Source organism: Scophthalmus maximus, chromosome 14 (genome assembly GCF_022379125.1).
Source record: "Scophthalmus maximus strain ysfricsl-2021 chromosome 14, ASM2237912v1, whole genome shotgun sequence".
Classification (NCBI taxonomy): Eukaryota; Metazoa; Chordata; class Actinopteri; order Pleuronectiformes; family Scophthalmidae; genus Scophthalmus; species Scophthalmus maximus.
Window position 1 is genome coordinate 3559364 of NC_061528.1, and position 141830 is coordinate 3701193.

Below are 141830 nucleotides of genomic sequence, written 5' to 3' on the forward strand. Positions count from 1 at the left end.
TAGTTATATTACAAAGGAGGATTTGAATAAAACAGATTGTTAATCAGATTTTTATTTTAATTCAGTGATAGTGATGAATAAATTAAAACCATCATTTTGGGAGTAATTATTATATTTATAACTTCGTTTGACCAAATGGGCGTACATTTTTTAGAACTCATGACAGTTATGTTATTTCTTTATGAGAGATTATACGTATAACAATGAGTTAAATAAGAACAACTGGGGGAGAAGAGCAAGTTGTTGCTTTAAAAAAAAAAATACCTCAGAATGGCTGCTGATTCATTTTCTGTGAATCAAGTGGGCGTGTACAGTATGTGTACAGTAAGGGCCCAGAAACAAGTGTTTGGCCCGGGGGCCTCCTTCGCGAAGATGAATACAAACTTTCTTTAGAATGAATTATGAATTTCTAGTGATCATGTACAGACAAACAGGTTTGAGAGTGCAGATGCTCGACCCTTCCACTAAAGACCGCCTCCTCCTCCTTGGCGGCCCCCGGCTGGCCCCGCCCCCTCCGACTGGCCCCGCCCCTCGCCGTCTACTGGAGGTGGTGATATATAAAATAAAAAGCTCGTCTGGGGACTCAGGTGCTTCGAGACGAGCCCAGCGAGGAGAACACTTCTCTTCAGATCACACAAGAGGATTCATTATTTGATTTCTTTTCCCTCCATGGAAAAACTATTGATCTTCTCATAAGCTCCACAGAGAAACAGGTGAGTTGGTGTCAGAACTCCTGTGTGGTTGGTTTACATTTGTAAAACTCAAACTGATTTCTTTTAGACGGATTGACAACAACAGCAGATTGCTACTATTTATAATACTAACATTTATTTTCATTTAGTAACAGTCTAATTCTATAATTTATCAATTTTAATCTTTTTTATTTAAAAAAAAATAAGGGGAAAAAACACATTTCAAGTCTTAAAAAAAATATAATAATTATATATATATATTATATACCCAAACAAAACAAAAAACGTATACATTTCTGGAAAGTATAATCTTGTTTATTGATTTAGATTTAAACGACCGAACTGCCTTTTAATCCTCTTCAACAAATATTCACATAGCTTTTTTTCATTTCATTTTTTTTAAGGAAAAGAATGAAGAGGAAATGAAAGATTTAAAAAGTGTTTTTAAAAAAGTGCATTTCAATTTCTGGCATTGCCTGCAATTTCTTATTTTTTTCATTTCCACTCCTGTTTATTGTTTTATTTATTTATTATTACTCCTGTTTATGTAAGAAATCAGCACATAGTCGACAAGCAGTGGAGTGGAGACGAGTATGCGGGAGTGGCGTCTGAGTGAAGATCATAATTGAAAAGTATTAATCCTGATAATAATGGACTACGAGTAGTAAAATAATAATCACATCAGCAGTAAGCGGTGGTAGAAAGGTAGTTGGGAGCTTGGTGGTGTTTCCGTGCAGTCGTTGGGTGGTTGGGGGGCAACGTCCGCAACCTCATGACCTGGGGTCAAAAAGTTCTCTATAGAGTGAAAACCAATCTCTGTTCCAACGTTGTCTTCATCGTTATGCTGCCGCTCAAAATGAACGTTCTTAACGGTGGCAGAAATCATAAAATAACTCCAGTGGGAGTTTTACACATAGATTGCTGCCTCAGCCCTGTTGGCCATCTGTCATCCACTCTGTGTCCCCGGGTTCCGCTCATTGGTCATGTGATTTATTTGTTGTCAAATTGAGTTTTTTTGTACAAAAAACTTTTTTTCAAGAAACAACTAGAATGGCACAGAGTAGAGTGCACTCCTCCGCCAAGACCGAACCCTCCTACACTTGATTGGCTGGGTCTCATCAAAGAAAGAGTTTTTTTGTCAATTCCTGGATCTACGCCTCAACCGAAATGTAGTGGGTTCTTCCCAGGCTTCCATCCTTCCACCGAGTTTTAATCCGTCGGGTAGTTTTTTGTGCAATCCTGCTAACTAAAAGAAAACTAAACATCTCCAAGGGCGCTCGGAGAGCACGTGCCTGCGCCAAGTCTCACGCCTTCTCTCGCCGGAAAGTGGAAAGAAAAGATCTGCTCCAAAATGTACTAGGCTCTTCCTTTCGGGTTACTTCCTAACCCTCCGCAGAATTCTCTCAACACACTGAATTAACTGTTGACCTTCTGCTGACTTCCTGCCCCCTCGACAGGTCGTCTGAGCCACGATGAGCTGGGGGGCACTCTACGCCCAGCTGGGCGGCGTCAACAAGCACTCCACCAGCCTCGGGAAGATCTGGCTCTCCGTCCTCTTCATCTTCCGCATCACCATCCTGGTGCTGGCCGCCGAGAGCGTCTGGGGCGACGAGCAGTCCGACTTCACGTGCAACACGCAGCAGCCGGGCTGCAAGAACGTCTGCTACGACCACTTCTTCCCCGTGTCGCACATCCGCCTGTGGTGCCTGCAGCTGATCTTCGTGTCCACGCCGGCGCTGCTGGTGGCCATGCACGTGGCCTACAGGAACCGCGGCGACAAGAAGACCATGCTGGCCTCCAACGGCGTCGACAAGGTCAACGACCTGGAGAAGCTGAAGAAGCGGCGCCTGCCGATCACCGGCCCGCTGTGGTGGACCTACACCTCCAGCCTGTTCTTCCGGCTCATCTTCGAGGGCGGCTTCATGTACGCGCTGTACTTCGTCTACGACGGCTTCCAGATGCCGCGGCTGGTGAAGTGCGAGCAGTGGCCCTGTCCCAACAAGGTGGACTGCTTCATCTCCCGGCCGACGGAGAAGACCGTCTTCACCATCTTCATGGTGTCCTCGTCGGCCATCTGCATGATCCTCAACGTGGCCGAGCTGGGCTACCTCATCGGCAAGGCGCTCATGCGTTGCTCGGCCCGGTCCAATAGGAATCGCCAGTACGGCCAGGCGGACAGCGTGACGCGGGACAACGCCCTCCTGGAGAACAAGAAGAACGAGGCGCTGCTGTCCACCACCACGGACTAGTCCGCCAAAAGGCGATGCGCTGAAAAGGGGGGGGGGGCCGGAGGATCGGCATCAAAGAGGAGACGAGCGCGAACTGTATTCATCCGACTACCCATAATGCATCACAGCTCGTTCTGAGCATCTGCCAGAATTGTCTCATGGGCCGATGATTTTGAGACAGAGGGGAATTTGAAGTGACCACGAGAGAAATCAGTTTAGTTCGACGGCGGCCCATTCGTTGTCGAGAGGAGGCTCTGACTCCTGCGTTCGTTTGTATTTGATTCGGATTCGCTCTTTCTTTTTACGGCCTCAACAAATTCGATGCTGGAGGAAGTCAGACGTTCCCCCCCCCCCCCCCCCCCCCCCCCCCCCCCGATGCAAAGTTACGGATTTGTTTGCTCGATTGTTTGTCATACACGTCAATGTCCTCGTATCAAATTTGCTGACGGAAGACGTTTTGCTCCAGCGTGCTGTTCACTGCACGAGTGACCCGGTGCACGTTGGGAACCAGAGAACAAATGGGTCTACACTGACACCTGGTGGTGACGCTGGGAAGCCTCCTCAGTGTTACAGATGGAGGCAATGACAAGTGAAGCAAAAACAGAAAAGAAATAATAAAAGGTGCCTTTGCGATTACATCTGAGTTCGGTTTTAAAATGTTGAATACATGTTTCACAGTTATTGATTTTTCTTTTTCAAAGCAGATGTTTATGATGCTGCTGTGTTGTATCAATTGACTGAAGCACAGAAACAAGTTTGACATTTGATAGTTGAATAACTTTCTTTAAGTAATGCTCTCTTTTTTTTTGCGTGTGCGTGTGTTCATAACTACTGAGAGGGTTTTTGTTGCACAGGATGATTATGCCGAAGAAGAATTTATGTATTCGAAATCTTACCTAAAAAAGAAGAAGAAGAAGAAGAAGAAGAAGAAACCTACTACAGTGGTTTTTACAGATGTGGCGCTGTTCGTCGATCAATCACAGTCTTCTTTCTACTTGAACTGAACTCTGAGGACGTGTGGCATGAATATACGTTTAGATATCAATCTTCATTCTTCAGCCAAATCGCACAAAGATGTGAAATATTTGCTCTAGATGATCTTCATATCGGAGTCTTACAAACAAACACTGGAATGATAATTCAGAACGGTGTTGAAACATGTGGTTGTCGAGTTTTGTGGAGAAACCAAAAACCTGTCGCCTTCTTTGCATTCTGCGACTTCTTCTTGACCTTTTTGACCTTTTTGTTACCTGCAGAGTTTGCGTGAAGAAAAAGAAGCAGGATCATCAAGTTTACTTCATTACAATTGTGACAATTGAGTCTCTCTGCTCCTGTAACACTGATACGTGAAGTCGTCCCGCTCCGTGTGTCATGTGAACTTGTGTTGTTGTGGAGCTGTGCGTACTGACCCCAGCTGGCCGTGTATCATCTTTCAGGACGTGCCTTATTTTAGCCACGACTCCGATCGCCACCGCTCCTCGATGCGAGGAACCGCTGTCCATCTCAACCTGAACGTGTCCTCACCAGATTCCCCTTTGCGAGACGACTGAGGGGACGAGGGCCCCGTCGAGATGACGGCGTCACACACATTTTTTTCTCTTTAGGTTTAATCTGCTTTTTAACATCTCTCTGAGGAGGACATTACGCGTTTGTGATTGAGTTTTGTACCTCTAAAAGAGTTATTTTGCATTACACTTGCACTTTGATCCTTGAAGTAATTTTGCTCTTTGAGACTTTTGTTGTTGTTGTTGTTGTTGTTGTCATAAATCAGTCAAAAAAATGTGTGTGTGTGTTTGTGTGGTTCATTGTTTTGTGTTCAGTTTGTGTTTGAGTGAGTTTCACATTACATCATTTTAATGCCCCCCATCATGTTTGTTTTTATCTTTTCTTTTATTCATTTTTCTTTATATAAGTGGTGTCCTGTGAGTTTAATCTTCTCAGAGACCCGCTGGTGCTCAACTTTTACATTTTTTCCCCCACAATATGTTCAATTATCAGCTTTAATTCATCTCACTTCATGTGGAAAGTTCATCTAAAGCATCTCCTTTGAGTTTATCGTGACCTCACGACTAATTTAACACTGCTTTTATTTTGAAAACACGTGACCTACAGTATAAATATATTTCTAGATGTATATTGGCGGTTTGGCTGAAGTATGATGCTCCTGCTGCAAACTCCCGGGAGTGTATTTTTTCATTATTATTTTTGACTTTAGGGAAGTTTTAGCGTGTGATCACGTTTTTTCTTTGTAAAAAAAAAAAAAGAATGTGTTTGGAGAAAGTTTTTTTACGTTGATTTTTTTTTTGCCAACAATTTTTTTTTCTGCGACAACTTTTACGCGCATGTTGGACAGTTCATCCAAAGGGGGGGGGGGGTCAGGGGCGTGGCGTGACTCCGCACAGGCTGATGACTCTGTGGATTCACTCATGCATGGTCACACAATGTGACAGTCCAGACATGGCTGGAAACGGGAGGCAGCTCCGCGCGACCGAGCCCCATCTCCGACTCCAGGCCGCCTCCAAACACTGACAACGACCCGACAGGGGAAGTTTGTTCGTCTTTTCTTTTTCCCTCCTTCCTTCCTTCCTTCCTTTCTCGTCCCTTTGCGCAAAGTTGGACGGGGCCCCCACGGGACGGGACGGACCACACACACACACACACACACACACACGCACACGCGCGCGACTGAAGAAGAGGAGGAGGAGGAGGAAGAAGAGGGTGCAGGAGGTGTCAGGGAGGAGACAGGTTGCTGGAGGAGGAGGAGGAGGAGGAGGAGGAGGAGGGGACATTGGCATCAAGAGAGGGGGTCGCTGCCGCCGCGGGAGGTCTCCATGGCACCGGTGATGGTGATGATGCTGGTGAAGATGATGATGGTGGCGGTATGACATCTCCGCTGTGAAGGTATGACGGTGAAGAGTGTTCTCTCTCTCTCTCTCTCTCTCTCTCTCTCTCTGTGTGTGTGTGTGTGTGTGTGAGCGCATCAGGAGTCAGGTCCATTAAAAGCGCGCAAAGGGGGAAGGAAAAGAAAAAAGAGCTCCGGACAAAGCTCGTCGGTCCGCGGGACTCTGGCAAAGTCCGCATTGTCAGAGAAGAGGCTCTTTGTGGCTCCGGTGTCACCGTGCGACATAAATGCCACGAATACCTGTGGACCCGGGAGAAACTCTCACTTTGACTCTGACAATTAAAGTCGTCACAGAGGTCAAGTGCTTCCTGACCTTCTGGGTGGAAACATATATTCTATTCTATTCTATCTATTCTGGGAAATTACACTCCTCGATTCTAGATTCTTATCAGTGTATCTGGGAAAATAACAAATATATATATATATATACATATAATATTTGTGTTCTCTTTATTAGATTCTGTGGTTTTTTGATCTGTTGACCCTTGAAAGTCTTAAAAAGAAAAAAGACTCACTGTTTGACTCATGTCTTTCTCTTGCAGGTGTTATACATATTTGTGAACCCTAGTCGATGGATTTATTACCTTTAATACAAGAATATTTTAGTAAGTTCCTCCTCCGCTCCGTGTGTGTGTGTGTGTGTGTGTGTGTGCGTGTTTGAATTTGTTTTGTGAATAGTTTTTGTTCAGGGAACAGAATATCGCCTAACGTCAGACGCACTGCATCTGCTTTTCACAGTCGACCCCATTAGAAGACAGACGAGCCGAGACATCTGATATTAAATAACCGACGTATAAAGCCGGAATAGCTCTCAAATTAATGAAATAACTGCCAGTGTTGTGTATAATCTAATAATCAAGCTATGCATCTAAAATAATTTGTCAAACATTCTCTGGTTTCAGCTTTTTTGGATGTAATAATATTTTCATGTTCCCTGTTTTATCCATTACTTTGAAATATATATTCATGAAATTGACATCATTGGTTGAACAAAACAAGGTATTTGAAGATGTTACTTTGCTATAATAAAGACTGAATATTTAAACTAATCAAAGATTAGACTAAACTAATCTCTTCAAATTGACTTTGACATTTAAAATGTCTCTTAAATCTCATCTGAATTCGTCATATTCTAAATGTATTATCATATTATTTTGTAAGTACAGTAACACAGAAATGTGTATGTGTGTGTGTGTCTGGGGGGGGCTTTAGTGTTACAGTGGACGGAGAGAGGGAAGAAAGGAGGATGATGTGTATGTCGGAATGTGCGCGTGCCCTACGCACGTGTGTGTGTGTGAGTGTGTGTGTGTGTGTGTGTGTGTGTGTGTGTGCCCCATCTCTGCTAAATGCTGTTTTCGAACATTATAATGTTGATCTCAGCACATGCCTGCTGGGCAGTGGAGCGAGCAGGTGAGAGAGAGAGGAGAGAGAGAGAGAGAGAGAGAGAGAGAAAGAGAGATAGGCCTGACATAGAGAGAGAGAGGGAGAGAGAGAGAGAGGGACAGTGAACCAGGGTTCAGTGGAACAGGTCTACACAGCGTACGAGCGTCCGTGATTGAGGGTGAACGCTGTCGCATCGATTCAGTTTTTCCGTGAAGGCCGCGTTCTGCCGAGCGTTTTATGAAAAACTGAAAAGAGAAATATGTCGGTCTGCAGCCGGCGCCTCCGCCCTCGTCCTGCTGTCGTCCCGTGTGTCCGTGTGTGTCGAGTGTGTAACCTTTGGGTGAGGCCCTTCGCCTGATGCTCTTTGCAAGTGACCAAAATGTTCAGGCCGACATTCGACAGAGTTCACACGAGTCGCTCTACTCTTCTCCTCTCTCTGTCTGTCCCTTCTCCTCTCTCCTTTTTGTTTCGTTTTGACACCCCCCCCCCCCCCCCTTCCCCCTCCACTCCAGCCTGTACTTTCTCCATAGGCTAGAAAATCGTGAAGCATGGGCGACTGGAGCTTTCTGGGGCGGCTGTTGGAGAACGCTCAGGAGCACTCGACGGTCATCGGCAAGGTCTGGCTCACCGTCCTCTTCATCTTCAGGATCCTGGTGCTGGGGGCCGCGGCCGAGGAGGTCTGGGGCGACGAGCAGTCCGACTTCACCTGCAACACCCAGCAGCCCGGCTGCGAGAATGTCTGCTACGACGAGGCCTTCCCGATATCGCACATCCGCTTCTGGGTGCTGCAGATCATCTTCGTGTCCACGCCGACGCTCATCTACCTGGGCCACGTGCTGCACATAGTCCGCATGGAGGAGAAGCGGAAAGAGAAGGAGGAGGAGCTGCGCAAGGCAAACAGGTTCCAGGAGGAGAAAGAACTCCTTTTTAGAAATGGCGGCGATGCCGGAGGCGGCGGCGGCGGCGGCGGCAAGAAGGAGAAGCCGCCAATCAGGGACGAACATGGCAAAATCCGCATCAGAGGCGCGCTGCTGCGCACTTACGTGTTCAACATTATTTTCAAGACCCTGTTTGAAGTGGGATTCATTTTGGGCCAGTATTTCCTCTACGGCTTCCAGCTGAGGCCCCTGTACAAGTGCGCTCGTTGGCCCTGCCCCAACACCGTGGACTGCTTCATCTCGAGGCCCACGGAAAAGACTATTTTTATTATATTTATGCTTGTGGTGGCTTGCGTGTCTCTTTTGCTGAATTTGTTAGAGATCTATCACCTCGGGTGGAAGAAAGTTAAACAGGGCATGACCAACGAGTTCGCCCCCGTGCACAACAAGTCGCCGCTGCGCTGTGTCGACATAGCGGAGCCTGATTGTTTGGCCTCGGGCTCCAGAACTGCCCCATCCAGCCTCAGCTACCCCCCCAACTACACGGATGTCACGGCGGGGAGCGGGGCGTTCCTGCCACCCATGGGGGCGGCGGCCGCGCCCTCGGCCGCAGACTTCAAGATGGACGACCTCCAGCTGGAGGACGCCCTCCGCCAGCCCTCGCCCTCCTCCCACTACTACATCAGCAGCAACAACAACCACAGGCTGGCCACGCAGCAGAACTGGGCCAACCTGGCCACCGAGCAGCAGACTCGGGAGATGAAGGCCGCCTCCCCTTCCCCATCCCACTCCTCCTCCGCCAGCACCGACCACGAGCAGCAGCAGGCCGTCGACGCGGCGCTGCTCCTTCCCACCAGCAACGCCACCAGTAACACCAACATCACCAGCACAACAGCCACTGCGGCCTCCAGCGGCAGCGGCAGCAGCCCGGGCGCCGCCTCGAACGCGGGCAGCCGGGGCGGGGGGAAGAGCGAGCAGGACGAAGGCCACGTCACCACCACCACGGCGGAGATGCACGAGCCCCCGGTAACGGTCGGCACAGACCCTCGGCGGCTCAGTCGGGCCAGCAAGAGCAGCAGCATCCGGGCCAGGCCGAGCGACCTGGCTGTCTGAATAATCCTCACCTCCTTCACGTCCCTAAACCCTCCCTGACCGACAACAAAAAGCCCAAACACCACACGCACGCATCAGAAAAGAACAAGAAGACATGGCAAAACGAACAAACCCCCCAAAAAAGAAGGCGAGGCGACATGAGACAGGAAAGCAAAAAAAAAGAAAGAAGAAGAAATGTTTAAGTCAATGTGAAATGACAGTCGGTGAGTTGCAGAGTTTTGGTTTTTTTGAACGGTCTTTCACTTATGCACACGACATGTGACCACGCGGCGCTTTTAAAGTCAGGAGGCTCCGCCCACGGCGGCGGGTGGAGCTAGGGCCAATTGTAATGTTGTAGCTCTATCGTCAAAATCGATCCACCGTGGCGTCTGGTTTGGGGAGGATGACGATTTCATGGTCTTTAACTCTTTTTTAATTCTTTTCCCCGTTAATTATTCCAAACGAACGACGATCATTTGTCCGCACGACGGCTGAACTGTTTTCGGATGATCACTTCGTCGATGTGGGACCAGACAGTTTGCTCATATATCTTTATCTTTTTTTAAAAAAATCTGGTTTCACAGTCAAAATCAGCGGCGCGAAAAACATACACATGCGCGTTGGATCGCACGTCAGCGGCTTCTTCCAGGGTTTTGACCTGTGACCTGGAGAGTCTTTGTGTTAAACACGCTTCAATCCGAGAAGTCGTTTCTCTCATCAACATACGTCGCGTCGTGTTGCGTTTCCTCGTAGTCTTTAGCACGGCGGCACGTGGAGCGCCTGCAACTCACCGATACACGGAGGACTGGAACGTCCTCGGAATAGAAAAGGCTGCTGATAGGAGTCCTCCCTGCCCAGAATGCACCTGGGTCAATAAACGTAGAGATCGAATACGTTGGCCACCACACTGCGCGTTTACAGGCGCTCACGCCCGCCGCCTCTGGCGGCGTCGCCTTCGGGTCAACGTGTCCGGAAAGGAAAACGCTCTCCGCCAGCTGAGCAAACCACAAAATATACACCACCGCCTTTCAAAGAAATCTTGAAAATATCACGTCAGCCACCTTCTGAAATACAATAACAACAAACAGATATTCTCCTTGTTCATTAACACAAACCGCCTCCCGAAGCCCTTTGGTTCGACTTGAAACTGCTAATTTTTTTTTTAATAGTTAGATTGTTGGCAGTTATCCCCCCCCCCCCCCCCCCTTTAATGATCACACCAATCCCATCATGACACATTTCACGTGCTTCTCCATCACTTTCATTCTGAAAAGTGCTATTCTTTTCTCTCTTTTTAAAAAAACAAATAAACATGAATTGAATTTTACTCATGGAATTGCATAACTGTAGTCGTCAATCTGTGATTGCGAAACGCAAATCAACAAGCGCAAAAAAAAAAGAAGGACAGAACGACTGGCGTTGTGAAAAGTACAGTCGACCTTGAGCGACTTCTATTTTGTCGTGTTCAACCTGATTAGTTAGAAGAAAAACCCCAAAACCTTTAACTGAATTCATCAGAAAGTCCCAGTCGCTCTTGTCTCTGTCGCTGTGCCGTTCATTCATGTCCCAGGCACTCACTTTCAAAAAGGCCTCGCGCCGCAGTATCCTCCTGTGAATTCACCCCTGAGGCGGAGTAACACCACATTATCTCCCCGCGACACATTCTGCACTCACAAGGCTTAACAACGCGAGTACATTACAGACACAGTACTTGTTTCAGAAGTTCACGGGCATGATAAAAGGAGCAGTAAGCGATTCTCAAGCAAAAGACGTTTTTGCAATAGAAAATCAACGAATATTTCCTCACTGTTCGCTACCTGTGGGTTCTGTGTTCAACCCACCCCCCCCAAAAAAAGTTTGGCTCAGCCCAGGCTCTGTAAACTGAAAACGCCCCGAAAATGGTGCGGACCGCACCACACAACACTGTGTGCAGTTTTTTGAACACCACTCCCCGACACCTGAGGAGACGTGATAGCGACACACGTGATAGCGACACACGTGATAGCGACAGACAGACGTGATAGCGACAGACAGACGTGATAGCGACAGACAGACGTGCGAGCGACAGACAGACTTGCTAGCGACAGACTTGCTAGCGAAGAGATGCTAGCGACAGACTATTAGCGACAGACAGACGTGCTAGTGACAGACAGACGTGCGAGCGACAGACAGACTTGCTAGCGACAGACTTGCTAGCGAAGAGATGCTAGCGACAGACTATTAGCGACAGACAGACGTGCTAGTGACAGACAGACGTGCGAGCGACAGACTTGCTAGCGATAGACATGCTAGCGACAAGCAGACGTGCGAGCGACAGACTATTAGCGGCAGACAGATGTGCTAGCAATAGACAGACTTGCTAGCGACAGACTTGCTAGCGACAGACGTGCTAGCGACAGGCAGACGTGCTAGCGACAGGCAGACGTGCTAGCGACAGATGTGCTAGCGTCAGATGTGCTAGCAACAGGCAGACACAGACGTGCTAGCGACAGACTTGCTAGCGACAGGCAGATGTGCTAGCGACAGACGCTACGACCCAGGGGGTTTTCGCCTCGCAGTTAGCGCGTCCGTCTCTCATACCCGAGGCTGCGGGTTCGAGCAACAAACAATCTTTCTCCAAAATCGCTTACTGCCCCACTAATGCACTGGATTAAGAGCAATGTAAAGGTTCCGGCTGTTTCTTGTTTTTTTTCTTCTTTTTAATTTTCAGGGGGGTTTAAAAAAGGATGGTACTTAATGGTGTATCTGTACGCATATGATGTCTCATACTGTTTCTCACTCCAGTGGCAGAAACAGAGAAAGGAGAATATACAGCTACTGTACACAACACACAGGTGAAAGCAGCCCTTTCCTAATCCATGTTTGTTGTTCAAAATGACAAAAAAAAAATACAAAAGCAAAAAAATAATAATTCTTTGTTATGTGCATTTGTGTTTGATTCCTAAAGTTTACATTTCGGTAGTTGATAAAAGATTTGCACATTAAGGAAAGAAAAGAAAAAAATTGCTGTTCTATAATGCTAATATTGGTAGTAATAGAGGGAGAGAGAGAGAGAGAGTGAGAGAGCGAACCCTATGTGATCCTCAAAGGAAAAAAAAAATGTCTTAAAAAAACCCAAACGCATCGGCCCCTCACAGAAAAGACAGTGTTTCAAAAAACACGAGAAACTGTTAATAATCTCGAGCTCAGATGAGTTTGAAGATTTAAAAATCAATTATAATAACAGTGGCGAGAGAGAGAGAGAGAGAAAAAAAAAAGGTTGGGTTGTTTTCTGTGTCCGCTCGGTATGTGTTCTCGCAGACCGTCTGGTTTGACGTCACATCGGACGACTCCCACTTGTTGAGACAGTGTTAGCAGGGTAACTGGCCCTTTCCTAACCCCCGCATTACGAAGGCCCTGACAGGACGTTTGTGTTCAAAAAGCCCCTGTCGGCGTCAGCGTCATCCCACCTTCCTGCCACCTCGACTCCTCCGAACTCTCTCCTCTGAAAGTTTCATGCAGAGCATGATGTCTCTGACCTCGTCTGGGAGCAGGAACCATCATCTCACGAATGCTCAGAGCAGCAGCCCCGTTCTGCAATGCTGTCTTAAACAAGAGAAAGTGCCTTGTGTATGAATGATTCTTTTGTAAGAACAAGTTGATGTAAATGTTAATTTACCTCAAATGTTTACAAAACTGTTACTAAATAAATTTTTTGTACCATATCTGTTGTGTCCCTGGTCCTTGAAATTCACCGACTGGAGCGCACGTCGGTGCAGATCTGAAGGAGTTGAGTCTTGACCTTGACCTGTCCTGAACAATGACCGTGACCTCTTTAAAACCAAGTTAACAAAAAGCAACATAATACACGTAGAGTACAGTGGCAAATGTGAGATTAGTGAACTAACAAGACAAAACCATAATTGCTAAGCTCACAAACGAAAACTAGAATGTCACATATCTCCGCCAAAGGCCCGACGATCCTGCATGATTCTTTAGTTCTTTATAGTAGAAATATAAGAGAAGAAAGGGAAGTGGTCTGAATTGTTTGGGGCCTAATCCACACTTAAATTCAATTGCCACATCCCTCCAACAAGTTTGGTAGAAGTCCGTTTAGTAGTTTTAGCATAATCCCGCTAATAAATAAAGAAACAAAGCGAGAAGAGGTGAAAACATACTTCTTGGTTTGTCCTTGGACAGAGTTTTTAACCTAGGGATAGCATAAGAGAAGAGTCGGTCAGCAGAACTTCCCTCATCCACAGTTTGGGTTTGGGTTCATTTCTCTGGGCTTTTTCCTAATTCTGTTAAATTACCCTTGGGTGCAAAACATAGGAAGACTTTACTGTAACTTTACTCTGACCTAAAGACGTGAGCCCGACTGTCTGCGAGTTTCATTGCAGCCAATTTTGAAGAAGCTGAACTTGAGGATCAGCAACAGATTCGAGGAATGAACGGACCCATTATCTTCCAACTCCCCATTCGTCCACTACACTACAACCTTGGATTGGTTTTCAGTGCAGGCAGTCTAACATCTTTTTTTCTACCAAAAATCTGAATCCCAAAGCGTGTTAGATGTGGCTTTCATACATGGTCATGGGGTCAATCCATTATCTCCAATTCGTTTGAGAGAACAGTCTTGTTGTTCCTGCAGTGAATTTTGGGACTTCTCCATCATTCTTTCTGATAAAGCCTCCGTCAGATGTTTCTTAATTTGACATTTAAACTTCCCGGATCTTTATCTGTTTTCCGTCTTATAATTCCTAGGAGAGAAGAACCTGGTTATTCACTGGGCAGAACAAATCTTAAAATAAACAGACACTCACAACATCACAAGAGAGAAAACTTGCAGGGTTTTAATCATCAACCTCAAATTTAGGGCCACGTACCAAGGATTAGCAAAGTAAGCAAATGGCTTGGATGAGGGTTGAAAACATTATCTTTGGTTTGCAAGACCAACGCCTTATCACTTTGCCACAGCGCCTCCAGCGTTGAATCAAAAAATTAAATGATTTAGAAACAAGAAATATTAAATTAGGATTTCAGTAGATAGACGACTATTTTTAAAAGGTTCAGGGTCTGAGTCATTCCCTGTTGTGTATGTGAATACAAAGAATATCAAAATGTCCCCAACTTGCAGGTATAATCATTCTCATAATTAGCTAAATATGTCTAATGTAATAGACATAAATTTGTTTAGTTTTCAAATATCATGGACAGATTCTTCTCTATTATTGTTATTATTGGGTTCTTTTAGATCAAATTTCTGGACGATGCTTTGGTATTAGTTGGTGTAGAGGTTTTCCTGTAATTCCCGCAAATGTAATTATCTCTCATAACCTCGTTAATCTAAAGTCGAAGACATCCAGGAGTAATACAGTACGCCGCCCACACCAGCAGCATCGGCCTCTTGAGTTGTCTGCGGATTTACTCTCTTTGTAGACTCTTTGACCTCCGACCTCCTGGGCGCTCTCACTCCCCTCACTCCACCGCATTCCTACAGCCGACGTCAGAATGTGAGAGCGAGCCAGGGACACACGGCCAAACCCACTTCATAACCACGTCCAGGAATAATTAAAATGAGACGGGCGCGTCAGTCTCGCACCCGGGAGTCAAACATCCATCACACGTCGGACGCACAATCACAAGAACTGAGCGGACGATTCACAACACTGTGCAGTACATGATGGATGGGGGTGAAATTAACAGCTGCTTGTTTTCTGTTCATTTTGATTTTCTAGCACCGTCAGTGGTTTTCAACAAGGCGGCAGCGAAACCAGACGCTCGTATATGAGCAAAGATAAATGAGGAGATTGACTAAATGTTTGGGGAATATTTCAGAGTTTTTGGGGCCATTTTGTAATCGAATACAATTGTTTTAAATTTGTTTTTGAAAGTAAGATGAGAAGATTAATATCAGGTTCTGTGCATCAAGTGCTGCAAAAACCTGAGAGAAGTTTTGTTGACCTTAACATAAAATATATATTTCAACTTATTAACCCAGACATTAACCCAGACAAGAAATATGAAATCTGTTTTGAAAATGTCTCATTCTAGGGGGCGTCGCATGTTTCTTAAAGTTTGCTTTAGTCAGATAGAACAAAAAAGTGAATGATTTCGTCTCCAGGCTGGTGCTGCAACCCAAACAATAAAGTTTCGAAATAACATTTGAATTGTTTTAACAAAAAGTTTGGTGCCCCAAGAGGTTCCATGTGGTATTATTGTTTAGCCGCGGCCGTAAAGACGCTGCAGTAGTGAGACGCCGGTGAGGACGCATGTACATTTCCTCAGAGTTCATGAGGAAGTTGTCGAAACCACTTTGGAGATTAACGCAGGAGACGAAAGAAGTTTGTTCACTGAAGCTCCTACTTCGTTTCCTGGCTCCTAGCGTCAACTAGCGGCTGCGTTAGCATCATGGCTAAAGCCTGGCTAGTGTATGAAGCATAAAACAACTGTAAAATTGCCAATTTGAACAAAATATCCTCGAGTTAAACGTCTGGTTGTATTTATAAGTGGGCTGGTTGTGTAACTTACTGATCTAGAAGAAAAGAAAACAACCTGCATGTCGCTCAAGACCTGGAGCTTCTCTCATCAGCGGCGGCCATCTTGGTTGTTCGCAAAAGTCGCTTTTCTCCGCGTCATGGTATATAAACCCCGCCCATTATCAGATTGTGATTGGACGGGCAGGAATTCTGCCGGTTGAAAATCCTCTTTCCAACGGAGGAGATCAAGACCTTATTCCGGCAGAGCAAATGAAATGAGCTCCCAGAACTCGTCTGGGTCCCAGGCTAGTTGACATGTAGCTAGCTGTGGAAGTAAGTTTGATGCTAACCAGTGCAAATGAGGCTAATGTTAGAGTTGAAATATTGGCAACATGTGAGACTTCAAATATTCCGTACTTGTGTTGGCAGGATTACTTTGCGCGGGACGTTTGGCACCGATCGTCTGCCGACAGAGTCCGGTACATGAGTGTCGAGCTCTCGGGTCCAGTGGCTGAGGAGTGATGGGAGATAGTGGAACTGTTGGCACGACCGACTGGAGGCCTGAGCCCGTCACTCAGACGCGTTCTCCACCGCACGGATAAAACAAGAGCTCCGTGCTTTTCATTGAAGCAGCATTTCTGCAATGCACATTTTTTCCTGTAAATCAAAAATAGTTTGCATAGAGAGTTTAGAAAATGAGACATTCGTGTTGAATCAGTTGTGTTGGGGTCATTGATTTACATAAAATTATCCACAGTAAAACTTTAAGTAGCCTACAGCTACAAAGGAACGACATCAATTTATCAATTATACTTTAAATAAATAGTAAATAACAGTTACAGATTACTTTCTTGGAAACTACAGGAAAAAGCTATTGGACCTGTAAAATGAAACATTACTGAAACATTGACATCTTAAAAAAGTACATGTGTAAAAGAATACTTAAAGTTTACCTTAATATTTATATATATACACATACTTTTACTTTATTACATTTACTTTAGTACTTGCGATGAAATTAAACATTACTTAACATCTTAACAAAGTACAACTGCAAAATAATACGTTGTTTATCTTTACATACATACACACGTATCCATTGCTCATATTTTCAGATGACTCACATGATTATATTACAAAAACCTATAGAGTTAAAAAGAAAAGAAAACAAACACTGTCAAATTAATATATCTTTTTAAATAAAAATTTTCTTTTTCATCCTACTCCTGGTGCTGGTCGTCTGAACTTGGTGTTCATATACATTTTATTTGTCTGCATCTCTGTAAATTCATCAAAAATGGCTTATTAACAAATATAAAGACAATGAATTTAACAATATAATGTTGATTTAATAAGAAGGTAAACAGTAAGTCCCAAGGTCGTGACAGTGACAGTGACAGATCGCGTGGCCCCTGCTCTTGGCCCCCGTGGTGGAAAAGTGACTAGAGAAAGAGAGGGTCTGCCCCCCCCCAGGTTATATTTAGCTTTTAATCACCTAACAAATTCACACTCAGCCCACAGCACAAATACCTCAGGCCCTCTTTATGTATTTCAGGCGTGTGATGAATTTGTTTCTGGGAGGCCTGACCACCGGCTCGTGGAAAGGGGGAGGCTTTTCTTTCTCCGTCTCTCTCTCTTTTGACGGAGGTTTTTTCTACTATAGTTCCAGACTGTTAAACTTATGACTGCTTTTTTTTTTTTTTTTTTAAAGATCAAATCATGCAATTTCAAAGGAACTAATGTAAAAATTAAGAAAAACTGATGAGAGAAGAGGGTGCGTTATTAAACACTTTCTGACAAAAGATGGCTTTGACTCGGGTCGTGATGCGTCGTCGCTTTCATCCAGGTCCAGTGCCGTGGCAATTTGTTTTAGTCCAATTTTCTGGAAATGATTTCCCCTGCATGATGCATGATGTCCGCGCTGCTAAAAGTCAAAGAGATTCAACACAGTGTTCGGAAGAGACCTCCCGTTAAGTAACAGCAGTGTACAAACGCAAGAGATGCATTCAAGTCAAAGTAGATAAACATTAGCGTCAATATATACCAAAAGCACAAAAGACCTATTCTTGAATAAGAAATATTATATAAATGGGTCATAATAACTGTGTATAAACACTTTGATGTTTCAGCTGATGATAAGGTTCATTTTACTTTATATAATGTGACAGAGATTTTAATTATCACAATGATCATCAAACTACAACATCATTACTTTAAAAAAAAAATATTAGTAATAATCAGGATCTGCAACAAGCTAGTAACTAGTTAATTATAAAGTTATTTATTGTAAATGTAGTGGAGTAAAAAGTACAATATTTCTTACTTTAATATATAGGAAGTGGCAAAAAATGTAAATACTCAAGTCTAATTATTCATGAGTAAAATTGTATTTGAGTAAATCTATTTATTCTCCACCACCAGTTTTATTTTTTGAATTTACATACATTGAATATACCGAAAAAAATAAAATCAGATTAAATCTTAAACTTCAGGTCATTTAAAAAAAAACTCATATATATTGAAAACAATATTCAACACAATAATTTAAATCTTTTACAAAAACATTGGAATTCTGGAATAATAAAGAGGTGAAACGCCGACGCCAATCACATCATGCAGCTGTGCAGGTTTTTATAATTTTATATGATTACTTTGCTCACAATAACTTTTTTAATGGGTTCACATTACATTTGTCGTAACAGTGTATTGTTACTTTTCTAAATTAGAAAAACAAAACCATAAATGAGCCTCAGCTAGAAATCCCTACATGCAGCACGTGTATCAAGTTCCTGCAAACTGTCACAAGGTTCTTCTGCATTGTCCCGCTCGAATTAACGAAAGAAATTGAATTATTAAAATATGTCCCAACATCTGTCATTTACAGAAAAGTGCATCAAGCGTCAGCATTTTGGAACAAGACATAAAAAGACGGGCGCCTCAGAAATTGCAGCATCCAATTGAAATTTTTTTATAAATCGTTAAATATCATAGATTTGCTTTCATCACTTACGTAGTGTCACAGGACAGAGAAACCCACTGAAAGGTTTTTTGTTTGATGGGGAAAAAGAGTTCAAAAGAAAATGTTCCAGTTAATGAGCCTTGTCATTTTTTTAATGTTGTCTACTTATTAAAACATCTTCACAGGCGCAATGTGGTGGATGATACTACACATGATGTAACGATACGGCATTTGCATCATGTGGGGCGGCTTGTTTTGACTGTCCGTCCCTAGAAAGAGGGAGGGGCTGAACTTTGGGTGGGGGGGGGGCAGCATTATGAGAGTTATGTGGGGAGAGGTCAGCTCTGCGGGGACACCTACAGGTCGGCTGAGGGTATGGACAGGACACGGTGCCCCACAATGCACCTGGCTGGGCATCAGGGTGTATTATTCATCATGAGGGTGCACCCTGACAATTAACTACTGGAAATAAATAAAGGTAGAAAGATGTGTCACACTGTCTCTCCGGAGGTCAACAAAAGCACACATTAAAATGTTCAAAGATGTGAAACGCACACACACACACACACACACACACAAACACACTGACCCATCACAGAGCTGGGAAAAGATTGAAGTGTGTTTTATATTTAACCTTCAATTTTACGTATGTACCTTTAATGTTACGCACGTTTATGTCTTCAATTAATTTGCTGTGCTCACTTTCACATGCTGACCTTTGACCTTTTTTGAGTGGGTGGCTGTCATTTCTAATTGACCCCATAATTCTAGCATATCCTATATATATATATATATATATATATATATATATGTGCCCAGTTTTGAATGATTTTAAATACTTAACTAAAAGGTTAGAAATGTGACAAAACAGTAAAAAAAAATAATATATATATATATATATATATATATATATTTATTGTAATGAAATTATTATTATTGTTATTATTATTTTATTATTAAATAACCCTTAGCTCTTATTGGTTGGAGGGGATGTACCTGGGTAAGACTTTGTGTTATTTCTTTAGAGGAGTTTTCCTTTGTGTCATTTATAAACCATTAGGTCCTATAGAGGGTTGAACTGAGGTCGTCGGTGCAATCACACTAAACAATATTTACATTTTTTAGGTGTTTTATTTTTGGGATATTACTGACAATTGACAGTTTGAACCTCGAAAATGTGGCAATTCTAAACATCCTCATGTTTTGTTTTGATTTTGTTGATGCTTTTGGTTTCTGCGGCGGTCGAAGAGAGATTTGCTTCGACGTCCTCTGGGCTTTAATAGTGTAGTTTGTTCTTTTACATAAAAAGCAATAGCTTGCAAATCATTTGAAGCCACAAGTTCCCTTCAGTCGGTTGTTCATCCTGCTTCATCTTTGCAAAGATGTGACACTTTGTTTGGTTTCCAGTCGGAGGAGCTTACGAACATTTATCCGTAAAGATTATGGGGGGACTTTCCACTCCTGTTCGACAAAATAAATGATTGAGTTATTTTGGAGTCTGGAGAGGCCAAAGGTCACGCCTGCAGTTTGCTTCATCAACGACAACAACAAACCTATGAGAGGTTTCAACTATTGCTTATGATCTGAGGAGGAGGAAAGTGTCATCCTGGCTTCAGAGAGGAACAGCGTGCATGTGTGTGTGTGTGTGCTTGCGTGTGCGTGTGCGTGTGTCAGTCAGTGGGCGTTCGTTTTGGAGAAAGATGAGGTTGGTGACTGTGTGGCGGAGGGATCGCTGCACTTCACTGTGGCTCCACCAAATAGGGTCAGGCCATCCTAAATTTAACCCTAATCCAAGCACACCCCACTCCCCTGCACCGCCAAGGTTACACTGTTCTCTGTGTGTGTACAGTTGTTATCCATCAAATGTATTTCTGACGCTGCCATCCTAAGTTTGGAAGAAGCTACAACTTGTCGCAATTTGCAGCAGCATGTGCGAGATTAGAGGAAAGGCATTCAAGAAAAATGAAAAGGAAGAGAACTGTGTGTGTTTACACGTGTGTGTGTGTGTGTGTGTGTGTATGTGTGTGTGTGTGTGGGTGTTTGTGCACTTGAACCCACACCCGCGCTGTCGTGTTGAGGCACACACAACCTGAGAAATGCAGTTGTCATCCATTCCTGCCCTCTTGTCCTCTGTGCAGCTGCACACTGCATTCACACACATACAAAAACACACACACACACACACACACACACACACACACACACACACACACACACACACTGCGGCTCTCCCCTCCCTCCCCTCCCCTTCCCCGTCGACGCTGTTGTTTTATCAATCAAACGGCGACATTAGTTCATATCATGTGATTCGCAGAGGATTCGTTGCACATTAGAGGCCCTAATCGCCACCTATAGTCTGCCCCGCGGGCCGTGCCCACACGACCCTGCTGAGCGCAGCGCTTCCTTTATGCGCCCTGAAAGCGCTGGGGATTGAGCCCGAACAAAAAAAAGCCCCACGAGGGTGAAAAAATGTTTGTACACCAGCCGCGCCGCGCTCCCTCGCAGGGCCCGGGCCCGTGGCGGGCGCGCGGGGCCGTGCTTTTCTTTTTTTGCTTTTTTTGCTTTTAGATCAATGGGACAAGTTACTGGAGTCTGGCCAACTCTCTGTCAGAGAGCACAGAAAGAAAACAGCTTGCCTCTTCAAAAAATTGGGTTTTTGTCACCGTGTTTTGTACGTCGACTCGGCCCCCCCACCCCTCCCTCTCCTGAAATAAAGTCAAAAATGTGAGGTGAAATAGGGGGAATGTTTTTTCCTCCTTTCTCCTTCAAGCCTCCAAAAGATCTTTCACTGCATTGATTCTTGTATTGTGGAGGGTGAGAGGGCGGGGCCGGGGTCGGGCGGTGGGGTGGCTGGGTGGGGGGTTAGGGAGGAGGAGGAAGTGGAAGTGGGCTGAGCTCAGGCTTATGGGAGGCCGCCTCACGTCAGACGTGGCTCCGGACACGGAAGAGCACGACAAAGCAGAGGCTCGTCACCGCGGCTCACGACGGGGGCGTCGCAGTCTGACAACATGTCTGGTGGCGATGATGGTGATGGTGATGGTGATGATGGTGATGATGATGATGGTGGTGTTGATGATGATGGTGATGATGATGATGGTGATGATGATGATGGTGGTGCTGATGATGGTGGTGATGATGGTGGTGATGATGATGGTGGTGCTGATGATGGTGATGATGATGATGATGGTGATGATGGTGGTGATGGTGATGGTGGTGATGATGATGATGGTGGTGCTGATGATGGTGATGATGATGGTGGTGATGATGATGGTGGTGGTGATGATGGTGGTGATGATGATGGTGATGGTGATGGTGATGATGGTGATGATGGTGGTGATGATGATGATGGTGATGATGATGGTGGTGCTGATAAAACAGGGAGCTCAGGATACTCCAGCAGCCGCCCCCCCCCCGCCCAGAGTGAGGGGGGTCCACAGCGAACACGTAGCACCACCCATCGGGAGAGAAGGGACAGTGCTCTTTGTTTGGTCCTCTAGGGACGATCCAGTACAGTACAAGTACATGTAGGAGAACCGATATGAGTACTACTGCTTGAAATTAAAAAATATACCTTTGGATTTTGTGGAGGTCAGGGTTTTTTTCCACCTCTTCCGCTCAATGCCGCCGACCCGCTCTACTGTCGTACTTGCCGTAAAGTGGAATCTGGTGCTGCGGCATCGGAGTAGTTTTATGATTGCAGTTTTAAGTACGAGTACATGAGCACAGTATTGGACCAGATACCCAATACTGGTATCAGTCTCGGTGCATCCCTACGGCCATCCATACGTATTGTCTTCTGCCAAATGTTCAACACAAGATAATTCTGGGGAATATTCTGTATTTTTCTTTTTCTGCACAAATCCCATGACTTTTATTAGAAAGTTTTGCCTTTGCAAAAACAGAGAGAGATATCGTAGATATTATTTCATCTTATCAACCACTTACTGTACATGTGTTTCTCCTACCTCAAGTCCCTGCACGGTGAGAGCAGCTCCATCGTGGCTTCTGTAACCGACTTCCTGTCCCGTGACCCCCGGGTCCTCCGGCCCCTGACCCCGCGGTGTCGACAGGGCCACGCCTCCTCCGGCCCCCGCGGCCTGTCATATTCCAGATAAGGCCTCGCTGCCTTGGGTGTCGTGTCCGCCTGACACCTTTTTAAAAATGGGACATGACAGAGATAAGGAAGGTCAGAAAACACTGAAGAGGCCCCGTCGTTAACGCGCTGTATAATTTTCTCACCAAACTCAAAATCAAAGGTTTGTCTCATTTGACCAAACAGATAATCTTGATGTATTACATGAGGGTCTTGTCTCACCTACAGTTGTCACTAAATAAAAACCTTTGTTCAGCGGATTTTGAATTGTGATTCTCCGCCAAAAGTTTGACTTATCATTTTGACAATTTAACAAAAGTATTGAAAGGAAACAGACCCATAAAAAAACCAACAGCCACCGATGAATTTGCATATTATTGTGCAATATACACATCTAGACATTTAGTCACAATATCTTAAGTTACTATCTTGAAAGAGTTCATTTATGCACAAATAAAGTTGTAATTAATAAAAACATCTTTATTCACGTTGCGTTTTGTGAATTTTACCAATTTTAAGTCTGCAAATCACAAAAAATTCAGTTTTGAAAATGTTATGATCTACAGACAAATCAGATACCGAGTGAAACTATCAGCTGTTTTGTTTTTCTCACCTTTTTCGTACATATTAAAATTATTTTATAAATAAAATTGGTTCAGAGTATTGTCCCTACTGTTTTTTGCACTTTATGGGCAAAGAAAGATTCTACTCACCTTCCTAGCTTCTTCTCAAAATGACATGAATCAGAAGTTATTATAATGTGGTGAAATACAAATACAAAATCAAAACAGCGACAAAAAAGAATGAAAGGAGTCCGGCTAGAAAATGAAATCATTTTATTTAACATGACCGTATCAGCAGATCAGCCCACACGTAGCATCAGACTCAAAAGTCACAATCACTCACTTTCAGTATTTACAGATAGGCACATTCACATTTGGCGTCGAAGCCACAGCATGTTAACGCATCGGTCCAAACCCGTGGGGGCAGGTTCGGTCGCTGCCTCCGAGTCCAGCAGGGGGAGGGGAAAGGAAAAATAAAAAAAAAATTTAAAAAATGGGACAGTTAAAAATCAGGGGTTCCTCAACTTCCACAGTAAAAGTTTAAAGACTTGGATTCTCCACTGCCCTTGTTCCTGTGATGAGACGCTGCGGCCGACACCTTAGCACAACCTGCTCTTTAGACAAAATAGAACTTTGAAAAGACACGTTTTGATTTACTTTTCTTCTTTATCTGAGGAAATGCGAGACATCGACCGCGGTCAGATCTCAACATCTGGAGGGTCGTGGTGGAAGCACACATTCGGAGGGTGTACAGATGTCGCTGTGTTTGAATAAAAGTGAATACAAGTTGATTTTAACTTTATGACACTTCCTGAAATTCATTGAACACAATTTTTTTTTTAATTAAACAAACAAAAAAAAATGGCCAAAAAGTAAAAAAGGGGGCATGTATATGAAACACAAAATCAAAGAAATTAATTACGGATTTTTGGACAGTTCAGTTCATGGAAGAAAAAAACTAAGATCAAACATAAAAGCCAATTCTTTAATACAATAAATCCGTTGCCTCGTTGTCCTCGCCACTTATTAACAAAGTGATCACTTCTTAAAACTAAAATCAATCTGTAGTTTTAAAAAGGAGGCGGAGGTGAAAAATCGCACGAAATTACAAAACACGGGGGACAGAGGCGGGAAAAGGAAACGTTCAAACACAGCTGGGAATAACCAGCGTTCCTTCATGTCGCCGCACAGAGAACCTTTACTGTGCGAGAGGGGTTTTCGAATTGAATGACCGTTGAAGGAAATGACACCCATAAATCCCCAAAGGACACAAAGTAATAAAAAGAAATAAATATTCAGTCAAAAAAAAAATCATAAAAAGGTTGTTTTTTTCCATCTAACTCGAATGACTCTGTCCCTCTGTGTGGACTTGTTTCTGAGATATTTACACTTCAAAGCGACCCGAGCTGGGCTTAGTGCGCACAACGATGCTACATGGCACGAATGAAAGGTTCCCCCTACTGTCCTGGAAAGAAACGCAGCACGTCGGTGGGTCGGCCTTTGACCCTGCACCACGTCGAGTCGGGATCAGTCCCGACCCCCGAGCCCACGGGGATCAGTCCCGACCCCCGGCCTCAAATCCTCTTGTGCGACGTTTTTTTCTTCGCCTGAGAGCAGCACTGACGAGAGGAAGAGCGGCGAGCGGGACAATGGAATGAAAGCAGCCCCGGCTAAATGGAGGTGCGTGTCACAGGAGGTCGCCCTGACTGAGGAAGAGGCGCCTAGAGACGCTGTTGGAAAAGTCTGAAATTCCATCTTTCATGCAGCTGGAAGAATGACATGGGAGAAGAAAATGGAGATTTCTTATTTTACCTGGTCTGCGTGCTTCGGCGATATCTCTCTCTGCCCCCGTCTCCCAAATCTAATTGCAACTTATTCTTTCCCACAACTTCACCTCCCGATATTCTTGAGTGAACTCGGGACACAAGAAATCTCTTTGGTTCTTTGACGTCCAGTGAGATTAAGGAGGAGGGGATTGGGATTCTCCATCGCTTTGTGTTCTTGTTTTAGAACTGTCTGGGGATCAATAATACAAGTAGCAGATTACAGGGAGGGATGTTGGGTTTAATAAGTAGCTGTGCAAGTGTTTGTTGCTCCACTAGAGCAAATGTTCGCCGGCTCGACTGGAACCTAACGCCACTTCAACCTGAGTATGAGCCAAACAACCTGGACGGTTGTCAATGTTTGTGACGCTTAAGGTTTTCACATCTGCTGTCGTCACTGGATGGCGGAGAGTTCATCGTTACACCACCGGAGTAAAGTTGTCCCGCGTGACAGAGAATATTTAGTGTTTCAAATTTCATTTTAAAATATACATCTTGAGATATAAAGTGACATTTACACAAGTTTCCAGCGTTCGGGGGAAACATGAATTTGTTGGGAACACTAGTTGATGGGGGGGAAGAGAGAAGATCAAAATGGTTTTGATTCCATTTAGAACTGGTGACTGTATCAAAGATGGAATTTCAATCCTACCAGACCTTCCAACTTCCTTCTGCTCCTCTGGGCGATGCTTCTGGTTTTCACCCCGACTCCTTCCTGTGCCTTTACTGATTCACTTAGAAAAACATAAAATAAATCTGAAGTCACTCTCCACTCTCCTCTTTGAGCGATGGCGTCCTGACAAGAAGCCGACGACCGACAAAAGAGTTGATGGCTTCCTGTCCCTCTGTCGCCTCCTGGTGGCTGCTGATAAACTTTGTTTAAGCATTTGATAAAGATTCTATGTTGTTAAAAGCTTAAACTTCCGCCAGCTGCTTGTCCGACAATTAGAAAACAATCGTGATGATGAAAACACTTTTCACCTGATTTAACTTCCCTCCGACGCTTCTACCAATTCCCGCTGATCCCGACTAGTTCTTTTTTTTTGTCCTCGAGCTTCTTTAACTTCCCACTTCCTTTTTGTGACTCAGTCTGCAGAAGTGCAAAGTTTTGGGCCGCTCGTCATCCTCTACCTGTTTCAGCGTCTCTGTTGCAGACGTCCCTCACCGGGAGGAAACGGCAGTTCGTCGAGGAGGAGGAGCGCACGCTACTCGCTAAGCTCCTCCTCCCCCGCCGGCTGATCTGGCTCGACTAACATTAGTCCAAATTGACTTGCTACTCTCCCCCGGCCACCTCACCCCCGTCCTCTTCCTCCCCGTCCTCTTCCTCCTCCCCCAGACGTTGTTTGTCTGTGTAAATGTCCCTGACCAGGAGGACTCTGGTGAGGAGGCTCTCCAGAATCCGTCGCTCCAGTGGCGTGGAGGTGAAGCACAGCGGGTCGTCGGGGCCGCAGGCCGGATCCGGCTGAACGTAGAAGACGTCCAGACGCTCCCGCAACAACGTCGGGCTGCAGCGGGGAGGAGACGGGACAGTAGGGGAAGAGAAACAAAAAAATAGAGGGAGGGGGAACAGTAAAGGGAGAGGAAGGAAAATAAGGAGAGAAAAATAAAGGAGGGTGAGTGGAGTTAAAAGAAGAGGATGGTAAAAATGAAAGGATTGAGAGGATGAGGGGAAAAGGAGGAAGGAGGCAGAGAATGAAAAGGGAGAGAGAGAGAGAGAGATGTGAATTTATTGTTCTGGATTTGACTGTAAATGGAAGTTTTGATAACACATTGTTTTTTGATCAGTCCTCATCTTTAAATAATCAACACTGTGGTTCAGGATGTGAACAGCAATGAGTTATAATCACAGGACTTAGGAGAGATGTAGAAAACGTTTTATTAGGCAGACAAACATTCTCTAAATCAAACTTTCCGCAGAAAATAACTGCATGTATAATAGTGATATTATAGTGAATATAACAGTGATAACAATGAATATAATAACAAATGAATAAATTGACAGAAAAAATAATCATTGAAGAAAAAATTTAAAACATGCACTGAGTGCAGCTTCTCAAATCTTAAGATCTTATTCGTTTTCCATCTTTGTAAAATGAATATAATAATTTTTTTCTGAGTTCTGGACGGTTGGTCGCTGAAAAATAAACTATTTGTGGAAAACACATTGGGCGAGTGGCATCATCCACCCTTTTGTGTCAGCATTGTCCATGTCAATTGACAGAGAAATAATCTGCAACTATTGCAAAGGTAAAAAAAAATGTCGGCTGAGAATCTTGGGGTTTTGAACTGTTATGCGGACAAAAGGGATATTTAAAGTTTAGTAAAATTATGATGGCGTTTTTTTAAGCTAATTCTAACATTTAATAAAAAGAAATTTGCAGATAAATTGATAATGAAAATAATTATAAGTGGCAGCCCTTTTTTTTTTACCAATATTTGTCATGAAACCGGTTAAATGTTAAACATTAAGACTGATAATAAATTAATTATTAGCTGCAGCTTGTTCAGAAATAAAGAGCAGGGGATTCTGTCTAGAGTAGATTAAAAATAAATTAAATGAAAAGTACAAGTACGTGAGAGGGATTTTAATTTTTCTAACCCCATCATTTACATTACATAAATTATTAAAAGTATTCCGGCGAAGGGGTTAGGCTCCAGAAAGTGTGTTCTACGGAAATAAACTGAAGCAGTGAAGACATTGAACTCACCACTTGGATCTGTAAAGGTCGTACAGGTGGCACTCGTTCTTCTTGACCGGGCAGCGAACACCGGAGCCTCCCGAGTCGGCGTCCGGCTCGTAGTCCTGATCGCCCTCTTCCAGCGTCCGCTTCCTCTTCCTACACTCTGTTTGCACTGAAGAACCAACAACGAATTATTAATATTTTCAGGATTGTGTGTCGGAGACAAGAGAGCAGGACTCAAACTTGACACACTTGAAATCAACTGTTGACGCCTGTCTGATCATCTCGCTCACCGTGGTGATCCTGAGAGATGGAAGGCACGCGGATGCAGACGTTGGTCTCCTTGGTGACAGGATGGACGGTGTCGGGGCCGTAGACGTTGGCGAAGGAGAGGCGCAGGTGCTGCTCCACCGTGCGCAGGCCGAAGTACTTGGTGTTCAGGTAGACGAGCGAGCGCAGCAGGGCGGCGGGACTCTGCTCCCCGAGCTGCCGGCTGCTCCACAGGCTCTGCTCCTCCACTCGACCCCACAGAGAGCCTGGAGACAACAACACGTTCACATCGGCTATTTAACAACAATATGTTTGAGCATCCTTCACAAGTTTGGTTGCGTTTCCGTGTAAAGTTCTTTTATTTACCAACTATCTTACTTGAAAACTTTCCTCATAATTATCTAAAAATAATCTGGTATTTAGATGAAAATTTACTCAGAATAAACCACAAGGGAAATGAGGAAAGTGTTAGTTTCTGTTTTTATTTAATAAACACTTCTTATATTAAGAGTAAAAAAATTTAATTAAAAAATTAGGTGGTAAATGAAAAATTGTTCAATATGAATTAGAATTTATTTAGAAAGTAACTTGCATGCTTAACCTGTAGTTTTTAGCTGCATTAGATATTCCTTAAGTTTTATTTCAAACTGATGTGATTATATACAAATTAAATGTGCAGGAAATTCATGAACATATTCTACATAATTTTCCGCAGACTGGACCTTTAAAATAAAGCAACTAACTGTGGCACATTGAGTATCTACACATCAACAATGAAGATTTTTTTTGCTTATTTCTTTACTTTTGCCTCATTTCTGTTTTCTAACCTTTTTCACTTGGTACATCATTTTACCACTTTTTCTAAAAAAACGTAAACAGGAAGGACATTTTGTGGGAATTTTGAGAGCCATAACAATAACTCTCTACACGGATGAAAGAGAAAACACCCTGTTAGTATTGACGCAGTGTCCTCATACGACATTTTCAGTGCAATCACAGCGAGTCAGGATGTGAACAGCAGAAGAGTTATAATCACTGGACACTGCTCAGGTGACATAGCGGCCCTCGGCCACCAGCTGGCGCTGACGAGCATCCTCGCCACGATGGAAGACTTTCCCTCCAAGATGTCCGTCTGTAGGTCCAGTCAAACTCAAGACCTACGTGTTTACTTGGACTTTTAATTTAATCTTATTTATTTATACAGCTTTTAACTTTGATTTCTTTTTCCTTTAATACCCAATATTTTTACTACTTTACAGGCATTTTGTAACTTTTTCTTTATTTCACATGTATCCTTCTAGCAACTCTTAGCATTTTAACCATCTTTTCCTCATCTCATTTAGTATTTTATCCTTTTTTTTTACCTGCATTCAATGATTTCCTCATTTTGAATCTAAGATGATTTACAATAGAGTTTCCTCGCTTTCTGTTTACATTGTTGTTCTGTAAAAACCCTCATGTTGCATTGTTTGTATGAAAAGTGCTGTTTAAATAAAGTCTGACTTATTGAATCATCTCTGAGTCATGAAAAAAACCTGGAGATTCAATTTCAACTCTGAATTTCAATTTGATAAAGTTTTTTTTGTCATTACAGTATCATCAATTGTCTTTGAGGAGATTTAAAATGTGATAAAACAGTAATTCGTTGCAGGGTGGATGTTCATATGAAGAGTGCGGTCGACTCCACTCACCATCGGGAAGCACACTGGGCTGCCAGTCCTTCAGGACTTTGTTCAGCTCTTCTCCAAACTGCTGGTAGCACAAGTCACTGAACAGATCATCCGTTCGGCCTTTGGCGTGAAGGTGCTGTAAAAAATATATATATATATATATATATGAACAAACAAACATTTAAAAACTACAATAAATTTTAAAAAAGTTCAAATTAATCACGCGGAAAACATCAGAACTTTGAGTGTCCTCATATTTTAAATGATCATCACTGTTTTCAGGATGTGAACAGCAAAGAATTATAATCACAGGACACTAATAAGTTATATTTTACATATTGCATTATTAAAAAATGTTTTCTTTAAAATAGTAGCAAAGCCTGTTACAGCAGGCCTGGAGAAGACAAAGGCCTGCTCTAGGAAAGTGTTTTAAACCACAGTTCTTGATGAAACTAAACATAAACCAATCAAATCTATATATTCCCTTGTTTTCACACAACCAGGTGAGTCAGTCTTACACTTTTCTTTTAGAAAGATCCCAATCCAGAGGAGTTTAGAGAATCCAGAGCTCCTCTCTGCAGCCATGCTGTCGCCGCTCACATGGGAAAGAAAGGGGGAGGGGAGAGGGGGGAGTGTGCACCACTAATGTCTGTCCTACAGGGAATCACTCCCTCTTAACTTAGTTCCTACCTCCACATGGTTGCAGATGGAATTTCAAGTAAAACAATTATTTGAATGTTAATATTTGTTTTTAATATATTACAATTTAAAGTCTCACTGTTATTTTGTGTTTATTATATTAGTTAATATATATATTTGTGTGATAGTTTGGTCAGTGAAACTATACTTTACAAAATTAGTACAGTGGTATTGGCGGGATCACCAGAGATGCCTCGCTTTTTAAAAAAACAACCCTTTTTTCTTTTTCATAATTATATCAAAAGGTATTTTTATGCCACGTTTGCATTTACTTGTTACCAACGGTGAACAGGGTGAGCTTGAACAGATACTGTTTCAAAATACTTTAACATTTTATACTAACAGGAAATTAGATGTGACTCAAAGTATGAAAAACAGCTTCAAAAGATATGAATATTTTGAAATATTTTCAAGATTTCTTTTGATCCGTTTTTTTTATTTTTTACTTTTGAAAATTGAACTGTGGGAGAACAGCGCCCATTAGCACATTAAGAACCTTTTTTCATCATAAGTATGAAGTATGAATTCAGGACAAAGGCACAGACAGCAACTTCATGCCATTGTCATTTTCCTAATGCTTCAAACAAAGCAAAGAAAATGGCCGTCCTCTCCTCTGAGAAAGTTCCTGCCTCAAGTGTGGTGTCCGTCAGTCTCGGCTACCCCTTCCATCAGCCACATGATTGTGTACAAGTCAAACGTCTCAGTCTTAGGCCCTCCGGAGTAAAACGTAGTAGAGTGGATGTAGCGCGAGTCTCTGGCTCGGTACCAACCTGCTGGATCCCCAGACAGAGGTAGAGGATGCTGTCTGGAGAGTACCGCTCCCCGCTGGGCCGGCAGACCTCCCTGACGAACCGTGACAGCGCCGCGTTCAGCTCCTCTGAACTCAGCGACAGCAGGTTACTTTTGGACCGAGCTGCAAGAGACGGGAACGGGTTAGCAAACGCATCGTCCTACTGGCTTTATTATAATCTCATACAGTTACTACTTAAGAGTCGGGCAGTTGACGTTGCATACCTGCTTTGGATCCGTCCTTTACTTTGGTGTCATCTGATTGGTCACACGGGGACAGCGCCCAGCGCTTCCAGGCGTTGATGCCGTAGCGAGCTTTGAGAGGCAGCGACCGCGACCGTCCCTCTGAGGTTCTGCCGGCTGGATGGGAAGAAGGCGACGAGGCTGAGTCGGAACTCTCCTCTACGGCCCGCCGCTTGTTCCCCTGCGACACAAACACAACGGGTTACTACAGAGGGGACAGCACAAACCTGTACAGTGTATGTCGTCACAAGTGTTTATGTGTGCACTGTACATACTTGTCTCCTGGGCTGCGGTCGAGGTGCCGACTCCTCCGACTCTTCTGACTCCTCCTGCTCCTCTGCCAGAACCGGAGGTAGAGAGAATTCCATGTCCTCGTCAAGGCCATCGAGAACCGGAACAGGGTCTGAGGCTGAGACAGGAAACATCTGTTGTGTTATATTCTTATTTTTTCGTGAGGTGAAAATGAAAAAGCCCGGACAGAATATATATATATATATATATATATATATATATATATATATATATTCTGTCCGCTGTATAAGCTGAGCCTTTGAAAGCTTGGTTGATGACCTCACACTCCTCCTCTGGACAGTACGCCACATCTAAAGGCCTCTGATTGGACAGGAGGTCCAGAAATAACTATCGGGAGGAATTTTAATCTCAATTAACTGTACTGATCCATTAAAACCCCGTGCAGTCAGATGATGACACATAATAGCCGCTTCATAACGCAGAATGAATGAGAAGGAAGGACATACATCTACCAAACAACTGTGACAGGATGTCTCATTTCCCCTTAGGATTGACAAAGTCATCCCAACATTTTTGTGGAGCTTGACAACTAATGAAATAGTCCCTTCGTACATGGGAGCGTTTGAATGACAAAATAATCTAAGGAATTATGATTCTATTCAGTCATTTTTGTCATGATGTGAATGATGTCTGTCATGCTTCGTAAACAATGAAAATAAGAGTAAAAATGATAAGTAAAAGAGTAAAAGTTATACTCTTATTTAAATTAATAACGTAAAATATGTTATAGCATGACATTGATAGTCCCTGACAGATTGTCTAGAACTTAATTTGTGTGTTTACCTTGGGGGAAGTCAGCCTCCAGATCCAGGTCTGGCTCATACTTGTCCTCTTCCTCATTCTGCACCTCTTCTTTCTCCTCCTCCTCCTCCTGTTCTCTCAGCTCCTCTTCTTTCTCCTCCTCATTCTTCTCCTCTTCGTTCAGCTCCTCCTCTTTTTGCTCCTCTTTCTTCTCCTCTTCTTTCAGCTCTTCCTTCTTCCCCTCCTCTTTCAGCTCCTCATTCTTCTCCTCCTCATTCTTCCCCTCCTCTTTCAGCTCCTCTTCTTTCTCCTCCTCTTCTTCCATCTCCTCCTCTTTCTGCTCCTCCTCTTTCTGCTCCTCTTCTTTCTCAGAGCTGCTTCCGGAGGACTCCTCGCCTCCTCGTTCACTCTTCACCTTCACCTGCTTCACATCTGAAACACACGAAAGCCACGACCTCCTTCACTGTCTTCAAATGTATTCGACCGGACATTTTGTAAACACGACATTGTTATTAGCTGTTGTGTTTCCTGAATGTTTTAACATCAGAAACAGAATTTTCTTCGCCCCAGTTTTTGCATCTGGGTGGCAGCAAAATATTTAGCGACAGATTATTAGCCTCAGCCAGTAAAACCAAGGCTTTCTGGACGTTAACGTTAAGTAAGAACGGAAAAGTCAGAAACCCTCTCATGAGCGAACCTGGCTTCTGGTCCCCTGCGATCATCTCAGCCATGGAGATCAAGTCGGCCTCCAGGGGGTTGGGGGGCAACTTGTTTCGCAGTTCGTTGATGGCTTGGACGATCTGCTCCGCCCCCTGGAGGGTGGTGGGCAGGAACACAGGCACAGGAACCTGGAACCGGACACAGCGTTTCGTTCAGTAATCAGAAGACTGGGATTTGTAAAAAATTGGAATTGGTAAGATTTGTTTCACACCGTTTAAAAAAAACAACATAACATTAATTAACTCTTGTGTTTGACACTTTGCTCACACACAAGCATTAATATTTATCATACAGGCTATGACTGAGCAACATATAACAAGTTTTTTGCCTTTGAGTGTGGATATTCCAAACGTGACGTAAGGTCTTACCGGTACAGGCAGAGTGACTGGAGTGGGGGTGACCTGGGAATACATATTCATGGGCATGGGGATGAAGACAGGCACAGGTATGGGCACAGGAACATACTCCCTCTTGACACCATCGTCTACATCTGTGGATATGCAGAATCATAAAGTGTGAATTTTTAATTTGTCAACCTCTGCATAACTGTTAAGGTGAAAACTTCCAATATTCTTCTGCATTTGTCAGATGAAACAAATTTGATTGATTTCTTTACACTATAAAAATTATGCATGTGTCAAGACTTAACTAGCATGAGTCTTTAAACAACCGCATCATATGAATTCCCTTTAACCATGTTCTACGTCTCTCTCCACTAGAGTCAAAATACAAAATCATCTTCTATGTGAGACGTGGTGTTTACCTGTCTGTAAAAGTTTGCTCTGCATGTGAGGCTTGCAGTACGTGGCCTTGGTCAGCGTGAGCGGTTTGCAGAGCACCGCCTTGTTCTTGACGTCTCGCATCAAACCTCCGCCGGCGTACGCCAGCGTGCCCTGGTTCACCAGCTGAAACACGGACGAGGAAAAAAAAACAACACACACTGCTAAAGTAAAATCAAAACAAAAAGGATTCGTTACTAAATGTACAATCAAAAGGACTTAATCTGCTCGACGAAAACAGAAAATAAAAATATTTGTGCAGCAAACAATTTTTGGCATCTACACCTTTTCCACATTCTGACTCACCCCATGTTTGGCTCCTTCAAGTCCTGTAAAAGAGGAAAAATAAAATACCATCACTTCTTTGCCTCATGAATAAAATCTGAGTGACACAAAGGCCAAAGGTTCAGACGTGGTGTTGACGTGTACCCATGCTGCTGTTCTCGGGGCCTTTCTGCGTGACCATGATGGGCTCGTTCTGCTGACAGTAGAACTTCAACAGACAATCCTGGTCACAGAAGTGCTTCATCTCCATCCTCCACATCACCGACTCCGTCAGGCTTCCCTGCACCTTACAGCAGTCGCACCGCGCCGCCTAGTGGCCACAACGAGACATGGTCACACAACATAGTCACATTTTTCTTTGACTTTCTCCTCTGGCACAATTAGGCCACGGCGAGTGCGAGCAGACCTTGTAGTACCAGTCGTTGAACTTCTTGGCACACGTCTCGCTGCAGAAGTCCCGAGTCATGCCGCCGAGCTGCCGCGTCACGGCTCTCTTACACAGCTGGCTGCAGTGGTTACAGCTGACACACTTCAGACCCAACCGCTTGATGAAGTCCTGCTTATACAATAGCTTACAGCCTGGAAGAGACGACAGATGGAACAAAAGAGAAAGAAAAGAAACAAACAAAGAGAAGGAAAGACAAAGTGATGAAGGGCAGATGATGAATTCATTTAAAAAAGTGGTGTCACAACAAATATGGCAAACAAAACAGTCACCGTGGGAAAGGCAGTTTCTTCAGGTGTCGCACGGATTAGATTAGATTAGTACCTTCACTGCAGAAAGGCCTCTTGACCCCGGAGAACTTGACGTGTTCGTGTAGCGTCTTCTCCTCCTGGCAGTACTCACAGAACGTCACGATGCAGTGGAGCTTCTTGTAGTCCTCACAACAGTTCTTACTGCAGAACTGGTAGACTTTATCCTGAAGACAAGATGACACATGATAAATAAATATGTATATATATTTGTAAAGTAATGTATTGTAAAGTACAAGGTGCTACTGCAGATAAGTGATATACAGTTGATTTTATTTGACAATTTTATCACGGTCAGCTACTGCCTGACTAATAGTCCTGTCTCATATCAAGGTCTAATCATTTCCATAATAGGTAAGTCTCCTTTTTTTCCCCCCAATTATCTGATTGAAAAAAAAGCCCCATAAAAATGTATAATTGTCCGAGTTGACATATAAAAATTACATTACATTTTGCATGAAAAGCAGATATTCACATTTTTGCTTTAAATAAATGTTCTGTTAAGAGACTAATCCTTTCAGCTCAGCCCGCATCACAATTTTATTGTTTTTAGTACTTAATGCTACCATAAAGTACTATTTTTGGGGGAAAAAAGAAAGACAAAGAAAGACAATAAAGAGAGTGCGAGGTCTCACCTCCCACTCCAGAGTTTCAGGCTTCAAACTAAATGCTCCTCGACAGTAGTTGCATTTCAGCTGGACAGTGTTGTTTGTGGTGGAGAGAGGCGTCTGTCCGTTGGTGGTCGTTTGAAGAGGAGCATTCTAAAAAAATAAATAGCAATCGCATAATTTCACTATAGAGTCCACTAAAAATGTTTTTAAAATGTCCTTTATTGACCAGATACTTTCTACTGTAAAAATGTTCTTTGAATGACGACCCCACCTGGAACTTGGTGACACACTGTGAGCTGCAGAAGTTGAGGATGTTTCCCTCTGGCAGCGTCGCCTGGTACTGCGGTAACGAATTCCTCTTACAGGAGTGACACGACGGCTCTGTATCTGCACACACACAGACGTGAAACGTTAACACTCACACAATATGATTTAGGTTTTTTTCTACTAATAGTAGGCAAATATTTTTCTTAATTGTGAATTTAACGGTTCATAAGTCTCGTTGGTTTGCTGGGAGGAAAACTTATGACCAGAAGTGAACAAACTGGTTGACTGCAGCTTTTCTCTGCTGCCTTGTCAAGCCAGAAATCAATCATTGGAACATACTGTAATTAATTCTGAACATAAACAGAAGGCCACCAAGCACTTATCAGGATGAATGCTCAATATGTTTCCGCTACTCGTAGCCTAACCTTGGCTCATGCTGAACATTTTACAGGACACATGGAACTCTACTTGGAGGCTCGAACATTATGGTCAGGAAACATAATCATGCCATAAAATTCAATGTGAAAGGTCAATTCCCAGATCAAGGGAAGATCGTAGGTCAGATTAAGTTCTCTCTCAAAGTTTGTTCACCGTCTTTCCTGCGTACTCACTGTGGAAAGAGGTGGATGCGATCTTGCCCTTGTTCATGCAGTTGACGGAGCAGTACGAGCACATGGTGCTTGTGCCGTCCGCTCCAAAGCTGTGCAGCACCTCGCCTGTCTTGATCAGCGTTTTGCAAGTGGCGCAGCTTGCGAGTTTACTGTGGGCCTGTGGGTCAGAGTGCAGGGGGACAAAAACAAACATCAAATCAAAACCACAAGCAGGCAAAATAAACCGCAATATTATCTCAGGTCACAAAAACTGCGATCGGCCTAGTTGGTCGAGCAGACCGAGGTACCTGCTTGAAGTCCCTGATGCAGTTGTGGCAGCAGAACCGTTTCTGTTGGCCGTCGACCAGCAGGAAGTGGTTGGCGGACGCTCGGCTGGGCAGGTAGTCGCCACACTGCTCGCAGCAGTTCATGATCAACCCGTTGGCCCGGCGGTAGACGTTGAAGCAGGCGTCGCTGCAGATCTTGTGCGTCACCGTCTTGAAGCTGACCTCGTGCCGGATCTGTAGGCAGAGAGAGAAAAAATAATAATCCAGAAGTGGCACCAAGGGCGTCATTAACTAAACTTCATCACACTTTGTTTCAACTAAGTGGAGATAGTAGGAACAAACTTTTTTGTGGAAAACTAACTGTGAGGCTTCTTTGCTGCTCTAAAGCTTTAAAGTTGTCATAGATGGGACAAATTTATTAACACATACAATATGAGCATACACACAACACCAATTCATCACACAGGCAGACAGGCAGAATATTAAAGCAAAATAATCTTGTAGGAGTCGTCAGGGAAAAGAATTATAAATAAATAAATAAATAAATAAATACATATATACATACATACATATATATACATAGGTGTTGCTATATATAGGTGTTGCTTTTATATGCTAATGAAAATCAGGGCGATGACATGAATAATGCACATGATCTACATGATGTCACAGCTGCAGATAGTTGTGGTTGCTAGGTGACAGTAGCTCTGGTTAGCTATGAAATAATGAGTAAGAAAATAATTCTAAAAAACCTGTCTTGCTTGTTAGTTCATTTATATTCGATGCTTTGAACACTTGACAGGGCTGCGAGCGTCTCTCACGTCGCGTACAAAATTAATTCAACACTACCGCCGACCACAATCCTTGATCGACTGTTGTAGCGAGTGGTGGCCATGGCGACTGAAGCTGAAGGCCGACTAAGAAGCCCATCATGAAATGGAGGGATACAGAAAACAAAAATAGCCAAGAAAAGGACAGAAGGGAGTGAAAGAGAGAGACACAGTGAAGCAAGATAGACAAGGAACAAGTACAGATAAATATTGAATGAAAAGTGACCTGGTGGAGGAGGAAGACAATAAAACAGAGAACGAAAGAAAGGGAAAGAGAAACGGACGGTTTGTTTAAAACAAACTCCCGGGCCGGCAATGTAAATAAAGAAGAGGAGGTGAAGGCCAACAGGACTAAAGCTCCCTCTGCTGCACACTGAGGGAATCAGGCTATTAGACATCTTTAAATTATTAATTTTGAATATTTCTGTCCAGACGATTGTTTCAGCTCTGGTCAAAAGTAAACTTCCTCCCATACGAACACACTTGAAAACACCTATCACCTGATCATTCAGGTGCAGATCCGTCTAGTTTGGTTGCTTAGTTGTAGAATCTACTTTAAACGAAGAGCAGGGGATTTTCTTTACATTTCACAACACATAGTGTTGCTGACAGTAAGAGTGAGCGACGCTTCGCATTCATCGCTGGCAGACGAGTTGTGACTGATAAAAAAACAACAACCAGGAAGCGAATGGGTGTGACTGCGTTATCATTTCCAAAATCTTTGTTTCTGCCCGTCAAGACTAAAACATAACCCTGGAGTTTTCAAAACTAAAGGCTCCATTTTAAGGGGGATCGAAAAGTAGTGTGGATGTCAGACGTTAAAGAAACACATGTGCAGATGTAGCCCAATATACTTCCCCTCTTACTCAGTGTATTTTTTTGCCCATTGCTACTCAATTATTCATTTAATTGTCAGGTAAAGCGAAGCGTGTGCGTTGCGAGCACAGTGTTTGTGGAGTGCGTCAGACTGACTGACCTCTGTGAGCTTCCCGCACACAGTGCATTTGGTCTTGAGGCCCGACTTGGGCGGGTTCTGCTTGTTCTCGTACGCGCCGAGGCAGCCCGTGCTGCAGAACTCCTGGAAAGCCTCGCTGGAGTCCACCTGGGCCACGATGGTGCCCTTCATGTTCGTGATGTCCCTGGAAAAAAACGACACAAACGCAGAGTCCAGATAGATCAGCATCGAGAGAAGATGTACATCGGTCAACCACAGGATTTGTTTTATGGTTCCCCTCACAGCTCATATAAACAATCCCAAATCTCAAACCCATTAAATGTGCCTCCAGACTCACTTTTTGCACATGGTGCAGCCCTTCTTGGGGGCGGGTTTGTGTGAGAAGGCGGAGAGGCAGGTGGTGGAGCAGAACAGGTGTGTGGAGCCTTTGCGCTGGTAGGCCGTCTGGCCTTTCTTCAGAGGCTTTTTACAGTTGGCGCAGGTCACCTGGCACGAAACAAACACGAACGCAGGAGGGTTTTTTACAACGGCAATGACTAATCTACTGTGTGACCTTAACGCTATTGGCTGCCTGTAGAAGTTACAGTACATCCTCCTGAACCAGGCCTGCAGGGACATGCACATCTTGGTCATGTGAAACTTGTATCCAAAGAGATAAGAAATATTCTATTGCGCAAACTGCCCCTTTCAAAAATAGTATAACTGAGGGTAATGAATTCACAGATTACGTGTTAAGTCCCACGTGTCTCTCGTGACGAGAGTGTGTCACCTTGACTGTCCTGGGCTGTGGCTGGGAGCTGGAGGATGAGTTAGATGAGGAAGACTGGCCCGGAGGTTTGGGCAGCGAGGTGGCAGGTGACGGGGAGTCCACCCCCGTCTGTTTTTGGTTGCGGGGGACAGACGCTGACTGGGAGATCCACGAATCTGGAGGGAGGCAGGAAGAGAAACTAAATTAATGTCTGTCTCCATTCCCACATATGTCAAATGTAGGGGGGAAAAAGAGACTCTGATGCATCTCCAGAAGCCAGTTTGTGTAAAGAGCCAACAGCGCCATCTGGAGCACGTCCAGAAACAAGTCTCAATGACCCACTTTTTAACAATTCTCAGACATTTAAGTCTTTGAGGGCTCAGTACTCGCCCGTAAAGTGAAATAGGTTTTTGAGGCAATTACCCACAATTCAGTGTGTTCGAATGTAAAAAAACCAAAAACAAACAACAAAAAACGATTGTGACTGGCAGGAACAGGTTTACAGTGTCTCTTGTCTCATTGAGGCAATGATTTCACAAGATGCTGATCCTGTTGTCCTCGAGCACTGAACCCCTTGACACTCGAACGTTTCTGCTTCACACACACACACACACACACACACACACAGGCCACGTTGGAAGTCAGGGTTCGATTAATTGGAGAAACTTGTTACTCTAATTAACTTTGCATGCAACTGGTCAGTAGTCTGATTTCTCGCTGACCCCTCTCTGTAGATATTCTTTAAATGGTGTAGTTTTATTTACAGCCAAAGGTACAGCAAAGGTGAGAGAAAATCCTCTTTTTTTAAAATGATACTTAAATGTGCAACTGAACTTTACCAACATCCTGTAGCTGTAGATAAAATATCTGCTCAGGTTAAACCTGTACAAGTGTCTGATTTAATTAAAGTTAAAATTTGATGGTGATACACTTCCTGAGCTCAGCGGACCTCTTCCTGGAGCCGCCTCTTGATGAACGTCCGCACAGGTTGAACTGTTTGTGTCGGGTGGTGTTGAGCGCAGCCTTTGTTGTCCAGAGCTGCGGACGGGCAGCTGCTCTGGACAACTTGTTGACAGCCGGCAAACAAACGCTGTGTGGTGCATTACTGCCACCAAGTGAACTGGAGGGTGAATTGGGAAATGGCACATGCGCTGAATTGCCAGAACAATGGGACGTGGACAGGGAGAGGTCGCCCAAGCCTTTGAGTGTACACACCTGGCCCGGGCGTGTGATTTCAGGTACAAGTGAGATGATGAGAATAAATCATCAAGTAAAAGCCGGCTGAAGTAACTGATGTGACAGAAGAGCAGAAGTGATTTTATCCTCTGATGTGACGAGCGCAAGGTCATAAGTCCAGTGTGTATTAGGCCACACTCTACTCTGATGTATAGATGTGGAGATGCGTTGTGCTGCGGACAAAAGATGAGCCAGGTTATTACTTTTCTATTTTTTCAGGATGCTAACACGTTTGAATGAACAAAGGGGTCTGCCTTTTTTCACACCATCTGCAAAGTCTGAACACCTGAACCCTTGAGCCAAAATAATGAAGGCTGCTTCCTTGTTTAAACAATGTTTCAGTCACATTCATTTAATGATTGTCTCAGGATTTTAAGGCCAAAGATTAACGGATATATATCATTACATTACAGGTACAGGATTTAGAGGGAATTGTGGGTAGCTGGTCCGTTTCTGGTGCCCAGCATTGTGGGTGCAGGTTTTTCAAAACCCGGACCTGTGCAGGACTCGGGCCCTCAAGATGGTATAATTAAGAACTGAGCTAAACAACAATCTCACGTGACATAGTTTTGAAACAGAGCACCTACGGGTTTCATAGGAACACAATCAGGAGAGGAAGAGTGAGAGCTGAAGGTAGTATCAGTTTCAGATGAAGCAACATGCAGGTTATTTAAAAACAGAACCCAAAAATATATAAACGTATGAAAGTCAGGAACATGTGGCCAGCTACCACTCGAATGATACGGTGCATCTGATTTTTGTTCAAAGTTCTGCGAGCCTCGATAATAAATGCATCACCTGCTCTGTTGTGTGTCCCCGTGTCTCCATTCTGCACCAGCTGGCCCAGGGGGCCCGAGCCCCGCCCAGGGTTGAAGGAGGCCGTCGGGCGACCAGATGGGGTGTCGGGATTCAGGCTGAACGTGCTGCTGATCTGCAGGCCGTTCTCCTCCGCCTGGCCCTCACCTGCCTGGACGCACAAGAGGTGTTGAGGTCAGGTTGTGTTTTAGGCCTTAGTGGCAAAACATTATAGGGCACAAGGTGACAAGGGAATCAAAGACGAGTGTCGAACTAAAGGAGCCGTCAGTGAATCTTGGATAAATAAATACTGGCATAAAATAACAGCAGCATTACTAAGATATTGTTGTTCAATTTGCCAAGAATAAATCTGCGATGCCAAAGACAAGACATCAGAAGTACACTCTGTTTGAAATTAGAAACTTTGTCCGCTGTTGATCCTCACCTCCGCGACGGCCGCCTCTCCTCTTCCCTGCAGCGATGTCACCGAGGTGATCATCAGGGTCATGTCCTGGACGTCCGCCGGATGCGGCGGCGTGTTGGCCGCGGAGACAACGGAGCCTTCCTCCTGGCCACCGGAGCCCAGCGTGGTGACGCTGGCGATGCGGATCTCCGAGTCCGGCTCAGTGCTGCTGAGCGCGCCCGGCGAGTGCGACACGGAGGAGGCTCCGGGGGGCGACCGCGAGGCGCAGGAAGCGTCTTTCTGTTCAGAGTCCTCCTCGTCGTCGATGACGATCGGCTCTGCCGCCGTGGCTGGAGGCTTTGGAGGCGTCTCCACCGTGGACGCGCTGGAAGACGCAGGAGGACTGGGGGTCTTGGAAGGCGTCGCCGCAGCGGACATGTCTACAGCCGCCTCGGTGTCAGTCGGCTCGAGGCCGTCTGCGCTGGGCATGTCGTGGGAGAGGGTTGTGGTAGAAGGCTGGGGAGCCTCCTCCTCCTCCTCCTCCTCCTCCACCAGCACCACATCATCGTCATTGTCCTCTGTGTCGCCCTCCTTTGTGGTTTCATCTTCTGTTACCATGGAAACCTCCTCCCCAGCCTCCTCCGAGGGAGGCGTGGTTTGCTGCTGGGGTGAAGAGGGAGTGGCATCCATGGGCTCCACCTGCTCCCCTGCCTCTTCTGCCACGGCAGGGTTTGGTTCTGACTCCCCATCCATCGCTAAGGCAACCACCTGGCGACAGAAAAAAACAATAGGCGACAATTAGTTGGAGCCGCCACCGGTGATTGGTTTTTATGATGTCTAACAGCTAGACAGGTGGCTCAGGTATCCCCAGAGACCCCCCCCCCCACACACACCACCACCCCCACACACAGCCTCCACCAGCCTGATTGAAAGTAACTGCCGTTGTTATAGCGACCAGCTTCTCTATGTCCATCATCACTGGCTGATTTTCTTGACCATGTTTTAAAGGTCAGTTCACCGAAAATCTTACCTCTAGATGAAGAAGTTGTGCAAATGGTTTGGATTCCATTTGCCTGGTGGTTTCAGATATTTCTCAAGATGAACGACCTTTTTAAAACATCCGTCTATTTTCTAAGCAAAGCACATCTCAGATATGAGCCTTTGATTACAGAACACCCCAAAAAAGGACAGTGCCACATAAGAAAAAAAACAAAAAAACAACAGAAGTAAGAGAAAGGGGCGACACAAGGATCCATCAGATGTGAGCCGCTCCAGAAAGAGCCAGACCAGAAGAACGTTTTAGGCCTCTAAGTTTTCCTGTGTATTTGATTAAGAGGCTTCAAACATTGTACTTTTTGTCTGTCATTCGATTGATCAACTAATCACTTCCATTCGGATCTTCATTAGAGATTCATCTGCCACGTATAATCTTTAAAACATGCCCCGTTATAAATCACCACAGAGCTACCGAGATTTAATTCCATTTGCCATTTTTGATTGACAGATGACTTAATACGATTAATTAACATTTTTCTTCTTCTTCTTTTCTATTGATCGACTAATCACTGCCGCTCCAGTACTGGTGGACGGCTTTGAGCTCCAGAGTCGAGCCCTTTTCTCTGGTTGCAATTACCCCAGGAAAACACCATGAAAGTGGGGGAGCTAAGGCTCAGCAGATGCAACAGCATAGGCGATGTCTCCATGGCTGTCGCCCAAGAACTGGTACGTGCCTGCCCAGCAACGGGAGCAACATTGCTCCTCCTCCTCCTCCTCCTCCTCCTGACATCTCTTCCTCTCATCCTCCTCTTCCTCCCTCTCTCTCCATCACTGTTCTGTGCACCTGCTCACCCAACAAGCCGCCACTCTACTTCTCCTCTTACCTGCTTCTCTCTCTCGTTGTCCATGGCAACCAGTGAAGCTACACCTTAGTTGCCGTGGAGACGGTAAGGCCCACTACTACTACCACAGGGACTTCAATGTGCGTTACATCTGGGTGCCCGATGACTTAGCAACACAGTATTTAAATGATGTATTAAAGACCCAATGTGATGAAGAATTAATAAACGCCTGGTTCAGTCGTTTGTGCTCATGCTCACTGTCATGGTTACTGCTTCTGGGTTCCCCAAATTTTTATTTCAGACTGTTTAAAGACCTTTTTAATACCATTTTATTAGTAAACTCGTTAGTGTTACCAAATGTGGGCTTCTGCGTTGTATTTCTATAAATCAAAAACATACAAACAGAAGAAATATAGTAAAAATACTATGGGCTGATTTCGTGCCATTCGGGATCAAATATTATTTTGAGCACTTTTGGGGATGTCTGCACTTTCTACGTCTGTCAAAAATGTTACACAGCAGTGACGGTAAGCCACACATCACATTACTGCTGACAGCTGCAGGTCGCACGCACGCACACACACACACACACACACACACACACACACACACACACACACACACACACACACACACACACACACACACACACACACACACACACACACACACACACACACACACACACACACACACACACACACACACACACACACACACACACACACTCCTGTGCAGATACGGATCTCTGAGCTCAGAACAGGAAGAGTCTGAGAGCACCTGAACGCAGCCTTCAGAGCTAAAGTCTGCACCACAGAGGAATCCAGGGGTTCTGCCTCGACTAACATAATGGCGGCCATTTTGGCCCCAGCACTGTGGGGTGCAGGCGATAAAAGCCACATCCTGTGGCGGCACCTGGAGAGGGAACAGGTCGGCCTTTGACTGAACGGGCGCAGGGTTCGTTTGTTTTTCCTCTAAGTTTTTACAACTTTCACTTTCCCCCCACATGTTGTGACAATGTGACGTCACCCATTGGTTTGTGAACTGCTGTTTTGAAGCCTTGAGCGTTTTGACGAGCGCCATCTTGCTTTATTGCAACCAGACGTAGAACCCACCTACCTTACACAACCCTGCACAGACCGGTTGGACAGTACCAGCTGTCAATCAAGTTGTATCAATGCTCCAATGTATAGGGTGCATTCTTGTCTGTTTTACAACAATGTACAACATCTTGAACATCCTGCCGTATTGAAAGAGGCTTGAAACTAGCGATTGAACCATAAACTTCTCAGGGAAAATGTTTACTGACGTTATGAATCATGTGAGAAGTCGAGTCATTCGCTCGTACACTTCTATAGACACTGGTAATTGCAGAGAATACAGGCTTCAGTAAAGAGATTGGTAACAGCTGTTAAAATGTTAACGTTGGCCAAGTATGTAATAGCAAGAAAGTACATATAGCCTCTTTCAGCCCAATGCCTGACTCCCAGTCAGTCCCAGTCAGGTGAGCCTCACCTCCCCACAGGGCTCAGTGAAACATCACATGGTTACAAACTGGGACACCACGTCTCTTTTTTTTATGACCAGAGATCATTTCTCACAACAAGTATCTTGAGATGTAAAGTCTCACAGCCGCCTACATTCAAGTACGAGTGAAATCTGCAGTACTCACCCGTCCGTATTCTCCAGAATGTAGAAGTATTTCATTGCTTTTTTTTACGTTAATCCCTTTGACGACAATAATTAAGTCGTGTTAATCCATCTGCGACAAGCAAACAATACAACTTCATTCAGGAAACGTAAATGGCGAACAAAACGGTTGGTCGACCAAAGCAAGCTAGCCATACCATAGGCTAACATCAACTTAATTCACAATCTCAACTTTCCCCAAAGTTTATTTTCGTTTGGCTGGTCCTCAGCCAACCAGAGTACGGAGAGAAATCAAGGCCAAAAGTAAACATCAGTCGTCGACACATTAAGAGACATGCTCGCGGGTGGCGCTGCGACTTGCGGTTTTGGCCAAGTGGTTAGTGCGCCTGTGTCCCATACCCGAGTTCGCGGCAGTCAAATCACAACAACAACAACACCAACAACAACAACAAAGAGAGAAACAAGCTTTTTACAAAATCGCTTACTGCACCTTTAATGTATCTAAAAATGACCCCCAAAAAATGAGGCCACAATTTTTGGATCTCAATTGTCATCGTAACACAAACAGACTTACAAGAATGTTGCCTGAATAAAAACATTGGTTAAATAAAAAAAAAATTATATTTAATTATGATCAACACCACGTCTGCCGACAACAACAACAACAATGCAAAACATTGAACACCGATAGGAAAAAGGCTCAGAGGCAAATATGGACGTTCCATGTGATGCACCAGAAATCATACACACAACATTTAACTTCTTACCGGGTCAATATCACCATGGTAACTCATACTGGACGGCTAACCTGCTCCGGAGCAGGCTACGTTTTGGGATACATGATCAAAGGAAGTCACATGTCCGACTAATGACTAGTCATCATTCTACAGGATCCCGTCAGGGACAAAAAGAGTTTGCAGACAGTTTGTGACAGGTAATAAAAGCGCAGCAGATATTTATAGATGAGTGGAATGTCACTGTTCCAGACTGTCCACTCTGGTTTTTAAAACAGAAGGAGAGTTTATCACACTAAATAAATACATACTCATTAATATTAAAACTTCATCTGAATTTCAATAAAGTTTATTTGATTCCAGACAGAATCTCTGACAGTTTTGTACTTTCATATTCTGTCACTGCAGCTCGGAACAACACGAGGAGACTGTGACGATAAATAGTCACAAAAAATAAATAATAAAACGATATTTTACGTGTGCCGCTTAAACGCTTTTCTTATCATATTAAAAAGACTTTATTTATGGTTCTGACTCTTCCACATGAACGCGCTCGTAATCCGTAATCTGAGACAGTTGATATCCAGCTTTCGTAGTACAGGTTTATCCAGGGAGGTCGATGTTAGGTTAAGTCAAACCAGATAACGAAAACATATGTTGACCTTCGCTTCTTATGTATAGTAAAGGCCCCTGGACAATACAATCAGTATAACATACTGTATAATTATTGTATATACAGTCCATTCACTGATACCGCCAAAAGCTATATTACTACTGAGAAAAAACAAAACCCAAAGAAATTCAGTTTATCATCATGGAAAATAAGGAAAAGCATAAAATTCAGACATTTGGATGATTTTTGGCCCTTTTTTCTGTTGAAGTAAAAACAAATTCTGTCATATCTGGATGTTTTTCTTAGACGTTAAATGGAAAGGACATGTCAGTTTTTGTTTTAAAGATAAACCGTTTACAACTCCACTGCCCCAAGCTAGTGCAAAGTCAGTCAGGAGGTCGTAACCCAACGCTGCGCACAGAACAGTTACATGCCTTCTGACTGTAAACATGTTGTAAAACACCGACTGCTGGAAGAGGAAGGGCTGCTCACACAGGGGTCACGTGACAGGAAGCAATAACCAAAACAGCGTGACATTCAAGATCAATAAGGTGTTCTGAATGATTGGATTTCGAACCACTCTCCAAATGCAGGTCCAAGGGGACAGTGTGTGTGTAATCAAACTCAAAAAACTTTTATTCTAGAAGATATAACACAATCACATGTGTCAGGGTTACAACACGTCTGCCTGTGACTGTGTAGTCAACCAAGGACCTTTCTCCATGTGCAACACCTTCCCCAAAAGAGCTGAGGTGCTAATAAACAATTTTAAATAATGCATCCTAGTTTTTTTGGCCCGATATACTGTGTAAAGCAACTGTGTGCGTTTCTGCTTTGGGGGAAGGAGGAAGAACAACAGCAGCAGCAGCAGCAGCAGCCTGGTCTAGACTCGGTTCAGACTGCAATGCAGAGCGATGAGCCAAAGCTGCGTTCACGTGGGGACGAGAGGAGGAAGGCGGAGGATCCAGCATTAATGAGCTCTGACATGCAACCTGGCTCCCAACCTCCACACCAGGTAGACGGGAGAGGTGGGGCTGACGTGGGGGGGGGGGGGGGGGGGGGGGGGGGGGGGGGGGGGGGGGGGGGTGCTGTTGCCTCCATGCAACAAAACACTCAACACACACAAGTGCCAGGCCCGGCCACGCCACCATCACCTTTTCACATAGGTGCTCCTCCTCTCCTCTCCAACAGCACCACCATCAGCTGGGCAGGAAGTCGACATCATACCACGTGCAGCTGTTTTGCGCCAGATGCGCAAACCCCACAACAGACTTAATGTCATATTCATAAATCAAACGGCCGTAGAATATTACATAATGAGGGTTATGTCACTGAAAAGAGACAAGTGGTGATGCGTAATGCGTAATGCGCAGCCAACACCAGGGAAGCGCAACACCCCCCCCCCCCCCCCATGATGATGATGATGATGATGGGCTAACACATACAGCCGGTTACCTGGCAGCTAGACGTTATAACTAAAGACCGACTATTGAGCATCAGCACACGCGGACGGCCTGTACCAGAGGGGGGAGGCTGGTGCCCCCCCCCCCGCCCCCCCATGGCCGTGCCCTTGATTATTAACACCGACTATAGGAGCTCAGCTTCCACGACGAGGACCGACCACCACCACCACCACAGCGCCAGATCCGGTCCAGGCAGCCGGTTCACCGCGGCCTCACCCCCCCCCCCCCCCCCCCCCCCGATCCAGAGCTTCTCCCTCGGCAGCGACATTCACCAAAAACTTGCGGGTCCCAGAAAAAAATAAAAAAAACTTTAATAAAGGGACAGCGAACAGAAACCAGCCTCTGTACCTGAGCTGCGCAAGTCTTCCATAAAGAACCCGGGTAAATTAAGGGGGGGGGGGGGGGGGGGGTTGAGGTTGGCTTCCCCCAAGTTATGATCCAGAAGAAACGTGGTTCAAGGGCTGTTCCGTTCCGCTCCCGTCCCCGTTCCGTCCCCGCCACCCTGCCCCTTCCTGGCGCAAACAGCGATTGGACCAGCGGCGGGTCGGGGGAGGAGAGCAGACACAGACTGCGCCATTGTTGGAACAGCAGCGGCAACAAAATTAAATAACAAAATGATCACAACTTATTCGCATCAAATGGATTGAAAATAGACCGGAAACACACCGACACACTCACTCACAATCCCTGACGACTGGCAACGTGGGGCTCTCCCCCCCCCCAGGTTATTTCTTCTGCCCGGTGCCCCCCCCCCACAGCAGCACCTGAATCCGAATAAAAACAAAAGCCCCGGTTCTTAGATACCTGTGACGCCGGGGTTTTAATTGGAGAGTTATCCCTCCGTCCACCTTGGCGGCGCAATCAGTGGCGGGTACACCCTGCCGCCGCTAGGGGCGCCGCGCCCCCCCACCGGCGCAACGTATCACATGAACGGAGGAGCCACATTCGTGTCATGCGGTGGTAAACAACGGGGCTCGAACGGGAGCAGCGGGGGGGGGGGTTACGTGAGGTCTCCCGGGAGTCAGCGTGACCCCCAAAAGCCCCTGGTATTACCCCAACATTCAACCATACACCCCCCCACCCACCCTCACCTCCCCTCCTCCCCCAGCGGAAAGCAGCACAGCGTCCGCCATTAGGGATCCGACTGAACAACACTGGAGACCGGAGGCGGCGGCGGCGGCAGCAACATGCCCCGGTACCGACTGCTTGTTGGTGCCTGAACGTGTCTCCCCTCGCCCCGGCGTGACCCCCGGGGTGGGGGTGGTGGTGGGAGTCGCTGGGCATCCGCCTCGCGCGAGTTGCGCCCCCTCCCCCCAAACTTTGACGGAATTGGGCGTAAAAGTGAAACACGTTGAACAGAAACGAACGGCGGCGAAACGTCTCTTACCGGAGGAGCTCGGGACGGTGCAGCGCCACTTTTGTGCCTTGACATTAATCCCGGGGAGCGCGTGCGCACAACGGAGAACTTTCCACTTTCCGTCCGAAGATCGTCCGCGAGGAGGATGAGTCACTCCGCACCCGGTGCAAGAAACGCCGGGTGCGGATATAATGAAATGCTCTGATAATAATTTATCAGATTTTGAATGCGCTAGACGTTTTACAGGTACATATGAAACGGAAGGGTTCACCGGGTTTTCTTGCAAGAAAAAACATCCGTTTTGCATTTTAGGAATAAAGAGAAATATCAAGATTGTTGTTGAAATGTTGAGGATGAACGCGCTGAAATCTGCAACACCAGAACTACAGTATATTTTTTCAAGAAAAACTAATTGAAGAGGGACTTTTTTTTCTTCAATTTTAATTTCTAGAATAAAGAGAAATATCAAGATTGCTGTTGAAATGTTAAGGATGAACACGCGAGAAGTCTGCAACATCAGAAGTAAAGTTTTTTTTTTAAGAAAAACAAATTAGAATAGTTTTCCCCCCCCATTTGTTTCAGTTCTGAAATACAGTAGGAATTATTAAGATTCAATTTGAAATGTTCAGAATAAACACGCAAGAAGTCTGCAACACTAGAACTACAGTATATAACAGAAGTATGATTTTTTTTAAACAAGAACAGGGATTTATTTATTTATTTTGCATTTAAAAAATAAAGTTGAAATGTTAAGATTGTCGTTGAAATGTTGAGAACAAACACGCAGAATGTGCAGCACCGAGAGAAAATGCGTGAGTCGCCAGAAAAATGCAAAAATATTATCTAAGATGAGACACATTGAATGGCTAAAAATGGGACTCAAAATTATGATACAAGGACACAAAAGGTAACAGAGCCACACGGTGGCCGACTTATATGAAACAATATGAAACAATAAAGAAACACAAAAATGACTAAAACGAGATGGAAAATGACAACAACAAAAACAGATGCAAAACACCAACAGGAAGACACAAAGTGACCACAAAGTTACGCGTGATTATTGCAAGCGAAAATCCGAGGCAGAGTGAGACCTCTCTCATTTACTATGCTCTCTGAAGGCATCCATTCGTACTTCTTAATTTTCTTCTTTTTTTTTTTCCTCCCTCCTCTTTTTTTTTTTTTTTTTTGGCCGCGCAAGCGCACGAGGATCAATCAGCGGTTGCATGGCTGGCAATTAAAAAACGCCCCATTAAGACCGACACACATGACGTCATCCCCCGAGTCAACCGGCTCCGGTCCAGATCGGCGGCGGCTCGGGGGAGTCAAGGCGCAAAACACACGCACACACAGCTCGGGTCCAATCAGGAGCCAGGATCCGGGTTGAGAGAGTTCATGTTTCTCCCTTCAACGTTCGGGTTTTTCCTCGCGTAATTTCATCCAGATATCCGACTGGCGCACGAGTAATAATCGTGATCACACCATCAGAAGTGTGTTAGAAAAGCCGCTGCACACACACACCTCGACATGTTGTATAAGTTCAAAATATATGTTTTTTTATGTGCGATATGATCAATTCAACCGAGTACAACAGGCCAGATGTGAGTCATGAGAAGACATGTGTGTACGTGTATGTTTGTGCGTGTGTGTGTGTGTGCGTGCGCGCGCGCGCGCGCGGTGATTACGTCGTTAATATGGCGGATCAGGTGCGTTCAAGTGTCACCGTGAAACGACGAGAGCGGCAGAGCGGATTTACGTCATAGGTCGCCACATTGCCATATTTCCATCTCTGCATATATAATCGGATGATACGTCGGATTTATTTATGTATTGTTATCTATCTTATCTCTAAGTTGACTGTCGGGGGTTGCCAGATCTTGTGCCGGCCCGGACAGTTGCTAGAAACAAAATGTCGGAGATTTCCCCACGTTCACAAATCATCATCATCATCATCATCATTAAAAAAAAGAAAAAGTGACCCCTGGATCCAGAGGTTAGCGATCCTTCCTCAGCCCAGCGGTTAGAAGGCTACAGTGAGTGTGGAGTGAGGAGTGAGACCTCTGCTGATTTGATTTGATTGCCATCTTGGTGCTCTGATGGATGATTTAATCCGCCTGCCTCTGCACACATCTGGCCTTCACACAGCTCAGTGTGTTATTTCGTTCCGGCCTAGCCACCGTCCAACAAGTCGCCATTTTAAAATGGGATTATGATTGATGTTTTTTTTTTTAATAATGCTTTATAGATCCATAATAAGACATTCAAAACTTGTAGGTTGCCAGATTGTGGGAAAACCCTCCTCTGAACACTTTTATTAATCAGATATAGATAGATAGATAGATCAGGCAATGCTACCATTTTTATTTTGATGCCATTTCTTAATGATGTAATTTATATGTAGTATAAGTATCTATCTATAGGTTCATCAAAATAATTTGTTGATTGTGTCTCTAATCTTGTTGATTGCAAAAGTGAATGCATAGTTACACCTTGTTAATAATGGCTCATAATTGATCCAAATTATTTATATTAACCATTTTTGAAGTTATTAATTAAAGCTCATAAATGGCGCCTCATCAGAAAGTGCAAGTATGAGTTTCCTGAATTTACTCTTCTTCTGTACCCGAGGTGCTATTCATATCAATATTTTACATAAAAATATACGGTAAGTTTATGAACTCAGATGCATTTTAAGATTGCTGTCAGTCCTTTCCAACCCTTTTGGCTTGTCTCTTTTCAAGTCTGCCATTTTTCTCCAGCGACGACACATTTTCCTTCAAACTTCTCACATGGTCCAATTTAAAAACACGTGAGAAGTTGTTTGCACTGCATGGTTTTTTTCAAACTGTAAAAAAGGAAAAAATTACAATTACATTCACTACCTGAGTAAATACTTCCACTGCCTTTGAATGTTACATCTCTGAGTCTGTGCACATCTGGAGGCTGCACTTCTTTATTTTAAAGAACTGTCACGAATTCTGGACAGGACTCAGATCTGGACCCTTAATCCCTGTGACACTGTCCGTTTGAATCCATTCAAGCTCTTTGGCCTCTCGTTTCCCCCGACAGCTGCAGATCACTGGCAGGATTTCCTCCAGGGATTTTTTTCCTTCTGCTTTTACTCAGCGGTGGGAATAAGTATCGGGATCGAGTAAAAGTAGAAACACAAACAATTTAAGAAACGCTCCTCTAGTTCGTTTTTTAAATTGTAAAATTGAATTTCTAATGAAATAATAAGGACTTGTGAGCAAGGAATTAGTGAATTATCAAGAGCACAAGACATAAAAAATGTCAATAATAATAGTAAAGATAATGTTTGCGGGATCACTGGAAAAAGTTACAGACGGGTTTTCATGAAAAATTTCAACTTTCAACAAAATCTCGGCTACTGTAACGGTCATTACATTATGGGAGGGATTCAGATTCAGATCTGGATCCAGGAATTTTTCTTCACTATTGCGAGTCATATTCAGTCATATCTACAGTAGCTCTGGGTGAAACAGCATGTAGGTCTCTCTACTCTGTAGCACTTTGAGATTGCTTTCAGCAATGAAAAGTGCTCTATAAATGAAATGTATTATTATTATTATTGTATTTTTTAGATTTAAAAAAAATAGAACAGTAAGAGAACAGGCAACACGTTTTCTAGTCTTCATCCCAGTAAGACATATTGTCTGTCTTTCTGAAAAGCAGTAGCTCTTATTTGGGTGAATTCCAATTTCTAGGTCATGTGATGAGGAACACTGGCCTGACTAGTGTAGAAATACATATTTACATATATTTATGTTATCCTTTATAAGGACAAGACTGAGTCTGGGGGGTAAAGCTGCAGCGTCTAGACAAACAGCATTGCGGTGACTCTTACTCAAACACACCTTTACCTTTACACCCACCTGCAGCAGGAGACTTTCAGAGTTAGTGTTAGTCAAGACGCTCAAAAGAAAAGGCGAACGCAGGAGCTTCCAGAGGCAAAACCAGGAGAACCGAAGCGTCTTCCAGAGAGATGAGGAGCTGGAAAAGGAGTCGGAGAACAACGAGGGTTAAAACTGTCAGCGGACACAGAATCAGAACAAGCTGTTCACAAGACTTATAAATTGTTTGTTTCTCTGATACCATCATATGGTGGCCCTGAAGTGCAAAATAACTATAAATGGGAAAATATGATGGCAATTCACAAAAAAACACAACACCAGATAAGAAAACACAAAGCCAAATTTTAAAAATTGTTTTCTTAAATGCCATTGTTTTTAGATTTGTCAATGTTTTGTGATTTGCCAGTGTTTTTTATATTGCCAAATTATGTTTATTCATTTGCTTTTGTTTTGTTTATCAGTGTTGATTTATTTAACGTTTTGGTTTTTTTCGTTGTATTTTTTCCGTACTCTGACAAATGCTTCAGATGGACTGAAGGACTTTTCCTTCCCTGCCACCATCCTCTCATCATTTACATGTTGTGTGATTATTAGTCAGTAAACTTCTGAAAAGTGCTACTTACTATCCATCTATTATTGTGGTTTAGATATATTTTTTATTCTGATATATAAAAAAAGGATTGGAACTAACAGGAAAAAACACAAACTGTGAAGCAAACGGCAGCAAAATGGTCCGCTGTGACTTTGAAGTCATAAATTGGCTAAAACATGTAAATGCATGGTTAAAGTCTGATGTGAAGTCATCTTTGGTTATTTTTCCAGATTATCCTAAAACAGTCACTCCCACTCCCAACAGGCTGGACTTAAGTTTTATATATTTGTTTTCCCCCTTACGTAAAGTAAAACTCTTTCTATGACAAGTCTCGGCAGTCGTGTAACTATAGAGCGGCCCTGATCCTGTTCGCAGATGAAAAGGAAATCTATCTAAAAGCCAATGTTCATGTTTCTTTCTCTGCATTTCTTTTATGACGTGAACTGTTTATGTGACGCTGCACAGTGAAGTTAAGAAGATCAAAAATGGTTAGGTCAGGGATTGTGAAATGAAAATAAAAGGGAAGGCCTGGTCGGGCGTAATTTATGCATCATCCATTTGCCTGATGTTTGCCTAAGTCAGAGAAGTACAGTATGATACCAGGTGAGCAAGAGGTGAGTAGCTCTGCAATGACACGACTGAATGAAAAATATATACAGTGATCAGAGAGTGATAGAAAAACAGGATCCAGTAAGTGACGGACTGAGGTTTTCTCTGAGGGAGACGCAGCTGAATGTGAACATGCTCCCGTTTATTCTAAAGATATTCTGAATATGTTTATGTACGTGAGCGAACACACGCCAAATCCTTTCAGGTTCAAAAGATGTTTAAAAAGAAGAACAGAGATGTGCTGTCAACTAAAAAAAACATAGCCATTGAAATGTGTATTAAAAACAATATAACCCCGGGGTCAGATTTTAAAATCGTGCCATATCCATCTGTGGTCGATCTGTTTTTAATTGTCAGAAAAAAAGTACAACTCAGTGTAATCATCCTTCACTTTTCAGCTTTAAAAAAACAAAACAGAACACAAGAGAGTGATGTGAAAAACTGTGGATTTTAAGGCAGCGAGAGACAAAAAGGGGCATTTCACCTGGTCGGAGGCAGAACTCATGGGGCAATATCACTCCACTAAAATCCGGGCGCGTTCTCACAACATTTGGTATTTGCGTCTTGCTGTTAAGGCGGCGTCTTTAATATTAAAAAGAAAGTCCTGCGGTGAAGTGTCCCCACGTAAAAGACTCAAACAATAATTTGAATTTGTTGAGCCCTAAAATTTAAGGATCAGGGCAGATGTCTTTCCTACTGTACACACGAATAACTTTATCCAAACAAAGCAACAAAACATCAGTGGTTATCAGATGACACCGTAAGTAAGTATGTATATATTTTTTTCTGTGAATATGTACAAGGCAGAAAATTTAAACGACGACAACAGGGAAGACCAGAGGAAACTTTTCCTCCACTCATGACAAACCTCTTACTTCATCAATCAACTCATTAAGGTGCCGTAGACAAGACGGTGGGCGTGTGGAGGGGGAATCTGACCCACACCTAAGATACACGCGGCGTTAATGTCTCAGGTGAGTCGAGTCAGAGTCAGAACTTGTATACGTCTCTTCTGAACGCGATGACGTGACTGAAATTAGGGAGAAACTCTTTCCATGATGAAGATGTTTTTTTCATCAGCCCCCCCTTTTTTTTCTCCACCATTTGCCAGCTCTGACATCATCTGTGCACATCACAGCTTCAGGAGAGTGAGAGTTCATAAGTTATGGCTTGACAGAATGCAGTGACGTCGTTAAGGTAACACACTGAAATGAGTCCGTTATTATGTAATGTTTTGGCAATAACATCAGGAGCGGGAAAGCACCAGCTTGGTCTGAGAAAAAATTCTAAAAATTGAAGAAAGAAAATAACCCCCCAAAAAAAAAAACCTTGTGGTGGGAAACCCTCTCCTGCTTCAAAAATCAAAATCCAATCCACACACGCGTACATACGTGTTAGGTCTACAGTCAACACACGCATCTATCATATCCACGCTGACAGGAGGAGGAACTCTGGGAGGGGAAAAAGGCACAAAGATACTATAAGTGAGACAGGAAGTCAGTCCCGACTTGCCTCCTTCCACCAGGAAGCTGCGCAGCAAAGGTGTCGGCAAACGAATGGACCGGAGGGTCACCGGTACGACCTTTCGCCAGACTTCGGATTTGTGCTGCGCAGTGTGGGCCTTGACTCAGAGCTGCGGTCCGGAAAAGGATTCAAACACCATCGACATCGAGCGGCTTGTCTTTTGAGAATTTGCACGAAAAGGTGGCGGCTTTCAATTTTCCCCTTCACGGCTTCTCTTCCCCTCTTGAAAGGACAAGTGAGCTCGGCAGAGCATTTGAACTGCTGGCGCTTAGTGTGTGTGTGTGTGTGTGTGTCTTTGTTGGTCCGGCTCAGGGTGACCTTGGCGGGGGGCATCACTGCAGCTGGACTCTGTATGCGCAAATGAGGAGTTTGACCTGAGGAAATAAGAAAACAAAAAAGCAAGCAGTTAGCGTACTGGTTAAAAGTCAAAAAAATGTTTGACTTTCCTGTTTCTTTCGTTTGTAAAAGCTTTTACATTAGTGGTACAATGGGAGCAAACTGTACGTTTTACATTTTAGGAAAACTGGGGAGCTAAAGAGTAAAGCTGGTGATTATCCAGATGTTTCTACCAATTTTTTTCCAAAACTCTTTTCATAAAAATTGGCTTCACACACAGCTTCCGTCTCTTCTGTTGAGTTTGGTAATTTCACTAGGGGGCCTCGCAGGAAGACCTCCGGGCAATGTGTGGAGCAGACATTTGCGTCCTCACAAAACCTCAGGAGAAATGTCCAGACTTCAGCACCCGTCTGTCTTGAGAGCAGCTCGCGCATCGTTACCTTGGCTGTTGGTGCTTCTGCGAGACGGATGAAGAGTCTGTTGATCCCAGGAACCGGTGTGAAGGAGTAGATGAAGTGACTATCCTGAATGTTTGAAGATAGAAATTAAAAATAAATTAATAAATATATATATATATATATATATATATATATATATATATATATATATATATATATATATGCCAAAAGTATAACATAACTTTAGAAGTGTCGTACGTGTCAGAATCTTATGGAGTATACTTTTTTCTTCTTCTACTGTTCTTTATGCTTTCTAAGCTTCATGTTATACCCAGATCGGATAAACCTCATTGCAAATTTGGCTTTTCTGTGACACTGAACAGATTTGAAACAACAACAGATTTTTGTTAAAGACACCAACCAGGAAGATGGGCAGCTGGAACTTGTCGTTGAGCACCACGGCGTGAACGCTGCAGGGTCCGCACAGCCGCGCTGTGATCTCGTTCAGGAAGTTGGCGTGGAAGATGAAGAGGAGGATTCCCGAGCCTGGGAATGGGAAGGAGGGACAAGCGTATCAAGATATAGAAAGTCTGATCTTAAAGTCTCTCCTTCAGCAAACATCGAGTTGAACATGTTGAATTTAATGTACGCATCACAAGTTTGATGTTTTACCCTCTGGCTGCGGCAGTGCCTTGAAGACGAACTCCTTGGAGAAGTCCGGCCCCTCGCAGAGCCTGTGGCAGGCCAGAGGGAAGACGGGCTCCAGCAGCATCAGGCGAGACTCGAAGTACGCTCGGATGGCGTCCTCTGCCACGCTGGACAACCTGACCGACAGGGAAGGGCAGAGGTCCAGAAAAAAATAGAAAAAAAGAAAAACTCAAACATGCACAATAATTACAGGATGGATAGGTGGATACACACACACACACACACACACACACACACACGCACGCACGCACGCACGCACGCACGCACACACACACACACGTGATGCTGTGGTTCACACTCACATGCCGATGTGGTCCTTGATGAGGTCGCACACCATCAGGTTGTTGCTGAGCTTGGCGAAGTACATGGCCGTGTTCTTGTGTTTGGACAGGATGTTGCAGTCGGCGCCGTACTCCAGCAGGAGGCGCACTACGTCAGCGTTCCCTCTTTTACATGCCTGAGGGGGGAAAAGATGGGAAAAACATTCACCGACACAACCTGTGTGGCCCATGTCAACATCAACACAGCTGTAGATCCGCCTGCTGCATAACAGAACCTGCAGGTACGTTCTGTTTCTCCATCAACATCTGCCTCCTCACCTTCTCCACCTCCTGTGTGTGTGTGTGTGTGTGTGTGTATGAAAATGCAGCCGTTACCTTCATCAGTGCCGTCTCCCCGCCGAGCGTCTGAGCGTTGACGTAGGAGCCGGCCTCCAGCAGGATAGCAACAGTTGTCAGGAAATTCTGACAGAGGACGGCAAAACAAAAATTCAAAGGTGTGAGAAAATATACAGAAAAATTTCAAACAGGAGCCAATACTTTACTTCTGGAGATTGTCGACATCACTTAAATTAAGTTTGGATGGTTCAAGAGTCTAATCCAGACATTCAAATCTGTTTGACTTACCTTTTCAGCGGCATGCATTAGGGCCGTGGTGCCGTTTTTCTGTCGTCCGTTCACCCTCACCCCCTTCTTTATCAGCAACCTGAGGATGTCATCCTGTCCCCCCGCTGCCGCCAACATGCTCAGGGACATACCGCTGACGTCCTGCGGACAAACACAGTGTCACAGGTGAAGGCGGTAAAATGACCGGAGTGTCCGTAGTTACCGGAGGTAGAGCGCTGTAATGCAGTAAAGTAATTACTTTAGAGACTACTGGAGAGACTAAACATGCATACATGGTATAAGTGGACAATTAGGCAGAAAAGGGCCAGATGTGAACATGGTAACATACCTGCTAAGAGTTGGTATGTTAGCATGTTTTTTTTTCCAGAACAAACTCTTCAACTTTCAAGCCAAGGAACATTTTTATTGTACAAGCAGAGGCCCCTCACAATACTTGATAAGGATTAACCGAAGGCAACATAATTACAACATGATGAGGAGTAATAAGCACTGTGTATACAATAGTAATAAAAGAAAAGCCGTCTACTATAAAAGAAAGAACATTGTTCTGCGACATCAAACAGCGACGGTAGTGTCAGAACCACTCATCTCTCATTTGTAGACCGACAGCAATTGTCCAAATACAACTGTATCTGGGGTGCAAATGTACGTAACACACCAATTGTTTGCCATTGGTCGTGAAGGGTTAACTGACCCAGGTCGACACTAATGCATTTAGTGTGAAAGGGTAAACACAATGGTTGCTCCTCTACAGCCTCTACTGAGGATCACACAAAAGTTTTTGGCGGCAGTTCCGTCTAAAATTCTTTGACCATAACTTCCAACAACTTTTCATCACTAAGAAAATTGTGAAAATGTCTGTTGGCTGCATGTGGTTGAATATTCTCTTTACGTGTCCTAACAAAAGAAAACAACACACCTTCAAGAGCTCTTGTTGAATATTACAATATTGTAAAATGAACACAGCACTGACCAATTTCTGAAATTAAAACTACTTAGAGTAAATGCAGGTTGAACCTGTGTTACATTTTGTACACATTCGGTTTCGAACCTTCAACAAGGGTTGTAGATAAGATATCAACTAAATGCCTCTTAAAATAAAATGTCATTTATTTTGTATTTTTAGCCAAAGATGACAAAACTTGTTAACTTGTGTTTAATGTGTGGTATGTTATGTGTGATTGCACCTGTCCATATCCACCCTTTTATATTTAAAAATGTGGTGTAGGCTATGCAATTTAAAAAGTTTTTTTTCCCTTAACTGTTGCAATTTGAATCGTGCCTCACTTCTTCAAACATGACCTTAAAACAGTGAGTTTACAAATCAATACTAATAGCATGATTAACTCACTTGACGAAATGTATCAAGATCGTACTTGATGTACTACGATGTGTGTTTGATACAATCAACACGTATGAATTGAGCAAATCATCAAAACTAAGGCGAATCTGATCTTGGCAGCTGGATATTAATGTCACAAACATCCAGATAATAAAAGATTAAAACAGAGTTAAAACAAAAAATAGACCAATGCAGTGTATTTTACCTTAAATTAGAGTAAATCAAATATCAATAAGTACTAAAATGTTCTATACAGTTGCTGTAAAGTGATACAAAAATACAACCAAACCTTTCTGCAGCTTGTTAATAAACATGAATAAGAAAAAATAAAATATAACGAGCACTTATAAACAGGATTCTCAAAGAAAAAAATCAACACATTTTGTAATATATAAATGAGAGATATACACACTGAGCTGCTAATTCTCTAACATCCACAAGTAAAGTATACCTTTACTGCTGCAGGCTTATCAGGGGCCATCTATGATATAGGCTACTGGCTAAAGCAAGAATATAGTAACACTTGGATCAGGCATTCAAGAAAGCAAGTCAACCTACATCTATCATGTTATGGGGGAGTGGCTGCAAGATTTGCTGGTAGGTTTAGATAATTGAGATTTATTTTAAAAATGCTACTGAAAACAGTGCAGGCAGACGGATTGATGTCTAAGTAAGTTTTAAAGTCAATAACGGTACAAATGTACATGAGACTACCTTTGCAGGTTGGAAAATGGGCTGGTCATGCTTCCTGGGGTAATCCTAAACAATTCAGCCATTGCTACCATTGCTGTTTTCATGAATATTGTTTGAAATCTGTGATTAAGTGCCACGGAGTTTCACGTTTACGAAATGATCAAAAATCTAAATTAGAAGACTTCCTCATGATAACCTGTGATGACCTTACAAATTGACACATTATATAATCGACTGTGTTACATATGTATACGCAATCTAAACATATTAAACATTAAGATCAGCTTTTTTCTGAGCCAAAGCTACAGTACAAATGTCTTTAAATTCCACACATTTAGTGTATATTCATGCAACAGTACACCAATAGCTTGATCTGGTTGGACTTGAGTCTGAATACTTCAGGATCTTTGTCAAATGTGTGGTTTAAAGAATGGCAGGCCAGTCTGTACATGTTGTCAAGATCCATGTGGCTACTGAGACCAAGGTTCACGACACTATATATTACAATTCACATCTGCTGAATTTTTTTTCGATCCCCGTATTATATGTGAGGTTAAAGCCACAGTGCTAAAACAACTCCAGAGTGTCACTGATCACACCAATTTGTTGTGCAGCATGTCCATTACAAACATTCACAGGGACAGATAGACAGGACCATCCCAATCTGTGGTTAAATTTTGAGTCTCTGGTTCTATGGTTGAGTCTTGGGGTTCACTTTGTTTGGAGGCAACTGCAAGCCCTCTTCTTTTCATCGACTGAATTGAGTTATGTACAAAATACTTGACTTCTCTCCACGTCCTGCTGTTCAAGGCAGGTTCAGCAGCTAAACACGCGTCACAATCCTTTTTGCCTGGCACTTTGACCAGTTTGCAGAAGTCTCCAAACTGACGCCTCACTGCCGCCTGTTCCTGCTCACTCCACAACCTCTTGTTCCTCTTTTGAGTTTTGACAGCTGGATTGGCTCGTTTTACTGCGGTGGACATGGGTGTACCTTCCTGTACCACTGATGCTCTTTCAGGAGCACTGTGTCCAAGGATTGTTGGGACAACCTGTGCAGTTGTTGGGGCCCTAGGTGGGCCTGTAGGGTAAGATGAGGTACCTGAATGGTTCAGAGCTGTGAACGAAGAAACAAGAGGCCTACTATCGTTGAGTGGGGAATATGTAGGCATTATTTGTGCACTTGGGGTAGTTAGTGTTGTGAATGTTGGAACCATTGAGGTACTCGGAGCATTTAGCGGGTTAAAATTAGGAATCATAGCTGCACTTGTAGTGTCCTGTGTTGTGTACACAGAAGTAGGTTGCATCATTGCAATATTCTGTGTATATGAAGATGACATTGGCAGAATATGGTTGTTCTCTGAAGTGTATGCAGGAGGCATTAGTGCATTTGTAGTGTTGTGTGGAGTAAATGTAGGAACTACTTGTGTATCAGTAGCATTCAATGGCGTGAACGAAGAAATCAATTGTTGACTTGTGTGGACCATATTTGTACAACTGGAACTCAAGGATGCATAACTTGAAGTCATTTCTTCGGGGAACGGTGTTGATGATTCTCTCAAGTTTGTCGGCGGACCCATTGTCATACAGCAGTTTGAACTTTCTGTAAGGTGATCTGGGTGCACTGTTGTCAAAGTACAGACAACATTTTCATGTTCCAAATTTTTCTTTGTGGTTTGACCTCCAGCTCTAGGACTCTTTGGATTCATGTTTACATTCCCTTCAGATGTCGGCTGGTTACTTCTCCTCCGTATTGTCTGTAGTGTGTTGTGTACATAGTTTTTGACGTCTGTCCAAGATCTTCCACGAAGATCTGGTTCAGCAGCTATGCAAGCATTGCATTGCTTTTTGCCTGGAACCTTCATACTTGTAATAAAATCACTCAAGTAACGTTTCACTGCAGCTTGCTCCTCGTCACTCCAAGGTCTTCTCTTTAAAGCTTGCTTCGGTGAGGTTCCTATATGATAAGGAGCGCAAAGAATAACGGTTATATAAGAGAAATAAGATCTTGATTTAATTAATGCTTTAGTATCTCAATTTAAAAGTATGTTCACAATGTTGACAGTTCATTCTTGACCTTGGGAAAGAGCAGGATTTTATTTTTCTGGCTGCTGTTACCAAGACTATTTGATACTGTCAAAAGTTCCTGGATATGTGAGTAAGTGAACCTTGAGTGGAGATTGTTTCTGTTTGTGGCTCCAAAACGTCAAGTTTGTTGGGATAAGAAAAATAATGAGGTTGACAATCTATTATTCCTTGATGGCAGAAGAAATGAAACTTGCTGAAGAAGGACTTTGTTTAAAGTCTGAGAACAAGCAAGTGGAGATTGTTTTGTCAAGTGATACCAATACTTTGAAAGCACTGGCTATGTACCATCCAACGTTTAAAATCAAAATGACACATTAAACATTACTCACCATCAATTGCAGAGGTGGGCGGACTTGTGGATGGCAGTGAGCGATCCATCTTGAGCAGTTGTTTGCTCACTTCCTCCAGCTGTGATGCATTTCTTGCGAGTCGTAAACACTCCTCGCTGCTCTGTCCCACCAGCTTGGCTACTTGGTCCAATTCACGCTCATCTAGGCTCATTAGCTGCCAGCAGCTGGCAATCTGCTCTCTTAACGACGAGGACAGAAGGGCCTCTGGGTTTTTAACTCCACATTCCACCGCAGCCCTTCGGAAACAATCCAATCCTCTGATGAAGGACGGACCTTCAGTCCGTGCAAACAGGTATGGATTCGTTTTTGACACACCCGCTTGGTCTCGATTTTCAAGGAGTAAGTCGATTGACAACACCATCCTTTCCGTTAGCAGAACCAGCATGTTCCTTCCATACTGACCTTCGAGTTCCAACCTTGTGTAAAAGGCACCAAGGTCCAGCTCCAATTTTGTGCTTTTCCTTATCTGATCTGCAGAGGGCACAAATGCCCCAGTACTCTTTTTGCAAGTGTAAGTTTCCAAGAGCATTCGACCAATATTTCCTACCCTTCCTCTGTTGAATAGACAAACGTCTGCTAGAGTGGCCTCACTGAGCTTTCTCCATGTTGACAAACTTGGACTTTCTTTCAGCTCCTTCCTGGCTTCATCTTCCTCCCCTGCGATATACCTGTGTAGTTTTATCAAATCTTCTGTGACAGTTGATTTGTCCACTTCGACTTTTTTTACATCTTGCTTTAGAGATAACGCAAGAGCTTTACGAGAAAAGCACTCATTCCATTTTGTATCGAGAAGCTGTATGAACTTTTTCACTTCACTTTCGGTTTCACTGTCCTCCGTCATGCGACTTTCACCAAAAGCTATTTCCGCAGCTCGTTTCAAAGAGTAGCCAAGCTTTGAGATGAGGGAAACCGTTTTGAACTTACTGGAACTGGGATCAAAACCGCTAGCTTTTTTGGCCCCTTCAACAGCCAATGCAAATTTGGACGGTAGACAAACTTCATGCAAATACTTTACACTGTTGTCAAGCTCATTTACAGCTAGCACAAATCTACCCAGTTCCCTCATCTTTTGTGCAATATAGGCAAACTGAGACTTGTCGTGGTCATACTTTACAGACAACGCGTTGCCATATTTACAAATAAGTGGGTCATTTCTGATATGCTTTGAGATATCATCTTGATGCATGATATGGATGATTTCCTCGCAGCCTCCAGTTAAGAACTCTGACGTTGGAAGCAGCCGAGAGGCGGCACTGGTGACTCTGTTCGACCTTTCAGTCGATTTCTGATCTCCCTTTCTGGCCTTACATGACCGCTCATGTCTCCATAAATCAGTTTTGCGATAAAAAGCAAAGCAGTGCTGGCAGGGCAGGAAGTCACGAACAGATATGGTGGGACTTTTCACCTGTTTCTTGGTCACAATTTCCCCTTCGCCACTTTTGAGAACATGGCAATTATGTTCATAATCTCCTTTATTGCGTATTTGGTCAAGCAAAGACTGTCTGACTTTGGAACCTTTGGGGAAGTGTATTGCATGGGCGACATCGGTTTCATCTGCATGCCTCCTTTCCAAATGCTTTGTAAGTTGGGTGAAAGACATTTTACAATATAAACAGAAGTGCTTCTTGTATGTCTCTTTTTTCTCATCATCTAAAGTGCCGGGCGTTGGTTCAAGCACTTTCTTACAGGTCCTTAGGCTTGATCGTGTTGGTTCTTTCTTCTCAAAAGTTTTCACGCAGCGCCGCGATCGCCTTTTAGCAATATCCGTTGTGGCCAGCTCAGAGAGAACTTGTTCTGTACTATCTAAATGACCTGCCACCATGTCGTCTGCCTCATCATACGAGTCATTTGCTTCCTCAGGGGAACATTGTTTGTCAGCTATGCCCTTAGGCTCTGTTTTTTCCTCATCCCTTGTCAGCATCCATTCTGCATCCAAACTCATTTCACTTGATAAGGCACCTTTTGTGTCATCCAACATCTCCTCTTCCTCCGCTAGCCTCAGGTCGTCCGTTACTTGCTTGGTGGCTGAATCACAAGCAGGGTTTTTTAATTCAGTTATACCGTTCCCTCCATTTTGGATGTTTTCATGTTCACTCATTGCCACTTGCTCGGCGTTTCTACCAGCAGGGCAAAATGCTATTCCTTCAACATCTTTTGGACAATCCATATCTTGTGGAATATTCCCTTTTACTCTTGGAGTGCCCTCTTCATTCCTTGCACTGTCAAGGTTAGCAGTGAACCTAAGAGCATCATTCGAACTCTTCTCTTCAATCAAGCTCCTCTCTCCTTCAAATGACCTCTTCTCACCAATAGTACATGCCTGTAAAAGAACAAGTATATGTAAGACTCATCACCAAATCAGACCCAATGTATAATTTGATTATGTGAGCTTAGAACAGACACTCATTTGGGAAATAACTGTGGGGAGGGAAACAAAAACTAAAATTTAGTTAGGATTATATTGGTAAAGTGGTGGTGATAAGTCAAGGAGAGTTCTTTGGTGTCGCCTCGTCAAAATCCCTTGCACACTTTTCAACTGCTGTTTAAAGCATTAGCACCTTGGCAATGCCCCACCAAGATCCAGACTCATTCAAACATAGGTCAATGTGATGGCCACACATCACTTTTTAGCCCATCTTCTTTAAAATAATCAAACAAAGAAACCAAAAACAACCGACCCCTGACACCTCACAAATCTCCAGTACAAAAACCACATGTGACCCATTCGATAACAGTTAATGGCTTTATTGGATCAAGCAGCGTTTTGACATAGTCAATGTCTAACCAAGTAAATGTCGTCATGGGGTGTTGGATGAAATGCCACATGGGGAGAACAGAATATGAACTGACACTAGACCTACATTCATGGTTTGAAATAAAAAAACAAACGTTACTTTTGACGTTGTATACAAAAATGGCTAAGCATAGTAATGTTTTTACAGTAAAATCGAATAAACTGGTGATTTAACACGTGTCTTCAATGTGGCAGAAAAACATCTAACAGAGTCCAGGACCAGGCCAGATACGGATTCAAAAACATGAGAACACTGAAATAGTGTTCAGTCATTAACATAATAACTTTATAGTTCTTATCGAAATGTCATCTATGCTTTAAATTTTAGATGATAATTTAAAGACAAAGGTACTAAATATGTGATAGTGCCGGTGCATGCTGCAGTCTGCACATGACGTGCTATGATCGTGATGATGATATATGTTCTGAAAGCATATACAATATGTACCTGCTTCAAAGGGTTCATCTTCGTCCTGATACTTCATGTTTTCAATGTCTTCTTCCATTGGTTTGTTCACTGCAAGGAAAGATAACTCAGTTTCTAATGTGCACGCATTATAATGATGAAATAATGAATGATATAATGTACAAGCTAGCAGTGTAAAATTACACAACATTATAGAGGCATTTTAAACATGAAGAAGATACAGGATGGGGGTTCACTTAGGTGCATGTTCAAAATATTAACTAAACTAAACATGAGCAAAATGGCCCTTTTAATTCATAGTTTCTACTATTCACTACACAGTTGTTTCTACTTCATAATATATTTTTTAAAAAATAGCTGTACTCTTGAATTCAATTATTGCCCTGTAAAATATTTACACTACAACAACACTGCTTGACAGATGATGTATTTATATTTCCATAAAACTAGTGAAAAAAGTTTAAGGTTACACTCTTACCTGGATTTGATGTTGATGTGAAAAACATCTTGAGGCGATGAACGATAAGCCGATATTAAACAGCAAAGTCTGTCGACAAGATCTTGAAGAGACAGATTCCTTGGGGCACAGTTGTCAACTTTTGTTTTTGATTTACAAATAATCTATTGATTATTATCAAGATCTTTTGAATGCACTCGCTTGAGTCATGTTGCCTATGAGCTAAATGTTTAGATGTAAACTTGCAAATTTGTTGGAAGGATTCTCAAAAGACTTCTAGGTGACCCACATTTGACTAAGTCAAAGCACAAAAAACTAACAACATGACATTTTTGAAAGCTGAAGGATTTTTGCGTGAATATCTAAATTATGTCTTGTGTGGAGACATTCCACATAATAGAAAAACTTGTTTTTTTTGTGCCAATTATTTTAATTTTTTTAACTTTTGGTTACTGCTCCATCCGTAAAATATAGTGTATTTTTAACGCACTGTCAGTTTGTGTATTTGTAATGCAGAGGACCTGGTCAGACAGTTGTTCAACCTTTGTAAACACAGCACCATGTTATACTGCTCAACCAAGAAGAAAGAAAAACTAATCACACTTCTTTTCATACTTGTTCACACAACCACTCCCCACACATACACTTTGGGGCAACCAAGGTGCGAGCTGCGAAATTTGTAAAATGTGCTTTTGTCTCGGAAGTGAGGCCTTCAGATATAAGCCAATTAAGAATAAATATAAAACTGAATTATTAAATTTAAAATTCACAAAAAAAAAAAACATTGACATTACAACATAACTTACCTCTTGGTCAAGATTGTAGTCCTCTTTGGAATTTAGGGCCAATTTCACAGCCATGTAATCGCCACATTTCACAGCGTCCCGCAGCTCGCCTGACAGGAACAAAGTAGAGCCAAACAAGGTTTAGAGAAAGTACACATTAGTGATCTTTTGCTAAAGACAAGCTACTAGACGGCCGACTGTCAAGCATGATGTGGTAACACTTACTGGGTGATAACGGTGGACCCGACAGGATCTCATCCTCTCCGTTCAGATGCTTCTGGAAGTCGTCCAGAGTCATCCAGTCCAGGTTGAGGTCCATTCCGAGACTCAGCGTGGCCTGGCCCTTGTCTGCAAAGCATACATCATCGTGCAGGAAGGTGCTTTATTAGTTGCCAACAACAGTTTGATACCTGGAGGCATCGTGCAGAGTTCAGCATGTGTTCAGTGGTCCAATCAGGCACTCACCAGATTTGTCAGCGCCCTCTGGTTGCTCCTGCGCGTCCTTAGTGTCGTCACAAGCCATGAAGAGTCTGGGCTCACTGTCCTCTCGCCTTTTCCTCCTGTCATCTGTCGAGGTTCTCCTTTCCCAGCTGGGCCGCTGTGGCTCCTCCGGCCTCTCCCTCCGCTCCCGAGAATCCTCCCCCAACCTCGTCTTTGCCGCGGTTTCTTCTCCCTCCCTCTCGTCGCTGTCCAGGTTGAAGCCGTAACTCTGGCCGGGTCTGGGGCCTGAGGCGGAGAAGACGCGCCGTCATATTTTCTCGGGACACGTCACATTAAGTGCACAGCTGCGATCAAACCATTATTTTTTTTATCTTGCAGATTCACATTCTCCATTCCAGGTCAATATAAATCCTGCTACTAACTAGCTAGAGAAGGCATGTTCAAGTACATAATAATTAATTCAACAAAAAAACTGTTCCACTAAACTTATGCTTTCAGTCATGCACTTAATTTTCCTAAACTTTTCTGGGAAGGCTGTATGCTGTCAGTTGCATTTCTGTATTTGGTTTGTTTTCACAAGTTGCTCTTTCCCTGAAGTCAGTTTTGTTTTTTCAGTGACCCAGCGTCGTTCCTACCATCTGATTGCTTGGTCCTCTCCGTCTTCTCAGGCTCTGCTTTCTGAGCTGGAGACTCTTTGGTTGGCTTGGAGCTCTTGTCAATCTTTCCTTGAACCTAAGTTGGTAAAGAAAGGAAAAAATAAAACAACAAGAAACAAAAAAATCTTGAAAAATGAGCGACATTTATGTTGGCTTGGAAAAGGAGATGTTCACCATCTGAGAAAAGTCATGGTTATTCTGAAAGGAATCAATGTTCTGTTGCCACAAATGAATCAACACTTAAAATTTGCGACTGAGACCACAAACTCATTAGGAGTTTCCGCATTGGCTTCGCTTTTCACACCCGGAAGCCACGTCTGTCCACTTATTTTTGTTTTACCGTCTATGGCATAAAACAATGTCCACTATGAAATTAAGACTCTGTAATTTGTAAGTATACTTTTAATGTCCGGCAGAAAATTAGTGCTGTGACTCATTCCCAAAAATAAATGAGAAATATCTGAAGATATTGTGGCGGTGGGCACTAATAAATCATAATGTAGTTATTATTACTACATCTCCAAATAATAGTGGGGCTGTAGTAATAAGGTTGTACTGTCTTTATATGTTTTCTAAATTTCATGTGCCTTAAAAGCATGTTTGTGTCTCCACTCCAGTAAGATGGGTAACCTCCAGTTACTGTAAGCAAATCTGAATAAGATGTGTGAAAAACAATACATTTAATAATAATATCTTACCTTTGCTGGTTTGCTGCTGCTCTTCTCTGCAGGAGGCGGATGAGCCGGCTGCCGACGGGGGGCGCGGTCCTTGGCCTCGCAGTTCAACAGGAACTTTTCAAAGAGGTTGGTGGAACCCGTGGGGTCCTTCTGTCCCAACACCTCCTCTTTGACCACTTCGTCATCCTTGCTCCTGGGGGCCACGTTAACCGAAGACGAGGACGATGACGACGTGGAGGAAGACGGGACTCGGAGCGGCGCTGACGCACCGTCCTGCCCTTTGCTCTTCGCCTTCTTATGCAGCGTGGAGCTATCACTGGAGTCCGAGAGCGGGGCGTTCTCGTCCTTGCTTTTTGAGGTGAGGCTCTTCAGCTTTTGGAGGCTGCTCTCTTTCTGGGCGCCATCTGTCTTTTTGCTCTTTTTGTCATGGATGAGGTCCTTAATGCCCTGGAGCTTTACCTCCCACTTGCCCTTCTTCAGTTTCGACTTCTCATCCAAACGGGCCTTCTCGGCCGACTTCGTGGACGTGGTATCATCCATTTGCGACTCTGACGGGCCGTCGCTCAGGTCGTCATCCAGGGGCGCAGTGGCCTCATCCTCAGAGGTTTCGATCTTCCGCTCCTTCTTCGCTTTCTTTTTCTTCCCCTCCTCTACCCTTTCTTTCTTATGCTTCCCTCCGTCTTTCCCTTTCTCCTTCTTGTGTTTTTTGGAGGGAACAGGCTGCTCATCGTCGTCCTCCCCTTCGGACTCAAACACGCGTTTTTTTAGATCAACCTTTTTCTCCTTGGAAGGTGAGGGTGGAGCCGAGGGCCTCTCCTCGTCTTCTTCGTTATCCGTCTCTGGCGCGGGCATAGGCCTGACCTCGTCCGGTCGTTTGTCTTTCTTCTTCTTCTTTTTGTCCTTCGGAGACGGTTCGTCTTCTTCTCTGGTCTTCTTCTTTTTCTTCTTCTTGGAGGGCGACTGAGTCGGTCGGTCTTTGTCGCTGTCGTCCTCCGAGTCGGCGTCGAATACTTCGTTCTTTGTGGGCAGCGGTTTCTGGTCGAAGAACAAGACAAAGCAGTGTCACATTTTAGGATCATATTTTAAGTCCGATGGTCAGTTATCTGTGCATCTGTCTCATGATCACTAAGTTAAATAGAAAGGCTTTTTGCAGAGTCCCTTAAAGCTAATTAATATTTTAAAGAAGGCATTAAAGGGACATGGCTTCATCTCCCTGCAACCCTGAATATCGTCTCAGTAGTATTCTATTCATAAACCCGTCCGTCACTCAGACTTACCACGCTCTTCTTGGCTTCTGCCTCTTTCTTGGCCTTCAGTTCAGCCATGGACTTCTTAAAGGCCAAGAGGACTTCGCGACAGTCCTCCAAATGAGCCTCCGGCTCCCACGTGTCATCGTCAGAGCAGTAGTTCTTCCAGCGCACCCTGTACAGCACTTCACCCTGGAAACAAAAGACACACAAGATACAGTATGAAGCTTGGGTGTTACCACCACAACGGACACAGTGACTAAATTTCCAGCTGGTGGGTTCAAGCATTGTAAAAATTGATGACAAGACAAGGTAGAATTACGAATTTATCAGTACTTTGAATGGTGCATGATGCATTAGTCTCATGTTACACAGCCCATTCAAGGTGGGAATGTTTCCTCCGCGCTGTTCTGTGTCAAGAGGTACAAATATGGATTGGGGGCATTGTTGTTCCACCTTCATGCAAACAATGGAGAAAGTCACAAAAACTGGTTCATTACACCAAACGCTGACGTGATATGTGAAAATCCCACACTGGTACAGTGATATGCTTGACTTGGTGGGACCAGTGTCAACAACCACAGGCCACACAGTGTTGTGTCACTGTGTGGCACTATTTGGTTGAAGAGCGCCTTTTTGTCTGTAATTCTTTATAGTCAAATTCATATCTTATGCAAGAACTTTAAGAAATTTGTTAGGTGATGTTGCTTTTATTTATGCAGTGACAGTCGCTCTGAAGCTCAAGATCCCCCCCCCCACCTGTAAATATGTTTCAATCTTAAAATAGATTACTGTACTCCTGTGGAAACAGATGTATTCAAGTTCTATTTATTGACAGTGAGATCAGTAGAGTTCTGGTGAAGACAACACTGGATCCACATTACACACCGACAAAAATTTGTATGGTGCATGTTGTAGAAATTACCCACGACTCACGTGCATTTCTATAGACTTGCTTTTATGTGATGTCGTCTTTTTATATATATATATATTTTTTACACAGATTTGTGACTTGAAAAACGTATAATTGTGGGAATGCTGATTTGAATTGTCTGTGATTTGTATGTTTTGTGAAGGCACTTCTGCTTCCGACAGGTGCTATATAACTAAAATTATTATTATTATTATCATTACCAATACATTTTTATGAGCACGTGACTATGCTCTTAAACAAAAAACAACACAACTTAAAAGAACGTGTCCTGGTTTAGACCTTTCTGTGCATTTGCAGAGAAATCAAGTCAGGAAACCAACACAGGGTGGACGGTCAGTTCATCGTTCACATGTCCGAGACCATCATCATCATCATCATCATCATCCTCCTCCTCCTCCTCATCATCCTCATCCTCCTCCTCCTCCTCATCATCCTCCTCATCCTCCTCATCATCATCATCATCCTCATCCTGATTATCATCCTCATCATCCTCCTCCTCCTCATCATCTTCCTCCTCATCATCATCATCCTCATCATCATCATCATCATCCTCCTCCTTCTCATCCTCCTCCTTCTCATCCTCCTCCTCATCATCCTCCTCCTCCTCATCCTCATCCTCCTCATCATCCTCTTCCCCTGGATTTGCCTTGTTATGCCGCTGGGGTCGAAGCAACTGAGATGGAAGTGAAATAAACAGTTGCAGGCTGGCAAAGCCTCCGTCCTTGGCCTCGGCAGGGGAGGAGAGGCTGAGCGGACATCACGGGAGAAGTTGTGCAGAGGAGGAATAAAAAAAACAAAAAAAAACAACAAGATGCCACGGACGAGCTGTGATCCACAACAAAGGCGGCGGTGACCGCATATGACGGAGTGACACGCGAGCAGGCATGTGCATCAAAAATTGCATTTGAATTCAATGATGCATCAGAGTTATTATTAACAGAAAGGTGTCCGGACCTCGTCGTGAGAGTAGCGCTTGAAGGCAGCGCCTGCCATGTCTGCTCCGCTCGGCAGGCAGGCAACCTAGCTAGCAGCTAGCAGTTAGCTCGTCTTACCTCCTCCACGCGCATGTCAATGATCCTCTCCACCTCGTACTGGTCTTCTTCCTCGTCGCTGTCCGCGGGTTCCACCTTGTCGTTCTCGGCCGCCATGGCTGCGACTTGTGTTGTTTGTGTGTGTGTGTGTGTTAATCGGAACGGCGGCGGGCTAACCGGTGCTAGCTCCGCAGCTCAGAGGGGTTGTCACCGAGCGTAGCAGCAGTCGCCGCCCGCTATAGCGCTGCTGCGTTCACGTGCCGCTGCTCACCTCGTAATTTGGGGTTCTCAAATCACACCCATTCAATTTTGGGACACTGGCTCAGTCGGTAGCTGAGGAGTCCTCCTGCAGCGGCCGTGGGTTCGACTGGCCATTTGCTGCGCGTCCTCCCCACTCTCACCCCCTCTCCTGTAATCACTGTCAACTATCAATGAAGCATAAAAATGCAAAAATTTAAAATGAAATTAAAAAATAAAGTTGTTTTTTAAGGACACTAAGCATTTTTACAACGAAAACATGAGAAGATAATTGTAACCACCATGTGGGAATTAATTGTTTTTTTTGAAAAGTTTCTCCGAAAATACACGTAGGACTTCATTTCACCTCTCTGGCTGTGTCGCTAATGTAGATGCGGAAATTCAAATTTTTCTGTGTTTCATGAAGGCATCGCGGACGTAGAGCTACCCTACGTAGAAAACGTTTGGGAGCAACGCAAAGATGGTGGACCGCTGGAGCATCAAGGAATACATCTGATGAAAAACATTAGTAAACAGCGATCTCAATGCTGTAATGTTCAAATTTACTTAAACTTGTATTTCCCTAATATAGCCAAGTGTTATATTAAACACATAATAGGGACCAGAAAAAAACACAGCATATACAAATATATTTAAGATAAACACCAATCACCAACCCCATCATATTCAGTTAAATAAAAAAATTAAAAAACTCTAATTTATCTTAACATGTAATAAGAGCAACATATATCCATACATCCAATTTATTTCTAACGTTTTTAATTAATAAATAATTTCAATTTGACCACAGAAAGGACTAAAAGAGCACAGTCACATCAACGTCATTGACACAAGTTTATTCAAACAGCATCACATTAACTGATTTAAAAAAAAAAAGAGCAAATCTTTAAAGTAAAAAAAATCCAACAAATGACACAAAGAGTAAAATCAAAATCGGTGCCTCCCTTTGAGGTGACCCAATTAGGATACATATGTATACACACACACACACCTTAAAATATTTCTTAATTATTTGCCACACTTAGTGTAGCATGGCACATAAAATCATGAGAAAAGTGTTGTAAAGCGTAATTTTGGAACAAAAAACTTTCCAGGCAATATATGTATTTGTAGTCTATGTTTAGAAGCTGTATGATGATTGTAGTCTGCACGTTTTGAGTTGAGGAATTTGATTTCTACTTGCCGCAGTATCTGCAGTTGTAGCCGTTAAGCCCGACGGAAACAGTTTATGTTAGAGTCAAAAGCAGCATGTATGTGAATGAAATGGCAGACCTGAAATCATTGAAGAACAGTTACGGAAGACTGAAATGACATAGTACGGCACATTCGGCCCAATAACAATTTGTAGAGCCGTTACGATGGAGAAAAAAAAATTCTGCTCTTTATTAGCTGAATCTTATTAGGTTAGTTCAATATGTATATGAGCAGCTGTAGTAGCTGTAGGTTTGGCACAGCGGTGTTTCAGTTCTCAGACGCCAAAAATGATTCTGAGATCAGCCAGGGAGAGTTTGGTGACGGTGCTTCCTGTTCCCGACAGCACGTTTTGCGCCAGCTCCTTCTTCTTCACCTGCAGTGTGGAGATCTTCTCCTCCACCGTGTCCTCACACACAAACCTGTTGACCAACAAACACCCCAAAAAATTATAATACACTCGTGACACACGGGACAAAAAAAGCATAAAATAATTTGACAGTGAAGATGCAAACTAATTCAGTTTTGTTTAAATTTCAGTCACTCAGAACATACATTAGTTGGATGTTGTCCCATGAATATATGGATTTGTTGTTCAAATCCTGCCTTAAAAATAATAATTTCTCCTCTTTTAAGAAACATTTCCTTCAGTGATGTATTCTGACCCTTTTTAGATTTCCTTGGTGGATACTTGTCTCATTGCTCTTGTTTTGCATCAACAGTATTTGATATGACTTAGATCTTAGTATATAAATCATAGTATCCTGCTGATTTTTAGTTTTTACCTGTGGATGGTGACATCTTTCCTTTGTCCGACTCTATAGATTCGGTCACAGGCCTGATCCTCCAAGGCTGGATTCCTGTCAGAGTATTCAGGGTTCAGAGGTTATACACTCAACCGTTGTTGGTAACGACCTCATCACTGCAAAACAGCACCAAAAAACACTACCGTTTCTGATGTACTGACGTGTCTGTGTATAATATCTTTGTGCTAGCTTTATGGGGATGATAGTTGAACTTGAATCGATAGCTGAAGCTGAAGACGATCGAGCTTCAGTTTAATCGAGAGCTTTCGAATAATTTTTCATGTGAAGTTAAGTAGAAGATTAAGAGTTTTTTTGGATTTGTGTCTCTCACCAGTGCATGTCAATGAGGAAGAGGTGATTCCCACCAATCAGGTTGAGACCGACGCCTCCGGCACAAAGAGAAACCAGCATCACCTGTGGCAGAGAAACAAAAATATAAATGTATATCTTTATGAACACTCAGAATGTGGTCAGCTTTACATTGGTCAAAGGTCAGAGAGCTGCATTATTCAACTCCCCGAAACTGGAAATCTTCTTTTTTTCTTTCAAAACTATGTCCTTAAAGTTCAGATGAAGTGAAATAATCAATATTTGGTGTCAGTAAACTGATTCTACATTTAAAAGCATCAGAAAACATACAACAATATGGATTGTTGTGTAGCGTTTGTATCCGTTGGAAAAAATAAATACTAATCATGTGTTTTGTTTCTTTTTCATTTGTGGGCTGACGTTTACCTGTGGCCCCTTGGGGTTCGTGTTGAATTCTTCCACCAGGTCCATGCGACGCTTGGGGTTGACGGAGCCGTCAATGACGGCGTACCTCAGGTCCATGTGCCTCAGGTGAACTGCGACGATCCTCAACATGCTGGTCCACTGGGACACAATCACACTGCGCACACACACACATTAACAGAGAGGAGATGTTGCGTTGGTTACAACTAAGAAGGTAGGATAAAGGTTCCGTCTGCCAAAGGGAATATCCTTTTTTTTTACCTTTTCTGATCGTCGCCCTTCTGTCTGATTTCCTTCAGCTCAGAGACAATAGCAGCAATCTGGGAAATGGAGGTTTGACGAATTAGTTAATTTGTAGTCACAAAGAAGAGCAAAAACAACCGCAGCGATACAGGAAAACAAAATGGCATCTAGCCGTTTGTCACAAGTTCTTCATGAGTTCCCGGAACTCACCTTGGTGCTCTCACGGGCGTCCTCAAACAGCTGTGAGGGGAAGCGGGTGCCGTTGAGGGCCACCGTGTCTTTGGGGTCCGGGCCCGACGGCGAGGGGCCGGCGGAGAGCGACAGGGCGTTGAGCTGCTCCTCCAGGGACAAGACAATCCCGTCACCCTGCAGCTCCGACGAGTCGAGAGTCTGAGCACAGAGAGAAAGAAGATACAGTTGTTCTTTTGCGTACTTATTTGTGTGAGCTTGTCTTTTCTTTTTTTTGTGAGAGCAGCGATTTGTGCCTACGAACCTTCTGCAGGAGGGACAGATGACAGCAGCACTGTCGGAGGCGCAGCAGCAGGGACAGGATGTGGACGGTGCTGGACGCCTGCTGGGAACTGGACGCAGCTGGTTGAGGCTGGGACACACCGAACTCCTGGGCCACTGGCGAGGCAACACACATATTACTTGTAGTTTGGATTCTTTCATTCACCCTACTTTATTTTTTTGAGTTATATTCATAAATATATATAATATTATACACACTGCTTTCTGCGTGATTATGAGCTACGGTGGCAAGAAGTAATACATAACTGAGGCATACAATATATTCTGCTTTATTTTACTTGATTTAAATTATTCTTTGTGTGACCATTTCTCACCAAATTTGTGTCTGGAAAAAATAAAAATAAAAAAAATATATATATATATTTCTGTGCTGAAAATGTCCAATTGCATAACAAGGACTGAGGCACAAATATAAATCCATATAATCCCAGTCGGGTCATTTGTTCATGAAACCACCAGCTGATATCTCACCTTTGTCGAAGGGATTAGAAGTGGACTTGTTCCCCTTCTTCTCCTCGTTCCCTTCGTGTCTCTTCAGGTAGTTCTGCAGAGTGGATCTAGAAGAAAAAAGGGGAAAATTTGTTTTTATTGATCTATCCACTTAATCCAGAAAGATTTAATCACATTACATCTCTCTTTTTTTTTTAAAAAAATTCAGACCACAGATATGTCATTAGCATAACTGACTGTCATTGTGTTACCTTGACTGGGCAAAGACCACATCATACACCGCCTTCTCGTCCTCAGACAGTTTGAGTCGATGTATCTCGCAGGTCCGACTCGGAAGAGACACCTGAAAACATTTAACAACTTCACTTCAGCCAGGATCAAGGACGAGCAGATCACTCTGACATCAGAGTCCACAGTGTGCGTGTGTGTGTGTGTGTGAGTGTGTGTTTGTGTGTCTCTACCAGTGGTTTTCCCGTGGAGTCCATTTGGTCTTTGGTCCGTCGGAGCAGCAGGCTCCTCGTCAGGAGGTTCAGCCTCTCTCGGCCTCTGTTAGAGCCGTTGTCCACCTGAGCTTTCCAGAGTTTGTACTCGTCAAACGGAGAGCAACGCAGGAACCTGAGGGACGGACAGGGAAGGAATACAGTCTCATTCCATCTCGACTTCACTTGGACCGGGACAAAGAAGCAGTTTATGCAAGTGGTTTAAAAAAACAAAAACAAAGCGTCAATATTTCTTTGTCCACTGTGAGAAAATGTGGACTCAGACTTGTCTTAAGGCTGCTAATAGAGATGATTAGAGATGATATTTCTAAAGCTGAGGGTTTTCTTTCTCCAGCCAATCATTTTGTTAGGGACACTAAACATTTCCTTTTAAAACTCCCGTGTCCTCTGTGTGAATTTGTCTTACTTGAGCAGCGAGTACATGTCCAGCAGGTTGTTCTGGATGGGCGTGCCAGTGACCGCCCAGCGGGCGCCGGCCCTCAGCTGACAGACGGCCATGGACGTCTGCACTTTGGGGTTTTTGATGTTGTGGGCTTCGTCGAGAACCACGCGGGCCCAGGCCACTCGCAGAAGAGGAGCCGAGTGCAGCGGCTGGAGAAAAATTTAGTTTCTCCATTATTATTAACAAAATGGAATCAAGTATCAGCTGCTAGCGTCTTCACTTTAACTGTAGTAAATATTACTCACCACATTATCAGAATCCTTGGCCGGTCTCTCGGCATCCTCCTTCTGCACTGGGATCTCCTTAGACACCAAACTGTATGTGGTCACCACCACGTCGTGATCTGCCAGCCTGAGGGGGAAGACAGAGACTCAGTTTGACTGTCTGAGCTTCAAATGTCCAAGGAACGGGAAGGAACCTGGGAAACTTGCGTTATGATTTAACTATAGAGTTTGGATTTTCGCAAGTGTTTGAGGGCAGAAAGCACAAAGAGGAATAAGGACATTTCTCTCCATTGCTTTGTCCGATCGTGATTAAAGCTCTTCAATAGACACATCACTCCCCTAAATGGAAATTCAAAACCATTCCTTGAGCATCATCTGGTCTATGCTGACGTCTAAGAGACGCTCAGTTCAGTCTGAGATTATGAAGCTGACTGCTAATTATGGCCAGAGTTATTATAGTTTTACAATTTTCAATAGTTTTTTTTACTTAGTTTTACAGTTAGTTTTTTGATTTCAGTTGTTTTTGTAAGTTTCGCAAGTAAATAGGTATTTTAGTTTATTTGTATTCTTAGTTTTCCAGGTTTTATAAGTAAAGACTTGTTTTTATGTTTGCCCCCATTGGACTACTAACTCGGGCCGACCCAGGCGTTTCAAACTTGTGCTCTGATAATCGGCAGGAAATGTTAGAACGCGGTATTGTTGCACAATCTCGTGTCGGTCTTCTCAATCGTTAAAATAGTTGTGTGTGTGCGTGTGAACGTGCGCTCGGTTCCCCTCACACTTCGGCACTTCTCTCTCGGTTGGGGCCGTGGTACAGACACACCGTCAGCCTGCCGTTCTTCACGTGTCTCTCGATCTCCTTCTTCCAGTGGTGAACCAGGGAGGCGGGGCAGATGATCAGAGTTCCTTTAGAGACCACAAGGCTCGAGTCTGGACGATGAACAAAAAAACAACACAAACAGAGGTATTATTTAATTCGAAATAATAACTGCACTGACCAGAACTGAGGTTGTCATAATCAAATGAAAGAGTTCTCGTTACCAGTTTTGGAGATCCACTTCTCCAGTTTCTTTTTCTCCTTCTTTCCATCCTCCTCTTTGGCCTTGATCTTCTTGGTGAGTATGAGAGCGATCATGGTCAGGGTTTTCCCAAGTCCCATGTCATCCGCTGATTCCCCAAAAGCAATAGCGAGAAGCACAAAAAAAATAAGGAATTACAAATTACATGCAGCTTCACTGACACCTTATGAAAAAGTTCTCTGTTCACTGGAGGTAAATGGCACGTAGTTTTTTCATACCCAGGTCTAATAACACTTAAAATACATTATGTCTTATGTCTCCTTTCAGAAACAATTTCCTGGTTTCTCTGGATAATCTCTATTTATTTTTCAAATTAACAGATTCCTTTGTTTTGCTTTTGATTGTTCAGTGAAAGAAAACATTAAAATGTAAAAACAAAGCACTTTGCCATTGTTGTGACCCTTACAACGAATACACCTCACTGACTTTACTTCACCAGAACCAGGTCAGTTTTTTACTCAGAAGGGAAAATTAACAAATTACTATTTTAAAAAAATGTATTACATTATTATCCCCACTTTGACGTCTCATCAGTCTTCATTCCAACCTCTTGAATAAAAATGATATTAAATGGTGAACATACCCAGAATTCCTCCGCAGGGATTCTGGGCTTCTCTCCAGAGCAGCCAGGCCAACGCTCTCCTTTGATGGGCCAGGAGCAACACCTTCAACAGCCAATCACAATCAAGAGGACAGTGTTATTACAGTAGAGTCACAAGAGGATATCGAAGCTCTGTTTCCAGAGCCAACTGTCAAGAGAATTTTTAAACAAAAAGTATAGATCTGATATTGGGAAATAGAGGGGGAGATTGTCTGATCCAATGAACAGCCTCAAACTAGTTTCTTTGTTTCTGCGTAATCCAATTAGTGGCGTTAGATAATCTATGTGAAGCTCGGATTAAAAAAACAGACTGGAGACTGGAGGACAGCGATACCTTGATGCCCCTGGGGTCTGGGACCTCCGCCTCGGCGTCGGGGCAGGACTCCAGGGATTTGTGGAGGTGGTCGATGGCCTCGCAGGTGGCGTTCTTCACCGCAAGCATGCGGTCGTTGGTCATCCTGCCACCGTAAAAGGCCTGAGCCTGCGGGTTTGCTGGAAACACGAAAAAGGACTGAGGACTAAGGGTATAATCGTACGAATGGTAATTAAAGCAGTGAAAGAGAAAGTAAATGTAGAGACGAATGGTTAAGATGGGAAAAAACGACACCTAGGTGAAAAAGTCGCGAAAATAATTGAGAGGAACCACAGCCGAAGCTTTTCAGATTGAAAACACATCTAAAAGAAACAAAAGAATTATCAAAAGTATTACAGAAATGTGTTTGAAAACCAGTGAGTGTCACACAACTCACCTCCGTACATCTGGGTGTAGTCCTGGCTCATCTGGAGGCCCAGGGAGCTGCCGGAGGCCTGGTGCTGAGAGGGGCCGGGGGCCGGAGGGGCCGGGAGCAGGATGGTGCCCCCCTGTCGGCTGAACGGGATGGTCTGACTGCTACCGGCACTCGCATCGCTGCCGTCACATCCACCCTGGGACTCTGTGAGAGAGAGACATTTGAATAGCACAGTTGCCCTGGCAAGACACTTTTATGTAGACTGCTCTCCAGACTGTATAAATGTATTCAGGTCGTTTCTGCAAATTAATGTTATTACATGTTTCTGTATACTTGTATTGCTGCATATCACTGAATTTAAAACACCATTAGAGTAGAATAGAATGATTTGGAATTTGAAATGCATGTTTTCACCTTAAATCTGTTCAAATCAAACGATACGTGACTTAGTTTCTCTGTTCATTAAAAATCAGGGTTTTATGGCTGCTCAAGTCCTAACTACTGACTTTTACAGCCACAGCTTTTCAGATACAATTATCTGATGTTAAGTGGAATAATTTGATGCTTTAACTGTGGAGTGGAGGGAAATCTTACAAAATATATATATATATGTGCATATATATAAGCTGGCGACTTACCCGGCTGAGAAGCGCCAGTGAGGCGCAGAGACTCCAGTGCTTCTTCCAGCTCCTTGACCTGAGTCTTCAATCTCTGACCTTTGTCTGGCAAAGCGGCCACATTCACCACAGACAGAGTGGCCTTGTCAGGAGGGGAGGGGGAAAAAATGGGTGAGGAGGATAGACTTACAGCTGCTAAGAGCCAAAAGTTGCCATGTTAGTAAGTAAAAACAAAGCTGTCAAAATTTAAGATTTGAATGTGTGAATATTCAGAGATTGGAGACTACCCACCGTTTCCAGCAGATGAAAGCAGAGAGATCAAAGGTCTGTGGCAGACGTATCAGTATGGTTGATATCATCAGCTGATTTTAGCTTATAATAAATTCATTTTGGTTTAAATTCACCCCCCCCCCCAAAAAAAACACAATTGGTGAGAAATTGCTCGATACCCTCGATGTGTGTGAGGTGCATTTGTGCAGCTGTAATCTGAACCATAGAGCCCAGCAGTCGATCATGTCTGTAGTCCTTCGCTCACCTTTTTCTGTTGAAGCTGAGAAGAGAGCAGACTGTGCAGCCCCCTGGGGTCCCCCTGTTGACCTTTGACTTTAGAAGCTGGCTGAAATCCCGGGAAGGTGGTGAGGGTTTTTTGGACCGCAGCAACTGGGGGAGTTTTCGGAGCGGCAGGTTTCACTGACACCAACACGACATCATCATCGTCGTCGTGGTGATTTTTGTTTTGACTGGCCTCAGGCTGTGTTGGTTTGTTAGATGTGGTGTTGACAGGGTCTCTGGGAGCCTGGGTGATGCTGCCTCTGCTGCTGCTGGGTGCTGATTCAGAGACGCTCTCTTTTAGCGTAGAGTCGGATGGTTTCACCACACAGGTTTCAGCAGCAGCCGGTTGCTGCTGTGGCAAGTCCTTTCGAGGATCCTGCGAGGTTTTGTTCATAGAAGAAATAGCCTTTTCTGTTTTGCCCTGCTTGGTGTGGTTCTCCTCGGTCTTGTTTGGCACCTCATCTGTCAGCTTCTCCACGTTCCTCTCCTCCTCCGAAACTCTTTTCTTTAACTTCATGCCCGGCGGAAGCGGTTTGCCTCGGTAGGCGTCCAGTGAATCCAGCTTCTCTTCCTCCTCTTCTTCCACTGCCCCTACGCACTTCACACTATCTTTCCGATAACTTTCTCTTCCTTCGGCATTGCGACTGGCCTCGCTGTCTTTCTCGTCTCTTCCCTTCTCGTTGCCTCCACCACTCTGCATCCTTCCCCACTCAGAGACCTTGTCCTGCTTGCATTGGGACTTGAAGGGGTTTCGGACAGGTGGCAGGCACGAGGGCTGTGGCTGTGTGTCGGGTAGAGGGCTTCTATTTTCTTTGTCTGGCTGCAATGATGGAAGACAACAGATAGTGATATATATAAAAAAAAAAGTACACTTCTCATGCTGCTTCACATTATTATTAGGGTTTTTTGTATGGGTTTCAGAATTTAATATTTTTCACATATATAGTGGGGTCACTTTCCCATTTAACGGTTTAGGCATTTAAAACATATATTTTTATTAGAAAACCTGCTCCAGTTCAAGATAAGAGATCAAAACCAGTCACCAGTCCAACTACTGACCAATCAGATCACTGGACAACCAGCAGCATCATCATTCTACAGGTTCCTGACTGGGACAAAAGGGTTGAGAGAGCAGATATTGAGCTCAACTCCGCTTTTAGAGGTGAATTTTTTTTCTAATTCACTAACTCAATTGACGTTTCATTAAATCCTTATTTAATCTCTAATCATCTTTATCAGCAGCCTTAAGACAATTCTGAGTCCACATTTTCTCACAGTGGACAAAAAAATAGAGATAAAAGCCTGGATCCAAGCCAATAAACCACGAGATGAATCGTTACCATGAAACATTTGATTCAGAGCAAATTGATGAGAATTTCACATAAAGTTATGTGGATTTGATATCTACTCCTCCCACGACAGAAGTCTGAGATGACAGAACCCCTGGTGGAGTCTATATCTCATGAGACAGGGGCGTCTTACCGCAGTCCAAGGCACGTTTCCACACCACCGCTGGCCTGCTTTTTTACCTAAAACACACCGGTAGAATAATCTGGAAAAAAAAACCCCAGAATGAATTTAGAGTCAAAGATCCAATCCAACCAAAAGCCAGGTATTTTCTTGCTCATATTTATCTTGTTTTGCATCTGCCTGGACACCCACCTGAGGCTCTGCTGCTGCTGACTGTAGGTGAGAGCTTGGAGCTCCACCGTTGAATCCTCATGACGGAGGCAGTGGGACGGTGAGACTCTGGGAAGCGATGAAAAGAGATGTTGTAGATCACAAACATGAAACATAATGAAACATGAATCTGCCAAATGGTTTGAATATTATGCCACAAAACAGAAGATAGTTTTGATGCTCAGACCCAGTATTTTTGAATATCAGCGTGTCTTTATGAGATAAGACTTGGGGCATTTGATTCTATGAGCAAAAGACAGAATAGGAACAATCTAATAATCAGGTGTCTCAAAAGTCTCATGCATTTGAAATTCACTTGTTACAGCAAAATGCAAGAGTCAGGCAACAAGGGAAGAAGTATAAAATATTACAATATATATATTTATATGTATATATACACACAATTAAAATAGATAAAAAAACTATAAAAAGACAATTTTAAAAAAGCTTTATACATCTTATACAAAGTGCAAGTATTCCCCTGTGAAAGAAGGCTAAAATGTGCAGGGATTTGAATTTGAAGTAAAAAAGAAACAGTGAAAACATAAATATGCATCTATATATTGCACAGGATGATAGAAAAAAATTGCACAGTTGTTGTGGAATATAGATATAGATATATAAAGTACATAGGATGATAGTGAAATATGGAATGATATGGAGGAAACCATAGATCTTTCTCTGTGGGTGTTACCGCAGCAAGGTGGATGGAAGAATATTTTAAAAAAGCAATAAGATATGTACAAAATATTAAATATAAATACTATATTCAGAGCAGTAACAAATAATTGCACATGGAGAATAAGTATTGCACAGTTGGTAGTTGCACTCAATTGAAATTAGATATCATCCACTGTGTCCCAGCTGGACATTTTAAGATCCAGTTAAAGATCCATCACAGATTGCCCATGATATCTTCTCTGAATATATTATTATTATTATTATTATTATCTGTACCTGGCCAGTTGACTGAAATCACAGCCTTGCTGGGCAACGCAGACGTAGAAGCTCTTGCCTTTACGCGGTCCATCCTTGACGCCGGTCTTTAACATACACACGCTGCCTGCATGAGGATGATGAAGAGGACAAGTTAGGAAGAGAAGAGGAAGTGATGAAAACTCCGACTACACGCTGCAAGTTAGCAAGACAGAAGGACATGTGATCGGTTTCAGCTGAAATGTAACCGAAAATGCGTTGTCATGCAAACAACAAACACTGTTTCGGCGAATGAAAACATAGCTATGAATTCCGGAAACTGAAAACAATATCTAGCCTTATTTGTGTTGTTGTTGTAGTGACTTACCGTGAACATTGCACAGAACCTTCTCCATTGTCCTGACACATTGACTTCTTCTGTTCCACACAGTTCAGTTGCCAAACTCGAAATATTCAGTTTTTTTCGTACCGTCCAATCACAACCTTTAACAAAGCACATCCGGTGTCTAGATGTCAGTATAAAAGTTCACTTAGAAATAAATCGCGAAAATGTGCTCGGATTAACAGTCAAATTACATATATGATACCACATAAAGTCGTGTAGTAGATCATATTCAAAAAATGTTAGTGTGAAAAATGAAAATTAGACGGCATGCCAGATTTGTATTAGCTCGATGACTTTTATTGTGAAATTTATTTTTGAAAGGATCGTTGTGGGACCGGATATAATTCGAATATATTTTTTTCAAAAAATATTTCAAAAACTTTTTGATTTATTAAACATGTAGTTTATGTATTATTTAATTATTGCAGCGTGTATTAAACAAAAACATCGTCCTATCTGTTCCACACAGTTCAGTTGCCAAACTCGAGAAATTCACATTTTTTCGTACCGTCCAATCATAACCTTCAAAAAAAGCACTTCCGGTGTGTAAATGTCATCACAAAAGTTGACTTACAAATAAGTCGCGAAAACTGTCAAATATAAAATCAAATATATCATATCACATAAAGTCGTGTAGTATAATATGCGATATGCTAGATTTGTACTCGCTCCATGACCTTTATTGTGAAATATATTTTTGAAAGGAGCGTTGTGGAACCGGATATAATTCGAATGAATTTTTTTCCTTCAAAAAAATTGCATAAACCTCTTGATTTATTAAACATGTAGTTTATGTATAATTTGATTATTGCAGCATGTTTTAAACAAAAAACAATATAAATAAATTTAAAAAACAGACTGTTTAACTACACTACCCATAATGCACCAGCGGTTTGTCGTCTTCTTCTTTTTTTTATGACTCTCGCGGGCTTTGTTTTTCTATGGCGGCAGACTTCGAAACTTCACTCTGTTATGTTTCTCCAACGCAGACTTTTACTTCGGTAACACCGCTTTTCTCCCGCGTCGCAGGTAAACTCAACGTGTTTTGACACATGTATTAATGTTGTTACTTTATTTGACTTGTCACTACAGTAAAAAAAACAACAACATATACAACAACTTTTTCGTGTGTCGAGGAAGCCGAGCCGTTTTAAAGACAACGGCGTTTAACTAGCTTAAACATGCTAAGTGCGCCATCAACCTGTTAGCTTACATTGTACGATGTACGTCATCGTTGTTGTGATGTTTGTCAACCTGTCACAGTTTAGTGTAAAACAGCGGTGATTTTAGTTTCGTCACTAACCAAACAAACAGCCGTTTAACAACCGTCTCCTTCCGCTGTCGTGATAACGCGGTGTCGTTATTAACGTGTATCGGGTTCTAGCTAACGTTAGCAAACCGGTGTTATGGCCCAACTGGTTTTTGATGTAACTGGTTCCCGAACCTAACAGCTGCAGATGTGATCCGCAGCAGTCAGCAGATATACGTCACTCATCCACAAATATATGAACGGCATTTTGCATGTCGCATCTCATATGTAATGCGGCGAATATGATTGTATAAGTCAGCACTAATTTACAGGCAAGAAAGTTCGCGTTGAGCAGGATTCGATGTCACCACAGCACAAGTCTTCCAACTGACATCCCTCGATCATCACCACGAGCCGCAGTGACTCCACCAGACGCAGGTGTCCGTCACATGTAGATCGATGATGTCACACATGAATCAGCTGGTTTCCTTCAGCTCCTCAGGAAATACACGAAACTCATCAAGATTTTTTTTTTCACAACAGTACACACCATGACGCAAATACTTTTAAACTGTAACGATATAACTCCAACTATGTGTTTACTGTCAAAACACACTAAATAATTACTTGCTCACTTTGGGCCACAGGAAGAGGATCTGCAGCTGATAGGTACGGGAACCAGTTAAATCGAAAACCAGTTGGGCCATAACACCGGCGTCCAATTATAGTTTTCTTGGAATCTCTGAGCTTTGGGTCTGGAGAGCGTGTTTATCCACGATGTGATTAGCTCTTAACCTGTCACCATAATCTGTCGCTCAAATCCGGGGATTAGCGGGACCTGCCTGAGAGGACATGTCAGCTCCAGACGGGCTTCATCAGTACTCCCCGGCAGCCTTCCTGGCAAGGTGGATGCCGAGCAGCGACCGAGCCGGGGTGATCCTCAGCCCCCCCAGCGCGGACCCCTTGTTGGCCGGACCCCTGCGGCTCATCGCCGCCGCGGGATCCTCGCCCATGAAGCCAGACGACTCGTTTGCCTCCGACTTCGCCCCGCTGCCCGCCTCCGCAGACAGCAGCTGCTGCATCGGCGGGGATGGATTTGCGCGGCTGTCGCCCGGAGGAGGAGGAGGAGGAGGAGGAGAGACCGCCGAGGCTGACAGGCCAGTGGACGGTCATCCAGGTGGACAGATGGACGGTCTGGATGAGATGGCGAGCAGGTCACAGGATGTTCCACTAATGATGAAGCTAGAACAGGTATAACAACATGCATTGTATTTCTCACTCCTGTCATTGATATTCATAGCTTATGAATATTGATTTCTGCCACACTGGTAAATCAATTCTTAGTCAGATATCTGGAATAACTTGTCCACGACAGCTGAAATTGTCACTGCTTTCACCTCTACATCTACTTGTCACATTAACTTCTGATTTCCAATATCTTAACAGATACAATATTATGATACATATATATTCAAATAGTTCAAATTTAACAGCTAAACAAGTAAAACTGAATGAAAACAGAAGCAGCAACTTGTTCACTACAAATGTTCGGAGCGTCTGCTGATGTGTGAACTTCCGTGATGATTATACCACTGATCCTTGTGAACTTGGTACCCTCACCCTCTAGCACACACTCACACGCACACACACACTTTGCCTCTTCTCGCTATTATTAGTGTTTTCCCGTGAGACTATTTAAGTTGGCTATGGCAATGGAAGTGTGACCATAAGAGTCTGTTAGCACTTTAAACATGTTAATTCATCAGTTTGTTTATTGTGCCTTTTTGTGGTGACCAGCCACAAATAGATGTCTGTTAAATCGCCTGGGGAAAAAAACACGAAGACACTCTAGAAAATTGGCATTATAGCTGCATTTATCCACATGACTCATTTGAATATAATGTTGTGTTTGTGCAGTTGAGGAAGTGGCAGCAACACATGCAGGAGCAGCTGAAGGCCCATCAGCTGGAGGAGCTGCTGCGGCTCCAGGAGGAGCAGCAGAGGCTGCTGGGAATGATGAATGGGTCCGAGCACTGCGCAGGAGGTAGTGATGACGAGAGTGTTGACGAGAGTGACTGCAATTCTGATCATTTGTTTTACTTAAGATATAAAAAAGAAATACAGGTTGATGAGCGAGGTGAATGCTTTTTTTTCTCGAGCCCCCACTTATCCATTGCTTCGTTGTGTTTATATTTTTGTCCTATCACCATGTGAAGTGACAGTATTGTGCTTTACAGATCAGTCGGAGGGTTCGGGGCTATTGGAAGCAGAAACGGAGGAGGACTCACTCCAGGAAGCCTCTGATCACAGAGAGAGCCCACGACAACTGTCACCGGCAGGGAGACGGGAGTGGCTACCAGGACGTCTAAATCATGAGGAGGTGGACAACGAGGAAGAGGGTGAGAAAGCACAAACACATATACACACCTTCTAGTTTTTGTAAGGGCATCCCACTACAATGGAGCTGCCGAGCCTGATAAGTGCAATCCATTCCACTCCCAAATATGCGTCCATTTTGAAGCAGCGTGATCCACCGGCCGTCTTCTGAAGTATATTTAGTTTCGGGGTTAGTGTTCCATAATTTTTTATTTGTACCTGGTCTTTAATGTGAGCAGGCTACACAACATATCACATCGCTAAGCAGATACCGCAGAGCGTAGCTATCAACGGCTCTTTGATTGGTCGACAAGTCAGCCTCGGCGAGGCTCCCTTAACTTTTTTTTACTGTTAGAGATACAGAATTCTACCTGACAACAGCAAGGAACTTAATTCTGATTGGTTATTTTTTTTTCACCAAGGGAGGCAAACCCGTTTCAAGCCTCCTTTGATGCCTGGTTTGACTCACACAGTGACGTTAGCCATGACAGGAGTCAAGACGAAACAGAAGTTGCACTATATTTATTCGGTTAATAGACACAGAATCTCTAACTGAGTGGTGTTCTATTGTCATCACATATAACTTCTAACTTAGATCTTTCTTCTTCTACAGACATGTCAAAGTCCAGTGGCGATCACCAGGAACAGAAGAACGTTACGAGCCGTTTTCAGGAGCACGACGTCACATTGATACCAAGTAATGGTGCGGCTTTGACCGAAGAACGGGGAAGGAAAGAAGATAAAATCTCACAGGAGAGGTATGTACTATATTCTTTAATATAAAATTATCAAAGAGAAAAACTAAAGCCTCATGTACGTGGACCGCTGCAGTTGTTATTATACTTCTTTCTAGACGTCTTGGAGTCTACTTGGACCGTCGCTCACTTGAGCCAGTTGTGGCAGTCAAACGTGCCAGCATGTTTTTTTGACTGTTTTCCTTGTGTGTGTATTCCCCCTCATCAGACCGATTAAGCCAGGCATTGGAGGTCACAAGCAGACATTTGAGGAGTTGTTGGAGGAGCAACTGAGGCTGGAGGATCAGAGGCTGAAGTCTGCCCGGCAACAAGAGGTCAGAGAACATAAATGTTTTATTCCAAAGCTTATTATTCATTAGGATTATCACATACTGATGATCTCATCCAGCGTCTGTTAGACAGCTGAGCCATTTGAGTTTCTATTTAAAAGTACATCTTTTAATGTCCTCACCTATACAGAGCCAAGATGGAGCTGAAGCTGTACACGCCCCTCCTAAGAGGGCCTTTCTGAAACGAGGCGAGGGGCTCTCTAGGTTCACCAACAATCGCAAGACCTCGTTAGCAAAAAAGGAGGCGAAGAAGGACTCCAGACATCAACCCAGAGTGATCACCCGCAGCAACTCGGAGCCGACGGCTATCCAGAGGGGGGGCACGAACTGCACACAGCGGCTTCCTGTGCAGCGCAAAACCGCCAAACTGAACAAGGAGAACCGACTGAGGGGTCTCGGTTCGCCGCCTCAGGACAACAGAGCTGAGAATAAGACGGCACGGACGGTCCTGGGTAGTTACCAGAGGCAGAACACAGAAGGATCAGAGTCACAAACCAAACTGAGTCAAGTAAAGGAACAGAACAACAGGACGGTGGGTCTGTCTGCTCAGACACTGAGGAAGCCCGGGCCGCACAACACGCAGCCGAACCCTGTAACCAAACAGGTGGGCCTGTTGGGAGGAGGGCCGGGGACGGCTGAAGTGTACGCATCTAAAGATAAAAGTTCAGGAGGAGAAGTAGGAGGAGGACATGGAGTTCCAGTGGACTCGTTTGAGTTGTCGTTCCAGGACAAACTCCAGCACTGGGAGTGCGACCGGCAGCTGGAGAACATGGAGCTGGGAGAGTTTGAGTTGCTGGAGCAGGCGGCCGAGGAGCTGTCCTTCTCGTCCAACTCCTCCTTTGTCGTGAAGGTGCATTACTTCAGCTTCTTAAATGTGAATATTTTCTGGTTTCTTTGCTCCTCTATGATGGTAAACTAAATATCTTTGGTGTGTGGACAAAACAAAACATCATCTTGGGGTTTTGGGATTAACATTTTCCCCCATTATATGACATTTTCTGGACCAAACATCTAATCGAATAATCAAGAAAATAATCGTCAGTTGCAGCCCTAGTATTCTCATAAAAGTCTGTGGAGATTCACATTGATCCAGGTCATAGTTTTCCAAGCGGTCACTGAATCAGGAGCAACTGGACTTGGTTGTAGGTTGTTGAAAACTTCAGTTCACAACAATAACTCAGACCTGAAGATGAGAGTCTACAACCAAGTCCAGTTGGACATGATTCAAATCCCCTTGGATATTCTTATATATATAACAAAAGAATGATTATAAACGTTTGGACAAGGATCGTGTAAAGAAAGCTGCAAGAATATTATGCACCCTGCAGCGACGTAACATTTTCTAGTAGTTAAAGATTTGATCTTGATTTGTTTGTTTAAAGATTCTGCTCTTCACTCACTCGCAGGTTCTACAGATGGACAAGCAGCACCGGCAGCTGCACGCCCCTCAGGGCCTCTACCAGCGCCGGCTCTCCTCCACCCCCATCAAGTCCCCACCCGGAGGTGAACTCCAGAGGTGCAGGAGTGTCGGCAGCGACATTGGTTTGGCGCGTGACAGCGGTTCTGTGAAATCAGAAGCATTTGTGGCGAAGGTAAGAGACGATGCGTTCGAGGACAAAATGAGGACAGAGGATAAAGAGGGATCGGACAACTCGGATGCTTCCTCCTGCAGTGGCTCTGAATTTGAACACCAGGAGGGGGCGGTCGAACCTCCTTTGTTTCCCAGCACCCTTTGCTTTCCCACATCGCCAAACCCGCCGTACGATAAGTGGTCCTATCAGGACGAGGACAGTCGTAGAAATCCAGATGGAGCACAAGGCTTTGATGGGGAGAGCGACAGCTTCCTCGGCAACGCCGATGAGTCGACTCTGATAGAAGACACGGACGGGCAGCAGCGGAGAGTTGTGTTTGACGACGACGACACGTGGAACGACACAGAGGAAACTCCCAACAGCAGCAGAGCATTCAGTCCGGCTGCAGAGCCAGCAGCCAATGGCGTCTCAGCACCGGTGCAGACTTTGTTGCGGAAGGTGGCGGTGAGCAAAGTCGTGGAGCTGGATAAAGGCACAGTCATTCGACCAGCCAATCTGGAGCCAGCTCCTCTTCCTCCTCCGGCCTCCCAGCTCATGACCAGGTTGTTCCCCTCGCTGAAGCCGAAGGCCCAAAATCTGCCTTCTCCTCATCCTCTTCCTCCTCCTCCTCCTCCTCCTGCTGCTGCTGCTCCTCAGTCCAGAAAATTAGAGGAGGAGACAGGTGAGGCAAACTCTCGTAGTCTACACACCATGGTAATAAGTATAACTTTGCTGTGATGGATAGTCTGATTTCATTATAAAAATCCAAACTTTAAAACAATGTTCACATCTTGTCGGTCCTCGTTTTGTAATCGTGCACGTTTTATCTTCTGGTCCCCAGGCCAACAGGTCCAGTCCCGACAGCTGAGGGAGAGACTAGTCGAGCTGGAGATCGAGATCGACAGATTCAAAAAGGAGAACGCCGCCCTCACCAAACTCCGACAGGAGAACGAGAAAAACCAGGAAAACCTCAGGTAATAACTAAGTCTTACACTTAACTTTGCTTCAACACCCTTTAAACATATTTTTTTTACCAATTCCTACGAATTTGTCTTCTCTCTGTTGTTTATCTCAACTTTTTTCTTCAGGAAGGAGCGTTTGGAGTTCGAGCAGACAAAAGCGGAGGAGCTGGCCGAGTTTGAGGAGTACAAGAAGGAGGAAAACAGGAAGCTGCAGAGAGAGCGCAAAGTTTTCGAGAAGCACGTGTCGGCCGCCAGAGCCATTCCTGACAAGAAGGAGCGGGAGGAAATCCAGGTGAAACAGAGACACGCTAACAAAGAGGAGTTATTAGATGTTAAATTGACTTCAAGTTCATAATACAACATTGCAGCACAAAAAGCAGTTAACAGGTAGAACTCCTCTTTGAATCTATCTTCCTCCATCCCCCCTCCAGGCGTTGAAGCAGCAGCTGAGCTCCCTGCAGGAGGAGCTGAGGAGGAAGGAGAGTCGCTGGGCCTCCGCACACGGTCGCCTGCGGCAACAGATCGACTCCCTCGGCCACGAGAACGGTTCCCTCCGGGACGAGGTACCACTGCCTGACCTCTGACCCTCTTTTACCCCAGTTACACCTGGCATTGAAATTCAATCCATATCTGGATACGTTAGATGACTGGATGTCTTTATCGAGATACCAGTTATAAATGTGGCCGTGGAGAAGAACTAAGAAAGATTCCTGTCAGTTTTTCTTTCCTGAATTCTTGTGCCAGTTTAAAAACGCCATTTCGTCATAAAAAGTCCTATTTATATTCTATGCTATCATGAAAGAGTTTTATTTGCAGCAACACCATTTTGTTTTTTAGTTTATGTCCTAAGCATAATTTCTCTTTATATTTCAGATCTGTATGTTGGAGAAACTCCGCCTCAGTACCTGGAAGAAAACATCCGTCAGCGCAGAGAAAGACAAAGAAACAAAAGACGGCTCAAGGATATTTGCAAACAACGTTTCATCTGTGACCAAAGGAGTGAAATTTGCCGTAAGCATGTTTATAATGTTCGATATTGACTTTATTCATGCTCTCCAGAAAGCATGTAAATACTCACCTGGTCTCTCTGACGGTCCACAAATCTTTTCATTGACCAAACTTTCCAAACCTCCGTAGATGCTGATAAACCTTTTTTTTATCATTACATAAAAATCACAGGTTGTTTGTCTTTAATTTTCCAGAGTCCTCTTGACTCGAGGGGAAGCAGCAGCAGCAGTGGAAGCAGCATCAGTCCTCTGCCGAGCAGCGCTGCTGCTGCAGCCGGTCGAAGGAGCTCCATGGAGACCAGTCAGGCTTCTACAGGTACAGGGAGGTTGTTATTACTGATGGAAATATAAACCACATTATGGATGTATTTCAAACAGTACTGAGCCTCAGCTTAAAGTCATTTGTGTGTTGTTACTGTGGGTCTCTTTGTTTGGGTTATTTGGCTCCTAAAGTTTGACCTCAAAGCAGTTATAAGTTCCTTTTTTTTCTTCATGAAAAATACTTGAACCAATTAATCAATTATCAAAATAGTTTGCGATTAATTTAGTAGTCAATTACAAATTGAAAACTTGATTTACTGTTGCAGCTCTACATCGATTCAACTCCAAATAGAATGAGAACATTTCTCTGTATGAATGAATAACTCTTTTCTAACGAGTCTAAAAAACAAAAATCAGGTAACGCAGATTTAAAATTTGTCAGATGTAGTGAAAAGTTTAATAGTTCAATCGTCAAGATATCTTATTTTATTTTTCTGTTTTTGTGTGGATTCGTCCTCGTCAGTAGGGATGAAGAGCAGCCTGAGGAGGCCGTCGGTGCCGATCGCCTCTTCCTCGTCCACCTCTTCCTCCTCCTCACTGGCCGGCAGGAGGACGGAGCTCGAGAGGTCAACAGCTGCTGCTGCCGGCAAGAGTCAGGACAAACTGCCAGAACAATCGAGAAGCTGCTGCTCTCCGGTCAGAGGCGTCGACCCTGACGAGCTCTCCGCTTCTCTGGTAAAAACAAATCTGTCAAACCAAACGAATGAAACATGTTATCGTATAATTTAATAAAAGCCACAAAGGCAATGTTTATTTGGTGTCAAGCAAAAGGTAATTTGGGAGACTGGGGACAGAGTGGTCAGTTGAGCCGCTCACAAAGACTGTTATTTCAGTCATTTGTTATTTGACATCTTCTCTCTGTAGAAAAGTGATTCTCTGCCAAAAGAACCCGCGTGCAGCGAGCCCGAAGAGGTGGAGTCGTCTCAGGAGGTCGTCACGCATCCTGATGGGAAGGTGAGGAGGTGGAAGAGCAAGGACGTCACCAGCAATGTGAAATCCAGAAAACTCAATGATATGATGATATTTAGTTTTATGTCATAGAGGAGCAGAGAAACCAGAAAATATTCACATTTAAGAATCAGAAATCAGAGAATTTTGATGTAAAGTTCTGGTTCTGATCTCTCCAGACGGAAAAGGTTCTGTCCGGTGGCGATCGCCTCATCGTTTACCCCAACGGCACCAGGAAGGAGGTTTCAGCCGACGGACTGACGGTCAAGGTCACATTCTTCAATGGAGACACCAAACAAATCACAGCCGACCAGCGAGTGGTGAGACTTTTCATGACGTCACATGGCATTTGAATATGAATATAGATCTCTACAAACAGATCACTAACAATACAATGCTAAGTCAGCTGTGCAGGTCTTGTTACAGGAATAACATTCTCTCTGGTAGTGAGCCAATCTATTCTAACTGCTGAACTTTGTGTTGAAGTAGGGCAAGGAGTGTCTGACTAACTTTTTAATTAAACATTAAACATTTAATTTAGTCAAAAAAAAAAACATTACCATGTACTGGTAAGCTTCTCATGGCTGCTCTGCTCCGTGTGCTCAGATCTACTACTACTCCGAGGCCCAGACGTCACATGTCACCTACCCAGACGGTATGGAGGTGCTGCACTTCCCCAACAAGCAGACCGGTGAGAGCAGCTGCTGTAGCCATGGAGACAACTTTTTTTTTGGTCCTTCTATTGTCGTGAATACATTAAAAACTCAAAACTCTCACATTCAAATAAAATGGCGGAGGCTACATATAGGGAATTATATAGTAAACAGGACTTCAGGCATACATTAGAGGAAGAAGTTGTCAGGTTTTAGTCATGAAAGTAACAATAAAACACAAAGCAAAAATACTTAACCCACATCAGATTAGAGCCATTATCAATGTTGTTAGGAAATTATTGAAAAATACGTATAACTTTTTTCATCTGACAAATTCAAATATCTTAAATTTTAAAAACGGATTAAATTTGTCAACTAATTAATAAATCTATCGTCACATCTCTTGATTATTGAATAATATTAGTGTATATTATTCATGCAGGTGAGGACCCTTTTAACTACTTAGATACTCTCCAGTTAATTTACCTGGTGTTTAAAAAAAAAAAGAAAAGTTAGAATCCTTTTGACAGGTAAATGACCAAAGAAAAGAATATTGGATAACAAAGTGAAAATCGAACCACAAACTGCACATCAGCGACTGAAACCAGTGTCATGATCTCGCTGAACTCTTCGTCAAACTTGTTTTATTTTCCTCCCCCCGCTCCAGAAAAGCATTTCCCTGACGGCCGCAAGGAAATCACCTTCCCAGACCAGACGGTGAAGAACCTGTTCCCAGACGGCCGAGAGGAGAGCGTGCTGACAGACGGAACCGTCATACACGTCAACACGTGAGTAGAACCACAGCTTCTCCAAAACCCAGACATATTCAGTTGAATGTGCCCATTAGAGGAGAAGGGGCAGGATGGTGGATTGACGAGAGGATTATGAGATGTTGAGCTCTGGTTCATGATCTTGGCTGATGATACAAGTTTGTCTAAAATGTGCCATGTGTCTCAGGGACGGCACCAAGGAGATCCACTTCAACACGGGCCAGAAGGAGATCCACACGGCCGACTTCAAGAGGAGGGAGTATCCCGACGGCACCGTGAAGACGGTCTACGCCGACGGCCGGCAGGAAACTCGCTACCCGACCGGACGGCTCCGGATCAAAGACAAGGACGGGAACATCGTCCTGGACAACAACAGGCCGTAGAACCACAGCGACTCAGAGCCAAGTAGATGATTCTGTTTCGGGTCCCGGGGGGTCATTTTGGTACAAATTGAAACAAATCAAACTTTGAAAGAGGCAAAGCTACAGGAGAAACAGGGGGTCAAGGAAGTCATAAGCCTCTATGAAAGTATTTCAATTATTTGTCAATTCTAGCCGTCTCGTTTTATGGCAACACTCAAACAGGTTGATGTCTGTAAACACTACAGTCCTTTTTCCAAGAAACAACACTCCATAGAAGCAGGTTTTTTAAATTATTATTTTTTTTTAATCACGTCTCGTCAGTAGCACACGATGTTTGTTGCACTTATGAGCTACCGAATATCTAAATGTGAATATTTTAACAGGAACTGTGACATTCCCAGTAAAAGCCTTGAGAATAATGACGAGCTGAACAGAACTGGTTTAGTGTTTGTGATTTTAATTTGTAAAAATGTCAATACATATTTATTTTCTTAGCCGACTATGAAATAAATTTTATTTGTTTTTGTTAATTGTCGTCGACAAAACTCAAGATTCTTCTGGTGCGGACAATTTTTTATAGAGGAGTTTTTATTACGAAAGAAAAACACTGCAGAGAGTTGCAAGTTGAACTTTAGACTTTTAATCTGTAACATTCAGACAAGTCTCATCTGACACCATAACGAAGTGGACTCAGCAGCTCACTGGAACACCACAGATGAACAAACTTAAAACGAGTCGCTGCTCTGAAAAGATGAAACGAAGACGATCAACAAAACAAAACCTGGAGAGAGACGAGAGGAGGGATTTCGTTATATATCGTTTACACATTAACAACACAGTCGTCAGACTCGTGGTGCAGTAACATTAAAAATGTTATGGACACCTGCAGATTTGAAATGAAACTGAAAACGTACGTGAACCTGTGGTGTCGAGGGGTTTGTCTCCTCTTCACTCGAGCTCGGCCAGTCCGCTGCTCACCAGAGGCAGATGCACCAACTGTCCGTCCTTGTTGTACAGAAGAACTGTGAGCTCCGGTTCCTCGGCCTGAACACAACAACAAGAGGGACGCGTCAGTAAGTCCCCTCGTGTTTATCAGTCACGTAGGTTTGTGTGCGTGTCTCACCACGACGGAGGCCGTGATGTTGCCGTGCAGCAGGTCGATCATGTCGCGCGCGGCCTTCACGCTCCACTTGGGGCTGTAGGGCAGAACCTGTCCCTCCCAGTTGACGCTCGGCGCTCTGAAGCCGGCGACTTTGACCTTGAGCACCTGCGACGGGAACCTCAGCAGCTCGGCCGGCATCTGACGCAGCCTGACGGGGAGCGACAGAATTATCACCACGACGATGAAGACAGACTGTTGTTGATGGTCGACCTCAATAAAATTGAGTGAGGCTCATACTTGCAGATGGGCAGAATGTCATCGGAGCCAAAGTCGACATGTTGGACCAGGATCCTTACGGGCTCCGCGCTGCTGAGGTTCAACAGCTTGGCCCGGTAGAACTTCCCGTCACTGTACTCCGCCAGACATGGACCTTCTGGAAACCACAAGCGGAAGGTCCGTCTTAACTTTTAAGCTAAACTCTGCACAGACATTTGAGATGCTGCAATTATCTGCCATCCTTTGCAAGCAGCAACACAGGTTTGACATTTTATTTGTGTGAACAGAAGTTTCTCCTAAAAGAATCTGTTCACACGATGGTTGCTTGGAAGTTTAAAGCTCTATTCTGCCTCGTAACGACCGGCAGAGTAAACACGGCGACATGTTACCACGAGGGAAGCTGGTGAGTCGCGGCAGACTGTTGATGTTTGCGTTGATTCTGGTCAGAGCCTCGTCCAGCGTCTCTCCGTCCACCTCCACGTCTGCCGTTCCCTCCACAGGCCACAGGAACAGCTGCAGGACGACAGACACAGAAAGAATTTTGAACAATCAAGTTCACTTCAGATCTCCAGTGTCCCGTCATCAGTACTAACAGGACCTGATTAGTTTATTGGTATAATATATAGATATATAAATACCTCGTTGGGCGTCTGCAGATGCTTCACCCTGACTGGAAACGGCTCTTTCTTCTGTGGAAAGTTTGGGAGGATGAAGGGCCCCAGCATCGGCTCCTCGGGACCCTTCAGACCCTGGAAACAACATCTGCATCAGTCACGAGGGGCCTGACACAACGACCTTGTTTGGTTCAGACCTCCGAACCAAAATAATAAACATTACCTCAGTGTCGATGTCCCAGTCGTCCAACATGGGGGCCGGAGACATCACCGTGTGGCCCTGCAGAGAAACACAGATGTTGCCGTGTGAATTATGGCGACGCTGCTTCGTCTTGGCAAACAAAATAACAGAAATGAATAAACACACACACCTGTGTGGAACCAGTCAGGTCCATGGAGGCATGTTCGTGGTGACACATGATCCTGCTGAGGCTCAGCCCGTCGAGAAAGATCTCAACTGTCAGGGGTTCCCTCGCATCCGACGGCAGTTTCTAAATCACACGTCAGAAACTACTTTACAACTCAACTTAAACAATATGGGCTGCCACTAATTACTATTTTTAATTTCTGCATCAGTTATTTTCCAAATATAATTTAAAAAAAGAAAGAAACATCTGTCCTTGTGTCATCCTCAAATTCCTTTTGATCGACCCAGACTGCAAATTTATTCACAGTTTAAGATCAAAGTCAAAGAAAAGTAGCAAATACTTTCATTTGAGAAACTACAATTGTTCGGTATTTTTGACTGACTGATCATAAAAAAATAAAAAGACTGGAAATAACACTTTGTCTCTGGTGTGGTAGCGTGTGTTTACCACGACGTGCATGTCCACACAGCGGTTCAGCAGCAGCTCCCTCAGCAGGGCCACTGCATCCTGCTGCCACCTGCCGCCGATCTGGGGAAAACATGACACGAGAAGAAAAGAGGAGGATCATCGTGATTCAGCAAACATCCTTAAATAAAATATAAAAAATCAGAACTATCATCCTTTACACCATGTTTCAGAAAAAAAATTTGCAAAATTGTTTACATTTTCAAAATAAAAATCACACACACACACACACACACACACACACACACACACACACACACACACACACACACACACACACACACACACACACACACACACACACACACACACACACACACACACACACACACACACACACACACACACACACACACACACACACACACACACACACACACTCTTACAGGGTTGACGCCGTGCAGCTGACAGGGTAAACACAGCTGAGGAACTTCTTCACACAGCAGCATCGGGTACACATGGACCACGGGGATCGTCTCCACTAGGCCGTAGTCCACGTACTGGACCTGGACACACACAGACGTGAGACAAGCTTTTCATTAACATTCAGGCATATGCAGTTTTCATCAAATACTTTGTGAGCTAATAACATCTTTGTCGTGCCATATTGATAATAACCGTGAAGCAGTTATGTTTTTGTAATACTATTTAATGTAATACTATTTATTATTTGAATTTAAGGCACTTGAAGACCTGTGGCCACCCTGTGTGTTGTTTAATCTTTACTGGTTGTCGATTGGTGTGTGTGTGCGTTCATTCGTGTGTGTGTTCGTTCGTTTGTGTGTGTTCGTTCGTTTGTGTGTGTTTGTTCGTTTGTGTGTGTTTATTCGTGTGTTCCAGACCTTCACATGTCCTCCGAGCAACTCCAGCAGCTGCCCTCGGCACCACAACATGTCGGGCCCACAGACGGCGCAGCCCTGGACCGACTTCCAGGTGTAGGGCTTCTGTCTGGGCAGTGTCTTGATGCTCCGCTGAATCCTCTCCCGGAGCTGCTCCAACTGACACTCTGACACACAAACCATATATTCTATGTTTTTTATTCTCTGGAACAATCAATTCTTTTACTTGAGTTTTACTTTCTTTCTAACCGTGTTTGTAAGGGTTCTGAAAAGCACTTTGTAATGTTAAGAGATAAAGATCGTTATTATCACGTACAAAAACCATGATAATCTCAGGGCTCAAAAAAAAAAAGGATTAACTATTTCTCTTACCTGCATTCTGTGTTCTGGTGTAAATGAGACCGTCCTCCCCGACGGCAGACACTCTGATCTGGATGTGACTGAGGCACGGTAGCTCCGGGGGGTCATACAACTCGGTCTTCACCTGTTCACTCACACACACACACATCACAAACAGGATGAAACCAGAACTACAGAGAGTAAAAGCTTTTGGTGGTTAATTTGTTCTACATCTCCTTTACTCCCATGTACTTTTTATTAGATTTTACGAGGTACAATCAGTAGATTCTGAAAGAAATTTTCTTCAAAATGTTCGTTAAACAGTAGTGTGTGTGTGTGTGTGTGTGTGTGTGTGTGTGTGTGTGTGTGTGTGTGCGTGCGTGCGTGCGTGCGTGCGTGCGTGCGCGTGCTCACCCTCTCAGCAGACAAGATGCAGCGGGGGGCCGGTTTCGGAGGGACGCGAGGGGACACGACGGAAGTGGACTGGGAGGGTGAAGTGACGGAAGAAGTCGCCGGAGGATGAGGACCATTTGTCTTCTGGTCGTCAGAGCTGAGAGGACTCCGTGTCTCGCTCACTGGAGACGGAGCATCGGCTCCTTTGGGTTTCTGGGTGACGTCGTCTCTGCAAGAAAAACAAACACACACTTAAATTAATAAAAAGGTGCCATTAACATGTTATAAATACTAAAACGGAAAATATCAGCCACCTACACTTTATTTTTGAAAAAGCATCCTCACTCTACCTTTTGTTTCAAACCTTTGCACAGCACCGTATATGATAAAAGAGAAAAAAGATTGCTAATGTCATTGAAGACCTGTAAGTCGAGTTTGTGGGCTCAAACACAGACTTTGCAAACACAGACCTTGGTTTTCTCTCTCGGAGGGCGACGCCCTCGCTGACCATGAAGTCTGCCATGCTGATCGACTGCCCCGTCGCGTCGGTGCAGAACAGAGCGACGGGCACCGGACACTGATCCGACCACTCCTGGACACACAGAGAAACAAGTTCACGTCAGTCACAAAGAAAAGTGACGTGAAGAAATTATTCTGATGTTTTTGGCACTTGACCAAAAGGGAAAAAAAAGAAGAAGGAAGAGATCGGCGCATGATAAGAAGAAGGAGGAGGAAAACACCTTGATGGTCATAACAGCCGAGGCTCCCGTCATGTAGTGGGAGAACAAGTTGGAGGCCGTGGCCGTCCAGGTGGATCCACCTCCCGCCGGCCTGAAGGAGAGAAAATGAGCGAGGTCAGAACGATCACCTGAACAAACACGCTCCATATATGAAACACCACGACCACCGTAAATGATTAAATAGAAAAAAATAGCTCTTATAACCCGAAACTTCTTTTTAGACATTGAGACAGTTCATCAATCCAATCCGAGGGTTTGTGTCTTGGTACAGGACTGAATACAGTCTGTGTTTGTGTGTTACCTAATGTCGGTGAGCGTGCACTCCAGTGCCAGCGAGCCCTTCAAAGAGGACGGCAGCGGTCGCAGGTTACTGATGTGGAGCTTCACCTTGTTGCCGTGATCGCAGCGAATCACCTGGTGCCGACCGACAGAGACCAGGAAACAAGGGTCACTGTTACTGAATCAAACAAACTTACAAAGTGACTGCAACATACAGGGACTTAGGGGTTTTACCGGTGTTTGGTAAAACTGATTATAAACTAATAAAGCTTTCAGAACGCTCTTTTGGTCGCGACGCTCTTCGATACCTCTGCGATGTCGGTGGACGTGGCAACGGAGCAGACCCGTCCTCTCTCCCAAACCCCGTTGACGTGAGCGCCGCAGTAGGCGTCGGCCTCCCACACCACGTCCTGTGGCTCGGTGAGGACACACTCCTGCTTCACGAGGTCGCAAACCCTGTGAGACACAAGGGTGTAATCACAGAATTAAAACAACAGGCTTTCAAACTTATAAGGCCTCATGAATTAATTCATCTCACCGTGTTTATGATGTCAGAAAGCAAAGAGTAAAAATGCCGACCTTTTGAGCTGAGAGACGTGCTGCGCGAGCTGCACGTAGAAGCTGCTCGGCGAGTTGACGTGGCTGACGATCACTTTCAGGTCTTTGAGTTGAACGGGGGCTTCGAGCCAGGGCTGAAACTCCAGCGGCTCCTCATTGTTCTCGTCCTGATCCTGGGGGATTTTCGTTTTCTGGTCCGGGGAATTGATGCCCTCCTCTGTGGCCGAACCGGGCTCCCATACGACAGAGTCATTATCATCCGGGTGACTGGCAGGCTCCGACTTAAATCTGAAAGAAAGGTGAGTGTGAGAGAGAAGAAAAAGAGATGGAATGGAGATGATGAATAACTCATTAGAAAAAAGCACCTGTCTTTAAAACAGGCCAGCTCCTCTTTGACCAGCAGCTCGGCGACGTTGGTCCGTGGCCCATTCAGGCTGCTCTCCAACAGTTTGACTGGCAGAGGCCCAAACTTGACGTTTCTACCTGGAGCAGGGACAATCATAAAACAGATGAAACCAAAACACAGACCACAAAATGTTATGCTACTAGATTCTCTGTAGTCACATGCCAACGTCGACGGTACCTTTCGCCACGATAGTGACCAGTTTCTCGTGAGCCAGGCTGATGAACCTGACGGTGCAGGCGTCGGTCCAGGTCGCTCCGTCCAGAGGAACCACATCCGACAGACAGCAGTGGATCGCCTGGACAGCAGAGGATACACTTCCTGTTGACGCAACCCAGTGCTCTTCAAGAACACTCGATTAGTGACCATTAAGTAGTTTTTATTTAGAAAAAAAGGTAAAAATTCTCTGATTTCAGCTTCTTAAATATGAATATTTTCTGGTTTCTTTGCTCCTTTGTGATAGTAAACTCAGTATCTTTGTGGACAAAACAAAACAGTTGCAATACTGCGTTTCTCACCATGGAAGGAAGCACAAAGAACTCATCCTTGATCTTCCTCAAGTCGCTGACTGACAAGATTTTGACGTTGCCGAAGTCTACGAAAAACACTTCCACTTTTCTGCCACCTGGATGACCTACACACAAACACACACACAGGTGTTGATGGTTTTAAATTTAAGAGACAGACAGTCATTTTTATGGCAAACATATTGGTTTATGGCAAAGTGCAGCTGTGGTGGAGCCGTGACGGAGCCACGGAGAAAAAAAAACAGGCCTCATCCACTAGACATTCAGATGAAATTGTCATGGAATGAATATTACATTACAATCAATAAACAATAGCATCACATACGTGCAGCCTCACCTATGACCTGAGCTCTGTACCACAACTTGTCGTCGAAGCGGGCGACGCAGGCCTGTCCTATCGTGGGGCAGTAGATGTTGAGGTCGTCTCGTCCATCCACTGGCGTCACATTGTAACATTCCTGGAGCTTGACTGAGAGCAACAGGGACTCCATGTCGTCCACCTGGTCGGGGGGGAGGGGCAAGGAAATATGTGCTTCTCATTTGGTGTGAAAGCCCCAAAAGTTTTTATATATCTAGTGCATGTGTGTGTTTACGTATGTGTATATTTGGTACCAGCTGGATGTAGAAGTTAGCAGGGTTGTTGATGTGAGACACCACAGCGTTGAGCTCTGTGTTGATCTTGGGGATGACAGCAGGGTAGTAGAGCAGCGGCCTGTTGCTCAGCGTCACCGGGGAGTAAAACCTACAGTAGGGTTTGATATCTTAATAAAAGTCTGATTTTCAATTTCAATTCAGTTTGATCATTTAACTACATCAGATTTTTTTTTTGCGCATGCCTACCTGGCCACCTCGATAAAAACGAGGTACTCTCTGACGGAGATGGAAACGTCACTGGATTGGTCCATGGGCGCTTTCCTCAGGTCCACCAACAAAGAGTCTCTGTCCTGACCGAAAGGCCTCATCTCCACCGCCGCGGAGCTGACCACGTTGCGGAATTCAGCCTGTGCCTCTTCACTCCAGCCTTTTGTCTGAACAAATGAAACACTCGCAACAAACACACACACACACGCGCACACGCATGCACACGCATGCACACGCATGCACACACACACACACACACACACACACACACACACACACACACACACACACACACACACACACACACACACACACACACACACACACACACACACACACACACACACACACACACACACACACACACACACACACACTTGAATTGACAAAAACCACCCAACCTCGCAAGAGAAAAAGGAATCTTGTTGGCGGAGGAACAAAAGCAGGCAAAGAAGGAGAGCGAAAGAAACAGAGATAAAAAAAAAGAGTGAACCTGCAACGGACATTCACTCATGAAAAGTTGCTGTATTTTAAAACTTGAGCGCCACCATGTGACAGCTCTTCTCTCATGGCCCTCACCAAATTATCTCATTATGTGTCTTACCAGGTCGTATGGGACTAGGTCTTTGAGGGAACATCTAATGGCCTGAGGAGCAAAATGATCCAGGTCCACGTTTACCGCCTCGCCCACCTTCCTCAGGTGCTTGTTCACGGCCTTCAGTGAAACCTCAGGAGTCCCGTCCTCACTGGAAAAGGTGCAACAGAAGATTGGAGGGTGTATTCAGATATTTTTGATTGTGAAGAATAATTCAGTAGAATTCTCTATAAGGACTTCAGAGAGGGTAGTGGGTGCCTATGAGTCTGTCAACGGAATTTAAAAGATCATCAGATTACTCAATACTAATCTAATCACTCCAAGGTAAATCATCTACAATTGTATTTTCAAACAACTGTCTGGGACTGGCAGTCGTGGCAAATTTATCCCAAATTGAAGCCTGTTTGAAGCAAAAAGAAAGTCTCCAAGAACCACCAAAGTTTCATCTCAGGAACTGTTGGCATCAACGAGCATTTGTCTCCACTCTGGAGGAGTGTGTGTGTGTGTGTGTGTTTGTGTGTGTGTACCTCTGTACAGTGATACTTTTGGTGAGGCCGCTGTCGAAGAAGAAGACTCGGACACTGGCCAGCTGGGTGACTCTGCAGGCTTTCACTGTCTCCGTGCAGCCGCTCTGCGAAAGTTCCACCACACTGGCCCGGCACCAGAGTTCCTCCTTCCAGTTCGCGAAGATCATGGAGCCTTTAAGAGCAGCAATTAAGTCAACTGCACACGTGCAAACTAATGAATCCATCATCATAAGTTTGGTTTATGTTTTTATTTCCCCCACACACCAGTCTCCACCGTGTCACTGGAGGTGAAGTGGCAACTTTCTCTGCCGCAAAAGTGGTTGATCTTCTTGGAGAGGATCTCGCTCTCCCTCTTCTCGCCCACGTAGCGCACGTAGAAGTGACTCGGATTCACGATGTGCATCACCACCACCCACTGGGACACTAGAGACGAAGGTAAGATTAAAAAAATATAAAAAGTCAAACTGTCACGTTGGAGAGACAAGGGAGCAAGGAGATGAGAAGGAAAATTAAGGATTATGCTGATTTATCAAAAGTAATTGTTTTGTCTTGTATTTGCATATAATTCTTGGGGGTAATATTACTCTAACTATAAAAATCATACAGTTGGCATTTCTCCTGTTGCCAAAACACAGATTTTTCTTTTTCCTGGGGTTCCTGCATCTGTCGTTGGCCAGCTCGGGGCCAGTGGGTGGGGGCGCTGCAGGGAGGAGACACAAATAGATTAACAAAAAAAGAGATTAAGGCTTCTCTTCTCGTCTCCATCCTACATGTGCAATTTAATGTTCTGATTAGAAATGGCATCATGTAAATGAGATTTTTTTTTATCTCACCATGTTTTTCTCCCTCGTCTAAAACCCCCTCGATGATGACGTCAGGAGTTCCGATGTCTGAGCTTGAGCTGTGGCGAGAACGGTTGGACCTGCGGCGAGATCGTGGGCTCGGAGAGGAGCAGCCTCGGAGCGCGGGTCTGTCAGCTGCTGCCCAGCTCTGCTGGTCTTTCTGTTGTGGGGAGGGGGGCCTGCCCTGTTGGGGTGAGACACACTCTCTCTTTCTACCCTCGACCCATTGAAAAGGTGGTTTTCTGTTGGAGCCGGGCGCCTGGTAGTCTTTGGGCGGGGACGCGGACAGGCTAAAAGAGAAAACAGCAAAAGGACTTTGTTTTAAAATATAAAGAGACATATAAAGAAAATTATTTTATAAGTATGCACATGTAATATACATATTACATAGAATTACAAAATACAGAGGGCTGCCTTCATTAGCATAATAATAAATCAGAAACTTTGATAACATTGTGATGACACGTGACAATATCTCAGTGATTCAACGTTATGTAAGCAAACATCTCCTTTTAGTAAAAACCTAATATTCCGGATCATTTTAGTCATACCAGTTGATAATTCAAACAAATAAAAAATAAATAAATAACTATATTCATAATTTGTGCGGGCAATTTACTAGAGCGCCTGAGCAACTTGTCAACAAGAATAATAATAATACTAAAATAAGATATGAGAGAACACTGTTCTGGCATAGGTGAGAGAAACTGCTCATCTGCAAAAACATGAATTTGTCTCTGTAATTATGTTGTTTTTTTGTTGTTTAGGTGTGTAATTCCATTGCTAGACTGAAAAAACCCCCCTATTACAACAGCGGTGCAGGCTTTTGGCAGCGATGCCAAAATGAATCCAGATGACATACAGGATGATATTTGAGGACTCACTGCTTTGGGTTGCTGACATCCATCTTCAGAGACAGAGACAGACTCCGGTTGAGAACTTCTGACCGGTAAACACAGCTGTAACACAAACATACATGTGCAAGTTCAAGATTAAGAGCAAGTCGAAGCTACTGTGGCTGACACGGCAGGAAAACCGTTTTAGAAGTTTTGTGATAATAACAGAGAAGTGACCTTATACAGCAATGAACAAAAATCCGGTTTAAAGGGACAAACCTCATTCCAGAATCCATAGTGATGCTTTTCATATTGAAGGACTGGTTATTCACAGGGGCCTTCAGTGTCTCCAGAACCTATCACACCCCACAAACAGAATGAACCAGCGCTTTCTTGATGGTGGCTTTTATAGCATATTGTGTGCTCACATGGATGTATATCAACATCTCATACCTTATCCAGGGTACAGTACTGCTCCAGGAGGGGGACAAGCTGTACCCCTCTGGCCATCTGCATGGCAATCTCCAAGGCCCTGATCCTCTCCTGGACACGGCACGCTGCCGCGTGGCTGGCGGAGAATTGCGCCTCCACTCTCGTCAGCTGATTCAACTGCACGTCCTTCCTGTTGACGAAGACGTTACGAGCATCAAGACGAATATTCTATTTCTACGGAAGCTCAAAGCTGTTATGCCTGCACTCGGATATACTGTTCTTGCACAGATGTCCCCGTGCTTCAGTTTGAGTCCCTCGATCAGTGCACTCTCAAAATGAAAGACCACGAAAGAAACTCCATCTCGTTCATAAAAATAAAACAACTTTGGGCGAAGCAAGACCTGTGTATGTTTCATATTAATATAAGGGGCAGAAACTATGATCTTATTAGACAGCTTTTGCTGTTCCAAAGTATAAATGTAGACATTCATACCACTTCTGGATAGCACGTGAAGCCTTGTCTGCCGCTTGCTTGATCTCCATCACCAGCCGAACTTTCTCTCTCTTCACCTGCTCTTCCAGACCTGTAGTGAGAATCTGCACGGATGAAACACAGACAGTGAACACTCACCTTTTCCTTTCTCTTATATACAAGACTGCCTGCTAGTGCAGCTTTCACCTCATGGATGTGTTCCAGCTGGGCAAGATTTTCTGCCGCCTGGACCAGTGCCTCATCCACCGTCCTCTTGATCTTCTCAGTGTCAGCAGGCACCGCAGCCTCCTCCCGTCCAGTTAACTGTATAAAGATTTAAACATTAACAGCAGGGGCTGGCAGGACAACTTTCATGCCCCCACCAGCGACCAAACACACCTGCTCCTTATCCACAGTGTTGCCGTTAAGATCGGTGGACGATAATAACCTGTTCCTCCTGCGAATATTTGATCGCTGAGACTGGAGGCTTCAGGAGAGAGAGAATTATGAAGGCAAAAAGAAATTACACATTATTAAAAAAATAGGTACTTAAAACAGGATTTTAACACTTATGTGTGTCAATAATGTGGTTCAGCTTAATCAGATCTACTTTTTTACTTTTTCATCATGTTCGTTTTCGCCGTGTAGATGAGGCCAATGATTCTGCTGTCTTCTGGCAGGAAATGCACCCCATCTTCAGGAAGGGTGGACTCAACCTGCAGAGAGGGAACATGGTCGTTTGTTTTTTCTTTGACACCTGAAACATTTTCAGCCTCGGGCTTCATGCAAATCACAAACTACCACCACTTTGGTTAATTTAACAGGCTGAGATTTCCAACCAAAGCCATGGCAAGCTTTGCATTTTTCGACAAAGGTGGATAATAATACACCGTGGAAGCAAAGCTCCTGCTTCCCAGGTCTGACCACTGAGTTAAACCACTGGTAATGTTTCTTTACCTCACACTCTGGGCATCTGATGACGCCGTCAAGTTGGATGGACTGCAGACACGATGTGCAGAAGATGTGGCCGCACAGAAGCACCCGAGGGACGTTGCTCTCAGCATCATCATCCTCTGCAAAACAAACACACACAAAACAAGCAGAATTAATGCAATGTCAATATACGGTGCAAGAGAATATCATGCACATTTTATTATTATTGCTGGTGATGGTCACAGATGTCAACACTCACCTGTCACCTGCCCTACATGTTATTCAAGGATTTAAATTAATTTAGCTCACATTTTTGTCAGTCACAAATTGTTGAATCTGGTTTGAGGCATTTAATAATGGAATTAACATACTAAAATAATATTTAAGCAGTTTCTTTTCGTATTTAATCTTTATGTGATTATCTTCACTACTAATCAGGAACATACGTCAATGGAGTCGCTTTGGCGCGATGTCGACAGTCTGCTCCGTATTAAGGTTAGCTTAGCTTAGCTACAAGAAACTACATCCTCTAAAGATCATTGAAAAAGTGGATAATTATAAAAATAATTTTATCCGTCACGTTGTTACATTAACATTAGGGTTATGATATTAATATTGAACATTCAAACACCTGCCAACGCACGTTTGTAACGTTAATTGGCTAGCATAACTTTAGCTCGCTAGCTAGCATAACTTTAGCTCACTCGCTAGCTAGCATAACTTTAGCTCACTCGCTAGCTAGCATAACTTTAGCTCACTCGCTAGCTAGCAGAACTTTAGCTCACTCGCTAGCTAGCAGAACTTTAGCTCTCGCGCTAGCTCGCAGACGTCTGTCACGATAGATTCAATGACGACGGAGCGTTAAACGGTAAGAAACGGCGATATAAATATTCTACCAGCTATAGTGAAGACTTCTCCACAGTATTTGCAAATGACAGCGTTGGGAATGTCGCGTCCGTCCATTGTTTTCTGTCTCTTAAATGTTTTTTTTTTGTGTCTCAATCACTCGATGGTCTTTGTCACATGACCGCGCAGGTGCGTTCAGGGTCCACACGGTTTGACGGAGAGTAATTTTTTTTAATTTTTTTTTTCAAATTTAAATTTTTTTAAATCAGCGATAAAACAGGCGAGCTTTGTGTCAGGGAGGCTTTGCAGAGTCAAGTAGAATAAAGATCAATTATTGTTGACTTATTATTTTCAATAAAGTTTTATTTTATATCTGACAGGAAGTATTGTAAAAAAGAAACAACAACAACAAAACAGAAATGATTATTTAACTAAATAAAAAATCCAGATGGTGACAGAGCTTTGGCAGGTGAAATAATTTTTCTTTCACTTGTTTTTAATGATGAAAGATTAAAATATATAATAATATTTTTTTTTTAAATTTTATATATATATAGATAGATAGATAGATAGATAGATAGATAGATAGATAGATAGATAGATAGATAGATAGATAGAGAGAGAGAGAGAGAGAGAGAGAGAGAAAGAGAGAAATAGATACAGAGCTGAAGCTGTGTGACTCTGTCCTTCACATAAAACCAACCAAGGTGTTGAAATCCTGTAGCTATGAGAGCATATGCAAAAGGTTTCTTGAGTACATGAAAATATGAAGTATGTGCAAGTATCGTTGCCGATAAATTCTAAGATTCTTTCAAGAGAGAAACATAAAATAACTGCAAAGACAAAAGCTCCACTACGAGATGCAGAACAACCCCAAACAGACTCGAGAAAAAAAGGACAATGACATCAATCCATAGTCTATTTGAACAACAGATAGAAGTCAAAATAACATTTAAAGTATTGATTTTCAAGCACAAGAGGTAAAACGATGCTATGTATTCTTTTTTGTGGACTCTAGAGGGCGCCAAAGACTAAGGCAGACACAGGTGGACCATCAGACGATGGGTTCACAAAATCAAGTGAAAAACCCCCCACAGCTCTACAAAATGATCTGTTCTTTAATAATGTTTCCTTTCATCTATTCATATCACCTCATTTCTTTATTAAAACATGCATAGCTAAATACAGATATATGAAGGCTGTTAAAAAGTTGTTTGATTCTATCATAATCTGGTTGACAAATGACAATCTCCTGATGTGGTATTTTTGACTGTATCCACACAAGGAGAGGTAGTGAATGTATGAGGACATGTCCAGCCATGTGTATGATCTGGATAAATCTTAATAAGGTAAAGAGTTGTTGATAATAAGTGTAGGAATCATAAGCTTTGGCTTCAGCCTACACCCTGTAGCTCAAAATCCAATGTTATTCTTTGTGCATATTGGTAAATATATTGTCAGTGGACGTGGATCGATACAGCTAAAGGTTTTTTTTTTTTTTTCTTTTGCCTAAAATAAGATCAAACTAATCAATCACTGCACATACACCTTCGTTTTGAATTTGTGGTGTCCTGATATTCTTTTGTTTCCTCCTGAGCCAATTGCAGGGCTCCGCGGTCGACCTAACGGCAACACGTCGCCGCTCTCCACACGAGCGCAGCTGCAGCCAGCAGCACCCCCCCGCCCGAGGACAATGGCCATCCACTGCAGCGAAGCAGCAGTAACCGGGAGTGACAGCCGATGGAGAAGAAGGGAGGCACGGGCATCAGATGGTGTAAGGTAAATTCATCTAGTATGCAACACGGTCCAAACTTTCACCTTCCGAGAGTGTTCACCCAAATCCCTGGAGGGGTGTGTGTGTGTGTGTGGGGGGGGGGGGGGGTCTCTCCGTGTAGAGATGACAGGATGCAGCCCCGAAGAACAACTTGAAATTCATGTGTTTTAACAGCACAACACCCCACCGCTGCAGAAAGGTCCGAATAAATATCATGAAAACAAAGCTCCAGGCGACGATCTGAGGTGAAAGTGGACCATCCTGTTGTGAGGTGTCGCAACACACCTGCAGGTATTCAAGTAAACACCTCGTCCACCAGAAATCATTTAAAGATCATTTTACACCCTGAGCTCCAACCTAGATGAACAATTTAAATGTATCTGACATATTCTCTCCTCTTTATGACTAATGCTCCTCATATATACAGTACAGATGTAACAGATGAAAATACAAAATAAAATAATGTACCTTTTGTTATCCTAATATTTAAACCCCACTCATTAATCATTTATTAAAATGTATTTAATGGAATCTGAAATTCCTCATCCTTATGGTTATTTTGGTTGGATAAGTGTTTGAGAGGCTTAATTGCATTTTTGCAGATCGCATGGTTGGATGAGGAGAAAGAAGTTATTTATGCGCATATATGCATGTCCATATGTACGTGTAGGTTTCCTTGTGTATTTGACAGATGGTGTTCACCACAATTTGCAGATTCCCTAATGAACTTTTACCATCATTTGATTTTGAGAGAAAGATGAAGTCAAATCTTCATATCCGAAAAATCTATTAAATCCCCCCCAAAAATCTGTTCTTTATTGATTAATCACTACCTTGTGTGTGTGTGAACAGATTTTGTAAACTTGACGTGGAACAAAAGGAATATTTCTCCACCCTGCACTTCGCATTCCAGCAGATGGAGAGGATGTGGAGCTATGTAGGACCCTGATCAGGGCACTGAAGGAATCTGGACATTGGTCTTTACCAGGGCAGGAGGATGATAGACAGACAGGAGGTGGGGGGCTGCTGGGTGGGGGTATGTGTTTGTGTACTAGGGTGGGGGTCGTAGATGTGTTCACTACGGGTAATGAACCAATCAGCTGGCCGCCCAAGGGGGGATGTGGGGGTGCCAGTTAGGGGAATGGGGGTTGACCACCCCATCTTCTCCTTTTTCCCAAATGTGGGTCACTTCCCATCCTCGGGTGATTTCCCTCGTGTTTCCATAGGAACAATAACCCCCCTGCACCCCGCCCCCCCAAAATAAACCCCTATCAAATCACTTACTCATTAATGATGTTCATAATTACGCCGCGTCGTCTCATTAGCTCTCTCCCGATGGCTTTCGTACAACCATCCACCCATTTTCATTGTTTATCATCATCCAGCTATTTCCTGAATCATTTATTGTGGGTCAGCTCATGTGACAGGAGATGATGCCTATAGGAAGCCGTCCACTTGTGTGCACCTCAAAGGTCTTATTACAAAACAACAACCAACCCCCTCCCACTCCTTTGTTTCCCTCTTATAGGAGCACAGGGTAAGATGCATAGAATCTATCGGATAGACAGCATGAATCCTCGAAGTCAAATGTCTTTCAGAATGAAATCAGGTGGAAAAAAAGAGTTCATTAACCTTGATGCTACTTCGGCAAACGTCTGACATATAGAGAGTTTTTTTTTTCTCCTGGAAGGATCATGTATTATTCGATTTTTTCCATTGAGGAACCTTTTTATCTTCCTTTGAGTCTTTGACCCATTAGCTTTGCGAGCACGGTTGTGGAAGCAGCCGCTTCCATCTTTTCAGTTTGGGTCCTGACCGTCTGAGAGGGGGGGGGGGGGGGGGGGGGGGGGGGGGGGGGGGGGGGGGGGGGGGGGACACAAAACAAGGAAAAGGTCAGCAGACGCACAAGGCCCAGGAGACTTATGGATTGGCTTTAAGTGGTACGCCCGCCCCACCCCCTGCCGCAGGCCACTTGAAAAGAGCAGGGGGGCAACGGCAAATGACGGTCGCTCTATACCTCCGCTAATCTCTTTGTCTGGTCAAAGGAAAGACCTGCCATTACACAAAGAAGAACCATGTTCAGCCCATGTGAAAACAGTGCAACAGCTACAGTACCTGCACTGTAAATGTGAACGTGTGCTATTTCATTTTCCCCATCTGAAAAAAATCAGTTTCACGCATTTTAATCATTTTTTTCTGTGTGTCTGACGTCAACTCTTGTTTTTGATTAATGTATATGTGCCGGAGGGTAATTCGATTCAGGTCAGCTGACACATACAGACACTGCTCTCTTTTTTCTCTCTTATGTGACGTGACCGCATCAATACACACGATGCACAGTGATATTGGGGGGTGGGGGATATTTTATTCGCAATATGCTCAGAATGGAGCCATTATATCCTTTTACCACAGATTTCCTATTGACCTCTAAGGCTTGTGGCCTCTTTGTCAGTAGATCTCGATCTGTCTTCCCCAAGAAGGTTGACGCCTGCTCCCAACACACGTTGACTTTTTTTCCTCTCTGTCGTTTGATACCGACACAATTTTTCTATAATTCGTACTTTACTCTCGAGGACAAAGAACCACAAATATGCACCGAGTGGCCAGAAGGATACGCGCACGCTGCATTGCAGTGCAAGTACAATAGTGCTACAATAAATAATAATGCCACTAGTTAAAATATTCAGTTTCTGTTTCAGACTATGCTTCCATTGTTCAAGTTTTTTGGCTCACTTCTATGGTACATTTTGCGGCTTTTTTTTTTATGTCTTCCTCCCCCTTTTCTCCCAGTTTGAGTTGCCCAGTTCTTATAAGTTGCTGTTTAGTCGTTACGACGGAGTATTAGGGCCACTTAAAGGGGAAAAAGCCACAATCGTGGGAGAAAAAAGTCATATCATTACGAGAATGAAGTCGTGATTTTAGGCTGCGTGGCGTTTCAGAAGGGGGAACATCAGAAGATCGGCCTGTCGCCTGCATTAAAAATGAGGAATGATAGAATCTTGTTGAGTTATACTTTAGTTTAGGGTTTCACAAATGACAAAATACTTCAGCACCTCTTCATCCACACGAAAGAACCACACGGAGGAAAATGGCCTCTTCTGTGGAAAAGGAAATGACGGGGATATTGTTTTTTTTCCTTTCTCTTCTTTAAATTACATAATGGTAATATTATGACTTTGTGGCCCTGATAATCCATGTGAGTTGTGTGGGAATCTATATGTAATTTCTGGCAGAATAAATACACAACATCAAATAAACCTTTACTCTATTGTGGAAGATGAAGACGCTGAAGGCCCAGTATCTTTCTTAGATACTTTTCCTGCAACGTGTCATCTGCCCAGGGGTCACACAGGTAGCATTTGTCATCGGATTGCTTTACAGCGTGCAGGAGTTTCTTCGTTGCGGCTCAGTCAGCGCATACATCAAAGTCCACGGCGTTAATCCTGCAACAAACTGGTACCAGCAGCCCACATTCCTCTTCAAGAGGGCACCGGGCCACAGTAGCTCCACGACGGCCATTGAAAACAACCCAAAGTTGGGGATGCTGCCTGTGAACCCATTGTGCCCTCGGTCACACACACACACACACACACACACATATTCATACGTGCTTGATCACTCTTGGTCATGCTTCCTTGCACCCTCAACCCCTCCATCCCCTCAGGTTCAAAGGAATAGTTTTAAGAAGCCGCAATGTGGTGGTGGTGGTGGTGGAGGAGGACGGGGCACCAGTCGTTGAGGGAGTGACATGAAAAGCCTGGTGCAGCCTCGCCGCCTCCGTGACCTAATACCCGTCGCACATCACACGGGACCCACATCAAGGCGGGGGGGGGACAGAGCGAGACATCAGACCAGTCAGGCCGCTCGTTAGCCCGGCTCACTCCTCGCTCTGTCGCTGAGCATTTCACGACCGCTCGGCCTGCTGCCGCCTTTCTCTGGGGGGAAAAGCAGGTTGTTTTGAATGTTGTGTGTGAGTCGAGGAGGGGTCGGGTCCGAAGGAGGCGGAGACTGGGTGATTTGGGGAGGTTGGGGGGGGTTGAGGGTGTTTTAATAGTAAGCCGAGAGCAGTCTATGTTACAATTATCTCACTTTGCTGCACTTACAGAATGCTTGACCTGCTTCTCAGCATCGATATGGCACATTTCTCAGGGTGAGGCGGGGGTCGGCGCAGGGAGTTCAGGTCTACGTGGGAGTGTGTGTGTGTGTGTGTGTGTCAAGGAGAGATACTTCTGACTGTGTGTGTGTGTGAGAAGGAACACGTATGAGAGTGATAGTGTGTATGTCCGTATGTTGTCCGGGGGGGGGGGGGGGTTGGTTACCTGTCAGCTGCCCCGTGGTGGGACTGAGGCCGTGAGAGCCTTCTGGGTGGGCGATAGGGGGGTGAGGAGGTTGGGTAGAAGGCATAGTTGGCGTTGGCCGATTTATCTCATCACAAGACTCAAATACAGAACCAAAATACTTGAGGAAGGACAAAATACACAGTCATACTGTGAGAATACACAGGGTATTAACTTTAAAACATTTCTTTAAAACAATGTAACATTTCCTCTGTCTTCCAGAGTTATACATAGTCGTATCAAGCAATGAAGATGTACTTTTTCTTTTTTGTTTGTCCAGATTGTCAGATTTCAGTCTATCACAGAGATTTCAGATATCATAAATCCTGCTCCAATAAAACCCAAACTATTCCTGCATAGCTAGATACTTCATGGGATGGGTGAAGTACAAATATTTCTGGAATTAGGACGGATTTAACCTTTAAGTACCAGTTCAACAGATCAGGTACGTGAAGTGCAAAAAACTAAATTGTTACAAAGCGGAGGAAGGAATTTTTTTGCACATGATCAATAAACACACAGTATATAACGGACACATACAGAACACACATACACATTCATACATACATACACGCACGGATAATACATTCTCTCACAGACACAAGTGGAACTGAGGTGAATCAGAGAGACAAAGGCAAAAAAAAAAAAATCATGAAAGCAAAAACCCCATCTACTGTAGTTTTGGGGTCGCGTCAGGACACAAAGAATAAAGGGGGCGGGTCCTTCAAAGATCCTCTGGTCTGTGCAGACAGAGTTTTTAGCCTGTGAATCCATCAGGCTGTATTTTGTCCCTCCTTTAATACCTTCTCTGCACGCTAAAACAACTGGGGCAATGCCAACCTACAAACAAAGGCATGTGACCTACAAACGGCCAAGAACATTGTCTCAAAGGCGACGGCGAGGAAAACATTCCAGGGGCTTTTGACCACGTTCCCCTTCCTCTCCCTGAACGCCCCCGTCCACCTGACGGGCGGTTGAATATGGATATCCCATATTCAACCGATATCCCTGCGTGAATCTCGCGGAGGCCGCAGCCGCTCGGCCGACTGACTCACCTGGAGCCTGACACAGAAAAAACACATGGTGCATGAAAACCCCCGTGTGCTGATGGCTCCATAAAATGTTCTTTATGTTACTGCTTTAATTGTAAAGGGGATCAAAAAAAATATTTGATAAATGTCCCGGGGCCACATGAATCCATTTTAATGTGAGGGCTGTAAGCCCAGCTGTAAATGATATGAAATATTTCCTTTGGGGAGTTGAAAGACATCAAATGAAGATTTGATTTTGCAGAAGAAATAACAACAGGGAACAAGTCCAGTGCTTTTTTGCTTTTTTTTCCCACAGCCACAGAAAATGTTGGCGACGCGACAAGGAGCTATTCACACGTTCCACCACATCATCATCGTCGTCGTCGACGTCGTCGTCCTGAGTCTCGGGAATCTTTCTCGTGTGTGTGTGTGTGCCCTCGCAGCACACACACACACACACACACACACACACACACACACCTGCGGCCTCGTTGGCAGGAGAGTCTCCTGTGACTTTTTCTCTCGGCTCGTCTCTTTCGCTGTGAGCTGAAGAGCACACGAGACCCCGTTAATCATCGCGAGTGTAGTTTTCAGATTTACAGTAAACTCTCTCACTCACACACACACACACACACACACACACACACACACACACACACACACAGCTGGCGGAGTGTGATGGTTTAATCCAGGGGACCGAGGAGACAGATGGAAGGAGAGCTGGCGCTTGAAGTGCAACAGTGATTCCAAAAGAGAGTCCAAAGTCCAAAGAAATGAAATATTGTTTTGTGCACGGGGCAAATTGTGGAAGAGATTTCGTGGTAATGATCCTCCACTTTCACGTGGGAGGTTTCTTCCGCTCCCCTCCGCCCTCATAACTTTAAAATGTTTTCTACAACAATTTCATGGCGACTCATGCGAAGACAGTTTGCCGGAGACTTTCATCCGAAACATTTTCAACAGATCTGAGTCACTTTTAAATCTTTTTTCTTCCAAGTCGCGAGTCTGTAAACTGTGAAGAAGTGAAGACGCAGACTCTCATCGCTCATGCGTCTGAATACTGATCAAATGAAATCACACAGCGTTTCACAATGTTTCATTCAAAGCCGTTTCATATGTGCGTTTCTTTTTTTCCGCGAAACAGGTTCACGGGATTTTATAAATAACTTCCATAAAAAAAAAGTAAAAAACTGTACCAACGCTCCATAGAAAAATTGTTTTGGTACAATTAACCAGGAACTAATTATACAGCGTGATATTTTACCAGTTAACCGGTTGTCAGTTTGGAATTCGTCAATTTGTCCATTATGTAACTTGACACACACACACACACACACACACACCTGTACATATGGCTGGAATTCTGTCATTCACTGCTGTCATCTCAAACATCCCTTTGTCTCTCTCTCTCTCTCTCCGCGTGTCACTGCAGACGAGACAATGCCGGTCGGCCGCCAAAAACTACAACGCATAATTGCGCGCGGGACCGAGAGCCGACCCGCCCCCTCGTCAGTCAAGAGCCGCAATAAAAGCCTCGACAGCTGGACGGACGTCCCGGAGGTGACGAGAACGCCCCAGTGCAGGTGTTGACGCGTGGCGCCCTCGCAGCCCTGTGGTCGGAAGCGAACGACACAGCGACTTCCTCAAAGTGTCAGATCTGCAGTCACACAACGGTGAATGTCTGCTGTTGTCTGACGGCGACATGTCAAGACGGCGCTGACAGATTCCCGGGAGAGGCTCGGAGGCTACAGGTGCCGACGTCGGCGACAGGGTCATTTGTAAAAAGCCGTCGAAGCGTTTATGACTACGACAGGTTGACAGATTTCTTACTTGATTTTTTTTTTTCCTTTCAAGTCAAACTTTTGGATTTTGGAGAAGCAACGTAGAAATTGTTCCGTCCATAGATGCTTTTGAGTCTTTCCCAACTTCCAAATAACCACTCAGACTACTCCAAACTCATATTCTTCTGCTCTTTCATCCCCGTCTTCCGAGTTGATGAACATCGGAGGAGCTTACTCCCAGAGGCGACAGCAACAACGACAATGTCTGGCACGCGAAGCGTCACCGGCAACTTGTCGCGTAGGTGTCACGAGCTCGAGTCACTCGTCGGAGTCACACCGGACAGCTCGTTAGTTCTTGTATTGTATGAGGATTATTAATATACACTTAAATTGTCTTTCCTTTTATAGTGTGCACCTGACGTCCTTCTATTCTCTGAGTATTTTCTTCTCACTGTTTCTCTCAGCCTCGCCCTCCTCTCGCTTCCCTCTTCCTGCCGTACCAGTTCTCTCCATCGCCTCTCTTTTTCTTTCTGTGTGTCTGACTTCTCCAGGCCCACTGTGTCTCAGAGCGGCTCTCTGCCGGTCACGTTTCGTACGTTCCCGTGAATGGGCCTTCGTCACCCCGCTGGCGTGAGGCACTAACACCGCTAACACGACTCCGATGGACGTCCGCTCGTGTTAGTTCCAGTGTGCGGCTCTCGCGTTCGCCAGCCTCAGGCCCTACACCATCAGACATGGAGCTACATTAGTGCTGAAGCACACGGGCGAGGAGGCACATCGCTTTGCACTTTATATATATATATATATATATATATCAGCATCATGAAATGATCCGCACCATGCAGGGTACTCCATGTGTCTGTTGGACCCGACCTCCGTGTGAGTCGCCATGTTTGCGGCGTCGCGTCGAATGCGGCTGCTGCGCAAAACGGGTCCAGAATTCGTCGCGTTCGCGTGGAATGTTTCAGACGCTGCCGATTTGCACATTTACCACCAGATGCCGCCAGGAAAATTACAAAAAATTACACACTGGGGTTTTTAGAGAGTGCAAAATTACGCGCGTTTCCATCAACTGGTTTGGGGCAAAGAAAACTAGGATCGTTTCGTAGAAGATGGCGGAATATGGCTACGACCTGGAATCGAACCCTCGGCTTTCTGTACCAAAGTCAGCGGTGTAACTCACTTAACAGTAGCAGCTGCAGACGCTGACACAGCTCAGTTTTTTCCCAGAAAACGTGGATGAACGTTCTTACTGCTCCTTGTTAATTTCCCACTAACCGGATGAAGCTCATTTAGCGTTGAGTGGCAAAGACTAACATCCAATCACAGAGAGACAAATGCAAGGTGTGTTTGCTCACTAAGCTCGAACGTTTTTTTAACTGCACACGGTTAAAATACGAAAATCTGAAGCACGTGGGGGCGTGTGGGGATATCGGAGGACCGCATTGTGCGGCGGCGACGCTCTGAAAAGTCCCAGCCGGCTCCGCTGTGGAAATCTGGGTCACCATTCAAACACCTTGTTGTTATTCCAGCTGAGCCCAGCGGCCGTGCTCCAGGAAGCAGAACGATAAAGGCATTCAACAGGCACCGTACTGGAAGACTACGAGGGGGTCGGCTATTACATCTTCACGACAAAGGTCACTATTACCTTTTTTGATTTTACAATTATTATTATTATTATTATTATTATTATTAATAAAATAAAGGAATTTGATAATAGATCTGCACACTTGTTTTTCCCACCGTACAAAAATACAAGTAGCAATCGTACTTACAACCAAAACAACCTAACAACCCTCATTTCATAATCATAATCCTTTACATTTAGATCTTGAAGTAGGATCGTCAGTACCTGTTTACTTTCACAGATGTCTGAACTAATATGACAAAAAATCTCTCCAAAAAATTAATATCTTCCAATGCCCACTTCCTTTTCCTTCTCTTCCTTTTTGATTTTCTTTTTGAAAATACTTTTTGTTTCAGGTATCAGTATGATTTATGTATAATTGTTAGGCTGAACTCGTCTGCATTCTTAAAAAACGTTCGGGACAAATATAGTATATTCGTTTTTTTCTATTTTCCTCTGCATTTTTCGACATGGTGGTTTTAAGATAATGACATTTATGTGATTTATGACCTGTAATTGATTGTATAATATCGATGTTTTGAGTAGTTTTGGCCCTTCTCGTGGTGGCATGCCTCCATGAAGACCCTTGTTCTGATTGGTCCAGCCTGAGAGAGTGATGACTCTGCATCGTGCAGATCTCAGTCAGCTGAGAGGTTAACGTGTGTCCACGTAGATCGTTGGTAGATCGAGACGCTGCTCAGTTAAAATAGCCGGAAGCTGCTGGTACAGAATGTTTCTCGTCATGTTGCAGTCCAATCCGATCCAAGATGGGGTGCTATTGTTCCCGAGGAAGCAACCTGTGCATCATCGAGCACCGCCAGGTTCCTCCTGAACACAATCTGCTTCATAACCACTCGATTCTTGACGGATATCATTTCTGAATTTGCGCACGGCAGGGAGCCTCGACGGCAGCGCCGCGTTACTTTGGGCTTAACGGAATCCAGCGTGGAGAATCAGCTGGAATGTTTTTTCTTTTTTGCATTGGTTGATCCATTATGAGTTCTCCTTCATTCTCTTCCAGAGCCCCTTCACTGTCCATTAGTCTGAGGCGAGGCATGAGCCGGTCGGACCGGGGGCCCACGCCCTCCCTGTTTACACTGACAGACGTCCACACATGGAACTAATTCCGTCTGCGCGCAGAACACCACGGGCCGCCCGCCCGCCGCGTCGCTCTCCACCGGCACCGTCCTGGAACAACAATCTGTTACCACGGCGACGGGCGGTGGCGTTGGACACGTCCACGGTTCAGCGAGGAGCAGGAGTCGATCACGGGCGGCCGGGTCGCTTGAGGGCCCCCCGGGGAGAGAGCCGCGCAGGAGCGCAAGTGAGGGGGACGCCGTCCAGAAATGGAGCCACCGCGCTTGTCTTGGCGAGCGCGAATGCAACCGCTGTTATTGGGGCTCTTTGTTACAAGCCGGTGTCAGAGTGTGAGATGTTGCAGATATCGTCTTGCACATTGCCAGGAGAACTGTTTGGAGAAGGATTTAATGAGCCTGAGGTATTAATGCGTATTAGGGCTCAATACGGGCTCGTTCCTGTCAAACTAACATTGCAACATCACTGGACCGGCTCAGCGTATTTACCCAGCAAAGACGGAAGAAGAAAAAGAAGGAGAAGGAGAAGAAGAACAGCCCTTGGAAAAACACTGTGCGGTTGCCGTCGTAAAAAAAAACCTCCCCGACACTCCTCTGTCGAGGCCGTCGCTGTTTGAATCAGCCTGTAAATATTTGAGCGAAGTGTGTGGGTTTTTTCCCCTCTCCTGGCGTTGCCCCTTTTTCTTTGCCGAACGAGAGGCCACATGAGAATCCTGACGGTGTGATGTAAGATTTTGGACTTAAAAAAAGAAAGAAAATCGAATGAGCAGAACCCCGTTTTTCACAGAGCGGCGATTTTGAAGGCCGTGCCGGTTGCGACCGCACTCCCCCTGCGTTCCTGCGATCCACCGCTTCACCCTCCAGATGACAGGGACGCCACATGCCTCTTGAAATCAGGACGAAGCGATACGTGACCACCCCCCCCTCTGCCATCCGCCATCGTTCGAGGGAATCTTGTGCCATGATGCAATCCTGCGCCGTGCGTGTCGCACACGGAGGAATTTTACAGACAAAAGGAGTTGACATCGAGAGCAACGCAACCGCTCAAGAGGAGGACAGCAGGCATTCCTGCGCCGGTCCTCGTGTACAGATAACGCTTAACCCAGGCTGTGAATATAGAGACGTAGATCGTTTTTTTCTTTTTTTAAAAAGGGGGATTCCCGCCGGGGTCACGGCGCCGCGTCGGAGCGACACGGCGCAGAGCCTCGTGATGCTGAGGCGAGTCGACGCTGGAGCAAACGCCACAGGATGCAGAGCTCAAGATGAGGTGGAAATGGATTCCTGACATGGACAAACACATCCCGGGGGGGTCGGGCGGGCGCTCGGTCGGTTGGTACCGCTGCCCAGACTTTCAGGGGGGGGGGGGGGATCAGCGGACCGACACAGATTTCCCCTCCGGGTCTCTCTGGGTGCCGGCGTCCAGACGGATGATGATTAACCAGGGATGACTGGCGCTGGCTGGAACTGACCTGAGATCAAATCAGGTCTCGTCCAAACTACACGTAGATCCCGACCACGTTTCCCTCTTCGAGTTTTCTCCTGTTCCCTCTCTACCCTTCTTTTGGCCCCTCCCCTCCGTCCCAACCCCGCCTCTCGCTCGTCTCTCCACCTTCTTGCCATACCTGTCACGTTTCCCTCTCCGCATGTTCTCTTACTTTTCCATCCTCTACCTCCTTTGCACAGATTGCTCCTTTTTCTCCCCAACCCTTCTCTAACGCACTTGTTGCCTCCCTTTCTTCTTTCCCCATATCCAACCCCCCCCCCCCCCCCCCCCCCCCTTTCCCCCCCATCTTTCTGAGAAAGGCAGAGACACCGTTCTCCCATTAAAAACCCCACTAAACAACCGCTGCCCTGCACGTCGTCCAATTTAAAAACAAAATGAAACCTGACAATGGTGCTGGGCTTATTCCCAGTACGACTCTGACTCTGTTGGCCTCCTGTGGTCTGCTCCGACCGCCGGCGTCATCCTGCTCAAAAAGCCCCCGAGTGCGTGAGCACAGCGTGCCGCGAAGCGAGGCGGGGTTCACTTTATTCCGATTCAAAGGGCTTTAGGTAAAGCAGTAGTAGACCAACTACAGATCCAACCGAATGAACTGACACTGGTAAAATGATCACATTCCGTATCAACTTGCAGCTCTTCATTGAAGCCACGTTTGCGCCGTATCCAGTGGTTTCTTCGGCTGCATGCTCCATCAGATTCATGCGCTCTTCATGTCTTTTTAACCCATTTTCCCCAAATTCACCCTGACACATTTGCTGTGATTGAACATTTCGAGATGCCCGCAATGTAAAATAAAAAAAACTCCTGTACGGGCTCCAACAACTTCTGGAGGTTTTCTGCCGTGTTAGCGGCGTCGCTCCAGGTGTGGCGGCGTCAGTCCATCGAAGTATCTCAACAAAAGTGGAATTAAATTTTAGGTGGGTTTTTATTGAGACTTTTAGAAACATCTTGGATTTATTTGCCATGAAATTTGGTAGGTACTCCTGCAACCGCCAGGAGGAAATGTGATCTCCTTGGTGATCTGCTGACTTAACCTCAACATTTTCTATTGGTTCGTGTCTGAATGACTGCAAAACCAATGATATTTATTATATCTTGTGCTGGATGGACGTTGTCCTTGTGACCATATCAACTTGCAGATCTAGTATTTCGCTCCAAACAACACTACATCCCATAATCTTGTTTGGAGATGTGTGGACTTCCTGATTTTGCCAAGTCGCTGCCGTGCTGACACCGACATTTGAAATAGGGGTGGGGCTTCTCCTCTGTGATGACATCGTGAGCGTTGATTGGCTGAGGCAGCAGTTGTCCGACGAACCTACATATAAATTGTTGGTCTCAGCACGACGGCTAGATGAACTATGACGTGCGAGATGTGCGAGGCTTAGCGACGCATAGCAGCTTCCTCATGTGTGGTTTTTAATGATTACACTAGTGCCCAGCAGAGGGCGACTCCACTGGTTGTTTCCCGTAGAAGTCTACGCGGGAAAAATGACTCTTCTTCTCACTTGATTTAGAACGTCAGTAAAACATTCATGGGAGTTTACGGGTTCAATCTCTAGTCTCCAATACAACATGATGTTCATGTTGCAAACAGTAAAAATAGACCACAAAGCACCGTGGCGTGACTACAGCTTGATTGACAGCCGGTCCTTCCGATCGGCGCAATTGGGACTAGATCTCAGTCAGACCGTTCAAACCAACCAGCTTAGGTCGAATAGGTCGTCTCACACCTGATGTCCATCTGGCCGTGGGAGCAGAGCAAAATAAGTGTTGAGTCACACTTTTCAGTGTAGTATAAAGCGTCTCGCTGTAGTTTATCTCCGCGACGAATTAGCTGTGGTCGGCTGCCTCCTCCTGATTCCTCGCTCACCACCAGAAGGCCCCTGCTCATCACCAGCCGTCTACGCGGGCCAAGCAAAACACACAGGTGCGGAGAATGTCCAGGACCTGCCGCCGTCGCAGCCTCCTCCTTCAGCTTTCAGCAGATGCTCAAACCCGCGGAATCCAAAAACAACCTCCCTCTTCTTCTTCTTCTCCTCGTCCTCCTCGTCCTCCTCCGTCCTCCCAGCCCCAGTCTGCGGTTACTGAAAGAGTTGCGTCCGTGTTTGGATGAGCTCATCGCAGAAGGATGTGCCACACGGCTCCACTCTCTCATCCCTTGTGCGCGGACGGAGTCTCGGACCAAACGATCCGCAGCAGGATTCTGAAGCCCGGTTTCAGTCCAGCCTGATTAAAGAGTTTCATTTATTGTTTCTAACGATACTGCACCTTTACTTATTCAAGAAACACTGCAGTGGGCAAGTTGGAACCAGAACTAATCACCTTAATGTGTCCGTGGAGAGTCTTTCCTTGAAGGATCTGAGGTGTCACACACGATCACATTCACGCTCTTCATGAAAACTGGCACAAAGAAAGATTTTTAAAAAAGAAGGTAAGTATTACTGGAAGGAATTTCACGAAGAAGAAGTCACTCACTGTTTCAACACTGCATAAACCCAGATGTCTCCATTTGGGATGATTAAATCTTATTTTGTCTTATTGAAACATGTGTATGTTTATCTTAGCAACATATTAAGTCTCTTTTATGAATAAACCGGACAAGAAACATGTCATGAAAAGTGGATTTGCTCCATTGTCACACTCCACTTCCAATTTACAAGGATCTGAAAGAGAAGGGAAAACTTTGTTATATTACCAAATTGGTTACAAGCATCGCCATCACTGTGAATCTGATAATCATATGCGCAGATTTAAAAGGGAGAACGCTGCTCTGGTGTCCAGAGGGTTTGAAAAGTCACTTCACAGAAATTCCTGCCGCTCTGAGCTGAGTATTAGTGAATTATTACCTTGTGTCTATGAGGGTCATAAAATATCTTTCCCCTTCGACATTTTTCTCACTTGTCAAGCCTTGAAACTTCATCCCGTTCTACTTCTCGCCTCCGGGGTTTTGCAGAAAAAAAAACAACCTCTCCTCCCTAATGTAACAGCTGTAACATGTTTGCCCAGGAGGCCGGTTGAAGACCAACCTGTGGGGATTTTTTTTTCTTTCTCGCCAACACAAATTCTGAAATGCATCCGTGTCATTAGCCGCGGTGTTTCCGTTAAACCGTGAAATGTGACGTACAGTTCACCTGTAATTACCTGCAAAACTTCATTGGAAAACGCGAAACGCCGCAGAATGTGGGTCAACCTGTGAAACACGTCCGTGTAATAACCTTCAGACGTGTCACTTCAATGAGGGTTGAAGTGACCCCCCCCCCCCCCCGACCAACCGGACCAGATCGACCCTTCTGTAGGCGTCTGCGCCGGTGAGAAACAAGCATGTAATGATCGTGTATTTAATCACCGGTCTGGTCTGTTATTGTGTTGCCGGCGACGACAGTGGAACGTGTGCGAAGGTGCAGAAAAGGCCGAAAGAGAAAAAAAAATGACAAAGGGGAGGATGAGGGGAAGACTTCGAGGGGCGGGAGGGGGATTGATGAAGAGACGAAGACTGAGGAGGGCAGATGAGAATGTGTGTGTGTGTGTGTGTGTGTGAGCATGTTTGTGTGTGTGTGTGTGTGTGTGTTGATGTGAGTGTGTGTTTGTGGCACAAAGCAGTGATGACAGAGATAAGGAGGAGGAGTGCATGCAAAGCAAAAGAGTGAAGGCTGCGTGAGTGAAAGACCAAAATATCTGTTTGACCACTGCAGCGAAATATTTAAATATCTGACACACAGATAGGTTTTTTGAAATGGGAATTATTTTCCGAACCAAACCCTCAACAGAATATATAATGACTGCTGTTATCATAACTGCTCTTGTTGAGCTGATACACACCTAATGTGCAAAACTGTAAGAAACACTTGGCACCTTTACTTATTCAAAGCAACCCATTCTACAACACATCCACGGTGTTCTACTATATTTCTAACTATATATATATATTATTTTCTTACATGCTTATGCCATACCTTCCTTATATATGTCTTTCTATAATTTTTCTTTTTGCCAAGTGACACATTTCATTGTAGCGTTAGTCCTGTGTTAACCTGCACATTAAAAAATTATTAATCTTAACCCTAATTTCTAGTTTAATCAGCATCGCTCTGACGAACCACCTGTGACATCTGTGGAGTCATTTAAGTCCATAGCATATTTCCTTTTGTCCATCCGTAGTACATATTCACCCCAGTGATGCCTCCAACCCCAACACATCACGTCCATGTACACGATGAGAGAAGAAACGACAGGACGGATGCAAAACAACCAAGTGCCACGATAATCAAGTGATGACGGCGGACGTGCTGATGGATGCCGACGGCTTGTGAAATGGTTTGGACGAAGACATCACATACTGTATGTACAGCATAGCCACACACACACACACACACACACACACACACACCCTACAGCAACGTCTGTCTGTCAGTCTGTGTCTACATGTGTGTGAGTTGTTTGCGCACATGTAAGGACACAGGGTTACCGGGTTTAAGTGTTGTCAACACCAATTTCATCACACACACACACACACACACACACACACACAGGACGACATTGCATTGACTTACTGTACACAAAGACTCAGCCTAAGCCAAACTTGGGGGTTCCCAGCTTCGCCATGAAAGGCGAACTTTCGTTTTGTTGTTTTTCTTTTCTGGGGACATTTCGGTCCCAAAAAGTAGCTACAGGGTGAGCGCTCTTTGCGTTCACGCTGCTCACTGGGGTGAAATTAATTCCTGAGCCTGAGCGAGATGGACGTCACATCCTGCCTCTCTGCTTAAAAGGTGGTGAACTGACAGCTCACGGCACGTTGATACGACATAGTCTCTGGCTTTTGGTTCATATCTAGTGTTCATGGAAAATACTGTTGCACCTTTCTGATCTGGGAACACTGTTTTGAACCATATTCAAAAGTCAGACAGTTAGATAAGACATTGCATGATAGTTTATATGAAAGAAATATGGACGAATCAATGCAATTATTCATATTGAACCAAATCTGATTCAACCGGCAAAGTTCATGGTCACATAACTGCACCAAATTATCAGTTATATTTACTGTATTATGTTTGTTGTTTTGCATTCTGCTGCTCATTCTTCTACTGGTTCCATTTTGCCCTCAATGTATTACCCTTTCTTTGTTCCTCTCGTGGTTTTGTTTGCGGTCGCAGCATCGAAGGAACTGCTGCAAATGTTCCTCCCCTTGTTCACATAAACTGTAAATGGATGTTTGACGGTTCAGAACTCAACTCGACCTGATCAGACCTGTCACACAGCAGCAGCAGCAGCAGCAGCAGCTTCCAAATGAGGTCGAAAGTTGGAAAGAGTTGTTTTTCACGCGCCGAACGGAGCAACAACAGAAAGATAGAAGTGGGCTGTGCAGATGGAAACGGGTCCTCATAGTTGTTAAAAAGTTACGTGCTCACAATGATGTATAAAGGTTGTTCGGTTTTCTAAAGTTTGCCCCCCCCGCCCCCTTCCTCCAGATTCCCCCGGTGGATCTCGGCCAAATGCGAGATTGTTACGAAATCGCCGCCAATTAACGGGCCGGCCGTTGCACAAGATGTCATGTGAGCACATCTGCGAGGCGTCTCATGACCGTTTGTGATGAGAGGTCGGAGGTGTCATGCGAGCTTGTTTGTTTTGGGACAAGACCGTCTGGACCCTCGTCACCTCCACTATTTGCTGCGGGGGGAAAAGCCAAAAAAGTGGTTAAGCAAGAAGAAAGAAAAAAAACAAAAACCTGGCCCCGCGGTGAAGAGGGAGGGAGGACCTGTGTGTGTGTGTGTGTGTGTGTGTGTGTGTGTGTGTGTGTGTGTGTGTGTGTGTGTGTGTGGGTGTGTGAGTGTGTGTGAGAGAGAGAGAGAGAGAGGGCACATGACTGCACACGTGTGTTTCTGCTAAGGCGAAAGCGCCCCATATTTGTTTATACAAAACATGAGGACCCCCTAATAATTGTCCAATAATAACCGGCATCCTCATATCCATTGTTGCAGAGTGTGGGTACAGTGTGATTCATGCTGACTACCCGACATGTTTGAATGTGTGTGTGTGTGTGTGTGCATGTGCGTCCGTAAATCCGACGTACAGCTTGTTAGCACAGAACACGCCGTGTCCCGTTCATGGGAACTGGGCCGATCGAGCTGCATCTCCGGCGACTCTCACTGAGGCAGAACGCCGTCTGCTGTCGGGCCGCTGCCGTTATGTAACAGAACACAACGTGCGGTTGGGGTCAAAGCCAGAATCCCCCCCCCAAAACTAAAACTTAGTAAGATGTCGCGCACCATCCCCGGTCATCCCTCGCTCAGGGCCCCCCCCCGGCCCTGGGACGGCAGGGAGCTGTCAGAATTAAAAATGAGCACCGTGTCGGCCTCGCGTACGGGAAACTGTTGAGTTGCCCCCCCCCCCCAACTTACTGACCGACTGTAACTGTCTGTCAACTTTGTTTAGTTGTAAGTTTTCTCTGACAGGCGACGCGCAGCTGACATTTTAACTGCACACGATGTTTAATATACTTATTCTATTTCATCATTTCCCTTTTCCTCTATTTATTTCACGTAGTTGTATAGTAGTTTGTGTGAGTATATAGAGATGTATAGCTGTAAATACGGTGTCTTCAACCCACTTTGTGTCTGTGTGTGTGTAAGCGATCCATGATCCATGATCCACACGTGTGTGTTTGACACAGTTCTTTATAAATATATATATATACAGTATATACAGAAAGAAAAATGGGGTAAAAGAGAACAAACCGCTTACAGACTCCTTGGTGAGGTTACCATGCTTCATCGGTCACGGCCACTATTTTGGGTTTGTCCCATTTGCCCTGTGGTATATTTTAGGGGGGCTGATTTCACACACACATACACACACACACACATACACACACACACACACAGGCACGCACACGCACACGCACGTATCTTCCTGTGCAAGCCTCATGCAGGTTGGTTTGTTTGCGTTGCCTAAAACGAAAGCTCCTCGTGACGTGACAGGACTCGAACGCGTACGGATAAAAAACAATGCTTTAAAACTGCACCCGTCCATGGAGCAGATCGATATCACAGCGTCGGAGTCCACACCGACTCTTCAGCGCCGCTCCGCCGCCCTCGTAAAACCCCGAAAGAATTCCCTGCCGCTTGCCGTCCGCGGGCCTTTCGTGATCCCCAAAACTTACCCAGCGCGTCGGGGATGAGGAGGCACACATAACACACGCCGTTTTGTGGACACCGTTATCCAAGCGGCTTTAAAGGGGCCCGTGAATGGACGCAGGTTTTCTTGTGATGGGCCGCCCTGTTGGGAATCAAACACCGGCAGTGTTATTGCAACAGTTGACCCACAGCACGTTAGAGCCACAGGAATCTACCTGGAATCCACGTCTGATACAAAGAAGAAACACCTTCTCTGATGTGAAAACATGCCGCCGCCACAGTGCGTGATGTAACTTCCAGTTATCTTGAGATTCCGTTTTGCACCGAGGGCTGCCGTTGCATGAATATGTTTTTTTTTTTGTATCCTGAATGAGGAGATGATCAGATATTTTAAGGTGAAGGCCCTTAAACGATATGTTTTTCTACGTGTAAGGGAAGAGTTTTATATACCTGAGTCCCATTGGAGCGCCAACATTGCTGTTAATCAATATTAAAAAATAACAGCCCTGTCTGTATGAATTAGAATGATTTCATCCTACTTTGTTGTGAACCCTCTTTATTTGTCGTTTTAAAAAACATTTAATAATCTATTTTTGTTGTGTCCAATTCTCCCGGATGCCAAATGAGGCTTCACAGAGTTGTGTCAGTCACTGGTTATGATGCTTCGCTGAACTATTCACAGTCAGATGAAATCAAACATGGTTTAATTTGAGTAAAAGTTAGTTTGAATAAACATTTGTTGTTGTCCTTCATGAATTTTTGTCTGACATGTAATTTATTCGGAGGATCTCCGGAAAGATTCACAGCGAGCGAGCGCGTTGATGACTGAGTGAAAGAAAAAAGAAACAGAATGTTCCGAATCAGACAATCTCCTGCAGGGTTCGTCGCACGTGAACAGCAATCTCCGGAGTCCCTTTGGAAGTTCAAGTCCGAAAACAGCTGTGGTCATAGTTCCATCCACCACTACTAGTTGACATAGTTAAAGTTAGGTGAAACTGATTATATGACATACCGATAATGGAGACGTTGGAGAGACGTGGAGGTTTAAGTGCTCAGCGAAACTCTCGCCCCCGGGGCCAGCTTCAGCCGCTGAGCCTCGGCCTTCAGATTTCATTTGGCGAAGGAAGGAAGGCCACCTTGATCTGCCTGAGCCGGACTCAGGGGCCTCCTGTGGGCTCCCCGCTGGCTGCCAAGGCTGCGCGGTTGCGCAGTGGCAGGACGCATGGTTCATCACTGTGATCGCTGCTCAGCCAACTCTGCGGCGGGGGTTCCTCGGAGGGCGCGCTCGGTTTTCTTCTAAAGCAACTGGGATTGCGAGAGCTAGGGCACGGGAGGGTGCTGTGCATGGCCGGGTCATCCGCGTCTGTCTTTGGCTTGCGGATGCATGAGAGCTCGGACGGAGGCGGTGACGGCGGGGGAACTGGCCCGGCGAGGATCGCTGCGAAACAGATTTTGGCAGCCACCGTTTGCTCTGTCCGTGTGCCGCTTCTGTGCACGGTAACTGTGTGAACCTTCCGCTCGCCAACAGTGACTCTGAACGTGGTTTGACCGGCCGCAGCCCATCACATCAGACGTTCACCCGAGACGGAGCTGTAAAAAGACAAAGCGAGCGTCTCGTGTCTCGCTGACGCGTCTCTGCGGCATGAATGGATCTCCACAGACACAGTTGATGCGATTAGACTTCATCTGTTGATCTGATTACGGAGCGTATAATATCAGGATAACTCGCGGTGTTCCTTTTTTTTAATTCGATTTCTCACCGGAGAGCAGAATAATAAAAAACTCCCCCCCCCCCCCCCGTGACTAATCACTGCAGTTCATCCTTGGTGCACGAATCATGCGCCCAGAACAGGACATCCGGGGGAATTCTGCATTGTTCTGCCTCAAGCACCGTGTCAAATGAGAAATGTGTCTCATGTTATTATGATAAAAGTACAAGTATGGCGATAGCGACGTGTCTGCACTTAAGTGTGCAGAACATCCCTAATTGGATGTAGAGCGCGTAAAACTCGTGGACCTGAATATATACAGCAAGTATTTGGACCAAGCCAAAAAAAAAAAAATTGCCCTTCAATTTGCAGGGAAGAGAAGATTCTTTCAGCTCCTGCTGTTTGTCCTCCCCTCTCCTTTCATTTCTTTCCGTTGCATCCTCTGTTGGCCTAACCCTATACACACACACTTAAACACGCATACACACACACACACACACACACACACACAGCTATAAAAAATGCAGGGAGGAATTTGCTCGGACGTCACAGCTCTGCTAATATTATGTTATGTTTGTCGAGTACATACAGGCGGCGGGAACATCTGTGGCAAGGCGGGAAAAGAGGACCACTATTTTCAAGTGAACGCCCGGGACAAGATTCACCGAAGCGTTTTTACAGAAACCCATCAAACACTCAACACGGACACCGTTGGAGAAACGACTACAGTAAGAGAGTTTAATGGCTCACGAGAAATGAGATGTTATTCTGACCATCGCTTTGGAAACGAACGGCGATCCGTCATTTGTCGCTGATAAGTCGCGGAGCAGCCCGTCGAACAACTCTGATCATGCGTTGCCTTTCAAGACGTTGCCAACGTCATCAACCGAAACAGTTTGAATTAAAAAATGAACATGATGTGTGGGACAGCTACTGCAGGAATGCAGACGAGTGAATGTGCTCTGAGCATCGCCTGGTACCGCAGTTGGTCCCCTCCTCCCCTTTGTCCGCCCCCCACCCCTTTCATAGTCAAATCCTCTTCTGTCGTGTCTGAAGGATGTGGCTGTTGACCACATCTCTGACGCTCCACTGCGACGATGATTCACACATGTCACTAATTAAATCATCTCAGTCTCCGCGTGGCTCCATCTCCGACACCGGACCACTTGGGGATGATTCCTTAACAAATTTCCGTATAAGTTTTCAAATAAAATGCACTAGATCGTCTTTAGGGGTTAAAAACGTTTCTGATGTCCTCTCAAACTGTTTTGCGTCTCAGTCCCCGTCTGGACCCACAATGTTTCTCTCGGGAGATATCCGTTTCCTCCCTTTCAAAAAAAAAAAAAGGACCTTCATTCTACCAAATCTGAAGGGCTATTTTTGTGTCGCCGGGTTTCCTGCAGAAGTCTGGGATTGTGGTTATGTTGATTAGTGGCCTGGAGACATAAATATATATATATATATATATAAACTTTCGGAAACACACCCAAAATACAGGCCAGCGGGGCGGGGGGAGGGTGGAGAGAGCGAGAGCAAGAGAGAGAGAGAGAGAGAATGAAGTCCCCCGACATACCACTAATGTTCCTGCGAGCCATTTACTCTGCGGGGACCTTGGAAGGGGGAGAAAAAAAAAAAAAAGGTTGCTTCATGACGTGCCTGAGTGATACCGTGTGGGATTCACCGCAGAAAATCAGCCAAGAGATCTGAACAACCTCGGACCGTAAACATCTCGTATCCTCCAGGGCTGCTGCTGCTGCTGCTGCTGCTGCTGGTGTTCACCGTTTTCGAAAAACTCAAACGAGCTCCGGTTATTGGCTGCCAACTTTCAAAGGACGTACAGTAAGCGCCCTGAAGGTATGCGGGGAACCCGCCCGCCAGATTTATCGCGCGTTAGGATTATTGATTTATTGGTTTCCCCTTTATGTCAACACGTAATAATGGCCTCACACAGACTAGTGGTGGTATGTTGGGGCAGTTCCTTCCCCCCTCCAGAGTGTTGCCTTGTTCCAGGCTCAAGTTTTTGACTTTGAAATGACTTGTCATCAATTATTTAAAAAAAGAATACCATTAACTATTATCTGTTCAAAGGCATTGACAGAGCTTGCTCGTGAAGATTCAACTCGTGCTTCCTCTCAAGGACCTGACAGCCGACCCCAGACTTGTTCCGACAAGACCTGAGACTTGACTGCTGTGATTTCTAATAACCATTTTTTTGTTCCAGCGTAAATACAGTACTCAGGCTTTGGAAACAGACCAGACCTAGAGCAACACCACTGCACGCGTAAGGTGAAGATTATACTCCACCACCAGGAAAGACGAACCTTCATGATAATCACATACATAACAGTCAGGTAGGTTTAGGTCCAGATCATATGAACTCCGAAGGCCGGAATCGACCGTGGCAACTTCTTTACCCTTTTGCCAACTAAAACGTTGGGATCAAAAGGGACCAGAAGAGTTTGGTGAAGGTTAGAATTAAGATGTGGTTACAGCAGGAAAGAATTATCCCTGTGAAAGGAGGCCGTGGCAAAAGTCGGGGAATCAAATCCAGGTCATCGGGGTTTCGGGTTCAAGTCTTTTCCCCCACGTAATTGTTGCAAAATCATTTTTCCACCACTTCAACATATCTTGAATTCGCTGCAAATGTCAGTCGCCTCCGCCGCGTTTCACTAAGAGGGGGAACCACCGCAGGGCGAAAGACAAGAGCGATGCACGATATCTTTCACAAAAAGTCCTGGGCGATGAAGAGTGTGTTAGTCATTTTTGGTTGCGGGACCAAATCCCTGAAGGGATCGTTTCCAAGCATATCTGAAATGTGTTCGTCATTTTAGCTCCTAATTTTGTTATTATTTTCTCAGAGCGGAGAGCACTCCGACACAAACCTCCCTGAAATAGGAACCATATGGGCAAAGTTTCCATCAGGACTCGTGAGGAATCGACATGTCTCGCAGTAAATGGAGCAGAGAAGAAGAAAGAGTGAGAGGAGAGAGGAGAAGAGTTGTACAGAGGATGGTCGGTGAAGGATAAACAGGGATTATGTCTTTTGGCGAAATATGAGATAAAAGTCCACATAAACAGAGCAGATAATAAAATGGATATAATTTATATATGTATATAGCTTGTTGTAAAGTTCTGTTGTCCCAGAAAATCACATAGTTAATTGTAAAACCAAACAGTGGATCTCATTGCTCCTTAGATCTGAACTTTTTGTCACATCGTGATGTTGCCGCTTCTACAGCATTTGGAAAAAACGATTCATTTTTAACAGCGTGATTTTTTTTGTTATATTCATATGGCCAAGCTCAATTTCTCCAGGAATATGAAGAGAAAAGAAAAGTTGCCCTGGTCCTCACTATTATCGTGTCACATCATGATCTAGTGACGATCCCACAGTGAACACACACCCAAGGTTGGTTTAAAAAAAAAATTGGATTAATATAATTTATGGATTCAGTTTAAAGTTTCATTTGGCAGAACTGTTGGACATGTCACTGCAAAATTTACTAATTTGAACCAGGCCAGAGACTGAAGAGGCTCAGGAGGGAAAAGTGGGTCATCCACTAGTCGGAACGGTCGGTGGTTTGATCACCACCTCCTTAAGTCCCAAAAAAATGCAAGATGGCCGCTGGTCGAAACTCTAGGCTCCACAACTGCAGTTCACAAACGAATGGGTGACGTCAGTGCGATACAACAATCCTGCAGTTATTTGAACTTTCTTGACAGTTAAAGTTCAATTGTTGTCAGGACCAAAACCTGAACACGATGACCTTCACGAAGGACTAATGTTCGACTGCATTAGTTTATGTCTAGATTAGCGCCACCTCGTACAGAAACTGAGTGTATATTTACAAGAATGACGTGTTTGGCACAGCTTCAGGGCCGACCTTTTATTGCCTTTCAATATTTATGTCATTCGTTTACTCATCTTTACGGTATTTTATTGCCGATTCTATCACAACAGCCACATTCCTCCAACCCATGACTCACACTCACCCGTCCGCCGAGTTCCATCTGCTCCATCTCACTGTTGGGATCCACTCCTGCCGCCAGATCAAATCAGCGTAACAGGACTGTGGCTGATATTTGCAGATTTGTAATAATGTATTTACCTTCGGTGGGTTAAGAAGGGGGTCAGACCTGACACAGCTGCCTGGCAAGTTTCCCTTATTGGTGAATAACATTCATTTTGTTCTGGAAGCTGAACCTCTGGACACCTCAATGATTTCTCATAAATGTCACATTAAAACCGACACATCCCGTCAAAGGAGATTATCGTTGTCTCTGCGCGCACATCTTTCTTTTTGGTCACGCTGCTGCGCTCACTCCTCCATTGTGACCTATATTTTACTGTATTTGCTCAATGGGTTGAGTCATTTCGGTGGACTTATCTTGACACGATCTCCACCCTGGAACAGCGCAAGACATATCGCCCTAGAGGCGAGTCTAAGGCTTGCTGTATCCAGGTATCCCGGACTTTCTGGCCCTAATAGCTGCGAGTTATTGTGGACCATAATGAACTCGGCTTTCCTGATTAATGAAGTGGTCCATTTGTCGCATCATGAGCAGCCATGTCACCTAGAAATGATCTTCCTGTACAACTGCGCTGCAACGGCAAACACGCTTTGCAGGAAAACCTGATTGAAACCAGATTATATCTTCTACTAACTAAATGAGGATTATGTTATTACTAATTTGAAAAGCTGCAACTAAACCTTACCTCAAAATATCTAATCCTAAAGTATAGTATCCACTGCAGCATTAGCAAACTTATTCATGATTATGTTTAGGCTATAAATCTACCTATTGCATCTTTAAAATATTCGCAAAAATGAGATGGTCAATCGCACTAACAACAATCTAATATTGTTTTAGTTCATTCAGCGATAACGGTACGGCTCAGCTGCTCGGATGAAAGGCAAGGCAAGAGTTTCCTACAGAACAGAAGAAATTCACTTTGGCGTCACGTCAACATTCAGCGCGCCGCAAAAGTTTTTCAAGGTCAGCTGGAGGCGTGCGGCAGCGCGAGCACGACTGATACCGAGAGCATTTTTTTTTTTTTCCGAGAGCGATTGGGTATAGTGGACTGTGGCGGAGCTTTGTGCCGCTCGCAGAGGGATTTCAGCTCCCTGGCGGGATGGTCTTGGTTCTTTTGCTGCCAGGGAAGCTCTCCCCTTCATCCCCCCCCCTGTCCAGGATCTGAGACTTCTGCTTTTTTCTTTTTTTCATTGCCTGCGTGTGAGGTTTGGCCTCTGGGTGCTACATTGAAGAAACGCTCGCCCTAATGTGGAGCGAGTCTGTTGGTGTGTGTGTGTGTGTGTGTGTGTGTGTACGTACGTATGTATTTTTGTAACCAGGGCATTAGTTTGAAGCACTATTTAGATGTACTGTACGCACAAGCAAGTGGATGTGTTTACATGTGTTTACGACGGTATGTAAAACTGTAGTCTGTGTGTTTGTGTGTGAGCATCTCTGAGCTGCAGAGCACGGATCAAACTGCTCCGGCTGACAATAAATAGCTCTTACTGAATAAGAAGCGTTCCGGGAGTGAGCACATTCATTATTTCTGCAGGCCGATAACGCAGGCACACACTCGCATGCATGCCGTCAGCGTGGTGACAGATGAGCAAGGTGAGGTGTTTGTGACCATATTTGGTTCAGGACGACTCCTTCGCTCTCTCTCTCTCTCTCTTTTTTCTCTCTCATTGAAACAAGATTATACGTTGTGGCCACAGCTGCATTGCCCTCCTCACGTGTGTGAGGAGTTGGTAAAACTGCTCTCCCACTGAGGCCGCCGCGGGAATGCAGCTTGTTTGTCAGTTGTTGTTTTTTCACGCCGCGTTTTATGATGGGCAGAGCTAATACCGTCGGGAGTGTGGGACAGATGTAAGTGTTGCAGTAACAGCATTGGTCTCCGAAGACGGAGAAGAAGAAAAAGAAGATGTTCCCTGCCCCTCGTTGGGGCTGCAGCTTTCGTGCAGCAGCAGCAGCAGTTCTCTGGCTGGCAGTACTTTAAAGTGTTGCTCAAGGGCACTTCAGCAGAGTGGAGCCATTAAAAAATCATTCTAAAATCCTGCTTTCTTGGTCAGAGTACAGTGTGCAACCACAAGGCCAACTGGTTAACCCGTTGACTTCATTATTTCCGGATGAAATCTGCACGAAACCTTTTTTTTTGTTGATGTCAAGCTCTGACTCTCCCATCGTCACTTTCACTTAATTGCTGCATCCTTTCTTTACAGATGCTTTTTGAGCTAAATTATTGGCAGAGTTAGATTTATTTGACAAGCTGATTGCAAACTATTAAAAAATTCGGGGTTTCTGTGAAGTCTGAAAGAAAAAAAACCAACAACATTTAATCCGTGAGTCAAAGGTTTTCTCTATCAGAAAACCAACGTCGATACATCTACGGCTAATTAGCTTTGCCTCAGCGCCTCTGCGTCATCGGATTCCTGCACCGAACTCGATACGAATTAATTACAGAGTGCAATCCCCGTGTGCGATACATCATCGAGGCAACTGTTGATTTTGGATTGGATGTGGGATGTTTCTGAATGCAGTACATCACTGGATGTATACCGTGGAGCTCTCTGCGTCATTTCTCTTCTGAAGTGGAAAAGTTCACGTGTTTCGGGAGGGTCTTCCAAAAATAATTACCTTGCACTTTGGAAATGTCATCCCGCTCGAAGCGTGGGGCCTCTGCTCACGTGCCGCACTCCACGCAAGTGAACCTCTTTTGACTGAGATTCGGCCCAAATCCGTCACTTAACTCAGATAAGATCTCGGAGAAGTATCAGCTTTACTGTACTTTGGCTCTCGGAGGAAATATTCTCTGAGGACATATTTCACTGGGTGTGAAGTACACCGTGAGCTGTCACGCAGGTTCATGAGGCTAAGATGAATTGCTTTCAATTTGTTTGAGTATTTCACACAGTAACTGTTTAAAAAGGTGCCTGTATCTTTGGTTTCTTTTTATGAGTCAAAAAAGGTTCATGTCCCAGCCAGGTACGTGCTTCTTCTGTGCAGAAGTGTCATTTGAGGCTGTTTGAACGCCAGTTTAGGGTTTTAGAAGTGTTAGGAGAGGAGTTGCTCTCGGAGGAGATGAGTCTTCAGGAGGTAATTGAAGACAGAGGGGGACAACCCTGCTCCGATTTGGTATTTGGTATTTGGTAGCTCCTTCCAGCATTTAGGGATCCACAAACAAGAAAAGTCTGGACTGCGAGTCCATGTGTGCAAGGATGGCAATTCCAGATGAAGTTCTTTGGAGTGGCCAAGAAGGAGCACAACACCATATGACTGAGATCAAGTGGATGGGTGCAGCCCAAGAAGTCGCTCTGCAGGCATGCATTAGTGACTTGAATTTGATTTGGGGTGTCCATGGGTGGCCAGTGTAGGTCGACGGGCCGTGGAGTGATATGTGCAATTCAAGGCTGATCAAATACCAGACAGGGTTTTGCGGTGCTCCGAAGGAGGTCCACCAAAAGGGCATTGCAGTAGCTGAGGTGAGAGATGTTCTGGTCTTCAAAAATCACACCCAGGTTTCTTGCAACCTTGTTGTGAGGCCATTTTGATGTCGATATTGTGCCGGAGAGATTGATTGGCCAGGACGAAGAAGAGTTCTGTCTTTGAGATGTTTAGCTGAAGGTTTGCATTCCTTCATCCGTGTGAAAATCTCTGAAAGTTTCCTTCATACAATATGTTGGACATGAATTCATTTTTATTTACTGTTTCAAAGAAGAAAGTTGGATGTTGTTTGACACGTCGGGCTGCATGATGTAGTAGCTGAGCTTTTGGAAGTTGTACACATTGGATCTTCGTCAACCCCTACGACCTGCAGACACCCATAACATCTGTTTCTCAGTACAAAGACACATGTATCTTCATAGAAGAATAGTTCCATCCCTCAGTGGTTCAAAACATAGTCATTTGATGCACGTTAATTGATGCTGGTACCACATACTCAATGTGCCATAGAGCCCAGAATGTAGTCTGTCTGTAGATCTGGAGATCTACATTGATTCGGGGAAGGAGGGCAGTTAATCAGAGCCTTTGTGGTGCGGGAAATTACAATTACTAATCCATTTTAGCTAAGTCACAAATATGTTGACACTGAACGGAGCAGTTAAATGTTCACAGACAACTTAAGCGGAAAAAGTTTCAGAGTGACTTCAGACACAACATGTTTGTTTACATTTAACCCCAAACCACAATCTTTCCCTAATTCCCCGACCGAAGGACATTTGTTGCCTAAACCCAAACCACAGACAGGACTGTTGATGTGAACTCGGGTCTGTGGTGTGTGACACTTCGCGTTGTACATCCACCATCCATCCCAGCCACCTCCGGTCAACTGCCGCCCACAAGGAAACCTGGAAATAGATTAATAGTATTCGAACATCATTTCTAGGAGACAGGGTTGCTGTCATAAGTAACAGAGTCACGTCTTAGAATCATAATAGGATTCTGTCTTATTACTTTATAATGCGGCTGACATCATGGTTCCAGTGAATAAGGGTCAAACTTGGGATGCGGCCAAATCGAAATGTAGTTTCTATCCCAACTTGTCTTTCTAGGCTTCTGGATGGCAACAGAAATAACGGGTTTTAACATGGAACCGGGTGAAGACAGTTGTGTATTCACGGTAGGGATTTAAGACATAGCGGGACTCACTCGACAGAAGACTGTTACGTCTTGTATCTTGTAATCCCACAACTACACACTCACACAGAAACCTGCTCTTTGTCTGCTGAAGGCAAAGTTGGGAAGTTTATCAGCGAGATGGCCAAGGCTCCACTCTGTGGTTTTCTGAAGACATGGACAACAGCTGTTCCTCTTTTCTGTGATTCCACGTTTTCCTCATTGTACATGCGTATATATGTACTGATGCTGTGTCGCAATTCACTGTATTGGTATTAGGGCTTGACTTATTGCCCAGACTAAGCAGAAATGGAGGGAGAGACACTTTACTGGACACAGCTCAATGATAAACCAGCTGTTTATTAATGGCCGACATGGGGCGGATCGCTGCCAAAAGCAACTGTGACTCCACCCAGCTGCTAAACAGAGCTTTATTCTGAAATGATGTTTTGTTATCTTTTGCATTCTTGTTCCGTCACTGTTTGTTTTTAATTTAGTCTTGCTTCTTTGCCCTGGAGCTCAGAGCTAAGGCCGGCGTAATGGAATACTTTCCCAGGAATACCTGATAATAACCCGGCAATGCCGACTTCGCTCACCACCCCTGCGCTGTCCATCGAGACAACAAAACAAAACAACAAAAGCTATATCTCCTCTCTACAAATATCTAGCTGTGGTCACTGTACTGTGAATCAGACCTAAGTTACTTTACATTAACGTTACAGTTGATGAAAAGCGACCACCTTTTTTGGCGCAAGTGCGATGGAAATGAACTATTTTCTAGCTTTTCATTTGTTCACTATCTTTTCTTCTAATACGTTACTTGTTTACAAAGGATCCCTAATCATGACTGCTTGTCGCTCTTTGCTTAATGAAGGAATCAATGTCACTTTACATTCTTTCAGCGGGTTGAGTCAACAGTTTTTTTAAGCACTGCTTCTCAGAAACATTGCATTGAATGAGCCGTCACTTGAATTCAATCGCCACTGAAATGATGAAATGATGAAAGTGTCTTCTCTTTTTCTTCCCTAACTATTTTGCCTCTGGTCCTGGCCTCCTCTGGAGACCTGTCGCCGATTCTCTGATCTCCAAACTTAAAATGTTGGCCTCAGTTTGGACATTCCTACAGGCGTTTAGCTGTTAGTACAGCGTGTTACGGAAGGCCATATTTCTTGTGGAGCCTTATTAGCACTTTGAGTTAACTGTCCTAAACCTGCTTGCAGTCCGTTGGCGGTGGACCAGAGGGCTGAGTGACTAATGCTCGCGCAGCCGGAGCCAGAGCTAACTCGCAGAGCGATGATGGCCGTGGTAAATTACATTAATGAGACTCTCGATCATCTGTCAGCTCCGCCGGGCCTGGCGTCCAAAAAGGGGCTGCGAAAATATGGAGCACTCTTTAACACAACACTGACAAGACGGCTGATACAAACAGTGTAAAATCATGTCCTTAAAGTCCAGCTAGGCTTCGATTACATGGAAACGTCAGTTGTTTGGGAGAAAGAAAGAACTTTTCTTCTTTCTTTTTTTACGACTGCTGCTCGAAAGAACATGGAGGTTTTCCAACAAGATCTGGAACTGAAGGGCTACGGCTTTAGATTCAAAAAATCCAATTCTAAGAAATGGTTATAACTCACATTTGCACATTGCGGATCTATGTCAGTCATTAGGTTACCATAACTGAAAGAGTAATTACATTACTGAGCAGTAGACATGATGATTTACAATACCTGTTGCCGTACCTGCTGTACAAGTCGCATCTTTGGTTTTTTACAACAGTTGAAAAACTTCCACCCCTTTTACTTAGGAATTGTACACGGTAGAAATGCTTGGTTACAAGTAGAAGTCCTGCGTATGACATGTACTTAAAGTACCAGAGGTCAAGGAACCAACAGCGATCCCATCCTGACTGTTGCTTTCAGGAGGAAGCGACACATTGTGTGTCAGGGCCGACAACAGTGCTCTTCTCATCTGATTCATCTGATTTGGTCACGGTTCAGTTCAGTTGTGTCTGTATCCGTCTCGACCGGTTGGGGTGAGAGGAGAGAAATGCACGAAGAAAGCCACTTGACCATTTGCCTATGACTGAGGCGACATCCACACTATTTTATGGACTATTTTATTTGTATGGACGGACCGAAACGGAGACGTTTGGAAAACTATGACGTAGTCACGGGTTCTTATCAGTCACGACTCAGCTACCCGCTGAAAAAAAGCTAAAAGTTCGCCAACGCTTCCTGACAGTAATAGTATCGCCTCGCCAACAACAAAATCCCTGCTCTTACTTTGAAGATTACGGTACTGTAATAAGCTGTTGCAGGCTCACGGTATAACACAACAGAGTCTCGACTCGGAGTCACAGCAATGGAAAGAAAGATGTAATTTCGTCAATCTCTCATTTCCTCCGTCTTTCCACCTTGTCTTTTCCTCTGGTTCCTAACGAACTTCGGCAGCCGC

General features: G+C 44.4%; 7 protein-coding genes and 2 long non-coding RNA genes across 18 annotated transcripts; 5 read left to right on the forward strand and 4 right to left on the reverse strand.

Annotated features, from left to right (window-relative positions):
• The first annotated feature begins 582 nt into the window (after positions 1-582).
• On the forward strand, positions 583-2992 carry gjb8 (gap junction protein beta 8). Its single transcript, XM_035604731.1, has 2 exons — positions 583-713; positions 2150-2992. Exon 2 carries the CDS (start codon positions 2165-2167, stop codon positions 2939-2941), a length of 777 nt encoding a protein of 258 aa, XP_035460624.1. The 5' UTR covers positions 583-713; positions 2150-2164; the 3' UTR covers positions 2942-2992.
• Positions 2993-5377: 2385 nt separating this feature from the next.
• gja3 (gap junction protein, alpha 3) lies at positions 5378-12861 on the forward strand. Of its 2 annotated transcripts, XM_035604836.2 has the most exons (3): positions 5378-5821; positions 6365-6427; positions 7718-12861. In XM_035604836.2, the coding sequence occupies exon 3, from the start codon at positions 7754-7756 to the stop codon at positions 9194-9196; it is 1443 nt and encodes a 480-aa protein (XP_035460729.1). In that variant the 5' UTR covers positions 5378-5821; positions 6365-6427; positions 7718-7753; the 3' UTR covers positions 9197-12861. The 2 variants fall into 2 exon arrangements, with proteins under 2 accessions (XP_035460729.1, XP_035460727.1); XM_035604834.2 differs by lacking the exon at positions 6365-6427.
• Positions 12862-23504: 10643 nt separating this feature from the next.
• zmym2 (zinc finger, MYM-type 2) lies at positions 23505-49691 on the reverse strand. The gene is made up of 26 exons (XM_047337023.1): positions 49421-49691; positions 41778-42503; positions 41336-41504; positions 39323-39477; positions 38891-39039; positions 38575-38737; positions 36790-37002; positions 36503-36659; positions 35896-36011; positions 35649-35774; positions 35030-35180; positions 34667-34839; positions 34405-34570; positions 34282-34304; positions 33960-34101; positions 33565-33686; positions 33174-33324; positions 32802-32908; positions 32519-32561; positions 31699-31832; positions 31406-31604; positions 31162-31304; positions 29714-29828; positions 28046-28288; positions 27780-27924; positions 23505-26576 (listed from the first exon to the last, which is right to left on the reverse strand). Exons 1-26 carry the CDS (start codon positions 49463-49465, stop codon positions 26345-26347), a joined length of 4308 nt encoding a protein of 1435 aa, XP_047192979.1. The 5' UTR covers positions 49466-49691; the 3' UTR covers positions 23505-26344.
• Positions 49692-54764: 5073 nt separating this feature from the next.
• mphosph8 (M-phase phosphoprotein 8) lies at positions 54765-72491 on the reverse strand. Of its 4 annotated transcripts, XM_035651122.2 has the most exons (14): positions 72275-72491; positions 70319-70480; positions 69063-70076; positions 68344-68440; positions 67733-67993; positions 67493-67615; positions 67289-67377; positions 58335-58475; positions 58086-58172; positions 57732-57886; positions 57394-57545; positions 57143-57267; positions 56764-56847; positions 54765-56361 (listed from the first exon to the last, which is right to left on the reverse strand). In XM_035651122.2, the coding sequence occupies exons 1-14, from the start codon at positions 72368-72370 to the stop codon at positions 56320-56322; spliced, it is 2628 nt and encodes an 875-aa protein (XP_035507015.2). In that variant the 5' UTR covers positions 72371-72491; the 3' UTR covers positions 54765-56319. The 4 variants fall into 4 exon arrangements, with proteins under 4 accessions (XP_035507015.2, XP_035507012.2, XP_035507013.2 ...); XM_035651119.2 differs by lacking the exons at positions 54765-56361; positions 56764-56847; positions 57143-57267; ... (2 more) ...; positions 58086-58172; positions 58335-58475 and adding exons at positions 58717-62323; positions 62784-65124; XM_035651120.2 differs by lacking the exons at positions 54765-56361; positions 56764-56847; positions 57143-57267; ... (9 more) ...; positions 70319-70480; positions 72275-72491 and adding exons at positions 58717-62323; positions 62784-65124; positions 66047-66115; positions 66504-67243.
• An 841-nt stretch (positions 72492-73332) lies between these two features.
• Positions 73333-84333, reverse strand: ttf2 (transcription termination factor, RNA polymerase II). The gene is made up of 23 exons (XM_035651667.2): positions 84191-84333; positions 83845-83950; positions 82870-82956; positions 82690-82759; positions 81191-82027; positions 80677-80797; positions 80060-80242; positions 79645-79802; positions 79293-79374; positions 78672-78797; positions 78410-78560; positions 77652-77757; positions 77371-77555; positions 76926-77079; positions 76716-76807; positions 76486-76571; positions 75977-76110; positions 75694-75873; positions 75502-75560; positions 75244-75397; positions 74840-74922; positions 74488-74562; positions 73333-74124 (listed from the first exon to the last, which is right to left on the reverse strand). The coding sequence occupies exons 1-23, from the start codon at positions 84216-84218 to the stop codon at positions 73980-73982; spliced, it is 3402 nt and encodes a 1133-aa protein (XP_035507560.2). The 5' UTR covers positions 84219-84333; the 3' UTR covers positions 73333-73979.
• Positions 82817-96041, forward strand: cenpj (centromere protein J). Of its 4 annotated transcripts, none has more exons than XM_035651664.2 (19): positions 82817-82948; positions 86290-86708; positions 87375-87501; positions 87695-87856; positions 88447-88591; positions 88797-88902; positions 89048-89767; positions 90324-91170; positions 91330-91462; positions 91577-91742; positions 91882-92013; positions 92324-92461; positions 92653-92773; positions 93242-93453; positions 93643-93732; positions 93906-94046; positions 94333-94417; positions 95047-95167; positions 95337-96041. In XM_035651664.2, exons 2-19 carry the CDS (start codon positions 86310-86312, stop codon positions 95530-95532), a joined length of 4041 nt encoding a protein of 1346 aa, XP_035507557.2. In that variant the 5' UTR covers positions 82817-82948; positions 86290-86309; the 3' UTR covers positions 95533-96041. The 4 variants fall into 4 exon arrangements, with proteins under 4 accessions (XP_035507557.2, XP_035507558.2, XP_035507556.2 ...); XM_035651665.2 differs by lacking the exon at positions 82817-82948 and adding an exon at positions 85084-85237 and having other exon boundaries at positions 93245-93453; XM_035651663.2 differs by lacking the exon at positions 82817-82948 and adding an exon at positions 85085-85237.
• Positions 96042-96135: 94 nt separating this feature from the next.
• rnf17 (ring finger protein 17) lies at positions 96136-108961 on the reverse strand. 3 transcript variants are annotated; one of them, XM_035651660.2, is made up of 39 exons: positions 108809-108890; positions 108172-108183; positions 107937-108052; positions 107598-107695; positions 107379-107466; positions 107187-107303; positions 107001-107104; positions 106529-106697; positions 106355-106431; positions 106124-106198; positions 105231-105529; positions 105002-105097; positions 104662-104820; positions 104398-104569; positions 103880-104021; positions 103255-103442; positions 103027-103156; positions 102752-102914; positions 102406-102521; positions 102068-102185; positions 101850-101967; positions 101506-101772; positions 101235-101382; positions 100949-101061; positions 100648-100738; positions 100378-100499; positions 99929-100136; positions 99548-99659; positions 99179-99342; positions 98723-98842; positions 98319-98399; positions 97875-97994; positions 97727-97783; positions 97528-97638; positions 97279-97402; positions 96911-97046; positions 96635-96821; positions 96432-96555; positions 96136-96292 (listed from the first exon to the last, which is right to left on the reverse strand). In XM_035651660.2, exons 1-38 carry the CDS (start codon positions 108873-108875, stop codon positions 96460-96462), a joined length of 4881 nt encoding a protein of 1626 aa, XP_035507553.2. In that variant the 5' UTR covers positions 108876-108890; the 3' UTR covers positions 96136-96292; positions 96432-96459. The 3 variants fall into 3 exon arrangements, with proteins under 3 accessions (XP_035507553.2, XP_035507552.2, XP_035507554.2); XM_035651659.2 differs by having other exon boundaries at positions 96426-96555; XM_035651661.2 differs by lacking the exon at positions 108172-108183 and having other exon boundaries at positions 96426-96555; positions 108809-108961.
• On the forward strand, positions 108708-117624 carry LOC118320651. The gene is made up of 3 exons (XR_004796375.2): positions 108708-108780; positions 110366-110537; positions 117333-117624. It is a non-coding gene; the product is annotated as an uncharacterized LOC118320651 (long non-coding RNA).
• A 13515-nt stretch (positions 117625-131139) lies between these two features.
• LOC118282608 lies at positions 131140-133823 on the forward strand. The gene is made up of 3 exons (XR_004784310.2): positions 131140-131476; positions 132970-133099; positions 133607-133823. It is a non-coding gene; the product is annotated as an uncharacterized LOC118282608 (long non-coding RNA).
• The last annotated feature ends 8007 nt before the right edge of the window (positions 133824-141830 follow it).

Bases quoted from the DNA above. Each gene is read 5' to 3' on its own strand.
- rnf17 (XM_035651660.2), bottom strand. From the start codon at position 108,875: ATGGACGGACGCGACATTCCCAACGCTGTCATTTGCAAATACTGTGGA. The intron at 101,773-101,849 runs GTGCTTTTTTCT...CCTTTCTTTCAG, and splicing joins CTGGCCTGTTTTAAAGACAG to ATTTAAGTCGGAGCCTGCCA. The intron at 101,062-101,234 runs GTATCGAAGAGC...GGTCGGCACCAG, and splicing joins CGTCCACCGACATCGCAGAG to GTGATTCGCTGCGATCACGG.
- gja3 (XM_035604836.2), top strand. From the start codon at position 7,754: ATGGGCGACTGGAGCTTTCTGGGGCGGCTGTTGGAGAACGCTCAGGAG.
- mphosph8 (XM_035651119.2), bottom strand. From the start codon at position 72,370: ATGGCGGCCGAGAACGACAAGGTGGAACCCGCGGACAGCGACGAGGAA. The intron at 65,125-67,288 runs GTAAGTTATGTT...GTTCTTTTACAG, and splicing joins ACTACAATCTTGACCAAGAG to GCATGTACTATTGGTGAGAA. The intron at 62,324-62,783 runs GTGAGTAATGTT...CTTATCATATAG, and splicing joins GCCCACCTCTGCAATTGATG to GAACCTCACCGAAGCAAGCT.
- ttf2 (XM_035651667.2), bottom strand. From the start codon at position 84,218: ATGGAGAAGGTTCTGTGCAATGTTCACG. The intron at 82,760-82,869 runs GTGGGTGTCCAG...TTTTTTTTCCAG, and splicing joins CAGCAGCAGCAGAGCCTCAG to ATTATTCTACCGGTGTGTTT. The intron at 76,572-76,715 runs GTAACACAATGA...TTTTTCTTCTAG, and splicing joins GTGGTCTTTGCCCAGTCAAG to ATCCACTCTGCAGAACTACC.
- cenpj (XM_035651664.2), top strand. From the start codon at position 86,310: ATGTCAGCTCCAGACGGGCTTCATCAGTACTCCCCGGCAGCCTTCCTG. The intron at 88,903-89,047 runs GTCAGAGAACAT...TCACCTATACAG, and splicing joins AGTCTGCCCGGCAACAAGAG to AGCCAAGATGGAGCTGAAGC. The intron at 93,733-93,905 runs GTGAGGAGGTGG...TGATCTCTCCAG, and splicing joins TCACGCATCCTGATGGGAAG to ACGGAAAAGGTTCTGTCCGG.
- gjb8 (XM_035604731.1), top strand. From the start codon at position 2,165: ATGAGCTGGGGGGCACTCTACGCCCAGCTGGGCGGCGTCAACAAGCAC.
- zmym2 (XM_047337023.1), bottom strand. From the start codon at position 49,465: ATGTCAAGGCACAAAAGTGGCGCTGCACCGTCCCGAGCTCCTCCG. The intron at 36,012-36,502 runs GTGAGTACGCAG...GTGTGTGTGCAG, and splicing joins CGCATCCACCTCTTTCCACA to ATACAGAGCCGTCGTGTCAC. The intron at 28,289-29,713 runs GTGAGTGGAGTC...TGTTGTCTCCAG, and splicing joins GCCCAGTGTGCTTCCCGATG to GCTCTCTGTGGGGTCGAGTG.